Raw genomic sequence first — 144,179 nt, 5'->3', positions numbered from 1 at the left:
AAATGAATACATGGAAACAGTACCTCTGTTGTTCATAACTTGGTTTGCTCTCTGCTTATTTACATTGGTATGTTCACATGAATGCTTATACATACACAATGCATATGCATTTTAAGTGCATGCATATGACACAAATTAGGATGACAAGTTTTTTTTCTTAAGTGTGAAGACTTTTTTGTTTGCTAAGATCATAACAGCATTCATGTAGACTAATGAATGTCACCAGTTTATACCTGAACCAAAACAGTCATTGTTAAGCCTGTTTTGTCAGACTACAGTTTGGTCTCCAGTAAAAAAAAAAAAAAAAAAAAAAATGAATAACGTATGCAAAGTATGCTGACATAGGATGCAAACATAAGCACTGCCAAAATCAGCAATGACTTTATTACAGTACCAGTAAGACAAGATGAACTTTGATCATTATCTGCTTACATAGTCTGTATTTATAGTCACATGTAATGTTAGCATCCTGTAGAGATACCCGTCAGTGATGATTTGCAGGGGCCTCCAATGACTTTGAAATAAAGTTAAGCAAGTTGCATTTTTGAGGCAGAATATAATTGGAAATGTATTAAAATTAGAATGGCAGTGTAGACTTCAGGAAAAGGAATCTTCATATACAAGCAAGCCGCAGAGTGCTCAAGATGTGGGCTCTCAGGCTTAGTTGTTAGAAATAAGTATATTTGAAAAGCTTAAATATTGTTGCAGGCCTCATTTTTTATGTGTGCATTGAAGCTTATAAGCTGCATATAGCTTGTTACTAGACTGTTTTGCAAGTGTGCATGCATTGCTAAGGAACTTTGAGATAATGTTCCACTTCAGATGCTGTCAGATAGACATTCAATCTGCATTCCCTGCGATGACATTTTTTCTACCTCTAGTAGTTTGGCAAACAATAAAAAAGAAGAAATTTCCCTTTTTGCCAGGTGGGCTCCTTCAGACAGTCGTGCTTTTTTTTTTAAATATTGCCATTCAGAAAAAAAGACAAAATGTCCTTAGCATTTACAGGTCCAAAGCAGACAGGAGATACAACTATTTAGAGGAATGCAGTAATGTGGACATAAATGAGGTAGATAATGGTAGAAATACAAACAATTATGACTACATTTTCAAAGACGGACCAAATTTAGGCATTCAAAGTATAAAGCAGCCTTGATTATTCTCTGAAGATGGCATCTTAAATAAACTATAAAAAAACGTCAATTTAGAACTATAAATATGCCCATTTAGTTTCAGCTGATATTCTTAGTCCTCCTAAGGACAAAAAAAGAAAAGGGAAACAAAAGAGGAGAATATCTTTAAAGAACATGAAATAAATCCTAGGGAAGGAAGACAACATGTGTCAGATCCCAGAACTGCAGTGATGTAGTGTACTGAACTTATAAATATAGTGCTGCCTGACCTAAAGTAGAAAATAAATAAAATTAATATGGAACTCATGAAACTTAGTGGAACTATGGAGAATTACATCAGAGGCATTGAACCATCACGACAATTATATGTCATCTCTGCATAATGACAATGTAGAAATCAAACAAAAAATTGTGAGTCTGGAAATCCTTCAAGAGGAAGTCAAGCAAAAGTTAGATGACCTAGAAGACAGATCTAGGTGAGAGAACATCCACTTCTCCAATATTCCTAAAAAATGGATGGAGACAATTGTACTTATTTCATAAAATCTATTAGCAAATAACATCAAAGTTTACTTGAAGCCAACCTCCTCTCAATTTTTAGCGTTTATTGAATTATCACTTAAGACATAGGCAAACATACATTTATATAAAAGAAAAAAACATGTTAACATGTGCATAGTTACAAATATTATACACCACGTACATTCTTTTATACAATTATCAATACAACATTACATGAGTTGTTCAATTCCTGACTTCCATTAAATCTCACTCCTCCAAAACATTATTCTAAATGTATTCCCACAATTTCCATTTTTTCTATGTAATTTGCTCCTACCCTTTTCTAAATATATTCCTTCCAGTACTTTTATCTCAGTTACAATATTTACTACATCAAATACAATTGGCTTAGACTTTTTATTTCCATTTTCCAGTAACTGCCTTTTTGGCAGCCACCAGAATTAAACTTAACAAGCCCTTAGTATGTTTACACAATTCAGACCACGTATCCAAGTTCAAAAAAATAATTTCCTTAGTTACACTCAATTGCTCATTCAATATTTCCGACAGAGTATTCTGCAGGGAATTTTCAAAATCTGCTAACTCATTACACTCCCATAACATATGTTCCCAGTTACCTCTTTCTTCCCCGTTACACCTCCAACATTTGCCATCTACCTGTGGAAAAATTCTTTGGAGCCTGCTTGGGATATAAAAATGCATATGCAAACACTTCCGAGCAAAAATCCTAAATCTTCCAGAATTTTTTTTGCATGTTTGGGAGCCATACATATATATCCTCCTGCTGTTTGTTTGTGAATGCTTCTTCCATCTCTCTTGTCAGTCTTTTCTAACCCCGTCTGAGTGATTCCTGTGGTTATTGTGCAATATTTTACAAGCCCTACTAATTATCCCTTTTCAACAGCAGCTTCTGTTCTAGATTCAACTAAAAACTTTACCAGAGCAGGTCTTCCATTTAGGATTCTCCAATCCCTTTCTTTTTGCCTGTAACCTGATATCAATTCCTGATAGGGAAGGCAGTCTCTAGCCCTCAGTGCAAATGTTTTATCCTCTTCCTATTCTATTACCTTTCCATCTCTAGTTATTTGCTACTAATACCTTGGTTACTTTGTCAGTTTTCTCCAGTAAATTCCATCCCCCTCTTGCCTATTCTCTGTAAATTAATTGCAGTCACCCCTGTTGGCAAAATCAGTTTTCTCCATTCTCATGTCACTTAGTTCTTAGAGTACTGTTTGCTGCTTTAGGGAGAGAATATTCTCTATGGCTGTTGTTCTTCTCCTAAAGATCTGCATCCAAACTCCCATTCTCTCCATATTTCATGAATCCCCCCTCCCGGCTTCATGATCATCCCTTTCCACTTTGAATGAAAGCTTTCTGCTTGTATTATGTATACAAGTCTTAGCTGTGTAGCTTTAAAATATCCCTTCAAATCAGGTAATCCTAAACCAGTTTGTTCTATTGGAAGGATCCATTTATTCCACCTGATCATTGCTCTCTTCTGCTCCCAGATAAAATTCTTCACCTCTTTATTAACTACTGTCTACTACTTCTCCAATGCTTAATAAAAATATGCTCAACCTGTAAATGAAACAAAAAGGGCTAAAACATTCTTACTGATTGTATCTTGCTATCTATATCCATAAACATGAGCTCCAGTTTCTCAGTTTTTGTATTATATTTTATTTAGTCTCACACATATCCTTAGCTGCTATAACAGAATTCTTTTTAACCCATATACCTAAATATTTTTTTTATCATGCCCCCATAAATATGGGTATTGCTGACCAGTTCATGTGTGGGTAGATAGTTTACAGCTATAGCCTTTGTTTTGTCTTCATTAATTTTATATCCAAAAAAAATGAAACTGTCACAGAATGTTTCACAACACTGAGATGTCCTTTTCTGGTTTTATCAGGTACAAAATAGTATCACTTGCAAATAAAGACAATTTTCTTCATAGGTTCATAGATGTTTACTAGGCCAATGACCACAAGGGCCTTTTTAAGCCTAGCCATGCATTCCAAATCTCTGATGAATTCTAATACCCCTGATAAGTGCAAGCATGGGTCTGGGAGATGAACCATTTACAGGTTACCTGTTTGCATCAGAAACATAGGTGCCAAACCAGGGATGAATTTCCAGTTTCCCATCCAATTATCCAAGTTGCGCTTGAATTGTATTAGGGAGTAACTCTGCTTCACATGGATGGTGAGCCTGTTGCATAGACGGGGTAGCCTCTGTGATACATACCTATCTCTCCAGCAGGTCCTATTTATATCACAGGTAAGGTTTAAGTCTTTAGAATGGGTAATTCTGGTACTGTTTGTTTTGTGGATATGCAGGAGGTCCATCAGAGTGGTGTCCGACAATGCCCTGTATGCCAGGCATAGATCTTCCCTCAAAAGTTTGTAGGAGACAGAGTACAGGGATTGGGCCTCAAAGTGGTCTCCATAGGACATATTACTTATGCCCTGTATTTTTTTAGTGAGAAACCTCTGTGGACGTTCCAGTTGTTGGCTATGCCTGGATAGGTACATACCAAAGGGGACATTGTATTCAATGATAGGTCTGATGAATGCTGAATACAGTGGAACAATGACTTCCTTGGACTTAGATGCCATGCCTTTGTTTATAAGTTGCACAACATAGAATGATTTCCTCACCACTGTAGACACATGATGATCAAAGGCTAGATTACTATGTGTGTCCCTAAGACCCTTACTACTGGGTCAACTCTAAGGGCTGTGTTGTCAGTATAATAGTTACCATGGATGGATGACTTCCCAAAGGATACTATAATGCATTTCTTGGCATTTAGTTTTAGTCCATGAGTCTGACACCAGTTGTTTGTCTGTGTCAGCCACTCCTGGAGAACATTTGTGTCAGTGTGAGATTCAATAACAGCTCCTAATTTGCAATCATCTGCAGATTTAGTCAGCCAGATACCACTGACATTGGCCTTGACTTCTGAGAAGTAAATGCCAAAAAGGAGTGGTCCAAGGACTGATCCCTAAGGTACTCCACTTGTGACTGGCCCCTTTGTAGAGGTGGACTCCCCAATTCTAACTTCCTTGGTCCTGTCTGTGTGCCAGTTGGCTATCCAATGGGTGACATATGGGTTTGTACCTAACCTCTTGAGTTTGTCAACAATGCCCGAGTGGGGTGTTGTGTCAAATGCCTTGGCCAGGTCAAGGTAGGCAGTGTGAATGATTTTGCCCTCATTCATTGCTTTGGTGACCTTCTCAAAGAAGTCCACCAGGTTAAATAGGCATGATTTGCCCTTTAGGAAACCAAACTGGGTTGGGTCCAGTGTCTGCAGGTTTACTATATCTCTATTGATCATCTCCATGATAATTCTTTCCATGGCTTTACATATAAGACTAGTGAGACTTATGGGTCTGTAGTTTCCAGAGTCTGTAGATGGTCCACCTTTGTGCAGAGGGATGACTGTTGCTTTTCTCCATTCACGAGGCACTAAGCCTGCTTGGAGGCTACAGTTAAATAGTAATTCCAGAGGCTATGATAGGTCATATTTCATGCTATTTATAAGGCATGCTGGGATATTGTCTGGGCCCATTGATGCAGTGTTCTTGGACTTAGAGAGAGCATTAAGGACCTGTTCCCTAGTGATAGTAGGGGAGTTATATTTGATGATATTTCCTGGGGGAAGGTTGAGGGGGGAGAGGGGAGTAAAGTTGTAGCTGAATTTATCAGCCAGGAGGTTTGTTATATCTTCTGGCTTAGTACAGGTGGCTCCATTTACAATGAGCTCTGCACACAATTGTGTATTGCCTTTGAGGTTGTGGACATAGCTAAAGAATGCTTTGTGGTTGTCCTTGGCCTTGGTGGCCAAACTTACCTCAAATTTGGCCTTGCTAGACTTTATTTGTCCTCTGAATTGTTTGTTTAGTTTAATTAGAGTGCTTTTATCCTGCTGGGTGCTGCACATCCTAATTTTTGCCATGATGTTCTTCCTCCTGTTATATATCTGATTGATTTTGTGATTCTACCAGGGTGGCTTGTTTTTTGAGTTAGTTCTGTACTTCTTGCTGGTGGATACAGCTGCCTCTATACAGCTATTAACACGCTTGCACTGGGTTTCTGTGAATGGTTCTGCATAGGCAGAAGTGTTCTCAGGGTTTATAGGGGCTTGAAATTTTGCCAGATTCTCACTTAATAGTCAGAGGTTATCCTTAGAATAGTTCCTGAATACCCCCAGTTTAGCTGGGAGTCAATGTTTTATTTTTACTTCAAATGAGACCATTTGTGGTCTGCCCTTACCAGTGAAGGCATTACAGCAGGAGGTGTGCAACACTCTTCCATATTAGTGAGGACCAGATCCAGTTTGTTTGCACCCCTGATTGATGTATTGACTATCTGGTCCAGGGAGTTTGTGTTTACAAAATCCAGGAATCTCTGTGCATGTACGTTTGATGTCATATAGGATTCCCAGTTAATAGTGGGGTAATTAAAGTCACCCATGAATATGGTATTGGGTTGGATGGTTAGTGCCTCTAATAAGTTTAAATACATGGTATGGGTTTCCTGGGTCATAGAGGGGACCTATAGATTGCAAGGAAGTGGTATTTGATTTTACCTATAGTGATTTGAACATGGAGCAGCTCAAGTGCATTGTCCTGTTTGACCAGTCTTGAAGTATATTTATTTTTGATGTAAATAGAGACACCACCACCTTTAGTCCCTGCCTGTGAAGTAGCTGGTCTAAATGTGTGGAAGGCATTATAACCCTGCACTGTTGGTGTGCTGTCCGCAGACATCAGCATTCTCTAGGGTAAAGAGAGCTTCCAGGTAGTGGAGTTTTTTGTTTAACTTTCTAGCACTGAGCAGTATACCTTTAGATTTTCCTGGTTTTGATTTGCTATGTTGGAAGTACTTTCAGTTTGGCATTGCCTAAAAAAGGCACTATGGGGGAAGACAATGTTTTAGCTAATATTCGAAAGCCTAGAGGGGAGAGGTACAGACCATCCCTGGCAAAGCAGCATGGTCTGTTGACCATCTTCTTCCATGCTGACAGATATTGCACCCCCTTAGAATGACACCAGAAACTAAGCCAATTATTAAAGTCAATAATCTTTTGTTCATACTGTGGCATCATCCTTGAAGAAGGTTAAATGCTGCTCAATGCTAGGCTCATACCAGCCTGAGATACATATTCCGAAAGCTCTATGATGTCTCTCTTCATATAGTCCAGAGAGGTACGTCTCAGGTCATTTACTCCCACATGGACTATGACTGAGTCATATTGGTAATTGTGATCCAGTGACCTGATGCATGTGTAATGTGGCAGATCCTAGCCCCTGATAAGCAACTGACCGTAACTTTTATGACTTCCATCCTTTCTTGACTACCATTCCAATTATATTGGTAAATTTCTGAATCCCTTATTTTCTTTGACAATGGCACTAAACATGATGCAAATAACAAAGGGGAAAGAGGACATCCCTGTCTGGTTCCTCTGTTCATATACAACCTATCAGAGAGGAGCCCTCCCACTTTAAGTTTTGTCTCTGGTCCCTCATATATCCTCCTAATTAACCTTAGTATTGCATTAGGGAATGCAAATGCTTCCACTGCCTTATACCTAAGATCCCAGCTTAGTCTGTTGAATGCTTTCTCTGTATTAAGACTCACCAACAACAGTGCTATTTTTTTTTACATTATGCTTCCCTCTGGATCATCATTGTTCTATTAATGTTGTCAGTTTTTGCCTCCAGTCCACAAAACCACTTTGATCCATATCTTTCAATTTTTGCAGTGCCTTTGCCATTTTTCTTAGCTATTGTAGATGTAAATACTTTATAATCATTGTTTAAAATTGCACTGTGCCTATATGAATCTGAGTCTGATAGGTTGTTACTGTCTTTAGGTATTATAGCCACCATAGCTTTCTTCCAGGATGTTGGTGCTTACCCTCCTTTTAAAATGCTGTTAAACAAAACCTTCCAGATTTTATCATTTTCTTAATTCCTAGCTTCCAAACCTCCATAGGAATACCATCCTGGAGACTTTCCTGCAGATTGATTACCCATAATTTTTATCTCATCTCCTCCTATCTTAACTGTTAATTGTTGAGCTTCATCTATATCTAACCTTGGCATACGTAAACCTGCATAAATATTTCCATGTATGCTTTTTTTATTTCCACATTTCTCTGCTTTATACAAATTTTCATAAAATTTCCAAAATATTTCTAATATCTTTACTGGATCTTTGGTTGTTTTTTCTTGTTCTAAGCACCTAGGTTTGGCAGTAGCCCTTTCTACTTTATGTTGTCTAAGTTGTTGTGCTAAGAGTTTTTGTGCTCTGGAGTTATTATGTAAAAAAAACAGTTGCTTAACGTCAATTTTTTTAAAGTTATGCATATTATTCTGATACTCTTTATCTTCTCCTCAGCATGCTGCAGTTACACCTCTTCTTGTTCTGTGAGATTCCTCTTATTCTGCGGTACTTACCTTTGTCAGCCTTTCTAAATTATACTTGTTACTTCTTAACCATATCTCTTTTTCTTTCATTTCTAACCTATTTTTAAGCTTCACTTTTATTTTATCCCACTTACTAGCTATAACTTCTGAAGAAATTTCTGTCTTCCCTAATAACACTTGAGTAATTTCCACAACCCATTCCTTAAATTCCTGTCTTTTTAACATGTAGGTAGGGGAGGTACCAGTGTCTCATTTTTACTTCATTACCCTACATTTTTTTTATCTTAGCTGTTATTAGTGTATGTTCTGAAATAGTTACTGGATGTGTGTAGAGGCTTTCAATTAAATGCACATGTTCCTGTGAAGTGTAACTTCTATCTAGTCTAGCCCAGTTATTGTATTTTGGAGAATAATACACACATTTTTTTCAGAGTTCCTACTACTGAATTCACATCTTAATTACCAAATATTTGCATACATTTCTTCAGAACTCTACCTTCTTTCACCATACTTTTCCTTCTAGGTTCATAGGTTCATACTAGCTAGGCTATAGGCTATCTGCCCTAAGCCTAATAACCCTTCTCCCGATTCTGTGGCCAACCCCACCCCTTGATTGGAGTATAAGGTGCCCTTTTTAGCTTACTAGTTTACTGTGCCTCTGTCTAATAGTGACACGGGTCTAATCCCTGGGACAAACCTCCGATCCCCATCCACCTATTGAGATTCTTCCTGAAGAGATTCAATGAGGTGCTCTCACTCACATGAAACTGGAATTCTATTCCAGAGTGAAGGCCCTTCTTGGTTATGAACTGTCCCCTCCAGTGTTTCTTCTATTTTGTTGTGTTGAGGTTCAAGTCCCTTGAGCATGTTTACTAAGGCCGGCTTTGATACCACTGATTTTGTATATTCACTTTTATTTGATATAGAGTTGGCGGTTGTATCAATAGATCTCCTCAGAGTAGTGAGATGCAATGCAAGTAGAGCATCTGTTTGAGACCCTTGATGATCCTCTTGGTGAGATACTTTTGAGGTGTTTCTTGCAGCTGCAGGTGTCGGGTAGGTACATCCCAAAAGGGGCATTGTATTCTATGGGATGCCTGATGAGTGAAACCATCGAGACTTGCCTGATCCCAGTGAAACTATCGTGGATGAGGTGGGTTGGTGGAAGGAGTGTTCTCTTTTCTGGGTCAATTTGGCCTAATTGGTTTCTGAGATTGTTATCAACCTGGGTCCCCAGGTCCCCTATTACTCTTCTCTGTTAATTCCTTTGGTATGTGACCTATTGTAATTGGTATTTTTTTTGCGGCATTAAACTTTATGTTATTTGTCTCTTGGCATTTTTTTTTGGGCCTTGTGACAGCTATTTGGCTCTGGCACCTGGTTGTTGTTTTGAGATAGGTCATCTATAAACATCCCCACTGTTGCAAATCAAGTTCCATTCCCCACCTATAAGTAATATTCCCTGCTGAAAGCTGATTATGTCTCCCAAAATTTTCTTAAAGGTCCATTATAGCAGTTTTAAGCAGAATATAAATATATACCAGCATAATCTTTCTTCCTTACTAGTAGACCCATACTACCACAAATATACCATTGCTATGCTTTCCCCTCTCCTATCACTACTTCAGCTCCTCTAGCAGTTAATATAAGTACTTTCCTTTGCCTTTGTCCCAGATATTCTACTAAATATCCATACTGAAGTTTTTTTTATCAAATTCACATGTATACTTCTTTACAAATATGTCTTCTGTAGCATTGCTATTTGCACTCTGCATTTCTTAATATAATTTAATACTCCTACCTTTTTGTCTATACCTGTGAGGCCATTCATGTTCCAAAATAATATGTTTGGTGTAGCCATTATGATAAGAAGTCATTATTCCTGCCTATTATACATGACAGCTTTCTTGAATGTCTCTTTCTAGCTTTTATGTTGCATGCACCCACTAATGTTTGGCAGATTAATCCTTTATACGGTTGTTTGTTATCATCTCCATTTGAACCCATGTCACATTTTACAAGTCTTTTTATTTTAATGAAAACACTCAATCAAAAAATAAACACACCCCCATAACACTGCTGTAACATATTAACTTAAACACTCAAAACTATGTACATTTTGTAATACTGAAGAAACCTCCTGGCAGGAACAATTGTTCCAAATTGACAGCTGCACCCACAGGCAGTAATTAACCTAAAATTAAGCTTACCCATTCTAAGAAGCATGTTGCAGCCTGTGCTTCTACTTAGACTAATTGCTGTCTGTTCTTGTCTTATCTTTATTCCCCTGCCTGATGTGAAAAATAACTTATATATTTTAAGAAAACATTAACTTTTAGCCTTAAGAAAAATGTACTGGTTACCTTTAAATACCACCAAATTATACACTGTTCTAGCAAATGCATTAGAGTAATTACCAGAAAACCTGCTATCTCTTATTCACTTACAATATTTTTTACTGAGCTGCTTTCCCTTGTACCTTTTAATTTTATGTTTCTCCCAGTAAGCAATGTCCAGACCTCTCGATTTATTGCTATTACCTTTAGTCAGCTTATTTCCATGACAACCTATTGATTTAAACATGCCTTTGTCCAGCCTTTCCTCACTTTTTACATTGTAATACCTATATTTCTTAAAACTAAAAAAGGAAAAAAACATCACGTTTACTTAGGTACCTTTATCACATACAACTCTGAAAATGCTTTAGTATATAACATGCAAATTATATTGGGACATTTTTATACAATACTGCTAAGAACAAAAATTGTTTTGCTTACAATTAATTTTTCCATTTCTCCTGTTTTCACGTCTAGTCTTCTTCCACACATTAATGATATGAAGTGGGGCATATCAGTCCCCCAACAAGTTTAACAAAGTCAACAAAAATCCTATCTTTCTCAGCCTCAGTTTCTTATAAAGTCATATTTGACAAATTTGATTGATTCTTTATAGTCTCACATTTGTTCACTAATTTCATTGTTGCTGGTCTTCTTCCTGTTCATTTACATCTCCCAACCCCAGACTCCAGTTCAAGTCCAAGGTACTCCTGATTCTTCTAGCTAGCTCCTTTGCTTTTTTCTGTCTCTCAAGCATTTTCCTTTGGAACACTGGAACAGGTTTCACTGGCAGTGCCTCTCTATGAGTCTTACCATTAGAAGGATGAAAAGCAGAGTCCCCTTCTGCTTTATGGCTCACACCTTATTAAACAAACTTTTGTATTTTACCCTTAGCCTGTTCTGTATCAGAACATGACTTTGATGTTCCAGGAAAAAATATTTTGTAGGTAGTTGGATACAGTAGCTTGAGATTTACACCTGCCTCTAAACATTCCCTGATTCCTGGGATAAATTTGCTTCTCCTCTGCCTGATGTACAGTGAATAATCATTTCCACAAATACTCTACTGTCTCCAGTTTTAATATCTTGTCCTTCTGCCACAATTTTGTAAGGATCAGTTTTTTTCTTTTGGTATGATTGCATCTTTATTAATATAGATCTTGTCTGTTTTCTCATGACCAGTGTGAGCATGCACTCCATGAGCCCTTTCAATTAACAAATCTTGTTATGGAATACCAGTCCAGTTACTAATTTGTGCTTTCTTAAAGTTAATACAGTCTGTCCCTTCCAGTTTCTCTGGTATAGCAGAAAATCCATTTTTTTCCTGAGTGCTCTGTCTTCTAGCTCTACCATTTTTTGAAACCGCTCTTCTTGAGCAGTCTCATACTCAGTCAGCCTTTTCTTTATTTCAACCTACCTCTGATTTTTTTCAGTTTTATCAGTTCCTCTGAATAGCCATTTAAAGCTTCTTCCATTTTTTTCAGCCTTTTATTGTTTGAGTTGATATACTTCTTCAGTGTTTCATTTCTTTTAATCATCTCTGAGCACATTTGACTTATTTGTCCTCTGAATTACTGAACGCAATATGTTGTACCAAAGCTGGAGCTTGAGCTGCTTTTTGCTGAACAGAAGCAGAATTCTTCTCAGTCGGTGTTTTCTTATCACCCTTTCTAGCTGATTTTCTTTCAAGTTCTGTAAGTTTCTTCTTTGCAGGCCTCCAGGCAGTGTACTTACTAGCAAGTAACTGAATTTTACTAAATTAGGCAGAATTATGGGTCCTTAGCTATCATTTTCTTTTTTCACACTGGGAGAGCTGAAATTAAGCTGTTGATCAGTGTGCAGCCATCTTTGAAAGCTCAACTTCTTCTTAATTTTGAGGCTGCTTCACATCATCTCAGGACACAAGATCAGTCAGAACAACATGAAGGCCATAACAGTTAACTATGCCCCTAGTCATGACGTATGGGGCCATGAAAAAAATGGAAGTAATCTGGAGTCTGGATTATGAAAGATGTACATCTAGCAGAAGATCTGGCAGGAACCCAAGGAAGCATGTAGCACACTTGCCTTTGTTGCAGAAGGCTGCGAGTTCTATTCTCACACCAGATAGATGGATAGCTGACACTGCTGTACAGCATAAGGTGGTGCTACACTCCTGAGTGTGTCATCCTTCAGATGAGGCATTAAATCAAGGCTCCATCTTCTGGAGTTGGTGGTAGCTTAGGTAAATAAAAGATTCCACAGCATCTATCAAAAAGAGCAAGGGAAGTTTCCAGTGATCTGGCCAAATTTCACCTAGTAGTATAAATACCACCTTGGGCCTCCACCAAAAGGAAGCTACTAGTCTAATGGGACTAACCTGGTCAACAAAGGTTAAATTAAATAAATAAGTCTAAATTAAGTAAGAAGTTAAGGTTTAGGAAAACATTGCACATCAAACAATATAATAAAATTCAGGCTATCCATGTACTCATAGTTCCCTTAATTGTCTAGGCTTTCCTTTGCTAGCCAGGGTCTATGATGTGGAAAAAAATGACTAAAGCATTCAGCAGCTTCATTTAGGAAGATAAAAAGCCCAAGGGTGGCATGGAATAAAAATGATCCTCACAATTCATCTGGAAGGACAGTAATTACTTAATTTGCAAGGATACTAAAATGCTACAGACTTGAGTTTAACATACCTATAACAAACAGAGTATTATAGACCTAAATGGAAAGTCATGATGTCTTAAAATGATCAGTCTATGGAAATAAATAGTCCAACTATTTAGACAACTATTTAGACCCAAAAATTGGTTAAAAATATAGTAAGGGGAAACTTGCTCAGACAATGGAAACAGAAAATCATGCATATATGAGGAAGAGGATAAGAGGAAGCAAGTATTGGATTGCATGGACTAAGAAACCTTGATACTGAGAACAGATTGTGTATAAATGTAACAGATTAGAATGTGAGAGAATTAGAAAAAGATTTAGCTTGTGTCCAGGGGCGTGTGTATATTATATCAAGAATTGTTGCTGAGTCTATAAAAAGGGAACGTGAGAGAGCAAATGATAAAATTATACCAGACCTAGAAGAATTCCTGACAGAACCACGAATGACAGGAGTTGGAATTAAATAAATGATTAGAATCTATAAAATTCTATACAACAACTATAAGTAATAAAAAGAGAAATTAAAAAAATGGGGAAGACTGAGCTGAACTGATGTGGGCTACCTGCCACAACTCTGAGCTGAGATACCAGACAACTAGAGGCTTCTGAGCTACCCAAAAAAAACATAAGTTGCTTATTTTTTACTATTTACTGCACTTTTTAATTGCCTGCCACCTACTTTAATTGTGTCTTTCGGCTTTTCCCAGTTAGGGGTCGCCACAGCGGAACTCCAGTCTGCTAATGATTGGCAGTAGACTTTCACGTGCTGGCTTGCCTGGCCTAATGCACAACCTTCAATGAAGGAACATCCATTCACGCATGTCGAAACACAGAAGACGCTCTAACTGAGAATCGAATGGGCATCGTCTAACTGTGGGGCGACAACTCTACCACAGCACCACCACCGCGGGTCTGCCACCTACTTTAATACTGTATTTAAATACTGTGTAATAAACTGCACTGTTGTACTGAAATTGTCTGCCTTACTGTGCCTGTTAAATTGTATTGTATTGCTGTTTTAACTGTCTGTAAAGCTCTTTTTGCTATTTTCACTGTTTGTTAAGTATTTGATGGTACTTTTCACTGTTGTAAAGCAATCTGTTATGCTTGTTCTGGTTTTCTCATCAAGCAGTGTTAAAATAACTGAATTGTTAGCTGTTTAAAACATTCTTTACAGTCACCTTGCTGTTTTTCTGACATTTAAGTAATTTTTTAGTGTCTCGCTGCTATTTTTCTGCTGTATTTAACATTCCCACTGAAAATAGGGTAGCTAATAGCTGTAGCATATTCCAGATAGAGGTTTGCTGCATCTGGATCTGTTTGTAATAGCTGTTTGTTTTAAGCACATTTTCAAGGCCGTATTTGATTGGAAAGGGCCATTTTGTACTCTAGTGAGAGAAGTCTGCTGATTGGAACCTCTCTAGTGAAGGGTGGTTGGTACACAGCTTGAAGTAAGCATCCTCATTGGTCCTTTTGAACGTTTTTCAAGTTTTTAGCTTCTGCTATTTAAGCCCTGTGTTTGAACAGGTTTCTGCTTGTTTGCATGTTGAGCAGCACCGCTCACTGCTGCTCAATTGTGCAACATAGCCGGACAGATAATTGAAAACAGCTGTAGCACATTAATGTAGACCTCATCCTTAGTATTTTTCTGAACAAAGAAGTATAGCTAGTGAGCTGTAACCTATTAAACCACTAGCAAAAAAAAAAAAAACGGCAGAAATATCCATCCACTGAACACCTCTTTGATCGGTCCTGAAAAGCCCCCCATTTGTGATAACAGTTCTTCAAACTAGCATTATGGACAGTTGGACTACCCTTGTTTCTCCTTCCAACCTTGTTGACTTGGGTCACCTGAGGCAGTGTAGCAATTGCATCATGTACACTTGACAACCTTCTACTAATAACTCACTCTAGTACAGAGTGTGAAAGATGTCTCTACACCAAGAATCTTGAATCCATGCTCTCTCACACTTGAAACAGTAACACCAAAGAGGTTGTCAACTCATCTACCACTGCTCATGCTCATAGTACCACTGCTTATACACATATTACACATCCAACACATAAATTAACATATGTGGAAGTGCTTTCAAAAAACTTACCAAAACACCAGAGACCTCCAAAACACAAGACTGCTACAACTAACACAGTTCCCACAGCACCCATGACACATAGTAACACCACTGTCTCACCTACCAAGCTCATAAGGTGTAACACTCAAAAAAAAAATTTCTTGTCATTGGAGACTTCTAGTGAAACACATAGATGTCCCACTCACCAGATTGGACAAGGAGAAAGTCATGGTCAACTGTCTGTCTGGTGCCAGGATTTGTCAGATCATATATGCACTCAGGTCTCTCGGCAACAAGTACCATTATGACTCTATCATAGCTCATGTTGGAGTGAACGGCCTGAGATGTACCTCACTTGACTATATGAAAAGAGACATGTTTGAGCTCTCTGAGTATGTGTCCCAGGCAGGTATGTCCCTAGACTTAAGCAGCATACTACCCTCACCTAGAATGATTCCACAGTATAAAGGGGATCCAGCTTGGAAAGCTATGGTTGACAAACCTCACTGCTTTGTCAGAGACAGTTTGCATCTGGTGCCACTAGGCTTTTGGCTGCTGGCAAAGGCTCTTGCCTCCCTATAGTGCCTTTTTTAGGCAAGGTCTTGAAAACAAACTTACTGACATGACATTTGCCAATCATAACAAAATAAGGGTCATGCTGCTAAACATTATGAGTTTAAACCAAAAACTGCACACCCTGGAGGCACTTCTGTCACTGGAAGATGTAGATGTCTGTGCAGTCACTAAAACCTGGTTCAATGCCTCAGAAGGTATCCCGGCTTGCAAGGTTACAATGCCTTCCACACCTTCAGACTGCAAAATGAATTTGTGTGAACCAAAGGAGGCAGTGTTTCTATCTATATTAGAGATACATTCACCTACCATCTAGTTAGACTGGACAGTAAATCCATGGAGTTACTCCAAGTTCAGGTTACTGTGGGTAAGAACCCCATTCAAGTCATAGCCAGTTATAGATCCCCCTTCATGGATCATGACGCACATGAAGCCTACTTAACAAAACTGGAGTCAATCCAAATATTCCCAAACACTCTGGTTTTGGGAGATTTCAATTATCCCACCATCAACTGGGATATCTACACTATCCCTATCTCGCTAGTGCAAAAGTTCCTTGACTTTGTTAACGTCAAATGCCATGGAACAAATTGCTCATACCCCGACAAGAGGAACAAACATACTTGATCTGGCCTCACTAACATGTCAAACAGATGCACATCCACAACTGGTGGACTCTCATTAGTTTAATCTGACCACAAATCAGTCACCTTCGAGGTGACACTAACATCAGATCTCACAAAGGGAGAAATCATACTAAAAAACTACACCAAGGCAAGCCATACCCTCCTAGGTGAAGATATAAATGCATTCCAAGCCCCACCCCAGCTGGAAGTGATAACTTCACCAAAGCTTACACTAAAGCTCTGTACAATAACTTGAATAGGTATATAGACTTGGCTGTACCAGAAAGAAAAAAACCAACTAAAAATAAGCCACCTTGGTAGACATCCATCATCAGTAAACTTTGCAATAAACTCAAAAAGTTGCTGTCTAAAAAAACAAAGACGAGGCCCCAACAATGGAAAAGCACCCTCCTCAGCCTCAACAGGCAAATAAAACAACATGTCAAATCCTCTAAGGGATTCTTTGAGAAAAACTTAGCAAACACAGCCAAGGATAACCACAAGGCCTTTTACAGCTGCATACTTAGCCTAAAAGGTAAGATCCAAGCATGTGCTGAACTAGTGACTGATGCTATTGCACACACTGACCCCAAAGAGATAGCAAACCTGCTAGCGGATAGGTATGGTGAAAATTTCACTCCCTTATCCCCTCCAAACTTTGCCCCCCCCCACATATCTGAAGAGCAGGTCATTAAATCCTTAGCCTAGCAAAAACACAGCCTCTATGACCAGATGGCATCCCAGGCTGTCTTCTAGACAGGCTAAAACATGAACTAGCATCACCAATTCAGTGCCCTTTTCACTCATAGCCTAACCGTAGGCTTTGATCCTGCAGAATGGAGGACATCAACAGTTATTCCACAAAGGTGGCCTAGAAACAGACCCAGGAAATTACAGACCCATAAGCCTGGTCAGCCTCATCTGCAAGGCCATGGAATGTATCATTATGGACCACATAAATAAAGGCATAGGCGACCTCCAACCCAATTCTGGATTTCTCTGAAAATGTGACCAGGGCAAATCTGTGCACACAGCATACCTCGACTTGGCAAAGGCTTTTGACACAATCCCACGCTCGGGCATTACTGATAAACTTAGCAAACTGAATGTAAATCCCTTTGTTGTAAGATGGGTTGCCAACTGGCTCAAATACCGGACACACACTATCAAAGTGGGTGACTCCACATCAACCAGCAGACATGTCACCACTAGGGTGCCACAGGGGTCAGTGCTGAGTCCCCTACTGTTTGGTGTATACTTCTCAGAAGTTCAGGCCAAAACTAAGGGGTTGTAAGGCAAATGAAGAGCAGTCCAACCACCAAGCTGAAGAAACTTTTAACTTTTAATAAAACGCAGTTAAAATCACAGAAGTATGAGTGCTTTCAGGACTAGGCCCTTCTTCAGAGAAAACTACATTTCAAACAAATCATATTTAAACAAGTAGCAGCCAATCATAACTTTAGTATTGCACTCTCCTCCTTTTTAAAGCAGGTTTCAAAGGAATGACATAATTTAAACCAGGAGGTATTTGAATAGGTATGCCAACTGCAAGACACAAAATGTGATTCATTTAGCTTTATGCCAATGTTGTATTTCATTTTATGATGGGAAAAAAAATTGCATGTTAAAACAAAGGATTTTGAAACATCTTTCAGCTATCAGATTACAAAATAAACACAATGCACTTTTTCAGCACATTAGGCAGAATGCTGGACACAGTTTTAAGTTCATGGTTTTGCAGGTTTTAAATGTTAACACCAAGGGGGGTGATTTGGTGAATCACACTGAATACATTGAGATGAAATGGATTACAGAGTTAACAGCTCAGAAACCTCCTGGTTTAAATGATGCCATTCCTTTGAAACCTGCCTTAAAAAGGAGGAGAGTGCAATACTAAGGTTATGATTGGCTGCTACTTGTTTAAATATGATTTGTTTGAAATGTGTTTTTATCTGAAAAAAGGCCTAGTCCCGAAAGTGCTCATACTTCTGTGATTTTAACTGTGTTTTATTAAAAGTTAAAAGTTTCTTCAGCCTGGTGGTTGGACTGCTCTTCATTTGCCTTACATTTGATTCATTTTGAGCAGTAAACCTTTAGTGGAGGGCTCCAGTACGCATATATTTGTTTGGTTACAAAAACTAAGGGGTTGTGGCTGACCAGGTTTGAGGATGACTGCAAACTGGGTGCAATTACTGAATCCCCAGATTAAGTCAGTATACTCCAGGAGGGTTTTACACAGACCAAATATTGGTGCCTTAGTCATGGTCTCAAACTGAATGCAAAGAAAAGCATCATCATTCTCTTTGGCAAAAACAATGTCCTTTCACACTATCAAATAAACAATACCCTAAGTACCCATGAAGCAGATCACAAGTTGACTGCAACCTTAACTTTGACCACCATGTGTCTACTGTAGTAAGGAAAGCTTTCTACGTAGCAAACTTGATTAGTAAAGGCATTGCCTTGAGAGCAATGCACTAATCAGGCCCATAGTTGAGTTTAATGCCCCATTTGGTATGTACCGTACAACGCACCTGCAGCAGTTGCAGAGACCTCAGAGGTTTCTAACAAAGAAGATCAATTGACTCCAACATATGCCTTAGACAGACTGACTAATGTCCCTGTCACTATACTCTTCATTATCATATAGACTTCTTAGAGGAGACTTAGTCTTACAGAGCAATCTTACACCCAAACCTAATGAACTTGCTCCACATCTGTAAATCAAATGGGACTAGAGCTACCCATTCCAGAGACCTAAATATGGCTTGCAACTTAAATAGGACATGCTGGAGGGACATATTTGTCTTCCAATGGCTGCTACATCTTTGGAATAGGCTACCAATTCATGTGAAACAGAGCACCTCTATTACACTGTTCAAGAGGAACCTGGACGAATGGATGGGAAACCGCAAATTCTTACCAGGGATAGCTCCCATAACCCTCCTGGACATGGGCAGTCATTACTAAATGCATTCCTGGGTATTGACTAGCATTTCTATGGTTTTACATTGGGTTGAAATAGCTAGGCTTGAAATGATCTCCAGTTCAATAGCCTAGTAAACTCCTATGATCCTATGAACAGACAATTGCAGTGGGACAATAGCAAGAAATCTGTCTGACAGTAAGATAGGCTGCTAAATTGTATAGATTTAAGATCTTTGTATGGAAGTGCCTCCAAAGGTACTTTTATTCCCTGAGTAAAATCTACAGATTGTTTCCTCATTCAGAAAACATTGCTGGAGGTATAGCTCAATGGTGCCAGTTAACTGGGCGAATGCCTGCTGGGGCTGTCCTGAACTCTCAAGTTTTCAAAGCAGAGCTATAGGTTATATTAAGACAAAACTGGGTGAATGAGGCCAGTTAAACTAAAAAAATGTTTTTTTTAGTTGAGAAACTGAATCAGAAGAACTAGGGTATATAGTAAAGCACTTAAGGGGTTGATATCTCTAGCAGCCAAGAAAACCAAAATGTGAAAGTAGAAATGTGAAATGAGCCTAACAGCAGAAGAAGTTGTGGACATTATGAGTAATTTAGAGAAATTAGAAACAAAATTGTACAGAGTTAGGCCAGGTAAATTGCAGAAAAATAAATGACTACTGTCGAAACAATGTGCAGAGACTGTGTGCAATCAGAATAAAGAGGGTGAGGTGGAAGGTGAGAAATGAGCATCATTGGGAGATATGTCTCACATTAGCTGTTAACAAGATAACTGACAAAAACAGTAAACTAGCATCATTTTTGGTGAATATGAGGAGTGTGATTAAATTTCCCAGTAGACAGTGATGATGAGGTGGGGTTCCTTTCTAATACTGGTGGAGATTTTGTTGATTTTTGGTATGTTTAAGCATAACAGGACAAAAGATGAATTTTGATGGTTCTCCTCTGAAGGAAATGTGTTGATATAAATATTTGTTGGCTTTAAAGGGTAAAACATTAGGAAACCAAGCAACAAAAAGAGCAAAATAGATAAACTGTAGTTCCAAAATATGTCATAACATTTAGATATTGATGAAGGTGAATGTGTGAAAGATAGCATATACACATGGAATTAAAATAAAAAATAGGTAAATAGATGTTAATGGGCTGATTTGAATACTGTTGGTATTGAACTGTTAAGCTGATTTTTTTTTCTGGTTTTAAACTTTTTTTTTATGAAAAAATGGTTGGACTGGATTTAGATGGGAAGTGCATGTCTCACGGTAAGTGAAGCTGTTAGCTGTGCTTAAGAAGTGTTTCTATGGCAAGTGTGAATCTGGTTCTTTACTCATCGACAGTTTCAGTGAGTAGGAGGCTCTGCTGTGCTCAAAAACTGAAGTTTTAATAAAGTTCCATTTTGCTTTTAGTTTGATAATAAAAACTGATGTTTCTAAGAAAGCAGAGTCATTGAATCTTAGACCTAAAGTTCCACTTTAATTTTAGTTTGGTAATGCAAACTGGAACTTCTAAAAAAGGAAATACTTTGAATCTTAGTGATGTGTTTCATACAGGGCAAGGCAGACCTCTAGGGCAGTAGGGCACTCTTTTCTAGATGCAGCTTAAGTAAGTGTGCAAGTATTGTCCCTAAATCATCATCATCATTATCATCAGTCCCCCTTTTTCCATTTTTTCTACATGGGTCGGGGTATTGTGTTAACTGTCGCCCACTCTCTCGATTCAGTGCCACACTCCTGCCTTCTTCAACACTCATGCCTGACTGTCACAGATCTTCTTTCACACAATCCATCCACCTCTTTGCTGGATGTCCTCACTTCCTCTTAACTTCTTCCTGTCTGTCCCAAATCTTCCTCACCAGATTGGCTTCTGCTTTTCTACACATGTGCCAAAACCACCATAATCTGTTCTCTTTGATCTTTTTTGCAATTGGAGTTACTTTGGTTTCTGGTCTTATGTCCTCATTTATTCGTCTGTCCCACCATGTGCATTCTGCCACCTTTCTCAGGCACTTCATTTCCATCACCTCTAGCTTCTTCAATTGTTCTGCCTTTATTGCCCAGGTTTCTGTACCATATAGTGGTACTGGTCGCACCACTGTCTTGTACACCTTACTTTTCAGCTTATTTGGCATTCTTCTGTCATAGACTACATCTAATACTCTATGTCAGTTTGCTGCAGCCCCTCTGATTCTAGCTTTGACTTCTTCATTCAGACTATCCTTCTCCTCAACTGCCCCTGCCAGATACTTGAAGCTGTTTACCTGTTCCACTATCTTCCCTTCTATCTCTATTCTCAGCTTCTTCTGATTTCCTCAATTTGCTGCCATTTCCGCCATCTTATCTGTGCTTAGTTTCATCCCATGTTCCTTCAGATCTGCATTCCATTCGCCTATCTTTTGCTGAACTTTTAGCTCAGGGTCTGCCTGTACTGCTACATTGTCTGCATACAGCAACTTGTTTGCTAATGTAATCCATCACCAGTATGAACAGCAGTGGGCTCAGAGCTGAACTCTGGTGTACACCCACTCCCACTGAGAACCTCTATGTGAGGCTGAACACTGTTCGTACCTGAGTCACTGGGTCCTTGTACATAGCCTGCACTAATTCTATCAATGTTTTTCGGACTTCAAACCACCACAGTACTCCCCAGATCAGCTTTCTTGGGACCTTGTCATATGCTTTCTCCAAGTCTGGGAATGCCCAGCTGGACTCTCTCCTCATCTCTAGCTTCTTCTCAAGTATCTGTCTTAATGCAAACATCGGGTCAATTGTGCTGCATCCTGATCTGAATCCGAACTGCTCATCTCCCATCCTACTTACATTCTGCTACTCTGCATGTCCGTTTATCAATCACCCTGTCCAGAACTTTCATGCAATGTGGTAGGAGTTTGATGCCTCTGTACTGCCCACAGTTGTGGATGTCCCCTTTGTTCTTGTACTCTTGCATGAGTATGCTTATTCTCCAGTCATCTGGGATACACCTTTCTGTCCACACTGCTATTAGTACTCTCAGGAACCATTTAGATGTTGACTTGTAAACTAGCATGGCAGTCCAGAAGTAGTGTTCATTTGTTCCTGTATTCATAACATGCCCATGAAAGACATATATATGTCATAATATCTTGTATGTTAGTGGTTGCCTATATTAAGTGCTGTTACTTATACACACTTTTCAATAATATGGTCTCCATTGGCAGGACAGGCCAATGTGACATCCTACATAAATGTGTTTACTTGTTTTGTTTTTTTCTGTTTCTTTTGCTATGAGTGCAACACTTGTTATTCTATCTTAACGGTACCTACCTAATGTAGAAACCACTTAAAACAAAAAGATAAGTGAATACCCACCATAGCAATAGATCTTCAATACAGGTTATTGCATTAGGTATATATATTTCCTTTCTGCTATCACCGTGAGAGAAGTAATGCCATTTTAATGGTGGATATTTTCTACCTGTTGTAAATTAGTTAATGGGTTTATAGTGGTGGTGATGGTGGCGATTGAGGAACTTATCTGTTTTGTACTAATATTTGCTTAAAAGGCATCATTTCTATTAAACAGCAGGAGAAGATGTGGTAAGCATTGTATCTGAACTCATGTGCAGGAGTCACAGATGGACATGGCTTGTGAATGTTGGAGAAAAACTGGCCAGCGAGTGGGGCTTCCAGGAGTGATGACTTAAGGGTATTTGCCTGCTGAAGGAGCATCTTTTGAACAGTTACTCATATGATGAGTAGATGCTAGCTCTAGTTTGCTTGAAGCCCAGCTAAATGTATGCAACTGTTATAAGATTAAGTGTATTTGTCTTTGCAGATCACTGTGTGTGTATTCCTGTTGGTACAGTTATCAATCTTCTTGATGGAGAGATAATGGAGAGCACTGGACCATGGTAATGTGTTACTTAGAATGTTCCAGAAGTAAAGTAGTTTGTTAGCTGTTCACTGTTGCAGTAACATTCTAAGCATCAGCTTAATGTACAGGAAAGTGCACTTATGGAAAAGATGCCATTTTTGTAATAATGTCAAGTAAATGCCAGTAAAATAAATTATGTAACCGGTATTGTTCTTATTAAAGCACAGTACGTTCTGATAGTTATTTTAGTTTGTGTTTCTTAAAAGCATATGCACAACATTATTAACTTTGTGAGTATTTAAAAACTGCTGCTGATATTTTAGACTCTTATTACCTCCCCTGTTAGTTTCGGCATTGCCCAGAATTCTTGATTAAAGAAGTTGAGTGGTAAAAAATCCTGCCACAGTTATTAAATTGCTACACATTTGGATATCGTTGTTTGCTTTAGTTACTTGTAGTTCATGTTTGTCAAACATGAACTGCGATTTAATAATAACTGTAAAGGAGAAGAGCACAACAATACCAACATGTTAGTGATGTAAGCAAAATCTGCATCTGCATTCTTGACCAAGACTTACACACACTCCAGTGTTCTCCACATGCATATCTTGCAAGTAACTTAATACCCCCGAAAGTCTTACTGGCCTTGATTCAACAAAACCATCAATAAATGCACAGGAGCTGTCTATCCTGCTGAGTTTGAGCAGTGTTTAGCTAATCCCATCTCATCTACAGTAAAATAATATAAAATGGTCTCACTGAAAAGATGCCACTCACAGTACTCTCTGGATGAGGCCTTATTTGTGTGGAATCAAAGAATGTAACACCATTTTCTTAATTATTCAGTATCTACAATCAGCAGCACACAGCAGCAGTAGCGTGCTGTACCCTCACCATTCCTACTGTGCTTTTTACTTCATAGCTCATTGATCTCAAGTTCATACTGGATGCTCTGAAATGGGTCTATGTTCAGCGATTGAACTGCATGTTCATCAAATGGCCGTTCGTCATTCACAGACCAGTGAAAATTCCTTTAATCAAAAGGCCATATGATCATAAAGAATTACATAGAACGATTATAGTTGGCCAGCATAAACGGAATGGAACTAGTACATACTTACTGATAATGTGGGTACAAGGAAACCTGACATTTCCCCACTGTAGTGTGATCTCAAAGTTGGTATATATAATTAGCAGGGGGTGTGGGGGCTTAGTCCCCCACATAAGGAGGGTCCAGTGTTCACCGAATACTCCTCTTTTGCAGGGGCTGCATTGCCCACCCCCCACTAATTATATATGCTCCCCCTGGTATCTCAAGAGAACAGGTCCTCTCTCTAAGACCAAGAACAACAAATTAATGGGCCCAGAGAATATCCCAGTATGCCTTAGAAATAGCATGAAACATGACATGTCAGGGCCTCTAGAATTGCTATTTAACTATAGCCTCCAAACAGGCTTCATGTTTCATAAATGGAAAATAGCAACAGTCATCCCTCTGCACAAAGGTGGGTCATCTATAGACCCTGAAAACTACAGACCCATAAGTCTCACTAGTCTTATTTGTAAAGTCATGGAAATAATTATCATGGAAATGATCAGTAGTGATATAGTAAACCTTCAGACACTGGACCCAACCAAGTTTGGTTTCGTCAATGGCAGCTCATGCCTACTCAACCTGGTGGACTTCTTTGAGAAGCTCACCAAAGCAATGGATGAGGGCAAAATGGTTCACACTGCCTACCTTGACCTGGCCAAGGCACTTGACACAATACCCCACTCAGGCAAACTCAACAGGTTAGGTACAAACCTGTATGTCACCTGGTGGATAGACAAATGGCTCACAGACAGGACCCAGGAAGTTAGAATTGGGGATCCCACCTCTACAAAGAGGCCAGTCACAAGTGGAGTCCCTTAGGAATCAGTCCTTGGACCGCTCCTTTTTGGCATTTACTTCTCTGAAGTCAAGGCCAATGTTAGTGGTCTCTGGCTGACTAAATTTGCAGATGATTGCAAATTAGGAGCTGTCATTGAATCTCACACTGACACAAATGTTCTCCAGGAGGGGCTGACACAGACAAATAACTAGTGTCAGAACCATGCACTAAAACTAAATGCCAAGAAATGCAGAATAGTATCCTTTGGGAAGTCATCCATCCCTGGTAACCATCATATTGACAACACACCCCTTAGAGTTGACTCAGTAGACGGAGACTTAGGGACAGGCATAGATAGTAATCTAGCCTTTGACCATCATGTGTCTACAGTAGTGAGGAAATCATTCTATGTTGGGCAATTTATAAACAATGATATGACATCTAAGTCCAAGGAAGTCATTGTTCCACTGTATTCGGCTTTCATCTGACCTATCATTGAGTACAATGCCCCTTTGGTGTGTTCCTAACCAGGCATATCAAACAACTGGAATGTCCACAGAGGTTCCTCACTAAAAGAATACAGGGCTTAAGTAAAATGTCTTATGCAGACTGCCTCAAGGCTCTATCCCTGTATTCTGTCTCCTACAGGCTTTTGAGAGGAGATCTATGCCTGACATACAGGGCATTGTCAGACCACACTCTGATGGACCCCCTTCCTATCCACAAAACAAACAGCACCAGAATTGCCTGCTCTAAAGACTTAATCCTTGCCTGTGATATAAATAGGACCTGCTGGAGAGACAGAGATGTATCCCAGAGATTACCCTGTCTATGGAACAGGCTCCCCATCCATGTGAAGCAGAGTTTCTCCCTAACCCAATTCAAGTACAACTTGGACAATTGGATGAGGAACAGGAAATTCATCCCTGGTTTGGCACCTATGTCTCTAATGGACACAGACAACTTGTAAGTGGTTCCTCTCCCAGGCCCATGCTTACACTTTTCAAGGGTATCAGAACTTGTCAGAGATTTGGGATGCATGGCTAGGCTTAAAAAGGCCCTTGTGGTCATTAGCCTAGTAAACTTCTATGAACCTATACCAGCTCCGAGATCGCACTACAGTGGGGAAATCAGGTTTCCTTATACCTATATTACCGATAAGTATGTACTAGTTCCATTCCATTTATGTTGGCCAACTATGATTGTTTGAAGCAATTCTTTACGAGCATATGGTCTTTCAATTAAAGGAAGTTTTGCTGGTTTGTGTATGATGAACAGACATTCGATGAACGTGCGTTCAGTCGTTAAACACAGACCCCTTTGAAACATGCTATTTATCACAAAGTCACTCACCCTGAAATTCATAAATTTAACATTTGACTCAGTGCACAGTCCTTTGAGTGCAGTACCTCAGTCCCTCACATGTAACCAGCTCCCATTCATGTGGAAAACCTACTTGTATGCCACTGGACAAAATGTGGACATTATGGCTTTGGTTCCAGTTACAGACCTAATGTTTAAGGCGATGGAATGCAATAGTGCTGCTGTAGTAATGATCTGCAATGTAGTCACAAGTTTCAAAATCTCGAGAAACACAACTTCAGGAGGAAAAATATATCTCACATCATCCTCACTGCAAATTTCAACTGTATAAGCCTTGTCCGCCAGATACTGTACCAGGACACTTAGCTCTTTCTTTGTGCAGTGACCCAGGGAAAGCATTTAATATGCTTGAGAACTCCCAGTTCTTCATGATTGTACATTATTCATGTCCTTGGGAATGGTTAGTCAGTTACATACACAATGTCATGTTCAGTCAGTGATTCTTGGATAGTTTTCTAGGGAATGCAGGAGTTACTTAAGGTTCAGTTCTAGGACACATAATTGACTTTGTTTACCAACTCCCTGTCCCATCTCTTAGTTAACTGAAATTCTGCTGCATGGAGAAGAAACTGCACACTTTCCAACTCACCCTACACACATCATCTAATTCTTATCAGATTTTTTTTATTGGCAGAAAACTGATTTAATAATTAGAAGCTTTCTTTTATTTTCAAAAATGTATAGACTGCATCAAGAATCACAGCATGTATAAAACAAGCCAGCATAGAAGCAACTAATCAGCTTTTCACTCCGACAAGTCATCACCTTAAAACTTGAAAATCTCTCTAGATGATCAGCTTTTTTATCCAGTGACATACAATGGCTATATCTATTAAGAACATTCTCCGCACAGGTAGATATCCATGGTACATTGTACTATTAATCCAGTTTTTTTCAGCATAGATATTTTAAATGTAAACTGTATCCTTAAGAATATTCAGAAACTATCCCTGCACCATGTACTGCTTTTTCACGGGCTTTATTTTCAAATGTGCACCATTTAAGTCACAGTAACATGACTTTTACCTTCCATTTACCATGTATATGAATGTTATTGGTGAACTATGCATCACTTTATTACACTGTCTTCTGTCTTTTATGTTGCATTTTTTGCTATGCATACAATAATGTGGATCTGATTTATTGTAATCATTGTATAGCTTCATTTCCTATGTGACAAGACCGGAGCTGAAAAAGTGGCACTGGGTCCAGCCTACCTACCTCAAGTAACTAATTAATAAATATATAAACAAACAGACACATGTGGACTTTGGTAAGAGTATAATTTAAACCTCTGTTGCTAACACCTGTAAAACCTGTTTATGCTATTATTAACCCCATCCCATAATCAATGAGAACTGTATAAATGTAGATCCCAGGAATGGACTAGATAATCAAACACTACAGGACAAAAACACTGACCACTGTAGCATGGTGCAGTCCTGTCAAGCATATGAAAATTATGATAAATTATCCAGAAAAACAAATACATTGTGTTGATCAAGGCATTTTATGCAGTTTATTTCTGAGATCAGTCACCAGCTAGTTTGTCCGCTTACCTTCTAAACTCCACAAAAAAAAAAAACACTGGCCCAAATTGTCCGAGTTCTGTAAAATTTATAATCACAAATAAAAGTTGGCAAAAACATTTAGAACTCAAGGAAATACTTTTTTTTCCTCAATTAAGTACTTTTGTCTTGTTAATACAAAAGACTTAATCATATAACAACATTTAAAATCACATGACATCACTTAAAATATGCATTTTTGTAGGGGGCAACAACTCCCCCCTACACCTCCCATGTGATGGACTGCATCCACCACCACTACCACCACCCTCGCTACTCATATATACCAACTTTGTGATGATGCTATTATGAAGGAAAAGGGAAAATGACCAATCTATACATAGGACTGTTCAACTTTCATCTGTGATGGTGGTTGATCAGCCAGGACTTGGTATGTTCAGTCCATTGACTAGCAGAACAATGAATAATAGGAATTCACCGAGATACTGCTTGATGAGTTATACTTGTATAAATGGAAGTATTCCATTTTGTCTTATGCACAGCAGGAGGGTACAAAATATATCTTATTAACCCCAGTTCTGAACATGTGGGGTCATTTTCCTATAATGAGAAACCATCATCCTGCTCTTGTTCTGCAGATGTGTATGAGGTCATGCAGACCATTTCTGCATGTGATATCCCTCCAGCTCACTGGGGCATACTAACACCCCTGAAGCAAGTGAGGAGAGGGCCTTCATACCCCCAGTACATATTTCCGAATCTAATCTAAGGTCCTGGGACTCATCTCCCTTTGCCCATCAATTGTTTGACTACTTATTGACAAAGGTAGAGGAAAACCCCCAGTGACTGTTCCAAACTTCCTTTTGGACTCTTGGCCTTCCTTGCCTCCATGTTAACTTTGACAATCTGTTCGACGAGTGGTGAAATATGACTAAGTGGGTGCATGAGAGCATGAGTCAACAGTCATGTGCAATATCAACGTTAAGGCTTCAACCTGTCAGTTTATTACACTGTCCCTGTTTCTTGTCTTCCCATCATAACTCAACAGTGTCATACTTGGTATCATTCATATTTATGGTCTGCTTGAGTATAGGGGGGGGGCACAAGAACAGGCCAATAGATATCAAACAGAAGCGACCTTGTCTCTCTTTGGCTACTTAGTCATTGACAAATTTGTTTTAGATGGTGATGCCTGTCCTATAGATTGACAAAGAGAATGGGGGGGGGGGCAGGGGTAATGAGTCATCATCTCCTGTAGTCTCGTCCTTAGTAGTTCTCACATTTATGAATGATATTTGCCATATTAAATATGCTGGTTTTTAGTTGGTTATCATAGGTAAGTACTAGGTTAGCTGCCCTTGCAGGGCCAGTTTAAGTCTGGTCAGTTTCCCTTTTGGTGCTTGAATCCAATTTGGTGTTAGATTGGCCTTACCCATCCCATGGGATAATTATATATTACTTCTAATGAGAATAATTTGGATCATGCCATAGATAATTTGTGGAGACCCATGCATGGGATAAAGCATTTAGAAGCTGTCTCTGTCCATTAGTAGTATGGGGGCAGTCCTGGGGTAAACATTCTGTTTCCCATCCATAGATCCAAGTTGCTCTTAAATATGGGCAGGGATAAGCTTTATTTTATGTGGATGGGAGTCTGTTCAGAACAGCAGTATCCTCTGCAAGATAAACCTGTTCCTCCAAACTGTTATATTAATGTTGCAGATGACGTTTGGATCTCTAGACCTATCAATATGTTTCACTTACCAACTTCTTTGACTGATCAAGCCATGGAAAAACAGACTTTCTTTTATTTATTTCTTTTATTTATTGGCATTTGTTTAACGGGAAAGTCTACTGGGCTCGAAAGCCCATTTCCAGTGGAGGCCCCGCTGAGAAAAGCTCCATTACAAATAGTAAGTTACATTTCCAGACAAGAAGTTATATAATATTTGAAAATAACAAGAGAATGTTAGAGCAAATTCACAGAACAGTAAGTTTACATGGTTGTTACAAATGCAGGAAGTTAATAATAATAATGTTTTTTGTTTTTTTTATACATTGGGAAATGGAAGCACAGCATGGAGAGAGAAAAATGAAAGGAAATAGCAGATTTAAATTTTGGAGGGGAGAGAAGATAAGAGGGGAGAGTTAGAGTTAGGGAGGGGGAATGGAGGAATGGAGATGCTTAAGCAGAAAGGGAGGAGTAAGCGAACAGAGAGAAATTTGTGGAGCTTAAGGGAAAGTAATTAAGTGACAAAGTTAGAGTAGGCTAAAGTCAGTGATTTTCCACTTAATGGTTTTCACTTAGCTTTTCTAGTTAAGATGAATGAGAGGCTGTGTTTTTGATAGGGTTCCATGTAATTCATTGTATTTTTGTCATGGTGAAAACAATGGCCAGGCCTGAGACCACAAGATGCATGCTCACACCCTCTTCATTTCATGAACAGCTGTGCCAGATTATTCTGGATAACCACTGTAGGGATAAGATTTTTTTTGGCATTTATGGTAGTCATCCAATGCTATCTAGCCATGTCTGTCTCTTATAACCCTATGAGCAGTTGGCACTCTCCACAGAGTTTACTAAGCAAGTAGGGAACAGAAGTAGTGTGGTATGTATGCGTGTGTATATGCTCTCACACACACACACACACACACACACACACACACACACACACACACACACACACACACACACACACACACACACACACACACACACACACACACACACACAAAATCAAATGACTGAATAAATACGTGAACAATTTCCCAATAATTTATTTCAGCTTTCTGTTGTCAGAACCATAGAGTGCAACCCACCTGCCTCTCAACACACATACACACATACAATACCTCTAAAATACTCTGGTTTTGGCTCAAAATCTGATCTTGCTCTGTCCCTCCTAATCTTCCTAGCAATCTAGGGAGAAAAGGTGATTGAATGACAGTCAGTAGAGGTATACACTTCTTTTAATTTAGAAAATGCATGTTAACTCTCATTGTCTTACTTTCTCAACTTGTCAAAACACTATCTTTAAAACTGTCCCTAATTTGTCTTGTTCCTGACAATACTTATCATTTGGTCCTGGCTGGTAGCACACAGAGTCCTTGTTAAAAATAGTAAATAAATAAATGCATACATACATAAAATAAACCATTTCCACCCTTATAAACCTAGGTCACCATCAAATTCCTTGTTCACTCCCCTTTGGGCTACCTTGATCACCTGAGGCAACCTGAAGTAATAAGATATAGCCCTCACTGTTTCATACAGCAGCCTAGTCAGCCTCCACTGAAATGATGTGCCATTTCAAAACTGCAGGAAGACCTGTGATAACACAGGAGTAGTTTTTGAATCAGCTCTGCTGAGAAACCAATATTTTTTTCTTAGTAGAATTCAAAATTTTGCAGGTATATAGTTGCATACTCAAAGTTGAGAACTGTAGTGATGACATTTCTTATATTTTAAATAAAAAAATAAAATAATAATAACAATACTAGTTAAAAATATTTTTGTCATGGTTTTGTAGGAGGGGCTGCAGCCCTGCAGCCAGTACCATGAGCCACCCCCGTGTAATACATTTCTCCCTTGATTATCAATAATTTCCTGTTTACCAAACAGTATATTCATAGCATGCTTTTTAATTCCTTGAAAAATAAACACATCCAAGGGACTGTCTTACCAAAACCTTTCCTCTTTCATTTGTTGAATATCAACACTACATCTCCTAACCCCTCTTCTTCCTTTATTAACACTTCCTTTATTCACACCTTGTTTTAACAATCAGAACTAAATCATCTACAGATACTAAAAATACAGGAATTTTCACTCCCTCTCTTATTTCCCACAGCGTCCTCGACCATCTTTAAAGAATTCCCAATAACTACATTCATAACTAAAATTAATCAAATGCCAGTTATATGACAACATTATTTCAGTTCTTTCTCTGAACTTTCACTCCCACATTTCCCTACCTATTCATTAATAAATTATTCCAGATATGTATATAAACAGATTTCAGTTCCCTTCTAATCTATATTTTAAACAATATGCCCTTTCAATGTCTCAGATACATTCATGCCCTTTGCTATTATATTCCTTTGCCACATCACATATCTGCCCTTTTTCTTATAATATTATCTATTACTTATTTAATTACGATTAACGTATCCTTCACTTGCTTTCCTTCTGTTCCATATTTATGCTCACACACTACTTACTTCATCTTTTTAATAACTTTTTTTGCATGATCTTCATACATACTTTATAATCTGGCATCCTTAAAGATATTGGCTTTCACATTTATATTCTTTCTCCTTTTTATATATAACTTTTATAACTCCAGCACATAATTCTTTCTCTTTTATCCAACCTTCCATTCATTCACACATTACTTTTGTCAATGCAGCTATGTGTTCCTCACTTAATGTTTTATTAAAAGCGAAGCACAAAGTGTCTGGTCCCTCCTGTAATACTATAGTTTATTTAACTCTTCAGCTGTTATTTCATTCTGTAAGTCGATAATAGTTCCTTTGGTGAACTTCTTTATATTCCTCCTCTCCTTCATCCTTACTTTCTGTTCCAGTACATGACCATTGCGTGCTCTACTATTGCACATAAAAATATTTTCTTGCCCATAACATCTTTTCCTTTTTTTATCAATGGTATCTGTCCTACAACACATTTTACCTTCTCTCCATAAGACAGTGTCACTTCTTTTTCCCTTGTGAAAAAATATTTTGTATATTTATATATTTTATTTCTACACAGTTCCTCTCGTAAATCTCTCTTCCTTTTCCAAAATATCTTTCCTTCCTTCCCAATGCATTTTTGTACTCCTGATCATTTTTCTTGTATTCTTTTTTGATGTATCTCTTATTCTGTCAATACACTTTTTATAATGTTCCTTATACATGAGCAACAATTCTGACCAAGTATTATAAAATGGTCTTACTGATTTATGTATCAACCATAATGTTTTCTTTCCTTTCTGAATTGTACTGTTTTTATTATATCTCCATTCACTCCTTTAATCTTTTCACTTCTGTAATCGTTTCTTCATCATCACCATCTTGTACTCATATAGCCTCATGGTTGATAAAATACACTACCTTTTTTCTATCCTGAACTTCTTTTAGACCTTCCGAAATTAATACGTAATCTATTTCTGTTATCCCTTTCCCTCTTACCTAAGTATTTTACCTTTCCTGACCTACCCTCAGTCCCCGTATGCAGTATCATCTCTCCACATTTTTATGTATTATGTTGCCTTTCCTGTCTACTTTTATAAATACAGTTAAAATCTCTCACAACAATAATATCCATCTTTACTGTAATAAATGTCTTCATTTTTTTTTCAAACATTGTTGTTCTTTATCTTAAATATGTATATGCATGGGTCTAGGACAACTCAATTCATTGAAACACATTTCACTGAAAGTTATATATGGCCTTTTCCCCACTGTAGTGCGACCCTGGAGTTAGTATATATAATAAGGGGGGGTGTGGGGGCCCACTTATTTTAAATATTTTGAACTATATACATGGATACTTGCAATTCCAATATATTTCTCTTTTCTGAACATAATATATACTTAAAATATGTGGGGGGCTACGACCCCCACACTCCCCCTTACTATATATACTAACTCCAGGGTCGCACTACAGTGGGGAAAAGGCCATATATTACTTTCAGTGAAATGTGTTTCAGTGAATTGTGCTTTCAGTGATTTGTGTTCAGTTATTTGAGTTTCAGTGAAATGTGCATTCAGTGAAATGTCCAAGACCCATATGCATACATATCCATCAGCCTTACTACTCTTTTTTTTAAATTCTTATGTCATAAATTACCATTATACATAGAATTTTCATATCCATCAGCCTTATATTCATGTTGTTTATCAAAATTGCATTTCCTGGCCATGTTTTTTTTTTCTAAAACTCCAAATTATGTGTTTACTCATAAACTTCTCAGTTGTTATTTTCATGTTTTTTCTAGAAACCTCACACCTTCCAAACACATTAAATCTCCATTTCCTAACATCATTTGTAATGAATTAATATTTTTACTTAAGATAGCTAAACTAGAGCAATGCTATAGTAAAATAGCCAGATTTGCTTCCAACAAGCCATACTGCATGTACCAGTGTATTGCCCTCAGGCACCTGAATTGCCTTGAACTACCTCACCTCCTTACCTACTCTCAACTTCAGTTTGTACACAGGTTAGTCTAATCAGTACACTACAACTCCACTCCACCAACAGAGCTCTCCGCTCTACTGACAAACATCTCTCCTCAATTCACAAAGTTCTCGACAAAGCAGGAAATGGTCTTTAATCCAACTTTATCTCAAACTCCAGGAGCTCAATTCCATCTCCAGTCAGAGTCCTGAACAACACATACATCTTCAAAGATACATTAGAACTCTTCCTGCTTGATTCCTAGCTATGCCCCTGCTATTCTCCAGGCCACATTGTTTGTAAACGACCTCTCCTGTGTATGTATACATGCAGTGACCATCTCTTCTCTATTATTTTTCTGTCTTTTGCTCTTCTTTTGACAAAATGCATGCAACTGTATCTGACCTAATGTACTGCTCCCAATGCTGACGATGTTGGTGCAAAATATACTTGTTTATTTCATCATGATCTGCTTTATTTGTTCTCACTTTGCATGCAATGCTTCTAATGTTACCTGAGCATTCTGCACATTGTATAGTACTACTGTAAATAGTTCACATGGAACTTTGTATGTAATGCTGCTTAATGTTACCCGACTATTCTATATATTGTATATGTTACTACTGTTATTTTTTGTGCAGCTTTTCTCCCTGGGCCTCCAATGAAAAGAGGCTTGATTATACAGCCAGACGTTCCCAGTAAATAAATGGAAATAAATAACAAATACTTCATTTGTATACTGTTTAAATTTAGGGCTATAACTGTAAAGTCATTCCTTCTCCCTTTTCGCAGTTTTCTTTAACTTTGTTAATAGCTTTCATTTCTTCCTTTTATTTCCAGTAGCATTTGTTTCTTTTTCACTTTCCACAGTCACACTTTGTTCCTAATTTTCCTCATATTGATTTTTTACTGGAATATTCAACACATTTCCCAGTTCTTCATTAGTACTCTCATTCCAGGTCATCACTCGGTTTCAGTAGATTAGCGGTTAGCATTGCTGCCTCACAGCAAGAGGTTCTCCGGTTCGATCCTTGGCTGGGGTGCCTTCTGTACAGAGTCTGCATATCCTCCCTGTGATCACATGGGTTTCCTCCTGGTGCTCTGGTTTCCTCCTACATCCCAAAGACATGCTGTAGGCAGTTTGTACACTCTAAATTGGCCCTAGGCATGAATGCGTGCATGTGTGTGCCTTCTGTGGAAGGTTGGGCACCGGGCTGGCAACTCGACACCATAAAAAACTCCACTGCCAATCATGAGCAGACAGGTGATCTGCTGTGGTGACCCCTAACTAGGAAACGCTGAAAGCAGAAGAAGAAGCTGTGCCACAATCTCTGAATACAGAGATACTGGAGAGTGCTTCTGGCTTCAGTCTTAATGTGAATGTTACTGATTTCTAGTCTTGTATGCCATTAGAGGAAGTTATACTTGGTAAGGAGCAAAGCTGTCACATATTGGTGAGGACCAAGTCTAGGATTTTATTGCTCCTGGTTGGGGTGCAGAGTAAGTGGTCAAGAAAATTTGTATTGATGAAGTCCAGAAATCTCTGGGCAAACATGTCTGAGGACGTGTATGTCTCCCAGTTAAAGAAGGGAAGTTTAAGTCCCCTAGGAAAATGTTGTTTGTCTTAATGCCTAGCTCCTCCCTAACATCTTCTATAGCGCACAAATCTATACTAACCTCCAGTCTACTCTACTCTCCAAACTTGAATCTACCTACAACAAAGTGGCTAGATTTGCTGCAAACTTACCACCCAAATCTCACCACTGTCTGACCCTAAAGTTACTATACTGACTTGAATTTCCAAACCACCTCAAATTTACCCAACTTCTCACTATCCACTCCATTCTCAACAAACCATCCACCTGTCCTAGTCTCTCTTCACTAATCTCTCTCTACACTCCCACTCGATCACTAAGGAGCTCAGATCAACATCTGCTACAAATTTACAAACCTAACAAATGTGCAGGACAGAACTTATACAGCTACTCTCCAGCCATCCTCTGGAACAAGCTTCCCTTGACTCTAAGAAGCCTACCCCAGACCCATACTTTCAAGATCTCTCTTAAACACTACCTTACCCACCTCACAACTTGCCCCTGCACCCCCCCCCCTTGAACCTAGTACACAACTTGGTCTCTTCACACCTCTCTCACCTTCCCTTCATCAGCCTACTATCCATCTCATCCTCCCTCCCTACCACCTATCAACCCCCCTCTTCCTCACACACCTTCCTGCCACCCCTTACCTTTATACCTCAAGGCCTGCTCTCTCCTACCTACCTCTTGTCAGTATGTATATAACCTTTCCCAACTCTTCACAGGCCACCTATTTCATACTAGGACCCTCACAATTGATAATCCATAAATCATATCAACTCATTATCACCCCTCTACACTAACTCTGCAAACTCCCCCCAAATCCTACTGCTTCTACCCCCTCCCACTTATCCTACTTACATCACCCTCAACTACCCCCCATCTGCTCTGACTCCATTACAACATTAAGCTGCCATCTAACTGTATCTGTGTTAAAACTCTCACCTGCCTCCCAATTTATATGCAATTAACAATCATAACTCTATTCGTGCATTTAGCAAAATTTGTGTTCTACTATTTTTGCATTCTTCTGTTGTGTATTGTGTAAACAGCAGAATTTTTGAATTTTTGTATTACTTTACTGTATATTGGAGCTTTTCTCCCTGGGCCTCTGCTGAAAAAGGGCTCTGTCCCAGTCGGACTATCTCGGCCAACAAATGTCAAATAAATAAATAGATAAAATTAATGTATAGGTACTCCATACTAGTTAGGTAGGAGTTATGGCTGAGAGCAACATAGACAGGGTCCTATAGTCAGCTATGATATGATAAGGAGTTTTGTTAAAAATAGGTTGGATGTGGAGAAGTTCCAGGCTGTTATCTTATCTAATGAGTCTGGTGGTGAAATGTCTTTTTAAGAATACGGAGACACCACCCCCTTTAGTGCCTTCATCTTATGGGATGTGCCTGAACATATTGTAGGCATTGAAACCATGAACTGATAATGTGGCCCCATTGATCTTGAACCAGGTCCCTGTGATGATGCATAGCTCATTTTCCAAGGTACGGAGTGCTTGTAGGGAGTAGAGTTTTTTTTCAAGTTCCTAACTTTGAACGGCAATACTTTTATGTTATTCAAATTCTATTTTGTGTGTTGGAAGCTTTAGAAAATTGATTAGACTTACATAGCCTAAAAAGTCACTATGGAATAGAAAAGGATTTAGCCAATACACAAAAGCCTGGGGGGATAGGTGCATACAATCTCTGGCAAAGCAATTTGGACTGCCTACCATGTCTTTCAAGGATGATGTATATTGTACCCCTTAGAGTGAAACCCCAAACTAAGCCAATTGTTGAAGTCAGTAATCTTTTTTGTTTGCATTGAGGAATTATTTTTTTATGATGGTAGAATGTTGTTCAAGGTTAGGTTCATACCTGCCTCAGATATATGTTCCAAGAGCTCCAACATGACTGTCTTCATATAGTTCAAGGGAGTATGTCTCAAGTCATTTACACCCCCTTGCACTGTGATGGTGTCATGGGTGTACTTGTGGTGCACATACATGAGTGTATACATAATGTGGCAAATCAACTGGATAGGCAACTGACTGTGACTCTCTCCTTGCACATCCTAGTGGTTTGTACAATGGTGTGTCTTACAATGTTTTCACCTATGACTAGGTTATTGGAATGTGTAGAGGTTTGCCTTATGACCTTTGAATTGAGTCGTGGCTCAGATGCATGTTTCATCATTGGTTTTGCCTGTGTTGCATGTTTGTGAGGGTGCTGATGGTACTTGCTTCTTACGTTACATTTGGGAGGCCTTTATCATTTAGGTAGTTTACTTTTAAGAGCCTCAGCAGATGATTGTTTGTGTTTGGTCTGAGCTGTGTGTGATAAGTTTAGTGTGGTGTTCTGTTATACTGACAATCTGCATGTTATTTGTCTTGAGTTTGTGTTAGAGCTTTGCCTCTAATAACATTATATAACTACATCTCTTCCGCAGTGTGTCAGTTTGTTTAAAGCATTATCATAGATGAAAACCTTAACTTTGACCTACACATAAACAATAACATCAAAAAAACACATCAAAAGCTTGGTATGCTCTACAGGCACCAACATTTTCTTAGCCTCTCTACTAGACAAACCCTTGCAGCTACCTTTTTATTACCCTCTCTCCTTTGTGGTGCCCCTCTCCTCACTAATATCGAAAATTCTACAAAATCCAAACTTGCTATGTGTTACAACAGAATAGCAAAATTTGCCACCAAGGCCACATTCTCATCCCACCATTGTAAGTCACTGAAACAATTAGGGTGGCTGGAACTCCCCCACCATCTCTCATTCACCCAACTAACTATTGTGCACAAAATAATCTACAGACCCACAGACTGTCCTGCTCTCTCAACTCTACTTGCCAAATACCATTCCAGCAGACATCTAAGATCTGAAAATCATCTACTTCTAAAAGTAGATAAGCCCACCTTACCTGCTGGTCAACTCCTCTATGCCTTCACTGTTGCCAAACTATGGAACTCACTTCCGCCTTCTATAAGAAACACAGGCAGCACCACCACCTTCAAACAAATACTGAAACATCATCTCAACTCTTCCTGGCTATGTTCCTGCTCTGTAACCTAACCTCTTCACTCTCCTTATATGATTACTAAACTCCTATGTCTTTTGCTACTAGTGACTGATGATATTTTAGCCATATTTATTTTTATCTTCACTTGTTGATTCTGGTACAATAATACTGATCTCTGTTTATACCAATCTGATTCAATTAATTGAATTCTGCTTTAATGTATATTTTCTGTATATATTGCTGTAATCAAACAAACTAGATTCCTGCTTTTATGTATATATTCTGTATATGTTACTATATTTACTATCTGTAACACTGTTTCTGCTTCTGTACTAATTAATGTTTATATTTTTTCTGTATCTCGTTGGAGCTTTTCTCCCCAGGCCTCCACTGAAAATGGGCTCTTTTAGGCCCAGTGGACTTATCCCGGTAAACAAATGCAATAAATAAATAAATAAATAAATAAATAATAGGTGGTTGCCAGTAAACGTGAGACAGTTGCTACATTTTCTCAGGATGCCCATTTCAGGCAAGCTGTCTACAGAGATGATTGGAAAGTGCAAATCCATGGCTCCCAGTGCTTGCTGAAGAGGAGTGTAGCATTTATAAGGTTTGGAGTTGATTACTGGAGGTGCTATCTGTTTTGTAGTGGAGACAGTGCTGGTCTCAACATAGCTGTACACAATTAGATATCAATGATCCTTTGCTACTTGTCTCACAAGAAGCAAAACAGAGACACACTTCTGATGTCTGGTAATACATTGCAGAGTAACTAAATCTGAAATGTACTGAAAGCAATTAGAAGTGGGTCTCCAATCATAACTCAGCTGTTATATTTCCTTGGCATGCATGCTATGATTCACCTCTTGATTTTTGCTTTACTCTGCTCGCAAGATGAATTTCTTAAACCCCATGTCTGAAACATGCAGCAAGTTGGTTAAGCTCAGATTGTGGAAATACATTGAACGTAGTGAAGTCTCTGCCTCATCTCATACAGTTGAGGTCACCAATATCATGTGACTACTACATATTAAGTTGGGCCCTCACCTCTTCTACTATGTGATTGTTGTAATGTCACATCCAGAATGTTGTTGATTTGCTTCTATCAGTACAACTTTAAAAGTAAATAAAAGGAGTTCAGAAGGATCTGCAATAGGTAGCCAACCGGTACTAAAAATAAAAGCACTACAGAAAATTGAGGATATCACAGTTGTAACTCACTGGATTAATCAGACAATAAACACAAAGGTCATTGTGGTTAGGAAGATAGTTGAAAGAGGAACAGAGGATAATCAGGATGAAAAGACAGAATAAATAAAAAAGGAATTTATTAAATAGCACAGATCTGAAATTTTCTTTATTAATATTTACCAGTAGCAGTAGCTCAGGGGAAACAAATTAGTAAAAGAGATGTACAGTACTAGTAAAAAAAAAAATTCCAAGAGTTCCTTGAAAAATCTTAATGTTCAGGAAAAACAAAAAATAACTACTTGACAGGTAGACTAAAATCTGTAGACAGTAGAGGGACTACAAGTATATAATGTTTGACATGTTATTGTTTGTAGTAAAGTCTTAGAAAGTTGCACTGCCCGGCAAGGCAGAAAGTGTTGCTGACTTTGAACATGGTGCACCATTTTATCTGTTGCTGGGGAGAGGTAAGGCGTTTTGATACATTTATTTATTTATTTAAATTTGTTGACCGGGAGTGTCCGACTGGACGTGGGTCCATTTTCAGCGGAGGCCCGGGGAGAAAAGCTCCACAGTAAAATAAACAGACAGTAGTTACATTGGATTACATAGCAATTAACAATTTAACATAGAAATTACTTGCTACATACTGCAGCTTAATTAAAGTCAGCAAGACAGCATCATTTATCCCATTATACAGTACTGCAAAATCAAAATAAAACTCATTGCGTGGAATTTCCTCACACAGGGAAATATATCAGGCAGTTTATCAGTTTATAATCTATGTAAAATTAAATTATGCATGAGCAAGAGGGCAGGAGACAATAAAGAGCCACTGCAGTGAGGCAGAATAATGCAGGAATTGTCTCAGTTACTATTCATTTATGAGGGATGCTGCAACTCAGAGGTATAAACAAGTTGGAAATGAGTGAAATTATGCACTAATTTAAGAAAGGTATATACTTCTACTTTCAAAGCTAACAACATGCACCGACACCATTAGAGTTCCATCATCAGTTCTTCCCCCGGTGCACACTAGCTCTCATTTTCACTTGGTCGCTTCAGATTATTGTATCTCAGTGTAAATTTGCAACCAAAGGAATACAATAATTATTATTATGCAGGTATTAAAATCATATGACAGGCTTGGAAAAATAAATGTTCAGTTTTTCTGTTTAAAATGTCCAGTCTGTATGCATGAAATGTTTCTAAAAGACAGACTTACTATTTGTTTAAATGAGCCGATCATATTACAGATACTTCAATACCAGACTTTAATAAGATGTAAAGACCTATTTTTTTTGCTAACTATGCAGAGCTAAAATTGTTACCTGTAATCTGTGCAGGCATTCCAGACCTGATTTTCTTATGCATCACTTATATCCGTGTTATTCTATGACTTTAGTATCCTTGTATGAAAGGTATGTAATTAGAATGTTTCCATTATGCTAGTATCTAAAGGTTAACAATTAGGCTTTTATTATACTTTACTGCTGAATATTATACAGGTCAAGCCCTTGGATTCAGAAAAGCTTACTATGACAGAATAGCCTTATCTTGAAAGGTTTACACAGTGGGCTCAGCCTTTCTCATCCTGAGAGCACTCTACTGGTGAAGTTTCCCTTTCATGGGGGCCTTATGATGTGGTGAGCGATCCTGTGGGTGAAGTCACACACTAATGTAACAGTCTGAGGAAATCACTAATGGTAATTAGCCATGTGGTCTCCAGAAATATCTACAGGCCCCAAATTACTTAGCTGAGTAAAATTTTACATGAGGAGGAAAAAATGAATGCAGTCAAAAGACAGCAGTCAACTATTCATTTCTACGAGAGTGCTTGTAGCACAGGCAAGTCTAGTGAAGCTTTGGGACTGTGGGGTGTTAATGTGTGTGGGCATGTATGTGTTTTTGTAGGGGAGTGAATGAGGCTGAATGAGTGTGTGTGTGTGTGCGTGTGTGTGTGTGTGTGTGTGTGTGTGTGTGTGTGTGTGTGTGTGTGTATATATATATATATATATATATATATATATATATATATATGTGTGTGTGTGTGTCTGTGTCTGTGTGTGTGCACATGTGTGTGTCTGATGGGTGGTCACACTAACACGGTTAGGTAGGGGATGATGAGTCTGGATGTTTTTGTATGGGTGTATGCCTGGGTGATTTCTGTATGGTAGGTAGGAAGAGGGAGCTGAGACTGGATGTGCACGTGTCTGTGTGGGTGGTTGTAGTATGGAAAGTAGGGGATGACAAGTGTGTGTGTATGCGTGTGTGTGTTGCAGTGTGTATGCAAATGTATGAGTGATTGTTTCAGTAACTATGAACAAGTGTGTGGGGGGGGTGGCTTGTTTATGGATGTGTGTGTGTGTGCTTTTAAGTGTTGATGTTTCTCGTTGTGTCTATACAATGTATCTGAATTAGAATTTGTCTTAATTGTGTTAACTCACCAACTTGCGTATGTAATTAGTGAAGGTGGAAAGAAATTCTCTAAATCCCAGGGGAGGCATCATAGGTTGCTATGCTAAAATGTCTCTTAAAATGTGAAATGGTTATGCATACATCAGAAAAAGGAAAAATGCTGTTGCTTCTGTTTCTCAGATAATCACTGAAGTGCTTGATGTAGATTACTGTCTCAGAGATGCTAGCATCTGTTCTTTTTCTAATTTGTTTTAATAAGACATCTAGTCTTTTTATGTAGACTCTTGCAAAAATCTTTCAAAGTAAAAAGGAAAACTGTAGTTTGAAAAAAAATGAAAAAAAAATAAAACATTGGTGGTATTCAGAAATAATTAGCACACAGGACTGCATGAATTCATAGAAATCTCATGGTATGCATGTTATAGAAATGACTGCAGAAGCGTGCAACTAGGGGCCAGTGCTCTAATGAGGGCCATTGCATATGGAAATGACAAAATCATGTATGATATAATGATTCAGAAATGCTTAAATTTTTCATGAAGAACTGTTATGCTCATCTATTCTTTCCAATGCACAAGAACTTCACTTGTTATGATGCTAGGAGTAATGACAGCATTAGTAAAGCAAGATGTGTCAGTGGCTCTTATCAGAGCCAGTGTCTATGATGTTGCATGCTGTTGCCCTCAGCATTGTAGATGGGTCCATCCATGGCTGACAAAACAACTCCATGACTAGGACATTGTTTACTACTGCTGTGTGGGCAGGCACACCATACTGGTGTTAGTAGGCATGAACTACTCACACATGGAATCCAGGGGATGCCTGGACTGCCTATCCCAGTGGATATGAATGCTTGTGTAGTATTAACTGTCTTTGCTAATGGGACTTTTCAGCAGCCAAAAGGAACACATTAGGAATTTTGCAGATGCCAGCTTTGTCAGTCTTACACAAGCTGCTTGATGTGATGCTAAAGCATGTAGAGAAGTGTACACATTTTTAATACACAGCAGAAGAGAGAACCATTGCTATATAGACATAGCCCATTTCCTTGAGATCCTGAGGCACTCATGGTTGCAGCCACATTGCCTCCATGGGGTGTCTGGTATGTTAACTGCAAAGCTTTCTACTTTTTCAACTGGCAGATGGTATGAAGTGTACAGGGTATTATATACGATGTGTCTGTGTGCCACCCAAGCAGCTTTTGTGATTCCTACTGCTAGCAAACATGTGACCTGTACCAACATTTCAGGTGGGGTGACTTTCCACAGGGTCATCTAAATGGCAGGTGTATACATTGGCAGCTACAGAACTGTAGATATGCTGTTCTCATGGATGTAGTCTTCAGCTACTTATATTTGTGTCCATTATTTTGTGTTGGTAATAATGCAGGGTATGCCTTAGAACCATGGCTGACTTCCATCTGAAGCTCCCAAAACATGGGCAAGATGGCATACAGCATCACACTGTCACAGACACTGAACGTTGTCCAACATGTGTTTGGACTCTTGAACACTCAGTTCTGCTGATTGTATATATTTGATGGCACACTCTAGTACACATCTGAGATCCACAGTAGGTTATTTGTGGCATGCACCATGTTACACAACATTGTAGTATGCAAGCAGATACAAATCAGTAACATCACAATACTGCCTGACAGACCTGTGGCAGCGTCTGAGGAGGAGCTGGGAAGGAGTCATTTGAGAAATCTGTTGCAGTGGTACCCAATGTTGGGTAGTAGCAGGTGTAATATGTTATAGCACTAACAATGTGGTGGTGCCTGGACCACAACTATGGGCTACAAGGACAACGCAGAAGAAAATTGTGTGTGCATTAATACAACCAGACCATGCATTACAGTACATTGTTTAGTTACACTGTGCATTGGAAATTACCTTAATCACACAGGCTAGAGGGGTAGATAGGGCACAGAGAATATCATTTGCACAGCTGGAGTAGGACACAGTGACAGGTGACAGCAGTGCTACCATAAATGTAATGGTTACATGAGATGGCTGTGTTAGTAAGGCTGGGAAATTAGGGAGTACATCCTCCAGGTTTGGTGTGGAGCTTCCATGTTATGAATGTTGGCAGTCTCTATCTCAGAGGGCTGGATGTGTGCTGTGCAAGGCATGGCATTGTACTTTGGATGTATGTACAGGAACCATGCTGTATGTAGCCCACTCAATGTGGGAAGGCAATAGACAGACTGTCCCATTAAACCCTGGGAAAGCAACAGTTAGATAGTACACTCAGTAAGCCAACAGGGAGAGGGATGGTATGAAATCACTGCTATTACCTACTGCATTATTATCCAAAGTCAGTGTTACCATGTGTAAACCTGTTCCTTGGCTAGGAAGTCATGTGCACAGTATACTTATGGATAGACACTGCAAAGCTTATAGCTCCACATGTCTGCAGTAGTGATACTTTCAATCATGCACCCTTGTTGCCCAATGATGCTCATCGTGTGGTATCCACAACATGTTGCTGTGCACATGGGGATACCATTCTTCTCCTCATTCTGATCCTCATTCTGACCTTTTTATGGATGGCATTTTCAGGAACTGGTTTCATCAGGGCTCCTGCCTGGTGCATCCAATAAACTATAACATCTATCTGTTGGTTTTCAAAGTATTACGGGGGCACTTTCTGGGCCAGTATGATAGCCACATGTATATGACTGATGCCTGGCAGCAGCTTATCAGGGTAGTGAGTGATGCCACTGGCAGCACTAGCTCTGATGAGCATTGCCAATGTAGATATAACAATCTGTGGAGATGTAACCCCAACCTGCAGCACCAGTAGGAGCCACATGTTAAGAGCCATTGTTGTATAATAAGCACCGTGTATATGGCTTTGCACTGTTGCTGCTCTTTCCTTCTGCTGGCAGGGGCAAATTTCACTGATTACTATGGTTTGTTTTTCTCTGGCAGAGAAGAATTGCCTCAGATCTGGAGGTCTGTCACAAACATGTCAGGCTTTCCAGGTGATGGAGTAAGTATATTATGTATATATCTGTTTTATAAACCTGAAACCCAAGTTGTCATAAACATGTGTACTAATGTGTTATACTTTTCTCTTTTTCTTCCTTCTTTCTATAGGTTCAGGAGTAGTACAGGAAGTGGGTCAGAGACAACAACACCCTGGGTCTGCACCTGCTCATGTGCCTGTTTCTGGGTCACCACTAGTTGTCAGGCTTGTTTCTTTCTCTCTGTAAGGGGACTAAGGACATCCAGAAAAAGGTGACACAGAGTGGTTAGTCTTCGTCTCTGAACTACCTCTTGGGGGTGTGGAGGTTTCTCCTCTGAGAGTCACCTTGTAGTGTCTCCATGGGACACCTCAAATATGGTAAGGTGTTTAGCTGAATCTGAGGTTAACTGGTAGCTGTAGTCATACATTTGGACCCTGGAGCATTTATTTGTGTGGTTGGTAGCTATATGACCGACTGACCCTGTCCATTGGGACTCCAGAGGCAGGGCCTTCTTTGATGTCAGCCTCAAAGGTGACTGACATCTGGATGGGTTTTCTGGAATGGTCAGACAGGTCCACTTTACCTCACCCTATTCCCCATCATGGTTTTCCCCTTCCTTGTGTGTAATTCCTCATATCCTGTTTGCTGTCCAGTCTTTTCCATATGTCCTCCCTCTGTCTGTCTTCCTGTGTATTTCCAATATTCCCCTCCTTTTGTGACATTATCTACCCTCTATGTGTGTGTTTCTCTCTCTCTCTCTCTCTCTCTCTCTATTTTCTGTTTGCTTGCTGTCGCTACCTTCACTATTTCTCCCTTCTTCCCTGCAATGTTCTTTGATACCACTCCCTTCTGACCTTCTTAAAAATGGCAAATGGGTACCTTTCTCCAAAAATAATGTCTTTTCCCCCTCACCCATCTTTCTTTTGGGTTACCCATGAGTGTGCTCCTTTGCTTGATCTTGAGCCATTTCTGGTTCTCCTATCTCTCCCATTCCTTCTCATTTATATGATGAACTGAGATGGCACTTTTCATGGTTGGTCCTCTGTGTCCTGTTCACATTGCCAGTGTTTCAGCTATGAAGCACTTTATTGCACATGTAAATGTGTAGAGCCTTGGACACATTACCTCAAATTGGTTACATGACCACCCATAGCATGGCCACTTCAGTAACATAATTACTGCCGATAACATGGTTGTGATAAAATTACTATGCAACCCTTTCTCCAGAATTCTAGCATTATGCCAGAACTAATACAAAGATAATCATCATCAGGCCTAGTCATTCTATATGTCTGTGATATTTAACTCAGTGCTGCTTCATTACGAACCTTTCTGCATACCTCCATTACCACTGTCCTCTGTGGACCAGACTACAGACTCACTGGTGTTCGCTCACTGTTGGCCTACTTTTTTTCTCTTTCATAAATCTTTCTTAGTCCTTTTTCTTAGTATCATCATGTATGACTGCATTATGCATCACTGTCAGTCACAGTGGAGCAACATTAGGCAGATATCTGTCACTTTGCAAGCAGACAGTATTGTGTATTTTTAATTAAAAACACTGAGCTAAGCATCTTGTCAGGTTTCAGGATAAGGCTGTATGGTGATTAAGTTCTAAGTCTCTACAGGTAAGGTTTATAATCCCATAGTGCTGCAGGTGTTGTTAAAATCCCATGGCTGGGGAACCTCACCTGTTTGATGTGCGTTGCATAAACATTTTACTTCAAGAAAGACTTCATCAACATGGAATATAATACACATTGTGACACCTGTGTACTGGCCCAGAAATCAAGGAGCCTCAATCCTCAGCACTGACAGCAGTGAGGGGCGTCCATTTAGGGAAAGGATAATAAATACATAGTAAAGTACAATTTCCCTTAAGAGCACACAGAGATCACAGTCAGTCTGGGGCTGGTTTCTCCCTTTCTCTCCAGGTCCCTGGTCAGACTCCCCACTGGCACAGCTATAGGGTTCAGATCTCAGCCTAGTGGGCAAGCTAAAACCTCCAGCACCCTCTCTGTCCAACCAGTGCTTCATGTCCCTGCCCAAGTAGCTGACACACACACACACTTTGAGATAAGAGTTTTATACAACCACACAGACACTCCTGGAGAAGGCTGGCACAGGTTCTCCAGCTGGGCCCCTTTTACCCAGACTATATGGTAGTACCAGCTGCCACCACCCACTAATATCAGCTACTCAAAGGCCCTTCTGAAAGGGTGTCCAATTATTACTGTGCAATATTATTATCCAAATGGTAAGTGTGACTGAACAGTCAAGGCTTATTAGAGTGACTTGGTACAGTATCACTATATATATGCAATGTACTCTTAGAGCTTTAATTATCTCTACACAAAACAGCCACAGTTGAAAGGTTTAAAAATATGTAATAATAAATAATAAAAACACAACACAATACTTCTTACTACACAGTGCCAGTCAAGAGTTCAGAGATCACAGAGAAATACTTAAAATAATATTGTAGAAAAGTTCTGACATCACAGAAAACAAACTAGTCTAATCTTATTATTTCCTAGCTATATCTAAGAGAAAACACAGTTCTAAATAACTTAAATCTAGATCAAGACAGTGCTGGTGATGTTGGATGTTCTCAAGACAAATGCTCTGAGCTCTCTGATTCTCTCTCTTTAAATTGATAACACAGAGCTGCTTCACATGACATCATTCTTCACACTTCTCTGGTGTTCCCAGGCTAACAGAAACTACATTTACATTCTTTACACCTGGTCAGAAACCAAAGCAATAAAGGACATTTATACATGCAAATTCTAGCCATCAACTCTGGTCTTAAAACAATAGGCAGGATGCCTCCCTCTAGACATATTGGCTCCAAATTTTGACAGCAAAGACAATCATAAAATGCTTGACTTAGCTTTCTTAAAGTAGAGTGAACTGTTGTTACATTTTTACAGTTCAATATTCAATGCAGTCTTTTCACATTTAAGAGAACAAGCCTGTGGGTTACATTAATATTTACAAATGACAGAATTATCTACAAAATTCTATCTGGCTAGGCTGGCAGCCTTCACCTATCTGCACACACATATTTTAATTTTTGCATCATCTGCTGTTTGTACCCAATTCAGCCAGTTAATGAAATTTAGAAAATCATTTCAGCCAATATTATAGGTCAGGTATTTGATCTGCAAAAACTTTTTATCATTATGCAGAGTAACACAACACTGGGAAAAGCATTTAAATACTGAGCCAGGTCAGTCTTACTTAACCAAAAAGTGACCACTGGTCTGAATCCCTTAATAATAATCTTCTTTTTCTTTTGGCTTTTCCTGGTTAGGGGTCACCACACTGGATCACCTGCCTGCACATGATTGGCAGTGGAGTTTTACACTGTCAAGTTGCCAGCCCGGCACCCAACCTTCCACAAAAGGCACACACATGCATGCACTCATGCCTATGGCCAATTTAGAGTGTCTAGTCCACCTACAGCATGTCTTTGGGAGGATACTGGAGCACCCAGAGGAAACCCACATGACCACAGGATGGACATGCAGACTCTGCACAAATAGTACCCCAGCCGAGGATCAAACCAGAGAACTTCTTGTTGTGAGGTGACAACGCTAACTGCTACACAACTGTGGCAGCCTAATAATAATAATAATAATAATTATCATCATCATCATCATCATCATTATATATATTAAGATGCATGGTTTGAGCAGTATATTCTGGTGCATGGACAGAGTCATTTGCTAGACTGCTTTAAAAAGATAAAATGTATAAATTTCATTATATTGTATTAATATGTCTATTAGCACAGCTCATCTTGTTTTAATTAGGTCACACCCTATAAAGAGTTAACAAAGGTGAAGCTGTTTAGAAGAGGATGTAGAGGATATAATATATGAATAGTGTTTGCTAAGAGTGATTGTATATGACATCTGAGAGAGGGGAGAGACTGTGCTGACTTGCACAGCTATGGGAAAGAAATGGTACAAGGAGTACAGTGGGAGTATGAACGAATAAAAGGGAAAGCACTTGTTGGGCGAGTGTGCTGGTAAATTCAATTATACTTTCATTCATTTTTGTGATGACTGTGTTTTGACTACAGAAAGTAATGTGGCAGTTGTGAAGCCTGAGATCTTACCTTAGGTGGTGCATGTGATAGAGGAAAATCCAAATATTGTGATGGAGGGGAGTACTGCACAATATAAAAGGCATTGTCCTTTACGAGGAGTAGGAAGAGGCTGAAAATACATTGGAAGAAGATGTGTGCAGGATGGAAAGTAGCCGAGGTCTGTTTTATGTGTATAAAATAATTTGTATACAGAATGTGAGAGGATGGGAAACTCAAGGGAGTGGCGAAGAAGAATTAGATAAATGAGAGGATAGTGAAGAAAGCGTGACAGAAATAAAGACAGATTGGAAAAGGAGGTGACAGAGGTAGTGGAGGAATGCTAGTTTAAGGTATGGCAAATGTTGCTTCATTCATGGTCAGGGATTATTAGTATAATCTGCAAAACAGTAACTTCTACAAAATATAATACAAATTTGCACTTTCAGATATTGTGCATCAGGATAAAGAAAAACATATCTCAGCATTATGTTTTTCTACTATTATTATTGCTATTATTATTTACTATTATTTCTATTATGTTCAACCTTATGTTTTTTTTTTCAGCTCAGGATCATGACTATAGCTAGAGAAAGAAAAAAATAGTAATAAATAGTCTACTGACTCATGTTAGCAATCAGTTTATATTCTGAGCTTAATCTTATTACATAGAAAAAAATCTAACCTCCCCTGGGTAACACATCATATTACTCTGTTAATTAGCAGATACTTTTAAGCAAAAAAATGAAACTTTAAAGCTTAAACTCTTAAGCACTAAAACTGGTTATAATTTGTTATGTTTTTGAAGAGGCAACACTGTTATTCTGATCAGTTTAGGAATTATTAGGAAATAACTATTTGAAGAGATAAGATGCTTCTTTAAAATTTGCATCTCTAGAGTTTGAATTTCCCACTGAAAGAATAACTCATGCAGAAATCTGATTATAAAACAAATAATTCTGATAAGCTTCTGTGACAGTGGTGATGTGCTTTGCTTCTCTTTCATAATTCCCTGTGAGAGATCTTCAGACGCAGGTTAGCACAGTTTTATATATTCCTGTGCCATGGCATAGTTCATTATTTTTTATTTGTCTTGAAAATTAACTAAGTGGTATTACTCATTATTTTTCTCTTGAAAAGTCAATAAATTCGCATAAGTAATCTTTGTGGATCACTACCTTTTCGATACGGACACAGGACTCTCTGTGCTCTTTTAATAAATAATTTATTCTAGGCTTGAAAGTACTAACTCTGCTGAATTTTACAGAATTTCTTGGGCTGTTTGCATCAATGGTTTAAGCATCTCAGTTTCTGGAATACCTCCAGTTATAATCTTGTTTGTTCTGGACCTGGCCCCCTACTCCATTATTTTGTATTTTAATTGTAATGCTATTTTCTCAGTACTTAGTAGTGCAAAGAGCAAATAGTCTGTGCACTGAGGACCACTGCTCCACTAGTTTAGTTTTAGAGTATTAAATGTTGTCTATGTGCTTACAGCACAAAAGCTAGCCAGCTGTAAACCTCTCTTGCACCATCTCCTTGTAAATCAAGTAATAAAGATATGTAACCATGGATATGTATTTTGCTACTATGTCTGCAGCCAGTTTGGTGGATATGGCTGCCCTGAGGCATGTAGCAGTTGTCTCGCTTATTGACTATAGCTCTCAACTGCCCCGATTTTTGCATCGTTTTGTTTTGTTCTGCATAAAATATTTGGCTTTCTGGCAAATCATTAAGGACTGAAGTCAGAAAATAATTACCATCATTTGAGTTTCAGACTTTATACTCTTCAGAAAATTCTTGCTAATGCAAAACCTGTTATTCTATAAACATTCTAAGTTCATAAGTGCAATATTAAAAAAATGCCCATACATTTGGCCCCCCCCACATTATTTATGGCTATGTCTAGGTTTCCTACACTAAGAAGTTGAGAGGTATGTAATACCGGCAACCATCTAATTCTTAAACAAACACATATGGTATGTGAGAGATGTAGCTACACAATGTCACTGGAGGCAAGGCTGTCATATACGAGCACTTGTAATATCAAAAAGAATGTCAGAAACACACACACACACACACACACACACACACACACACACACACACACACACACACACACACACACACACTCACCACACATAATATGGACCAGATACATAAACCCACATATGCTAAGGCTGTTAAATGTAATTTTCCTAAACCCCAAAGGCCTCCCAGATGTTGCATCCTCTGCAACCTCAAAAACACTTTACCAAAACAACACCCACAATGGCACATACAGCTATATCTCACTGTGTTTCATCTTCTAAGCCCATGAGGCAAACCACCACAACTAACTATTTTAGTCTTGGGAGACTCCATTGTGAGACACAGAGATGTCCCACTCACCAGGCTAAATAAGGAGGAGGTCACAGTCAGTTGCCTTTCTGTGTCCAGGATCTGCCAGATCATGCAGGCACTCAGGTCATTGACCGCAAGTACCAATACTGCTCAGTCATAGTCCATGTGAGATGTATTTCCTAGACTATATGAAGAGAGAGACATGATGGTGCTTTCATATTATGTGCCCCAGGCTGGTACCAGCTTAGCACTGAGCGCCTTTTACTTTCTCTAAGACTGATGCCACATGCCATATGAACAAAAAATTACTTTAATAATTGAATTGTTTTTTGGTGTTATTTGAAGGGGCTACAATATTTTTCAGCCTGGGAGGATATGGATGATAGATGACATTACTTTGCTAGATGTGGTCTACTGCTGTCCCCTCTAGGTGTTCAACTATTGGCTTAAACCTTGGCTAACCCCTGTAGTCCGTTTTGTTACATATTGGCTACCTGATAAACCTTCTGACATAACAAAACCAAGCTGAGAAAATCTGAAGGTGTTACTGCTCAGTGCCAGGTGTCTAACCAAGAAACTCCACTCCCTTGAAGCTCTCCTTACCCTGGAGAATGTAGACGACTGTGCAATTACTTAGACATGGCTTAAAGCCACTACCAACACCCTGGCAGGGTTATAATGCCTTCCACACATTTAGACTAGCTACTGCAAAGGAAGGAACAAAAGGTGAAGGTGTCACAACTTACATCAAAAACAAACACACCTCATAGTTTGTTGACCAGTATGACATGAGTGAGCATCTCCGTGTCCAAATTACCACAGGCAAAGTCTTGTATCATATTCATGCAAGCTGTAGATCTCTGTCTATGACCCAGAAAACCCATACCACATGCTTAAACATTCTGGAAGCACTCCTCATTCAACTGAGCACCATATTCACAGGCATCTTTAACTACCCTGCTATAAACTGGAACTCATACGTGACCCAAATATGCAGGCCCAGAAATTCCTGGACTTTGTAAACACAAACACCCTGTATCAGCTGGTCTATACAATCACTGGGGCATTAACATCCTTGTACTGCTCCTCAAAAACATGAGAGAATGTTGTGCACCCCCTCCCCAATGTAATGTCCTCAGTGGTCAGGTTAGACAATAAAGCTGTTTCCTTTAAAATAAAAATAAAACCTAGGATCCCAGCCAACACTGGAACTTTTAGGAATTACTCTAAGGCAAACTTCCTATTATTAAATGACACTCTGGCAAAATTTCAAGTCCTACCAAACCCTGAGAACACCACTGTCTGTGTGGAACTGTTCTTGAAAATCCTGTATAATCATGTTAATGGCTGCAACAGAGACAGCTGTACCTACCCACCATAAGCACAGGACCAACTCAGAAAACAAGCTACTTTGGTGGAATCCCAGCATCAGTAAGTTGTATAACAAAAGGAAGAAAATCATGACAAAAATTAAGAAGCATAATACTCAGCAAGGTAAAAAGTCATCAATTTAAACAAGCTCTCATGGGGTTAATCAAGTCTACCAAATCCAAATTTGAGATAAAAATAGCCTCCCAGACCAAGGACACTCACAAGCCATTCTTCAGGTATGTCTGCAACCTGAAAGGGAATATACAACAATGTGCCAAACTAATTGTAAATGAAGCCACCTATACTGAGCTGGTGGGTGGCCTGATGGTTAAGGTGTTTGCCTAACAAACACAAGGTGCAGGGTTTGAGTCTCACAAGGGGTAATTGGCTAGGCTTAAAATGGCTTGCAAGGGCAGTTAGCCTAGTACTAATCTATGGAAGATATGGAAAATCTACTGACCAGCAAATTTAGGTTCACTTTTATGCCCTCCCCCTGACATCCCTCAGGAAATAACTCAACCATAACTCCCCCAACTATCACTAGGGAACAAGCCATCAATGCACTCTCCAAGGCCAAAAAAACTGCTTCAATGGGCCCCTGTACTATGTCAGGATGTCTCTTTAATAACATGAAACATGATCTGTTAAGACCTCTAGAATTATTATTTAACTGTAGCCTCCAGACAGGCTTCATGTTAAGTAAATAGAGGACTACAACTGTCATCCTTCTGCACAAGCATGGCCCATCTAGGGCTCATATGCAAAGCCATAGAAATAATTATGGAAATGATAATCAATGACCTAAGAAACCTTCACACTCTGTATCCAATCCAATTTGGTTTCATCAAGGGCAGGTCATGCTTATTCAGCCTGGTTTACTTCTTTGAGATGGTCACCAAAGCAATGGAGGAGGGCAAAATGGTGCATACTTCTTACCTTAACCTGGCCAAAATATACAATAGAAGGCACCACTCGGGCATTCTAGATTAACTCATAAAATTAGGAATAAACCCTTATGTCACCCACTGGATAGCCATCTGCCTCATAGATAAGACCAAGAAGATAAGATAGAGGAGTCTACCTCCACAAAAAAGCCAGCTGGAGTCCCTCATGACTTTGTGTTGGGTCCACTCCTTTTTATTATTTACTTCTCTGAAGTCAAGGCCAATGCTAAGGACTTCTGTCTGACCAAGTGTGCAGATGATTGCAAACTAGGCAAAGTCATAGAATCCCCCAAAGACACAAGTACCATTCAAGAAGGTCTGACACAGATAACTTGTGCCAGAGCCATGGTATAAAACTCACTGCCAAGAAGTGCATACAAAGGTTATGATTGTAGGACTGAGACTGGTGAGGTAGATAAGAAATTAGTTAACAGCAGCAGAGGGCAGCACTTACAGGCTGGTTTCTACCAATAGAAACTACCACATTGGTAATACACCCCTAAGAGTAGCCCCAGTGGTCATGCATTTGGGAATTCTTGTAGACAGTAACCTGGCATTTGACCATCATATGTTTATGGCAGTACGTAAATCGTTCTATGTTTTGCAACTTATAAGCAAGGTTATGGCATCTATATTCAAGGACATCATTGTTCTGATATATGCAGCACACAATCCTTGAATATAATGCCCCCTTTGTTATGAATCTAACAAGGCATGTGTAACAGCTGGAGTGTTCACAGAGGTGCCTCAAAAAAAAAATACAGGGTGTATACAACATATCATATGTGGACCGCCTCATATCTGTATCCCTGTATTTGGTCTCTTAAAGATTGCTGAGAGGCAATGGTATGCCTGGCTTACAAAGCATACTCTGATCACACTCTGATGGACCTATTGCACATCTGAAAAACATATAGCACCAGCATTACCCAATGTAAGGACCTAAATGTTGTCTGCAACATAGATAGGACATGTTGGAAGCACAGGTATGTGTCTCAGAGACTATACCTTCTCTGAAACAAGCTTTCCATCCATGTGAAGCAGAGCTCTTCCTTAATCCAAGTGTAACTTGGACCATTGGATGGGGAATCAAAAATGTACCACTGGTCCAGCATCTTTCTCTGTAGTAGACAGAAACAGCCTGTAAATGCTTGACCACTCATGCCCCAAGCCTACATATACCCCTTAACATAACCCTAGGGTATCAAAACTTGCCAGATACCTTGGGAAGCATAGCTAAGCTTAAAAAGGATCCCCTGGGGTCATTAGCCTAGTAATCACCTATGATGCCATTGTTAACTGGTACATTATTAGTAGTTCTTGTAGTACGCTTATTTGAGGTCTAACTTATTAACTGAGTCACGCTTTGCAATTTCTGCAGCACATTCTTCAAGCTATAATTGCTAGCAGACCTGTACTGAGAAATTTGCTGAATGTTTACATGTTTTAAGTCAATATTTTTTTTCCTTTGACTTTAACTAGGCTATGACTGATAAGGGCCCTCTGTGCTTCAGTCCAATTTCCTCCTCAAAAATAAAATAAAATAAAATAATAAGCTATAACATCGTGAAACACATTATAGACTTGTAGGTAATAACACATAATATGTTCAGTCCTCATACTGGCTATAACTAGGCGTGGAAGGTAATCTCATGCCAAAAAACATGTAAGAGTGTATAAAAATATAACCCATTTAAGGAATAGGGAGGCATGTGAAAAATCAGTAGAAGGAGAGCAAGGTGGAGACAAGTGGAGATTGGAACATATAAGTGATAAGGAAAGAGAGGAGGATTGGATGGCTGAAAGCATTAAAGAATGGTTCTAGAAAGAATTCTGTAGGACAGACTGGTGATGTTTCTGAAACATATTAACTAGAAGATGGTAGCAGCATGGATACATACAGTTTAAATGTTATCCAGTTTTGTAAATGAGTCAGAGTCAATGCTGGCAAGAAGTACCCACAGGACTCAATGTATAGGGAGAAAAGGTTATGATTGTAGGACTGAGACTGGTGAGGTGGATAAGAAATTAGATAACAGAAACAGAGGGCAGCAGTTACAGGCTGGTTGGTCTGGTAAATGAGAAAATGGTGACTAGGGTGGTCCCAAAAGTCTTGATGTTGCATCTAGTCCCATTTGGGATACCTGTGATGAAATTTAAATGGATATTGAGAGCAAAGTTATCCTATTCGTTGATGGCACTATGTTGAGCAATGGCTAAGGGCAGAGTTTCCAGCCTCCAGTATAACCGAACTTGGCTTGTAGGATAGGTTGATATGTACCAGATGTGTTTATTTAAAACGTGCCAGGATAATAACATTTACAATCCACCTTGGTGGGAACTTGGCTGGGTTGTAAAAGCTCCTGGATCTGTTTTTTTTCTGGTTTGTACAGATCTGTTTTACTGATTTATTGCTGTCCTGGTCTTTGTTTAACTATGTGTATATATATCACTGGTCCAAACCATTTCCGTAGCCATGGTTCACATGCTGATCTGATATACTGTGGATGACAATCTGTATTATGTGATTTGTCTGGCTTCTTATATTGCCTTGATTTTTCTGTAAGTAAACTGTTTCTTGTTTTTTAGCTGAGACAGTATTGTTAAAAGTAGAGGCCAAAGCATTTACAATCCAACTTGGCGGGAGCTTGGCTGTGTAGTTAAAGCTCCTGGATCTGTTTTTTCTCTGGTTTGTGCAGATCTGTTTTACTGATTTATTGCTGTCCTGTTTTTTTGTTTAATTAAGTCTATATATATCATTTTCCTAAACATTTTCCTGGCCATTTTAGCTCACATGCTGACCTGATAAATTGTGGTTGACAAGCTGTAATGTCCAATGTGACAGGCTTCTTACATCAGCTTGAATTTATCCCCAACCCTTCCACTCTTTTGCTCTTGTTGATTTAAAAGCCAGTATCTCTGGCTTTCACTCTTTATGGTAATCTGACTACCAAAGCCCCTCCCTCCCCCTTTGATTGCTATTGTCAGTTGTGTAACCCGATTAAGTATTTCTTATTTATTTATTTTTATTTACTTGTCTTTGTTTATCGGGAAACCCAGTTTTAGCGAAGGCCCATGGAGAAAAGCTCCATATTTAAGTTACATATGATGTACATTTATAATTGCAAGGTAAAAACTTATATACATGAGCTTATTTACCTGTTTTTTTAATATTTTTAAATATTTCTTACAAGAACACAACATTTTAACACAAAAACAAGAGAGAAATGAACATAAATTGGCTAATTATTGAATAGAGAAATAATATATAATAACAGTTAATATATCTATAGCATCGTGGCTGCAGGGAAAAAATCAACCTGGGGTGTTTATGAATTTTGTAATAATTTACAGACAGACAATTAGAATGTAGCTTAAAAACTGATAAAAAATATATGAAAGGAGAAGTTATGGAAATGAGCAGGAAGATAAATAGTCAGAGGAGGAATTGTAGTTAGTGGTAGAGTGTGAAAGAAGGAGGAAACATAAGAGTTTAGGAAATAAGTGCATTATGAGGAGGAACAATAAGGTACAAAAATATTGAGAAGAAAAGTGGACGTAAGAGTTGGAGAAAAGTAATCTCAGTAAAGCTAGCCAGGTGAGCAGGAAGAACAGAGCCATTTTTTGGCATAGCTACTGTTTAATCAAAGTTTTGAAACTATACATGTTTTCTATCTCTTTTAACTGTATGGGGATTTCTTTCCTGAGTTTTGACACATAATGAGAGTAGAGAGAATCTTCAGCAGTGTTGAATGTATTACTAATATGTAGTAAGAGTTTACTGCTAGACCAAAGGACTCAAGTGGGTGGATACTACAATAGAGTATTTTCTAAAGCTGTGCATTTGTCTGGAAAGTACAGTAAGTTGTGGGAACAGTTAATTATGAGTATGTCAATTGGTTTGGGAGTTCAAGCCATTTTAATTGTTTTTCCTGTATCCAGGACTGTTTGTAAGCTTCTGAGCAGTGCCAAAGACTGCTCTTCAATTTTTCCCTTAGATCTGCTAGTTCTCTCCTCTCCTGCACTTTTACTAGCTTATTAGACTAGCACTTGACCAGACTTCTTGTAGCAATTATTATAGCACACAAAAGTGCTACCAGCTCTAAACGTTCTACAAGGAAACAGCTCCAGTACTTATTATTAATACCCACTCCTCCAGGCATGTCTAAGGTCAGTTCCCTGTGTTTTCTCCTATTAACCTGGTGAACTTGGGCATTCTGAGGCAATGTAGCAACTGCCTCATGTACACCGACAACCCTCTCCTCTTACCTCCCAACACTCAAACTTGTGAGAGATGCACTTATATATCCAAATTGGAAGCCATGCACTCTCCAGCCAAGACTGGAATAGCTGGTCAAGAGGAGAAAATCAACACTTGCACCACACCACATAGAACAGATAGACCTCCAGAATACACACCAGCACTGCCTTCACATAAAAACACAAGCCACACACCCACCTTCATGGAGGCTCTCAATAAAAATCTACCCAAACAGCAGAGACCTCCAAGGCAGAAATGGACTCAACCACCACAACACAGCACTTATCATGAGTCACATACTCTCCTAAACACTGTGCCACTCAACCAAAGCCCCTAAGGCAAAACAGCATGCCCAACACAATAGTCATAGGTGACTCGATAGTGAGGCACACTGATGTTTCACTCACTAGGGTGAATAAGGAGAAAGTAACAGTCATCTGCCTGTCAGGTGCCAGGATCTGCCACACAACGCACACACTCAGGTCCCTCAACAACAGGCACAAATATGACTCTGTCATTGTACACGTGGGTGTGAATGACTTGGGACGTACCTCCCTGGACTACATGAAAAGAGACATGGAGGAGCTCTCGGATTATGTAGCCCAGGCGGGTATGACCCTAGCCCTGAGCAGCATCCTACCATCACCCAGAATGATACCACAGTACAAGCAGAAAATTATTGATTTCAACAATTGGCTAAGTTTCTGGTGTCATTCTAAGGGGATGACATGATTAACAGACCTCAATGCTTTGCCAGAGACAGCCTGCATCTGTCACCCCCTGGGCTTCCGGATACTGGCCAAGGCTCTTGCCATCCCTATAGTGCCTTTTTCAGGCAGTATTCCAAAAACCAAATTACCACCATAACAGCTACAAACAAATGCAATTTGAGGATCATGCTGCTCAATGCTAGAAGTCTAAATCTCAAAATGCACTCACTTGAAGCACTCCTTAAAATAGAGAACATCGACATTTGTGCTGTTACAGAGACTTGGTCCAAGGCAGCAGAAAGCACCCCTGCACTACCAGGCTATAGCTCATTCCACACCTTTCGGCCCCAGAACTTGGACTGAAGTTCCAATGGCGGTGGTATTTCCATATTCATAAAGGATGTGCACACCTTCAGACTGGTAGCCCAACATAATGCATAAGAGATACTTCAGGTGCAGTTAACATTGGGTAAGACAGTGATTCAGGTCATAGCCTGCTATAGGTCCCCAACCATGTCCCAAGACTCACACTCCATGTTCCTAAGCACCCTGGAGAATATTAGGGTCCAACCTAACACTCTCATACTGGGTGACTTTAACTACCCCTCCATTAACTGGGAAAACTACTCATGTACCAATACATTTGCCCAATGTTTCCTGGAATTCATTAATTCCAATGTCCTGGACCAGCTTGTTCTTACCCCCATTAGAAGTAGCAACATCCTTGACCTGGTCATTACTAACATGGGTGACCATTGCTGGTACACCAATAGTCAAGATCCGACCACAAACTAATCACCTTGGAAATCCACCCCCCCCCACAAAGGTAACCACCATGAAAAACTTCTCCAAAGCTAACTTTGGGCTCCTAAAAACAGAGGTGGCTAACTTCACGGCACCCATGCAAATGGAGAATAGTTGCATGACCACTGAATCATACATCAATGCACAGTACGAACACGTACACAAATGCATGGATCTTGCCATACCCAATAGAACCAAGACATTCACCTCCAAAAAAAGGAAGCCAATTTGGTGGTCTCCTGCCATAAACAAACTCTACAACAGAAGGAAGAAACTGATGCATAATAAGGTGAAGTCCCAAGACTGGAAAAACTCCCTTATCAGCCTCAACAAAAAGTTGAGATCCCTCATCAAAACCTCTAAAGCTAGCTATGAAAACAGAATTGCAGCAGATAGTAAAGACAATCACAAGGCCTTCTATAGTTATGTAAAGAATCTCCACAGCAATACCCAGATTTGCTCTGAGTTACTGCACAATGGTACCTCCTATACTGAGCCAACAGACATTGCATTGCCAATATATTGGCTGACAGATTCAGTGCCAACTTTACCCCCCCCAAATACCAATTACAATACCAGTAGATTGCCAAGCACCCAGTATTACTGTTGCACAGGTTAAAACAGCACTGTCCAAGGCCAAGAATACAGCTTCTATGGGACCTGACAATATCTCTGACTGTGCTCTACATGAACTACAAAGTGAACTGGCATCTCACCTGTGTGCCCTGTTCAATCACAGCCTCACTTCAGGCTTTGTCCCTACCGAATGGTGCACTGCTACAGTCATCCCTCTCCACAAAGGAGGAGCAACTACAGACCCCGGGAACTATCACCCCATTAGCCTGACGAGTCTGATATGCAAAGCTATGGAACACGTCATCATGGACCAAATAAACAAGGATATAGGGAATCTCCAAACTCTGGATCCCACACAGTTTGGTTTTGTGAAGGGTAGATCATGCTTGCTCAACTTGGTCGACTTCTTTGAGTCAGTCACCAGAGCTGTGAATGAAGGCAAGGTGGTTCATACAGCCTACCTTGAGCTGGCCAAGGCCTTTGATACCATTCCCCACTCAGGAATCATAGAAAAACTCACTAAGCTAGGCATCAACCCCTATATCACTAGGTGGGTTGCAAACTGGCTCACAGATAGAACTCACAGTGTGAAAGTAGTTGACTCCAAGTCAGACTGCTGACTAGTCATGAGTGGAGTCCCACAGGGTTCAGTCCTGGGTCCTCTCCTGTTTGGTATCTACTTCTCTGAAGTCCAGACCAACACAAAGGGACTCTGGCTGACAAAGTTCACTGATGATTGTAAGTTGGGAGTTATTATTAACTCCACAAGTGATGCTGACATCCTACAGAATGGCCTCACTGAGATCAATGGCTGGTGTCAGAACCATGGCTTTAAGCTCAATGCCAAAAAATGTGTCATCATCCCCTTTGGGAAAAACCCAGTTCCCATTAATTACCACATCAATGGTAGTCCACTGAACACAGAAGGCATTATAAGAGATCTGGGAACACAGGTTGACAGCAACCTCTCTTTTGATCACCACATTGCCATGTGGTCAGAAGGTGATTATGTGACACATCTCATTACTAAGGGTTTTGCATCCAGGAAGAAAGAGGTCATTGTCTCCCTCTACTCTTCCCTCATTAGGCCAATCATCGAGTACAATGCCCCATTTGGCATGTACCTCACTAGACACCTGCAACAACTGGAGAGGCTGCAAAAGTACCTCACAAAGAGGATCCTAGACCTTAAACACTTGTCCTATATGGACAGACTCAAAAAACTCCAACTATTCTCTGTCTCATATCGCTTACTTAGAGGCGATCTCTGTTGACTTACAAAACCATGTCTGACCCAGCTCTGTTAGAAATGCTACATCTAATGAAATCCCAGTCCCTCTGCACCACACAGTCCAGAGACCTCAACCTCATTACCACAATCAACAGAACGTACTGGAGAGACAGGCTCATAACCCAGAGACTGCCCATTCTATGGAACAGACTTCCCATACATGTCAAGCAGAGCACCTTGCTGATCCTCTTCAAGAGAAATCTTGATGAGTGGATGGGAAATAGAAAATTCACTCTGGGGATAACTCCAGTGGCTCTACTCAACAGAGGCACTGGGAACGAAGGTTGGGTGGCACAATGCCAGGGTAATCCTATGGCTAGGCTTGTAAAGGCCTCAGGGCCATTAGTGTAGTACACACCTATGAACCTGGTGGTGTGTTTTATAAGGTTGGTTGCAAATTTAGCTATTTTTCAGTAGCAGGGGGCTAGTTTAGTTTTATATGTAGTGCTGATATTTTTAAGAATAGGGGAAGCATATGATAGAGAAGGAAGGAGGTATTTTGCTGATAAGGTAATCCTTACTTGATCTGTCAAGTAATGTTTGGCCCTATAGAGGGAGTTGAGTTTTTTGATGAGTTTTCTTGATGGAAGTAAATATGTTGTGATCAGATTTGAGGTTGTCATCTATTATGACTCTAAGTAATTTAGTTTGGTTTATGTTTCTAGTTTTGTGTTATTACTTGATGTAATATGAACTGTGTGTTTCTGGTTAAGATGTTGTTTTGGAGTAAATAGCATAAATTTGTTCTCTGGCATTAAGCAGCAAGTTAGAATTTTTTAGCCATATTTCAATGTCAGTGAAAGATTTTTGAGTGATTTCCTGTAATTTTGTTATAGATTGGGCAGAGCAGATAGGGGCTGAATCATCAACATATTGTACGAGAGTGGCAAGTGTTATAGCGGTATGAAGTTTATGAAAATATTAAACTGAAGAGGGCCAAGTATTGACCCATTGGGAGCACCAACAGAAATTGGTTGAAATGGTGAAAGGTTTTGCTGCCATTTAGTTTCCTGCTGATGATTCCATAAATAACTGTGAAACCAGGAGATGGAGTGATAAGTGAGACCTAGTGTTGCAAGTTCAGAGAGGAGCTTTAGGTGGGATGCTGTACCAAATACTTTGGAAAGGTCAAGGAAAAATGAAGAAACAAGGTTACCCTCATTTCTGTATTGGTTTACTATGTTGGTGAAGTTGAAGAGGGCAGTAGTAGTATTGTGGTTGGGCCTGAAACCTTGCTGGTTGTTGGAGAGGAGGTTGTATTTGGTTATATGTTTCATAAGCTGAGAGTGAATACATTTCTCAAGGCTTTTAGAGAAGGGTGATAGGATAACAATAGGTCTATAGTTTGTTAACTCTGTTGAAGTGCCTCCTTTGTGAAGGGGCACAGCAATGTATTTTTTCTAGATGGATGGAGCATAGTTTTCAGTTATTGACCAGTTGATTAGAATGGAGACAGGGTAGGCTAATGCTTCTGGACCTATTTTCAGGAACTCAGTAAGAAGGTTATCTGCAGCTGAGGTTGTTGCTTTTAATTTGGCAGTAATTTTTTTATGGTTGATGTTGGGTCAGGCTGAAAACTAAAAGACAGTGTGTTGCTTTTGAGAACAGGTGAAAGATGAAGGAGTGAAGTGAGGTGGTCCTTGATTAGTGATATAAATAAATGTGGAGCTGAGTGGCAATGGAGTCTTTGTTGTTTGAAGTAGAAGGACAAGGTGTAGTGGTATGGCCAGAGTGTAATAGTTTATTTAGAGTACCAAAAAAGCTTGGGGTTGCTTTGGTGATTTTTTGTAGATTACTGTAGTATAATTTCTTGTCAGACTTAACAAGGATCTTGATGCAGTGTCTGAGATATCTAAACTTTTGGTAGCCATGTTGTGTTTTATTCTTATACTATTCTTTTCATGCTTCATCTCTTTGCAGCATGAGCTCTTTGGTTTCTTTTGTCAGCTACTGCACTGTGTTAGATTTTACCCTTCTTGTCCTTAAGTAAGACGTTGTCCCGTTCGATTCTCAGCTAGAGCATCTTCTGTCTGGAGACATGCATGAATGGGCGTACCTTTGTTGAAGGTTGTGCGTCAGGGCTGGCAACTCGTCACATAAAAATCTACTGCCAATCATTAGCAGACCGGAGCTCCGCTGTGGCGACCCCTAACTGGGAAAAAAGCCAAAAGACACAGCATTCTTTTACATAGATCCATCATACTGATCCCACTAAATAAACAAGTGTTGCTCTTGAGCTCAACTCCTTTAGTGTCAATTGTCATTTTCACAAAGCTCCCATCTGCTTTGCATCCTTGCCACACTCCAAGAGGGTCCTGAATAAATACTGTGCCATCTTTGACAGATAAAAGATCTATCTTACTGTTTTGCACTTCATTTAACAACTTTATATGCTGATTTCTGTACTTTAAATAATTTTTAAGTACCTCTGATATTGTACTGTTTGCTGATTACTGAGAACTGTAAACAAAATGCTCATGTAAATGTCTTATGTATGGTATGTTAGCAATTGTTTTGGAGCTTTTCTCCCAGGGCCTCTGCTGAAAATGGGCAGCTCTGTCCAGTCGGATCTCCCCAGTAAACAAATGTAAAATAAAATAGATAGGTTTACTGGCAGTGTTAGTGCTTAATTTGCTACTTTGTATTTTTTTTGGTACTTAATTGTTACAATCCTGCAATCTTGGCCCTGCTTAAAGGGATTCTACAGTTTCCTTTGTTTTAAGTGCCTGTACAAATTTAACATGCTTGAGTAGCTCTTGACTGATTCCCACAGAGCTCAGCAATGCTTGCTATCCTCACTTTTGCCTCTGAGGAGATTTCCTTGCATCATGTGCTATCCAGGCAAAGGTTAAGTGCTTGGATTTAAAAATCACATTTCCAGAAGCTATTTTAGTAATTGACTACTGATTTCTTGTTTTATTTGTGCATTTATCTGTATTGAAGGCTGAAATTACTGCATTTGCTCAAATTGTGATACAATGACTCAAGTCTGATTGACTTGAAATTACCTTGTCTAGCTAGTTTGTTAAAGTTGTTTTATGATAGTTTTGTGCTTTTACTTTAAGAAGATTGGGATATTCCATCTAGTAGCAGTAGGTGGTGGCCTGGTCTATATGAGTCAGAAGACAAAGAAGTTTACCTATAAAACGTGTACTAGGACTGTAATGTAAAATCTAGTTATGCATTGCACAAAGTTAAGCTTGCACATCAGATAGCACTAATACCATATCCTAGCATTACCGAATACCATATCCTAGAACTATTCAACTCTTTTCCCTAATCCTAGGGACAAAATTAGGAGACCTGTAAAACCCAGTACTCAAACCCTAATACAGGCCTGCACAACATGGATATGCAACTTCCAAATGTTTCCATAGCCAGCTTGCTAAATATGGGCATCTTCAGACAATGGAGCAATTATCTCATGTTCATCGACAACCTTTTAATCCTTAAAGAAACCAACACTTACACAATTTCCTTGGAGGAAACAATCTCTTATAGAAACAAGGTTGCCAAGAACAGACACTCTGCATCCACCACACATAGTGTCCACACACACTGACCATATTATAATGAGGCACTAAAGTGCAATCTCTACAAAACTCAATGACCTCCTAAGTCTGCAAACAACAATGTCTATCCTCAGCAATCCCTAAAGCATACATCAAAAGCAACACCAACACCACACATAGGCCTATACCCAATGAACCCCGAAAACAAAGCCCATAAGGCAAGTAAACAATTTACTCAGGACTCTTGTCACAGCGGACTCCATTGTACAAAATACAGATGCCCCACTTATCAGAATGGAAAAGAAAAGATTACAGTCACTTGCTTATCTGAAGCCAGGATCTGCCAAGTTACATGCGCACCCAAGTCATTGCATCACAGGTACCATTATGATTTTATCATAGCTGATATGGGCATAAATGACCTGACATGTACCCTCTGGATTATAGGAAGAGAGACATCATGGACCTCTCTGAATATGTGTCTCAGACGGTTTACTATCAAAAATTTGAAAAAACAAAAAAAGTGTACCTAACTTCGAATTTTAACATCGGAAATGAACATTTCCGTATGCACCTAATGTCGAAAACAGCTGTTAATTGTCAAAAATGTCACTTGCGACATTTTCGACAATTAACAGCACTCCCACCCTTCCCTTAACTCCCTACCTAACTAGCCTGCACTCACATCTATGCAGGGGGGCAAGCCCCCCTGCACCCCCCACACCCCCTAACTTAATATTCTAACTCCGAGATCACATTACAGTGAGGAAAGGGATGTATTTCCCTAACCGCACTGTACCACGATCCCCTTACATGAGCGAACATTATAATTGCGAATGCACAGTCCATTCGCAATGATAACATTCGCTCACATCACCTGCCGAACTATGAAGTATTCGAACAAATGTTGTTCGAATACTTCATAGCCGTGCAATTGCACGTCGGCATTTTGATAGTAAACTGTCTCAGACTGATATGTGCCTTGCTCTGAGAAGCACTCTACCTTTACCAAAGATGATGCCACAGTATGAACAAAAAATGGTGTCAGTCTAGGCGGATTCAGTATTTCTCAGCCTGGGAGGACATGATCAACAGACCACATTACTTTGCCAAAGATGGCCTGCACCTCTCCCCGCTGGGATTCTGGATTTTGGCTAAAATTTTGTCTAATCCCTTAGAACCCTTTTTTAGGCAATGCCAAAGTGAAAAACGCACTGACATAGCAAATAAAACCTACAGGAACCTAAAGGTGTTACTGCTGAGTAATAGGAGCCTTAACAAGAAACTCCACACTCTACGAGCTCTCTTCACTCTGGAGAGTATAGACATTTGTTCCATTATTGAGACATGGTTTGAAGCCACATAAAGTACTTTGGCAGTGCAAAGCCACTCCCTCCCTGCCACCCCTTGTGAAATCACTGCTGGCATAACCCCCCTGACTATCAGCAGGGAGTAGTTCATAACAGCACTTAAAAAGGCTAAAAACAAAGCCTTAGTGGGGCTCGACAATATCCCAGGTTGCCCCCTAAATAGCCTAAAACATGCCCTATCAGGACCACTTGAGCCACTTTTCAACTACTGTCTCAAAACAGGCTACATACTAAGTGAATGGAGGCTGGCAACAGTTATCCCCCTTCACAAGGGAGGACCATCAACTGATCCCAGAAACTACGGACCCAGTAGTCTGACTAGTCTAATATGCAAAGCCATGGAATGAATTATCATGAATATATTATCAAAAAATAATTTGACAACCTACAGACACTGGACCCATCCCAGTTTGGTTTTGTCAGGGGAAGGTCATGCCTACTTAACCAGGTAGACTTCTTTGAGAAGGTAACCAGTGCAATGGCACAAGGGAAAATGGTGCTTACCACCTACCTGGACTTGGCTAAGCCATTCAATACAATACCCAGCTCAGATATTGTGGAAATAAATCACTAAACTATGCACAAATTCCTACACAACTCACTGGATTGCCAGCTCTCTCATAGATAGGACAAAAGAAGTCAGGATTGAGACCAAATCCACCAAGAGGCATGTCACCAGTGGAGTACCATAGAGCTCAGTGCTGGGCCCATTCCTGTTTGGCATCCAGTTCTCGGAGGTCAAGGTTAATGTTAAAGGCCTCTGACTCACTGAGATCACAGGTGACTGCAAATGGGGAGCTATCGTAACTTCCCCCATGACATTAACATCCTGAAAGAAGGTCTAACACAGAATGACTGGTGCCGAAGTCACAGATTAAAACTCAATGTAAAGAAGTGTATTATAGTTTCTTTTGGGAAAACATCTACCCAGGCAAATTACTCCATTGATAAGACACCTGTAAGAGTTGACCTGGTAGAGATCTTGGAACATATGTAGACAGTAATCTGGCCTTTGACCAACATGTAGCCAAGGTAGTAAGAAAATCATTGTATGTCACCCAATCTATAAGTAAAGGTATAGCATCCAGGTCCAAATATTTTATAGTGCCACTCAACTTGTCCCATATCAGACCCATCATTGAGTACAGTGCCCCCTTTGGCATGTACCCGACTACTTATGTGCAACAATTGGAATGCCCACGGAGGTTCCTTACCAAGAGACTCTAGGGTATTAACACACTGTTCTATACAGATTGCCTTAGAGCACTGCCTCTATCCTCAGTCTCCTACAAGTTGTTGAGCGTCGATCTGTGCTTGGCATATAAAGCATCCTTAGATCCAGCCCTGATGAAGCTTTTGCACATCCATAAAACAAGCACACCATAAACACTAGATCCAGGGATTTGGACTTTGCTTGTGAAATAAATAGAACATGCTGGAGAGACAGATATGTGACTCAAAGGATCCCCATGCTTTGAAATAAGCTCCCATCCATGTGAAGCAGAGTCCAACCCTAACTCTACTCAAATGCAATGGTGTAGCTAGAGTTTGTGCCACCCACGACTGTCTTTGAGTTTGTTGCCCTTCCCCCCTCAAAAATCGTGGTCAAATGGGCCCCCCATACACAGCTCCCCTGCAGCCATTCCAGTGTCCCATTACTTAGTTATTTGCCCCCATTTACCATAAACATTGCAATGTGCATACTATTTTGCTTATGGTTTACTTCTACAATGATTATTTGGATTTAATCTAAAACTTTTATTTTAAATTTTATAGAACAAACACTGATAGACATCTGCTAAATGAAGCAATACAGTCTCACAATAAAAACAGACTTAGCATTAAAATTTCTCTGCCCTTGAAACTCACATTCATTGAAACAGCATTGAAACCCACATTCAAAGAAAATACATATGGCCAGTGGTGGATGAAGTTTACCTTTGAGCTGTTTTCAAATCATAGGCACCTTGCACACACATATTTAGGAGCATGCAAACATACATGTGTTCTTTATTGTTTTGAACATTTTTCCAGTAAGCAATGAAACAAAATGTACGAACCAATAATGACAAAACTGCCCAGTTCAGTACATTTCCATCATAAAAGTCTACTCAAACTCCTGTTATTACAGTCCACCAATATCAGTAAATAAGCACAGTCTGCAGAAGTAAAAGTCATCTAAATAATTCCACATTAAAGAGATCTGTAACTAATAAAGAGGTTGCTGCTAGCAAACAACTCTATATTTCATTGTTTGATCTACAAATAAAGTGCCTGCTGCCTTTGAAGAATAAATTGCATATGTTACATTAAAAATTGTACTGTGAGCTGATAATATTGCAATAGGGAATGGATGGCAAACTGATAACAGGTTCATAGTTAATAGGTATCTCCTCCAGAGGAGGATGTTCTCAGGACTGCAGCATCCACCCCCTTTAAAGTTCAACCATGTACAGTATCAGCAATTCATCTACATACTCTGGTAATAGGACCCACAGCCTTCTGCATCAAAAGCAAGCATACTACCTTTTGTGCTACTAACAATGCTTTTAAATACTTTAGCACAATATTGAAATAATTTGCTAAACAACAGTTGCCCCTTGCAAACAGACTTGGCATAAGCAGCACTAAACTCTTCTTCTGAAGTGCTCAGCTCCTTGTAAAATGCACTTGATACTCAACTATATTTCTCAACTTTGCAGCACAAGAAATCTGGAAAAAGCCAAAATGTATTGGTAGGAGGGACAAAGGCCCAAAACCAGGGACACATTTTAAGCATTTCTTGTATGATCTTAGAATGTTGCTAGAATAAAATGTTTTGTGTTACCATGCATTTCCTGAAAGATAGGAAGACTGAAACTGTCACTGTCATTATTTAATGAATTCAGTCCTCACTGATTTTCCAGAAAACTACAAGTTTTAAGAGGAACAGACCAAACGTATGAGCCAGGCCAAACATTCCAGACATTCTGTGGACTCACTTCTTGAATTGCAAGTGGTGATAGGGGTAGAGACTTCAGGCTCTTGCTTCTTGTACCTAAGGTACAGATTTGAGCCTGAGTAACACTAACCACCAGGCATTTCACACACACATGTGTAGCAGCCTTAAAATTCCACACACACCCTTAACTTACAAATTCAGTGAATGTGGATGGATGCTCTACTGTATTTAAAATTGTGTGCAGGTGGAAAGGAAGAACAGGATATCTGTGTGACAATGCACAGACATTATGTGACAGGTATATGTGACTGGACTGTTCTTAAAGAAGAACACCCTTAAAACAGGACCGTTCTTAAAAACATTTTTTTTTTAATTAAAGTAAATATGACTGCCCCAAATGTGCTGACTGGGCGGGCTACCCCTCTTGTCCCCCCCCCCCAGCTGCACCACTGTTCAAATGGATCATTTTTTAAACAAGAAACATCTTTTTTGAATTATAACTTATGACACAGACAATCATGCATTTATATAAATGAAAACAAACCAAATTGACATACTTTCAGTTGCAAATATTACACATCCTATATAATCTTCTATACATAACATTACATAGCTCATTCAGTTCATGCCTTCCCTCATAAATATTACTCTACATGTATTGTTCCCAGGGTTCCCATTTTCTCCATGAAATTTGCTCCTATCCTTTTCTAAAAATCCCACTTCCAGTTCTTTTCTCTCTATGATTATATTCACTACTTCTAGTATGGTTGGTTTAGAGGCAAATTGCCATTTTCTAGTAATTGCTTTATTGGCATCCACCAGAAATAAACTCTGCAAGGCCTTACTATATCTAGACAATTATAATTCTGTATCACAGCTCAAAATCATTTCCTTAGTTACACCAATTTGGTCACTAAGTATTTCTGACAGAGTAGTCTGCATGGAGATTTTAAAGTCTACCAACACATTTCAGTCCTGAAAAATACATTTCCAGTTACTTCTTTCTTCCTCATCATACCTCCGACATTTACAATCTACCTGAGGAAAAATTCTTTGGAGTCTGTTTGGGTTATAAAATACCTATGCACATAACTCCAACCAAAAATCCTAAATCTTTTAGACTGTGTTGCATATTTGGGAGTCATTAATATATCTTCCCATTATTTTGTTGTCAACTGCTTATCAGATCTCACTTCCTAATCCTTTGTAACAATCTCTGACTGATTCCTATCATTATCATGCAATATTTTATATACCTTACTGATTATCACTTTTGTAACAGCAGCTTCTGTTCAAGATTCTACTAAAAACTCTACCAGCGCTGGTTTTTCACTTAAGATCCCCCTATTAATTTCTCTTTGCCCCTGCTCTGACATCAATCCTCACTAGAGAAGATAATGTCTAGCCTGCACTCCATATACATATTATTGGCCTCTTCCCAGCCTATTAGCTTTCCCGCTCTAGCTATTTGTTCTCAATACCAGGGTTCCTTTGCTAGTTTTCTCCACAGAATTCCAGCCCCCTCTTGCCTATTATCTGTACTCCTAATTGCAGTTATCCCTATCGGCATAATCTCCTTTCTCCATTTCCATGTTGGCTTAGTTCTTGGAATATTTTCTGCTACTTTATGAATATAATATTCTGAATGGTTATTGTTATTTTCCTTAAGGATCTGCATCCAAAATCCCTGTTTCTCCTTGTTTCTTGAGCTTCCCCCTTGTTTCATCATCATCCCTTTTCACTTTGAATTATAACTTTCTGCTTGTGCTGAGTATAGGAGTCTTAACTATGTAGCTCTGAATCATCCCTTCAAATCAAATAATCCCAAACCTTGTTCTGTTAGAAGGATCAGCGTATCCTGCTTGACTCTTGCTTTCTTCCCCTCCCAGATAAAATCCTTCAACTTTTTTTAATTGCTATCTACAACTTCTCTTCTGGTTGATGAAACTATGCCTGACCCGTCTATAAAATTAAAGGGGCTAAAAACATTTTTGCTGCCTGTATCTTGTTATACATATGGATAAAACAGAGGTTCTCTTTTTTTTGTTTTTGTTTACCTTTTGTTTAGCTTCTTCCAACATATTCTTAACTGACATAACAGAATCCTTTTTAATCCATACTCCTAAGTACTTCATTGTATCATGTCCCCATAAATATGGGTGTTGCTGAACCAAGTTGTGTGTGGATACATAGTTTACAACTATTGCCTTTGTTTTATCTTCATTAATTTGAATCCCAGAAAAGACTTGAAACTGTCTAAGAATGTTCCACAACACTGAAATCTGGTACAAATAAAATATTATCTGCAAATAAAGCCAGTGTTTTCCAGTTACCATACCAGTTGTATCCTTGAATTTTGAGTCCCTTATTTTCTTTGTCAATGGATCTAAGTATAGCACAGCTAAAGGGGAAAGAGGACAGCCCTGCTTGGTTCCTTTGTTCAAACAGAACTCATCAGAGAGGACCCCCCCCCCACACAAACTTTAATTTTCACCGCTGGTCTCTCATGCGCCCTCCTAATTAATTTTATTATTGTGTCAGGGAATTCATATACTTTCATTGCCTACTCTTAAAACCCCAATTTACTCTGTTAAATGTTTTCTCTGCATCGGAAACAGTGGTATTTTCTTACTTTCTGCTTTCCTCTGGATCATCATTATTCTATTAATGTTGTCAAATGTTTATCTCCCCTCCACAAAACCACATTGATTCATATCTATCAATTTTGGCATCACTTTTGCCATTTTTTTGACCAAGAAGTTTTTTTTATTTTTCAACAAAAGGAAACAGGTAATCAAATACAATAAACTTAAACTATAAATATTATAGCAGGTTCTTAACAAAATGAACAATTTAAAGTATGTACATTATTTACAAAGGCCTGATGTTAGATATTAAATGTAGTGCTCCAAGTTTTCTTAGCTTCTTTGATCATCTGGTCATTATTATTATTGTTTCCCAAATATAAACCAATAAGTGAAATTACTTTAATCCATGGATTGTTGCTGCATGTATAAGGATAAATTCCTAATTCTTTTACTTTGGTCACTTTGATTGTTGTTTCTTTTAGGAACATGAGAACATCTTCAAATGATGGAGATACAGATGTTTTCCATTTCCTTGTAATGCTCTTCCTTGCAACAACCATAATGGACCTTTCCCATTCTGTTAGCCACTATAGGCACAAACACTTTATATTCATGGTTTAGAATTGAAACGGGCCTATATGAAGCTGGATCTGATGAGTCTCTACCATATTTAGGTTTTAAAGCTAAAACAGCTTTCTTCCAGGATGTTGGTGCTTCTCCTCCTTTTAAAACACAAAACCTTCCAGATCTTCATCATTTTCTTTCTTTCCTTCTAGCTTCCAAACGTAAACAGAACTATCGCTTATTCCTGGAGACTTTCTTGAAGATTGGTTATACATCATAATTTTTATCTCATCATCTCCTATCCTAACTGTTAATAATTGAGCCTCATCTACCTCTAACCTTGGCATATTTAATTCTTCTGTAAACATTTTCATTTGTTCATTTGTACTTTTTCTTAATTCCCACATTTCTCTGCTTTATACAGATTTTCAGAAAATGTCCAAAATATTTCTAGTATGACTACAGGATATCTGGTTATTTTTCTTGTTATAGGCTCCCTACACTTGGCAACAATCCTTTTTACTTTCTGTTGCCTGAACCATTGTGCTAAAAACTTTTGTGCTCTGGAGTCATTATATAAAATAAAAAAAAAAAAACGCTGCTTAACAGCAATCATTCTAAACTCATGCATATTACCCAAGTTGTCCTTTATTTTCTCTTTAGCTCTCTGCAGTTGCACCTCTTCTTGTTTTATGAGAATCCCCATATTCTGCAATACTTTAACCTTTGTCAGTCCTTCTAAAAACTCTTAAGCCTTTAACCATATCTTTTTTCTTTTATTTCTCCCCTATTTCTAAGGTCCACTTTCATTTTATCCAACTCCCTAGCTATATTTGTGAAGAAATGTCTGTCTTCCCTAATAACTCCAAAATAATTTCCACTGCCCATTCCTTAAATTTCTCACTTTTTAACAGATAGTTGGGGAAGTGCCAGTGTATCATTTTTATTTCATTACCCTACATTTTTATTTTAGTTATTATTGGCGCATGATCTGAAATAGTTATTGGATGTGTATCAAAACTTTCAATTAAATGCAAGTTCCTGTGACATATAAATTCTGTCTAGCCTAGCCCAGTTTTTGTACATTGGGGAATAATATGTACATTCTCTCTGAGTTTCTACTACTGAATTTGCATCTGCCACACAAACTATTTTCATACATTTCTTCAGATATCTACTCTCTTTTGTTATATTTTCCCTTCTAGGCCCCCCCAAATACTTCCTCACTGTTGCAAATCAAATTCCAGTCCATACATATAAGTAATATTCTCTGTTGAAAGTTGATTATGTCTCCCAGAATTTTCTTAAGCTCCATTGCAGCAGTTTTAGGTGGAATCTAAATACATGCCAGTGTAATCCTCCTCACTTGCCAATAGCCCCTCTTCTGTCACTATTGGAGCTTCACTAGCAATTCATATAAGTACTCCACTTTTCCTTTGTCTGAGATATTCTGCTGAATAATCATCCCAAAATCTATTCTTTATTAAATTTACATGCGCAGTTTCTCCAAATGTGTCTCCCGTAGCACAGATATTTGCATGCTGCATTCCTTAATATAGTTCACTCTTTCTTTTTGTATCTACCTGTGCAACCATTCACATCCAAAGATAATATGCAAAGTGTTACCATTTTGCTAAGAAGTTATAATTCAAACTTTTTATGTATAACAGCTTTTTAAAAAAGTCTAGTTATAGCTTTTGTGTTACGTACATACACTAGTGTTTGGCAGATTGATGTTTTAGACATTTTGTTTCTTGTCATAACCATCTGAACCCATGTCACTTCTTATAAGAGTTTTTGTTTTAATGAAAACCCTCAAACAAAAACAGAACACACCCCAGAACAACCCCAGAACATATTAACTGAAAACAAACACAAAAATGTTGAAAGTCTTCAAATAATGAAGTTTAACTCTCTTTGTAGGAACAATTGTTCCAGAATGACAGCTAGATTCACACGTTTTAATTAACCTATAATGAAGGTTATCCATGCTATGATGCATGTTACAGGTTGTGCTTCTACTTACACCAAGTGCTGCCTGTTTTTGTCTTATCTGTATTCCTCTCCCAGATGTATACTACAACTTTTATGCTTTCAAAAAACATATTTTAGCCACCAAAAACATATTCTGTTTGTATTGCCCCTTATCAGCTTGTCTCCATAGACACATGAGAACCATATACACAATCACCTTCAGCTACAGGCCTTCATGTTGGATTGTGAACATTTATTTGCTAAAGAAAAACTTTTCATTACATTCCATGTTCTTTTATTCACTTGCTTTCACTTAAAACCTATTATTAGATAAAGCCAAAGGCTTTAATCCAGTCATTATCCTATGCAAAGGTAAGAAAAAGTTCATCAGATTTACTTATATCATGCTCTGTATACTTTTACAACCCATCCTTTACCTCAACATGCCTAAGATTACAGCCTATTATCTTAAACATGCTTTTGTCCAGTCTGTCTTCTCTTTTTATATTACAATGCCTATAATTCTTAAAACTAAACAAGAAGAAACAATAAGATTAATAGGGGCACCTGTTTACTTTAGTATCCTTATAACACACAATAATAACTGAAATACCTTATATATAACATGCAATATATGTCACGTTTTATAAAAATACTGTTAAATAACAAAAATTGTTTTACTTACAGTTACCTCTTTCCATCTCCTTAGTGTTCTTCCAAATATTAATAACACAAAGTAGGGAATATGCTTTGGAGTCCCTTAAAAGTTTAACAAAGTCCAAAAAGGCCAATATTTCCAGGTTTTCTTGTTCTACCACATTTTGCAAATGTGGTTGATATTTTGTGATCCCACATTTATTCATTAATTTCTGAGTTGCTGGTTTTCTTTATGTTGATCTCCATTTCCCAGCTGTAGTCTCAGGTTCATTTCCAATGCACTCCTGGTTCTTGTGGCAGCTCCTGTGCTTTTCTCAATTTCTCAAGAATTTTCCTTTGGAACACTGAAAAATGTTTCACTGGCATAATCTCTCTTTGTACTTTATTATCAGGAGAATAAGAAGCAGAGTCCTCTTCTCTTTGATTGCTTACTTTTTGTTGGACAAAATTTCCTCCTTAGCATGTTCTGCATCAAAAATGACTTTGACTCTCCAGGAAAAAATATTCTGAGGACAGCTGGATGCAACAGCTTGAGTTTCATACCAAACTCTCGACATTCCATGATTGCTGGAAAAAAATGTACTCCCTTTCTGTGTGGTGTACAGTAAGTGATCATTTTCCAAAAACTCTACTGTCTCCAACTTTTTCTGCTTTGTCCTTCTGCCACGGTTGTGTCAGAATCAACTCTTTCTGCAGGTAGGCTTGCATCTTTACTATTAGAGGTCTTGCTGCTGTCTCATGGCCAGGTTTGGAGCATACACATGATGTGCCCTTTCATTTAACAACTCCTGCTGGCTTTCATGAAATTAATGCAGTCTGTTCCTTCCAGTTCCTCTGGTGCAGCAGAAAATCTCAAGTTTTCCCTACATTCTCTGTCCTCTAATTCTACCATATTTTTGAAACTTCTCTTCTAGAGCATTTTTGAGCATTCTCATACTCAGCCAGCCTTTTCTTCATTTTGATCTCTGATTGTTGCAGTTTTATCAGCTCATCTGAATATCTGTTTAAAGCTTCTTCAATTTTTCTAACCTTTTATTTGAGCTGATATAATCCTTCAGTGTTTTGTTTAGTTTAATCAACTCTGATCACATTTGACTTATTTTTTCCACTAGATTACTAGAATTAGTGTTTTGCACAAGTTTTGTAGCTTGAATTGCTTTTGCTGAACAGCTGCAGGATTCGTCCCAGCCAGTATTTTCTCCTTACTTTTTGTGGTTGATTTTCTTTCAGGTTCTCTGAACTTCTTTGCTGGCATCTAGGCAGTGCACTTACTAGCAAGTAACTGAAATTTTTATTTTACATTTGTTGACCGGGATAGTCCATCTGGGTGTGAGCCCATTTTCAGGGGCGGCTCGGGGAGAAAAGCTCCAATAAAACAAGAACAACATTGACAGGTACAGTGTCGGTTTTACATAGAATTTAACAGAAATATCTAGAGACAATAAAGAAAGTACAATATACAATAGGCACTTTAGTGAAAAGGAGAAAGTTATTACAATATAGTAAAATCATGTATATATATATATATATATATATATATATATATATATATATATAAAACATTTTTTTGAGGGCAGGGGTCGATCTTTAGTTGATCATTTGAGTATACTTTAATATGTGTACATATGTATACCCTTACAAAAAAAAAAAGAAATTATCAAATTATACTCTTATTGTAGGTAGCAGATCGGTGGTGTTAACAAGTGGGAGTGGGGTATACATGGAGACTATAAAATTTAGGGGATGAAATTTGATTTGGGCATATGTGGTATTAGCCTGGCTTGGTGCAGGAGCAGAACCAGTTGTTAGTGAGGTGGTCTCTGAGCAGAGTTTTGAATTGGTGTAGGTTGGTAGCATTTAGAATGTGTTGAGGGATTGAGTTCCAAAGTTTAGAAATGTGGAACTTCACTGGCTCTCATTTCTGATTTTTGATTTTCATATTGGGAGAACTGAAATTAAACTGTTACTCAGGGTGCAACCACCTTGAAAGTATTCTATACCTATTCAAATGTAACCTTGACCATTAGATGGAGAATCACAAATTCTTTCCTAGGCTGGACTCCATGTCTCTTATAGGCAGAGGCTGACTGTAAACATTCCCCTAACTAACAAGTAATTCAGAGTCCTGTAATCACAGCTACGCAGGTAAAAGCTGCACTCTCTAAAGCGAAAAACACAGCATCCATGGGACTGGACAACATCCCAGGCTGCATTTTACACAAACTTTAGAATGAACTGACTCCCCACCTAAGTACCATGTTTAATCATAGCCTCACGTCAGGCTTTGTGCCCACTGAATGGTGCACAGCAACAGTTATCTCACTCCGCAACTGATCCTGGGAACTATCGCCCTATTAGCCTGATGAGCCTGGTCTGTAAGGCCATGGAACGTATCATCATGGAACTCATAAACAAAGACATTGGTACACTGAAAACTCTGGACCCCACCCAGTTCGGGTTTGTGAAAGGAAGACCATGCCTCATGAACCTGATTGACTTCTTTGAGGCAATCACCAAAGCCATAGACAAGGGTAAGGTGGTTTACATAGCCTATCTTGACCTCGCCAAGGCTTTCAACACCATCCCCCATTCTGGAAGTATAGCTAAACTCACTAAACTAGGTATAAATCTCTACATCACAAGATGGGTTGCCAACTGGCTCACTGACAGAACCTACACTGTAAAAGTTGCAGACTCCAAATCTGACTTCAAACCAGTGACAAGTGGAGTACCACAGGGTTCAGTCTTGGGACCTCTCCTGCTTGGTATCTATTTCTCTGAAGTACAGGTTAACACAGAAGGCCTTTTGCTAATGATGTTCGCAGATGACTGCAAACTAGGAGCCATAGTTGATTCTGCAAATGATGTGGACATCCTACAGAAGGGCCTCACTGAGACAGATGCCTGGTGTCAGAGCCATGGCCTCAAGCTCAGTGCCAAAAAGTGCATTGACATCCCCTTTGGTAAAAACTCTGTACTCATGAATTACCACATAGGCAGCAGTCCACTTAACGCCAAATGTGTGATAAGAAACCTTGAGACCCAGATGGACAGTAGTCTGTCCTTTGATAATCACATCATCACAGTAGCCAGGAAATCCTTCTACATGGCACATCTCATCACAAAAGGGTTCTCATCCAGGAAAAAAGAGGTCATTGTTCCGCTCTACTTGACACTCATTAGACCCATTATAGAGTACAACACCCCTTTTGGAATATACCTCACAAGACATCTGCAGCAGCTGGAAAAGCCACAGAAGTACCTCACAAAGAGGATGACTAGCCTCAAACAGATGCCCTACACTGACCATCTCAAAAAACTCCAGCTTTACTCCATAGCATATCATCTACTCCAAGGTGATCTCTGCCTAACATATAAAGCTATGTCAAACCCAGAGCTGTTGGACATGCTACACCTAAAGAAATCCCAATACCTCCGAGCTACATGCTCTAGGGACTTAAACCTTGTCACCGCAATAAATAGGACATGCTGGAGGGATATATTCCTGTTCCAGAGGCTTCTCATACTGTGGAACAAGCTACCCATCTATGTCAAGCAAAGTTCCTCATTAGCACTCTTCAAGAAAAATCTTGTTGAGTGGATGGGAAATCCACTAAAGGGTGGTTAGAGTTTTCCAGCCAACTCCATTTCAACCAACTCAAAATGGCTCACCAGATACTGTATCACCCAGAGAAAACACCAGCTCTGAAAAACATCATTAACCCCTATATTAACCTGCAATCTTTCCCTCCAATAAGATCTTAGCTCAAACTACCAAAGCCAATAATTCTGCTGGGGATTCTCTATTCTCAAACTTTGTAGGTAAAATGTGGAACTACCATGCTCACCTCAGAACCCTCACTCCTACAATTCAAAAAGCTTAAACCCCATCTCAATACTCTCTGGCAATGTCCCTGTTCCAAACCTGATTAACCACTATCATTTATTTTTATATTTTCCCAAGATGTGATGTATCTTTATATTGTATTTAGAACTCAACTATCTTCCTTTTTTTGCATTAACAATGTTCATATGTCTGTTATGTACTTCTGAAAATGGACATGTATCCAGTTGGACTCTCCCGGTTAACAAATGTAAAATAAAATAAATAAATAATAAATAGGAAATACATCCCGGGGATTACTTCTGTGGCTCTGTTCAACAGGGGCACAGGAAAATAACTTTCTTGGGTGGCGTAAGTTGGCTAGGCTTACTGATGCCCTTGGGCTGATAGCCTAGTACCTACCTATGAACCTATGAACAGTGGATTGGTGATCATAAGTTCTTAAGTAAGTTCTTAGATGAGTACTGGGCTAGCTGTCCTCAAGGGCCATTTTAAGCCTATCCACTTTCCCTTTCAAAGGTGAGAATCAAACCCTGTACCTTGTGTCTGTGAGATAAAAACCTTAACCATCATACCAACCGCAACCATAAAGATCATAAGTAAATATTAGGCTAACTGCCTTGAAGAGCCATTTTAAACCTAGCCATAAACCCGAGGCCAACTTTAAATATTCCCTAACTAACATAACTCCCACATAACTGTTTATCAGCCTTCTAACTAATGTATGCCTCCTAACTAGCATTCCCCTCCTAACAAGCATACTCCCCAATTAAGACATATGTTACCAGGTGATGTAATTGGGTTGGGCTGCGTGGCTAGGCGTATAAAGGCTTTTGTGGCCATTTGCCTAGTATACACCTATGAACCTATTGCAAGAAAAAAAGAAGCAGCCAATGTTTTCAATAGGTTCAATAGGTTAGTACTAACTGCCCTTGTGAGCCATTGTAAGCCTAGCCAATTATCCCTTGGGAGACTCAAACCCTGCACCTTGTGTTTGTAAGGCAAACACCTTAACCATTAGGCCATCCTCATGATTATTTCTAATCTGCAGTGGAAGGAAAAAAATCAGAACAATAAAACAATGTGTTAAATTAGTGATGAGGCTGAACAATAATGTGTATTGCAAAGCTGATATAGGAAAGGCCACAATAATGATGTGAGGAACACTCATAAGTGTAGACCTAGGGATGAAAATTCTATCCTCCTGTTATATCTCAGGCTGGTGAGGCTTTCTCTGACACACACACACACACACACACATATATATATATATATATATATATATATATATATATATATATATATATATATATTTAGCTCAAAATACGAAAACCAGAACAACAATGAAATAAAAAAGAATCCAACCACAAGAGAAGGCGAAAAAGCTTTATGTACAAGCACTTTCGTCTAAATGAGACTTCATCAGATACATAATAACACAGGTGCTACAAAAGACTTATATAATAACTCATAAAACATCCAATTAAACTTTTAAAGAAACATGTTACAATATACACAAAAAACATGTGTAAATATATAATGAAAGTAAAATTATATCTGATAACTGTAAAACAGAAACAAAAAAGCAACATAAATAAAAAGTAAATCATAACTAAAATAAACAGTTTCAAACCTTAGCAGCTTTAGCTAGCAGGACTGGTTTGATACTGACATATTCATTAAGACCAGGTTGAATATTGGCTCTCAACCTAAGTTGCCACTTCAATTCTTTATTTAATAAAATATTTTTACAATCATCCCCTCTGGCATTATTCCTAACAACTTCAATAATGCAAAACTTAAAACCAGAAAAGGAAACACAAACCTCTGAATGTTTAAACAGTGCACTACTGTCCTTGCCTGTCCTGATGTCATACAGATGTTCATATATTCTGTCTCTAAATACTCTCTCGGTTTTTCCTACATAAAATGCAGGACAACCAACACAGACAGCTAAATAGACAAGCATTTTAGTTCTGCAGTTACCTTTGCAAAATCTAACAAAACTGTTTAACCCATTCTTTAATCTAATGTGTGGATCTCTAAAAATGTGGGGACATTGAGAACAACTACCACACGTAAAAGTATTTTTGTTATTCATGAAGTGAACACTATTATCAATCTGTTCAAAACTTTTTTTAAAATTCCTACCTGTCCTAAAGGTGAATGTAGGTTTAGGTCCTACTACTTCAAAAAGGTCTTTATTACTTTTCAACACACACCAATTAGAACTAATAATGTTGGTGAAAATATCAGAAAATGTTGTGAACTCTGTAACACAGGAACCCTGAAATTTATTAACATCTCTTAATTGGGACCCTGATGTGACAAATGGTTGACCTAACAAGGGCTTATATTTTTTGCCCCATTCTTCGTAAACTTCACCTAAAATGTCACAAACCATGTCTAGGGGGGTAATTCCTTTCAATAAACTTGCTACCCAAGAAGGAAAATTCATTTTTAAGTTCTTCAAAATCAAAAGTCATCCTAGCTATCCGAACTGCCTGTCCCTTAACAAGGCTATTCTTTTGAAATATAGGATGATAGCTGTCAAAATGCAAATAACTATTGCACCAGGTGTCCTTATGATAAACCTTGGGTTTAAACTCCTTGTGTCTTTTGACAACAGTAATAACTAAATAATTAATGGTGTCAAAACACCAAGTGTGTGTAAAAGAAAGAAAGCTAGTACTGTTGTTCAAATATTGCATGAACAATGTAAGGGTATCAGGAGTTCCCTTCCATAAAATAAAAATGTCGTCAAGGAACCTAAGATAGAGCTTAATATTCCCTTGAAAAGGACTACCAAAAACATGTCTATTCTCCCACTCCAACATAACAAGGTTGGCATAAATGGGGGCACAAGCTGCCCCCATTGCCACACCACTGATCTGCTGGAAATGTTCACCTTGAAAACTGATGTAATTATAATCCAATACAATTTCCAAAAGTTCCAAAATCAATGGAATCTTGTCCTTATGTAAAGAGGAGTATTTATACATACTATCACTAAAATATATATATACTCATTTCTGGAGGGAACCTTAAGCTGCTTTCAATAATTCCATTAGTTTTTAATTGCGCAAGCAACTTCAAACATCATTAAAATCTATGTTGTTCAAAAACTTGTGTATCAGAAGGAAAAGTTTCAGCAAGTTTGGAATGCAGTTCTGAATAATAAGATGCATATTCTAACTGTAAGTGCATATATGAAATATGTATGTTGGAAGTTCTGCCACACTAAACTGTTAAATGGTTATTAATGCAAAAGAGGCAGAATCAGCTGGAAAATAAAAACAGAGGTTTAATTAGAATGCAAGTAAATAGCTTCATTATCACCATGAACAATTAGCGAGGAATTAAAGTATGTAGAACATTTTGTTTTCTAGATCACTTCCCTCTCTTTTCAGAATGATGTTTATCAAATGCTGATTTCTCATAAGCACTTTACAAGATGTGAAAGAATCTGATTTGCTGCCAGTTACATGCAGTGGCAAAGAAAGCCCACAGTGAAATATGTTTAACTCGGGTGAAAGTTCATAATGGGAGATGTTAATTACTTGTATTTGAAGAACAACTTGAGCTGATTGCTATTATGTTGTCCTCCCCTCCAGATATTCAATTTTGTTTCATTTATATTTGGAAAAGATGGATGATCAGTATTTTCTTCCATAGGAAATGGAACATATATTGCAATTAGAATCAACTTTGGTTGTCACAACGATTTGTATTTGAATGTGAATTGCAATATAAGTAACCTCAGGAATTAGCATGGTACAAGCCCAGTAACTGTAAATGCATGTTAATAAAGAGAAAATGTTAACAATCATATTTGTTGTGATTTTTTGACTGGTATGGACTTACTTAATTTTAAGTACATCAAATTCTTGTGCAAAAATGCAGTCAGTTAAACTCAAATCTTAATTCAATCATTTCTAGGTGAATAATTCTGAATTATACAATGATCCCCCATTAATATTCCAAAACGTGCACGCTGATTGGTTATCGTGCCCATTGTAAATCCGACTTATACTAATGGGAAAAGTCCGGTCGCCTGGACTTTTTCCATTAGTATAAGTCTTTACTTTTTTTTTGTGTTAGGCAGCAATGGAGAACGGAAGAGCTCCGTTGCTGTAATCTCGCTATGTTAAATGAGTTTAACATAGCGAGATATCTTAAAAAGAAGCAACGGAGATCTTCCTTTCTCTGTTGCTTTTTTTAAAGCTGTCTTGCTATGTTAAACTCGTTTATCATAGCAAGACAGCTTTAAAAAAGGGAACGGAGATCTTCCTTTCTCTGTTGCTTTTTTTAAAGATATCTTGCTATGTTAAACTCGTTTAATATAGAGAGACAACTTTAAAAAAGCAACGGAGATATTCCTTTCTCCATTGCTTCCTCTATACACAGCTCTGATGTACTGCATAAGCATACGCATGCGCAGTACATCAGAACTGCTCCACGATACCGGATAGCTGGTGAAGGGCAGCACGGAGGCATTATACAATACCATTATTTAAGAAAAGTAAGTATTTTTTTCTTAAATGATGTCATTGTATAATAATTAAGCAATAACCCACTTTTGGGTGTGGGTAATGCTGGATTTACCCACAGTTGTCTTTGTTTGGCCACTCGGGCTTTGTCCTCATGACCAAACCACACCAACCGTGGGTAAATCCAGCATTACCCACACCCAGGCGTGGGTTATTGCTTAATTATTGAACAGTAAGAAGATGGTACCTGTTAGCAACCTAAATTAAGTTTTATTACTGGGTTATAAAGTTTTGTAATTTCTGTACAACAAATGAATATATGCAGACTATTGACAGCATAAACTTCTCAGAGCACAGAGACATAAGCCTCACAATCAAGATATAAAAAAATATTAAACCTGTGTTTGTGCTGTGGCCAGTTGTGGATGTCTTCTTGCTGCTGTTCTTCAAGTTGTTACATATCACAATCAAGATATGCCTAGTGGGACTAGGGAAAGGAGGAAGGTAAGGAAAGGGGAAGGTAAAAAAAAATAATCCATCACATAGCCTAATAAAGTCAAGTTGCACTACATCAGCTAGAACTCAAGCAGCTCAAACTATAAAAAATATTTAATACATAGCTTCTGAAATTTTTCATACAAACCATCAGAAGTTTTAAAATATTATTTCTATGCAGTACATCTATCATTCAGCCAAAATATATATTAATAATTTTGCATTCTTACTACTGATATGTATCTTCTGAGGGCATCACAGACATTGTTAACCTATCAGGTGTATTTAAAAGTTACCTCTGTAAATAAATATACCTACCTTTACTAATTCACTGTTATTCCTGCACTTTTACCCCAAGTAATAGCACCATCTTACTAAGGTTACTATTAGCTTCAAAATCAGAACAAAATTCTGAAACACCCTGAAAGGATATTTTTTCTCTTCTTAAGAGGGCATGGAGGATTGATTCATATGACAAATTATTCATTTCTAATTTATTTTTACTGATGCTTTCAAACGTGTTTTCTCTGCAAAAATATTCTCAGCTTTGCAGGGTGCAATAAACATGATTTAATATTTTGAATATGGCATTTAAAGAATGGATTTCGAAGTGGATTGACAGGGCAGAATCTGGGATGAAGCTGGAAAGAATGTACTGGACATTGGGTTCACTACATCAGGGAGGCTGTCAGACTCCTAGACATGTGTTACTTCATTGTGAGTACTTTTATCCCCAAAAGGAAGTGTTATATAAACTGTAGAAAATGGGTAAACAATTGAGGTTTGGAGTGGCTAAGAATTTTGTGGGGCAAGACTACTAAGCTATTACTTGAGGAAAATAAATGTTTTTCCTCCAACACTCAGGTGGTGCAGGTCAAATAATTGCAATTTAGATTACTCCATTCAGCAGTAAAAATGTGTGCAATAACAGAAATCACATGAAGAAATATGAAGGGAACTTGTTCACACTTTCAAGAAAAAGAGGGAGGTAAACAGAGATCTTTTGTGTTCTGAAGTCCTAGAAGGTAGTGTTAAAAAGTACGGTGAGTTAGGACTAGAAGACACTGCATGAAAATTAAAAAACACCAAGGTGAAAGGTGATATGAAGAGGTTGTTTTACATAGAATATGGGAAATATGTTGAATATCTTTTCATAAAGGGTTGAAAGGTCAATATAGTAAAGAACTTCATCAGTACATGGAACAGATTTGCCTTTCATCCTACCAGGGACTAATGTTCAAAATGAAGGACATCAGTTTTCATTCAGCTTAGAAACAATGTTTTCCAGGATTTCTTTTTTATGGGGCTGATATGATGGTTAAGGTGTGAACAAAGTACAGAGAAAACCTTGAGAAAATGAAACTAATAACCAAAAATCTCAAGGTGGTCAGAAAAAATCCACTGCAGAGCTAAACAGTGACCCAAAAAATGAGTAACAATAAAATGAACATTTATTTGAAATTAACGTTAAGCTTTTTTGCCCCTAGAAACCAGGGTTTCATGAGAACATTACAAACTGATTAAAAGCAAGCATAAGTATTTAAAAAAAACACATAACCTGAATCCACAAATAACAATTATCTTCAAATAATTAATTAAGACATGTTAAAAAACACACCCCAGCATTCAATAAAAATATTTGTAGGTTCCATGTAGAGCCTACATGGACTGTATCCATGTACACGGCCACAGTTCCTCACCAGCAGCACACCATACATATTAATTATGGTGCACTGCTGAGGGAGATGACAGTAACATGAATATTGAATCTGTAAAAGCAGCAGAGTAGAGGCTGTCCTGGACTTGTGGACTGTCCAGAAAATGTCTGGACAGGTGGTAAACACAGGACAGTATTTCATTTTTTTTTACTTTTATGTGTTGTTTGCATGGTGCAGCATGGTGCTTAGCAATGCTAAGGTGCACTTATACATAAATACCTGATAGAAACTGGATATAATCAATTGGAATTTTTCATTTTGGTCTGTCCCTATTTGTGCGGAGTGGTGTGGTGCTTAGCAATACCATCAGACATCTAAAAATAGAAATCGGATGTATTTAATATTTGTAGCTGTCTTGTGCTTAGCAACACAAAGTAAAGAGGCATCTTAATAGTATATCTGAAGATATACTGTTTCCCTGTACTATCCAAGTAGCTAGATAGGTTGAGTCATGACCTACAGTATAGTAGGTCCTCGGTTCATGTCCTGACCTGTTATATGTTTTACATTTATTGGTTTAAAAATGTGTCAGGTGACTGAAACATCTGTTTAATTTAAAATTAATAAATTATTACATTTAGAAAAGCTGCGCGATGCTAAGCACTGATTAAACATGGTCAACGGTCTACAGTGTTTGCGTGTTGCAAAGCTATGCTTAAACATGGCTTGTGTGAGTTTGTATGATGCTCAGCTTTGGCTTGTGCTAGTGTGTGCGAAGCTAAGTGATGCAGCACTTTTTTGAAAGTTACATTATAATGTGTGAGGGAAAGAATGCAGCCTATATAAAGGCCAATAGGCGGGAATTTCACACCATTCATTGGAGTCTTCACATGGCTGACAATATGCCTGGCGGTGTTGGAGAGAGAGCACACTTTTTGATGCAGAGGTGGGGTGTGCAGGAGTCCAAAGTGTGTGTTGAACTCCTGATGAAAAACTATGAACCCCAGCTGCTGCAGGGCAATTACCCAGTCTCAGAATGTAAGTCTGAGGCCTGGAATTGGGTGGTTAGGGAACTTACCAGTGCTACTGGTATCTCCCACACTGAGAGCAGTGTCGTCACAACTACAATGACCTGAAGTGGAGGAGGAGGGGAACCTTGGACACCTGAGTCCAAGTGCTTGGGCTGGACAGACCCCACAGATATGTAAGTATGTTTACCAGTACTTTAGAAATATACAAGCTGAATCTGTACAAAACTGGTCTGCATAATGGTTTGCTTCTCTTTCAACAGCTGCAGACAAGAGGGCTTGCAATGTCCAGTCCTATGCAGGGCACCTGGCTAGGATGAGGGGAGAGTGTAGTAATTAGGGAAACATCAAAGTAATAATGTAATGCATAACATAATCTTATAAAAAAAATTGTTACAGAGTTTGCAGTCTTAACAGTCAGGTATGACATACCTGGGACATGTAACATGTTTAGTAATGTGTCACTGCCTACCTGAAGTAGTAAAGCAAGTTAAATCAGGTAAACATGCAGTACTGTGCAGTATAGCTTCCAAACATCAGTTAATGTTGGGGTCTGCCAATATTAAGAGTCACTTTTCTGGTCTGCCCATTGTCTGAAATATGCTGTTGGTTGCACTCAATTAATGGACAGGGTATATGGGTTATCTATTAGATGTCTTTCACAGCTATCCATAGTCTACATGCCAGACTTGAAGCAACATTAATCAATAAAATTTAAAGGGTGATGGTGCTTTGTTATGTAATGTTTTCAAATAAAACATGTTCACTATTTCTGTATTCTCTGCATGTGTGTTCTAATTTGATACCAGTCAACTGTGAAATGTAAATGAATAAAGAATGCAGCAAAAACTGTTGAAAATAAATGTAGTGCATTACCCAGAGTAAGGTTCAAGCCTGTGTTCTGCTCATTTTGTCTGACATAATGCTGTATATTCCACCCAGGGAAAGAACATGGTATATGGGTAAGGTTACTGAAGTCCTGGCCTGCTATCCACGTGTCTAAATGGCAGATATTTGGGAACATTTTCAATACAGTTTAACTCAGGATTGTGCTTTGATAAGTAATCTTTTCAAATAACTGTTCATTATTCCTGTAATCACTGCATGTGTATTCTAATCTGATGCCAGTCAATTCTTAAATGTTAATGAATAAAGAATGTAGGCACAAATGTCTGAAATGAATGTCATGCAATAACCAGAATAAGGTGTAAGTCTGTGTTCTGCTCATTCTGTCTGAAATAATGCTGTATATTTCACCCAAGCAATGAACACGGTATATATGCATGAGTTAACTGAAGTCCTGGACTGCTATTCATGTGTCTAAATGCCAGATGTAAATGAACATTATCAATAAAGTTTAAAACAGGATTGTAGTTTGATAACTAATCTTATCAAATAAGTTTTCATTATTCCTGTATTAATTGCATGTGCGTTCCAGTCAGACACCAGTCAACTGTTGTATATTAACTATGATATAATGCATCATCACATTTCAGATGTGCATGTATTGCAGAACCCAGAATAAGTGTCAAGAGCCAGTTCAGATAATTTTCCCAAGATATGCTGTACATAGCACTCAGTAAATGAACAGGGTATATGGTTAGGTCAACAGATGACCTACACAGCCATACATGTGTGTAACTGCCAGATCTCATGTGACATTAATCATTAGAGCATAAAAGGAGATGGCACTTTGTTAACTACTGTATTCAGCTAAATAGCTCACTATTCATGTGTTCACTGCATTTGATTTCCAATGTGACACCACACACAGTTATGCATGTGTGTAATTGTAGAGTTTACTACAGTGTGACAAGGTAGGCTGATTCCTGGTGATCCATCTACCTTGGCTCCACCAGCCATGTCACTGGGGCCCAACAAGTCTGGGCCACAGCCTAATGGTGCCCCCCTGCTGCCCCTGCACTACCTGTGGCATCGGGTAGTTCTGCTCCACAGGCTGGGGTTGGCCCTTCTTTGGGAGTGGAGGTGGAGGGGGTGAATTTGCTACCCATGAGGAACTGCCAGGTATGGTGTTTAGGTTGCTGCACCAAACTGCTGGTGCATGTCTGCACTGGATACAGAGCATGCTGTCCATCCTGGTGGGGTGGCCTCACCCTGGATGCCAGTGTCCACCACTGCCACCACAGGGACAGTGAAGAATCAGTGTTGACAGTCCAATGGGGGAGGACTTGAGTTGCACTGCTGCCATGTGTGATGCTCATGGGACTGGGATTCCACAACACCCTCCCCATCCAAGGTGTTCTACCCCTCTTGTGTCACACACCAACCCTGTCTGCTGTTTTGTCTGTCTTGTCTGTCTGCATAAGCTTCCTCACCTAACCAACTTTCCTTTCCCACACATATCTATGTCCCTTTCCAACATTCCACTCTCACTGTAAAAAAAAAAAGTACCTGTCCCAAAATTTTATTTCGTCCCATATATAGCTCTCCATTTTGCACACATGTCCACTGGACACAAGTAATTTAGGCCAATTGGCTTGACAATGCACTTATGTTGTTGTCACCACTTTCTGGGCATGGCACTCCAAATTCAGCTAAAAAAATCTGTAAAAATGCACAGTTGTTGCTGTTCAAGAATTGGATAGCTATGGCTCTGTCCTACACCCATTCTCCACATCCCTACCTGTCTTTCACTATGTTTTTCCCCCTCCTTGCACCCCATTTCACCACTGTCTTAGCTCCCCATTTTTCTTTTCTTAGCTATGCTAAATAGCACTACATTGATATATGCTTTTGAAAAATTATTAATCATGTTCAAAAAAGTACACCTGTGCCCTATTCTAAACCCACGACCATCACACCTGCAAAACAGTGAATCAACCCACTAAGCCACACAGCTGCTAATTAGCACAGCTGTTTTAATCAAAACGCACTAATGCTCAAGTTCCCATCATTAAGCATGTTGAAGCGATGTTGTACATCATGCCGCTCAGTATGAATCAGCTAAGAGATTAACAGATAAATAGTACTGTAATTGGAACTCTAGTACAGAAATACATCACTATAAAGCCTCACAGATAAGCTTAGACATAAGTGAGGTATCTAATAGCAGGTACTCTGTAATTATATGTATAACATGTAAGAATACCCTTGCTAAAACATCAATGGAAAATATTTTTTTAACTGGGACTCTGGTATACAAATACAGTACTCTAAAGCCATACACATAATAATAGATGTAAGTGCAGTATTTAACAGCAGGTAATTATGTAATGATAACTACAACATGTAAAAATATACCTGCTATAACAGTGACTCTGAAGCTCAGTCAAATGCATTGAGGACATTACTTTTTGGTGCACATGGTCTTGGGTTCAATTATGGTTGCATCTAGAAATGCAAATACATATATGTGGACATCACCATTATAAATTGTGATATGTATGTCTGTCTCATCACCAGTTTATCCACCCAAAGCAGTACAGTTGGGATGTCTGCATCTAAATAATAGAGGTCATAGGCCTACAGATGGGACCACTTTTAACTAGTCCTAGTAGAAAGTGCAGAGAATGTCAGGTCATGCATTAGCCTGAATTCCCAGAGGATGTTGAAGTGTGTACTGAAACTGCGGCCCAGTAATATCAGACTGCAGCCCACAGTGATGTGCTGGTGATATCACACACAACCACAACTGCACAAGTAACATACATATATGAAGGTTGAGCTAGATGTCAAGGTTGCCAGCACACACTGAACAGGGGACTACCATGACTTAACACGTGACCTGGCAGTTGTCCAACTGCATAACATCATGGTTAATGTACCCCCTACCTTTTTCTAGGACACACCAAGCATTTTGCCTTGTGTTGTGTTACTGATACCCTTGGCTGATATACTTACCCAACACACATGCCTTAATTCTCAGAGGGATGGATACCCTCAATCTGTCTCTGCCTAATCAATAAGGCTGTCACCAGTCCCACACTTACCCTTAAAGCTTGTTGTCCTGCAAAGTGTTCATCCTGTCTGCTTATTGCCTGCAGCATCACCTTTTGCTTCACCCAGTAGCATGCACATTTGTATGTAAAACGTAGCTGCTACAGACATTCTCTCTGCCATGACGTAGTACCTGCACCCAGTAATTTCCAACCCAAGAGATGAGAAAGGGGTTGTGATCTACAATCCTGTTCAGCAGTTGCATGGGACTGGATGATTATACTGCATATCAGCTGTGTTGGCTGCAATTATTATCTCAAAAGCACAGACTTGTTCAGAGGCAAACACTTGCTAATGAGAACCATGTTAAAAAGGGAAACATTGTGTAGGAGACTTACTTTGCAGTGTGAACTCGTTGGCACAACATTTATATATCTGTACCTTTCAACAGAGGAGTATTATACTCCATCAGGTATGTAGCCATTTTGTTTCCAACAAGATGCATATGTTTCAATATACTTAGGGGAAATGGGGATTAGATCACTGAGATTCTTTCTTAGAACAGTAATGATGACATGTCATTGATCTCCAAGTGTGTTAAACCTACAGAGGAACTAGGGTACAGAAAGGGTAGAATGCTGTTTGTTAATTAGGTGCACTGGTCCCCTCAAAATTTCCCTTGATAGTGGTTGTAATACTACACTGCTATTTGTTTGGCACTGTTGTTGTTATATATTATAAGGGAGGGTTTACACCTAGGGGCACACTTTAATGAACTCCTGTGTTGGGTGTGTAATCATACATCGGTATCTGTCATGCCACACACAGGAATAGCTGCTTACTGGTACTATCCTAGTTGCATCCACACCCTTAATATGTTTGCATAGACGTATCTAGTCTTACACACTATAGATCACCGTAGTTGTCACACACACCACAGCTGAACTCTGTTTTATACATGACTGCAGATGACTACTTGCAGAGTACATAAACTAGGCTTTTGTTGAATGGCGTGTGGCCTCCAGAGTGACATTGCTTCTCACTGTTCTCTGCATATAATAGCCTAGCAGTCAGATAACTGTTTTTTTATCCCAGATATGTGGCTACAGTATCCATTTTTACCATATGTGAGTGTTTGCATTTGGATGGGCAAGCCTGTGGGCAAAAACAATGTGCCCTATCAATGCATGCATACACAACATAATATATAACACCACCTGTTCAGCTGTTGGTGTATGTGTGGTGACATTTAGCAGGCACAGAGGGCTGTAAGTAAGTGCATTATCTACTGTTGAGCCTTTACCTTTAGTCCTTTGAGCAACATTATATATGTATCATAGTGCAGCTTTACTCACCATTATTAGGGTATGTAGGACAATACAGACATACACACATATATATTTATGTCTACAACAGGGATATATATATATAAATGGAGGTGTATGTGTGTGTGTGTGTGTGTGTGTGTGTGTGTGTGCATGTGATAAATTATGATAAATATATATGTGTTATGTAGATATATGGAAAGAGACAGGAATGTATGTTGTTTACATATGTATATTTATATATACATATAGAGCTAGATAATAAATCTATAGGGAGAGAGAGAGATAGTGACAGACAGATATGTCAACATATATGTATGTATCTGTAGACATATCTATATATAAAAAGTCATTTTGGACAGGGGGCAATTGAATTGGGCTCTAAGTGTATGAGCATGCTCAGTGGGATTTTCTCTAGTTATAACCTGACTCCAGCCCACACCTACCTATACTCCAGTCTTAGATGTGTGTGTTACACAAAATTACATCTGTCCCTGTTTCAGCAGTGCTGCACATCACTGACATTGAGTACGACTTTCTAAAGTTGTTTGATGTAATTAATATGTGACAGAGGTTAAAGATATTACACAGCACACAGAGTGACAGTATATAAAACACACAGTAATGATACCTCACATCCAAAATAATTGGGTACTTATAGATTAGAGTCATGAACACCATCACACAAGCTAATTGCCCTAGTCCTTTGAGCCATACAAGCTGCTTGACAGACAGGGATCATTCATCACATAATCAGCTGCATAAATATGTACATTGTTATTCCTGCATTAAGTAAGACATATAATGTATAGTCAGTTTCTAGGTTACTGTCCCAAGACTGCCTGGAATGCTGATATACCATTGATGAGTTTCTGTTACAGCACTTACAAGGGAACACTGCTGTGTTGGGAGTGGTGGAACTCCACCACATGTTCTGCTGAGATACACAATAGTCTGACTATCCTGTCACCCCACTGTCTTACATCTCCCTTGACTGATGTACCAGTAATCTGCTGCAGTAGGACTACATGAATATTTCATGCATGATGCCTATTGAATACTAAATGAAACATGATAGTGGAATGGGTATCTGCAGTCCCATGTGGATGTTATTTCTGTCCAAGCAGTCCACTATATTTACTTGCATACTGTAGCAGGTCCATACATACAATGCCATATCATAATAATCCTTACAAGTACTGTGAAGGTTATGGACTTACCTTGCAAATGCAGCAGATGACACAACTGTAGTTCAGGGCTGACTCTGTCAGATGCAAGCAGTACACAGCCAATATATGCATAGGTACAGGATGTATGGGTTGCCTGCCATCACTTTTAATTGGTGTATGCGTGTAGGAGTACAATGTCAGTCCCTAGGTCCCTAGGTTGTCAGTGAATGTGCTATGTGTTGCCTCTTAGCCAAAGCCAAGGCATACTGAGCATGCCTACATCTGCCTACAGGGACATCAGCAGGGGGTTCCTCCTTCAAGTCCTCCTGTGACTGTGGCTGTGGTGAGCTAGGCACTGGTGGGGGGCTGTGTATCCCTTCCATTTGCTGATCCTGCTGCAGCTGTTTCTGCAGGATCCCACTGTGTAGCTTAGCACATATTGTGAATATATGTGCACCTGTGGCTGGAGAATACTGCAGGGCTCCACCAGATATATCTAGGCACTGGAATAATGACTTCAGAAGCCCAGACACACACACTCTGTGATGTTCCTAGTTTGTGCATGTGCCTCATTATGGCATTATTCTGTGGGTGTGTGTGCATTTCTGCTGGGTGTCATCATACAAGGTTCCAGGGCGTAGCTAGCACCCCCTGTAAATGGCCATGTAGAATGTCCTCCACAGCAAACATCTGGTACAGCTGTGATGTGTGCCAGATATGGGAGTCATGATAACCGCCAGGGCTACCAGCACACATACCCAGAATAATCCCCTGGGAATTGCACATGACTTAGCAATTGATGGAGTGGTACCCTTTGCAGTTAACAGAGATTCTGCCCTGCTTACCAGGTGGTACCTTGATGTGTACATGAGTGCAATCTATGCCACCCAGTACTTCAGGGTAGTGTGCTACAGAGTAGAAGTGTTGCATATTGCTGGCCCTTGCCTCAGGAGAGAGGGGAAAAGATATGTGCTTACTGGCATGTGGTAGCATAGCATCCAGGAACTGGTGGAGTATTCTGGACACAGATGCCTATGACACCTTGTTTGCTGTGGCATAGACTGGATTCAGGCCTGCTGGATCTAGCTTTGTTTGTGTAACTTGAGCACTAATCCAGGCATTCTCTAAAGTATTCAATTGTATTTATTACTGCTTGGTAGTAACTTGATTAAAGTGTAGCTATCATTCTAAGTCTTTTGGATTAAGCACTTGGGCTTCAGACCAGTTGTTTTACATTAGGAAGGTTTGTGGCATGCACTGTGGTGGCAGGACAGGTAGCTTTCATCCTTCTAAGTTGGGAACTGCTGATTGAGAGCCCAGTGTCTGTTATTCTTAAAGTGTATTAGTTCTGGTTTAAGCACTTGGGCTTCAGGCCAGTTATTTTACATTAAGAAGGTTTGTTGTCTGCACTCTTGTGGGAGAAGAGGCTGGACTCTGCCCTTCTGAGCTGGGAATTTCTGGTTAAAGGTTTATAGTGCCTGAATATTTGAACTGTATCTTACTGAAATTGGTACACCTTGTTTGCTGTAGCATAGACTAGATCCAGGCCTGCTGAATCTAGCTTTGTTTATATGCTTGTTGTTTGTTTGCTTGTTATTTCCCTGGAATGCCAATTCCACCTAATACGCGGCTTCTCAGCACTTCTGTGGATCACTAGTGATATCTGCATTGCTTACTGTACTTATTTCCTTGTTTCACTTGAAAGAAAGTTACTGTTTGTCATTTTTGCATTTAAGTTACCTGTAACACATTGCACTTAAGTTACCTGGCACTTGCTCACTAAAGCAATTATATAAGTCAGCACTAAAAATTAAAAGCACTACACCCTCACTCCCCAGTGGCCCTGGTTTTCAATTATTAAGGAATTCCCAATATTATTCTAGCATGTCCAAAGGTCAGTTGTCAATCTCCTCTCAGGTCCAGCTGGTGAATCTGGGAATCTTGAGGCAATGTTACAACTGCCTCATGTACACAGACAACCCTCTCCTCCTCCCAACAAATTCCAACACATGTGAGAGATGCAACCATATAGCCAAACTGGAGGCTAAGCTCTCTCAACTCAGTACTGGCATAACCAGTCAGGAGGAGAAGGAAACCACACTCACTACAATTCCAGTCTCACATAGACCTACCACGACAGCAAACCAAACACATAATCACACAAAAACATACTCGGAGGCTCTAAATAAAGATCAGCCAAAGCAGCAGAGACCTCCAAAGCAGACACCCAAGCAGCTGCTACCCCAAAACAAAACACATGCAACACATATCTCACAAAGCCAGTGTGCCAAACAGTCACAGCCCTTAAGACTAAACAACACACCTGATACACTTGTAATAAGTGACTCTATCGTCAGGCACACTGACGTCCCGCTCACCAAGGAGAGCTGAACAAGGAGAGGGTCACGGTGAGCAGTATGTCGGGCGCTAGGATCCACCACATAACACAAGCACTCAGGTCACCCCAAGGCAAGTACAAATATGACTCAGTCATTGTCCATGCTGGTGTGAATGACCTGAGATGTACCTCCCTGGACTACATGAAAAGAGACATAAAGGAGCTCTCTGAGCATGTAGCCCAGGCCGGTATGACTCTGACCTTGAGTAGCATCTTACCCTCACCAAGAATGATGCCACAATATGAAGACAAGATGATCAATTTCAACAATTGGCTTAAGTACTGGTGTCATTCAAAGGGGATCCAATGCCTGTCAGCTTGGGATGATATGCTCGACAAGCCACGATGCTTCGCTAGGGACGGCTTGCACCTGTCACCCCTGGGCTTTCGGATATTGGCAAAGGCTCTTGCTACCCCCTACTGCCTTTTTTTAGGCAAGGCTCAAAAGACAAACCCACCTCCATAGGTATCACAAGGGATAAGAAACTAAGAGTAATGCTACTCAACGCCAGAAGTCTAAACCTCAAGATGCACGCACTTGAAACTCTCCTTAGCATGGAGAACATCGATATCTGTGCAGTAACAGAAACCTGGTTCAGGGCTCCCGAGAGCACCCCAGCACTACCAGGTTATACCTCATACCATGCTTTTGGCCCCAAAACTTGGACTGAACCACAAAGGAGGGGAGTATCGATATTCATCAAAGATACCCACACCTCCAGGTTGGTGGCAAAGCACGAAGCATCAGAGACTATCCATGTGCAACTAACAGTGGGTAAAACTGCCTTCCAGTTTATAGCCTGCTACAGACCACCCTCCCAAACCCAGGAACCCCACTCGGCCTTCCTGAGAACACTGGAAAATATGAAGGTCTCTCCAAACACCATTATATTGGGCGACTTCAACTACCCAAACATAGACTGGGAGCATTACTCTAGCTCCAACACCCTAGCCCAAAGGTTCCTAGAATTTATAAACTCAAATGCTATGGAACAACTTGTTACCACTCCCACAAGAAGGGAAAACATACTGGACCTGATCATCACCAACATGGGGACTATATGCTCCAGACCAGAAGTGTATCCCTCACTGGTAAGATCAGACCATAAACTAATCTCACTGGATATTCACATCCCGACCCCACCCCCTGCCCAGAAAACCACAGTGAAAAACTTCTCTAAAGCAAATTTCACACTCCTCAAAACTGAGGTGGAATCCTTCAAAGCCCCCGGGCCTGTGGAAAATATGGCCCAGACCACAGAATCCTTTATAAACACATTCTATGAACACCTTCAGGAATGCATGGATCATGCGATCCCAAACAAAACCAAGACCCAATCCTCCAAAGGCAGACATCCTGTCTGGTGGACCCCAGCCATAAACAAACTATACAATAGAAGGAGGAAGCTACTAAATGATAGAGCAAAATCCCAAAAAGGGAAGGCATCACTGATCAGTATTAGCAAAAAACTACGGGCACACATAAAATTGTCTAAGGCCAGCTTGGAGAGAAAAATTGCATAGGACACTAAGGATAATCACAAGGCTTTCTTTACTTATGTTAGGAACCTGGGTGGTAATTCCCAGATATGCTCAGAATTAGTCCAAAATGACAAAAAATACACCAAACCCACAGACATTGCCAACATCCTAGCTGACAGGTTCAGCGCAAACTTCTACCCACCAAAAGGGCAAATATCTATCCCAGCAGAGTGCTGCCCCCCTGACATCCCAGATGCTCAGGTAAGAGCCGCCCTCTCCAAAGCAAAAAACACAGCATCAATGGGACCAGATGGTGTCCCGGGCTGCGTCCTACATGAACTCCAAGAAGAGCTAAACCCAAACATAAAACTACTGTTCAATCTCAGCCTTACTACAGGATATGTGCCCAAAGAGTGGCGTACAGCAACAGTGGTCCCTCTCCATAAAGGTGGTGCCTCAACGGATCCTGGAAACTATCGCCCCATAAGCCTGACTAGCTTGGTCTGCAAAGCTATGGAAAGGATCATCATGGACCTCATAAATAAAGATATTGGGGACCTACAAACACTGGATCCTACCCAGTTCGGCTTTGTTAAGGGCAGATCCTGCCTCTTAAACCTGGTTGATTTCTTTGAAACAGTCACCAAGGCCATTGACGAGGGAAGGTGGTCCACACAGCCTACCTGGACCTCACAAAAGCCTTCAATACAATACCCCACTCGGGCATTATAGATAAGCTCACCAGCTTAAATATAAACCCCTATGTCACTAGATGGATTGCAAACTGGCTCAAGGACAGAACCCACATGGTTAGAATTGCTGGAGCCATGTCAGACTCCAAACCAGTTATAAGTGGTGTCCCACAAGGCTCAGTCCTGGGACCTCTCTTGTTCAGTATATATTTCTCGGAGGTACAGGCCAACATGGAAGGACTGTGGCTGACCAAGTTCGCAGATGACTGCAAACTGGGTGCTATAATCGACTCTCCAGCCGACACAAGCATCCTCCAAAAGGGCCTCATAGAAACAGACAACTGGTGCCAGAGCCATGGCCTCAAGCTAAATGCCAAAAAGTGTATAGTCATCCCCTTTGGCAAAAACAAAGTGCCCACAAATTACCACATTGGTGGTAATCCATTAAGTACAGAAGAAGTAATTAGGACCCTGGGGACCTAAGTTGATAGCAATCTCTCATTTGACAACCACATGGCCAAAGTGGTTAGAAAAACATTTTATATAGCCCACCTAATCATGAAGGGATTCACATCTAGATCAGGGGAGGTCATCGTGCCTCTTTACTCATCCCTCATCAGGCCCATAATTGAGTACAATGCCCCTTTTGGGATGTACCTTACCAGACACCTGCAGCAACTGGAAAGACCCCAAAAGTACCTCACCAAGAGGATCAAAGGGCTCAAACAGATGCCATATGCTGCCCGGTTAAAGAAACTCCAGCTCTACTCAGTGGCATACCGCCTGTTCAGAGGCGATCTGGCCTGACGTATAAAGCCATGTCCAACCCGGAATTAATGGACATGCTGCACCTCAGAAAATCCAAATCCCATTGAGCTACGCGCTTGAGAGACTTGAACCTCAGCACTGAAATAAATAGGACATGCTGGAGGGACAGATTCATAACCCAGATGCTCCCTTCACTCTGGAATAAAATCCCAGTCCAGGTTAGGCAGAGTCCCTCATTGACTCTCTTCAAGAGGAATCTTGATGAGTGGATGGGAGATCATAGGTTAACCCCAGGTATCACTTCTGTGTCACTGTTAGACAGAGGCACAGTATACTAACCTCGAAAAGGGCATAGCAAAATAAATTTAAAATGGGTGGCGAAAGCCAAACACATTCTGGCTAGGCTTATAAATGCCCTAGGGCAGATAGCCTAGTATGAACCTATGAACCTATGAACCTCCATCATGTCCCCAGTTGGTCTTTGAAAAATACCTGTAGCTAGTATCCTAAGGGGATACACATGCCTTTGTTTCTACTGGGATGGGTTCTGCTCTGTTGGCTCTGGCTGTGAGTTGAGGGTGGCAAAGCTCAGTGAGTTTTTGTAATATGTCCCTGTCCATCCTGTAGTGCTCTACAATCTCCAGCTCATGTAGCTTCTGGAAGGTTACCTTGGGCCTTCTCAGCCTAGGCCTAATGTCAGAAGCACCAGCAGCATTGACTTCAGCATCTAGCACATACAGATGTAGCAGACCTGTAGCAGCCCCTAGCATTATCTCAGTTAAAACTCCCAAGTCTGTACACCAATGATCCAGAGTACTGGGGAAAAATCAGAATGTAGAGTGTATGCATACTTTATACAGGTCTGCTGTAGGTCCAGCATGTGTGATTGGCTAATTCTGCATTTCACCTGCCTAGAATGTAGTCAACATAATTTAATGGCCCTACTTTATTGCACAATGCGGTGCCATGCATTGCACTGCACAGCATAGCTTGTACAAAAGTCAAAAAAGCAATAGTTGAAGATATCCGGTTTTAATTACTTGCTGTGTACATCATCACTGTGATCTGGGTGATCTTTCTGCACGAACATGCTCAGCTATGCAGCGTGCAGTGCAAACACGTGCAGTGGGCATTAAACAATCCTAAAAGTGAATGGACATGCCTCCCCTGCTGGCATCCACATCGAGTAGAAATATCAACATGATATGGGAGCCTACATTAAGAGGATATGTGGACAGGCTTACTCCCTTTTGCTTTTCAAGACATCCACCTTATTTGCATACATATCCATGCTGACAGCCTGGAAACCATACAGTTCATAGCTGTATGACCTGGGCAACAGCACCATTATACCATGTAAGGACTTGATGCAACATCTTATAATACATTTCTGACGAATATCATAAAATACTTGTTTTTCCTATGTTTTTAAATTTTCAGTTAAGCATATTTATGCACTGTGGCACATAGCGCAAACATGCCGAAATTATTAAAAAATGTACATTTTGAACATATATGTATGTGTTCTAACATTTACTGGGGAGTTATGTCCATATTTCTGATGTTTTACATCTTCTTCTGTCTGTGTAGATTCCTGTACTTGGAAAAGTTCACCATATACTATGGACATGGACATGGGGTCTACAAGGATACCATTCTTCTTGTTGGATCACTCCACCTGGATCATTTACATAAGATCTACCTGCTTATTAGGTAATTTGCATTACACAGAACTTTCCTTGTTTGCATGTGCTTATGCGCCACTAAGCGCCGCTTACTGAATCTAAAAATGTTCACGCTCATATACGCATCACTGCATGATGCATACACAAAAAAATCTTGTAGGGTTTACTGAATTCCCCCCACACTCTCAAAACATAAATCACTATATACATTATAACATTTTACCATGAAAAAATACATGATAAATAATGAATATTAAACCCATGATTAAAATGTGCAAATATATAATTATTATAACTTGGAAGCATGCATCTTTAATATACTACTGATGAAAATCATGTCATTTAAACCAGGGTGCATATTAGCTTCTAATCTTAATTGCCAAATAAACTCAAAATATTTGAGTCTTTGTTCCCAATATCCCCCTTTTACATTTGGTGAAACTTGCTCCTATACAAAAAATAAAAATGAATAGTGATCTGGACAGGCAAGCATGTATTTATATAGAACATTGTTATCATTAGATGTTTTTCTGTCATAAAAGTGTTCATATATGCTTTTTAGTGGCCTTTCAGTTTTTTCTGATATAAAAAATATGAAAAGAATCACAAAAGGCAAGATATACCACTCTTCAAGAAATACAATTACATGTAAATGTGGTTTGAATTCAAAAAGGCAACTGTTCGGCTTTAAATTCTGACCCACATAAATATGTTTACACTGTGAGCAAGATATACATTTTAGCATCCCTTTGTGTATCACATTGGAACTAACGGAGCCAATAGAGTTCCCAGCTGATTCCAATTTCTCTTTTAAATTGAGATGCCTCTTTAATAAAACTGAGGGCCACTACCCAATGTATTGTAAATTGGGTCATCATATTCAATAACTTCCCAGTTATCAGCCAATGCCTTTCTGATAGCATTACTACAAGGATCAACTTTTATGGATTCTGTTTGTTGGGGTCCTTTCCCTAACAAGGGATAAAAAATGAACTGGCTGCTTTTGGCAAACTTCATCCTTAATTTTGTGTAGCATTTTAGATGGATATCCTCTGTCAATAAACATAGTAATCAACTTTTGGATATCAAAGAAGAATTGGTTGTCATTCAATGCAATTCTTGAAATAAGTACCATCTGCCCTTTCACAAGACTTTATTTTTCTTTGAAAATGAATGATTACTACCATAATATAAAAAAAATATTGGAATAAGTTGATTTGCTGTACAATAAAGAACTGAAATTTTGTTTGTCTGCATCTTTAATTAAAGTAATATCTAAATGGTTAATAGTATCGCTAGAGTGGGAAAATGTGAATTTAAAAAAAAAATCAGTTGAAGCATTTTGAAAGGCTATAAAACTCTCAAGTTCTAATGTATTGCCTTTCCATACAATAAATATGTCATCTGAAAAATGAAAATAGGTCACAATAAAACACATGAAATCTGATATAAGAACTATATTCTGCTCACAATGTCAAAGAACAAGGTTGGCATATAAAGGAGCAAAAGCCGCACCCATTGCAACAATAGCTATTTGCTTAAAATATTCTGTTTCATGAAAAAAAGTTGTTATAGAGGACTAATTCCATAAATTCAACTAAAATGTTGACTTCTCTAGCTGGTATGTACTTGCACTGTGTACAGGCCTGTCTAAACCATTCTAACCCAATGGAGTGGGGTATAACCGAGAAACGATCAAGTACATCCAATGTGACCAGTAACCATGCATCATTATAAAAATTTGTTGCATATATCTTAAAATAATCCCATGAGTTACATGTAATATATGTAAAATTCTGAAAAAAAGATTTAAGTTACCTTCAATATATAGGGCTAAGTATGATTCTTAGACCCTGATAAAATTGGATGTAAAGGGGGATCATCAAGGTTCTTATGGACCTTGGGGATGCTAAATATAGCTGGAGTCACATGATTATCAATCTTTAAAAAAATATATAAGTTGTAAGTTACGGCATCCTGAATCAATAAAGGTCCTTCAAAAGCAAATCAATTGTATGGTAAGCGATGTTGATCTCATTTTTCAAAATTCTGGTATATTGGGTGTCATTGTTTAGAAGCTTTTACATTTTGGGCATATAATTAATAGAGCGCATCAAGACCACTTCACCCCCTTATTAGGTTTCATTATTCTTAAGTCACGATTGTTGGAAAAATGTATTTAATAACAACCTTTCTTCTGAATTTAAATTGCTAAAAAACTTAGACCGTGACTGCTGAAGCATCTTTCTTAGATTTTTTTTCACAATGCTTTTCATAAAGTTACAAGGTAAGATGTAGGAGGTGATTAAAAGTACTAGCACTAACACATTTCTTTTTACTAGTTGATATATTCGATGTTTCATGAAACATGTTTTTTAAATTTAATTTTCTAACAAATAATTTTAAATCTACTAAATGCTCTGCAATGTATTAATAAAATATAGGCACAAATGTAAAACCCTTACTAAATATGCTACAGGGCTTGTCTTCAATACAAATTTGACTAAAATTAAAAATCTTAAAGTCCTTATATTCATGCAATACAAGCTTATCAGTTGAATTAATATAGAAAAGATTACAGACAAGTATCTTCACCAATAAATGTAAAGGAATTTAAAAATGTGTCGATGGAAAAATCTAACATCTGCATTTTTTCGGATAGCGTTTCTCTGATGGTCACCTGCCTCCCACTTCCTCCTGGTAAAACTCATTCTGAGTATTCATCCTCTGGGCTATTCTGTTGGATTGGTGGTGGTGGGGGGATTCTACCGCATGTAAAAAATATGTATACTCTATCTGGTCATCAAATCATCATGGTGAACTCTATTGGGGGAAGTGGCTGATGTTGCATTAAAAGGGCCTGTGTCTTGGATCCGTCCAGTGCCCACCTGTTGTATTATCTTTTTAACTTGGGGCACGGGATATTCTTTCCCTTCAGCATGTGCTAGCTCACCTCTGATTAACTTATTGTTTTTAATAGCTTTCCCTTTTTCTATATGTTTTCAAATATAGTACAATAATCACTATGACAAAATTCAGACAACAAATCCTATTTGAGTGATCTATAAAGCAAGTGGATTTCTTCTGAAATTCTACTAAATTCTTTATCATTAAACTTGATAAGAATTTCCATGATTTCAAAGCTATAATTGTCAAAAACAGTTAATAATTCATGTAGAAATTCAATCTCTCATGTGAGCCCATTATGGAACTTCCATACTCTAAGTCCTTTAATTTACTTGTTTTCTGCTAATACACTCTCTAAGATAAGCATTGTCCAATTGTATGGATTTAAATTTGGGCAACTTCTTTTTGAAAAGTCTTAAATTAGATTTAAAAGAACCACTTACTGAAGAAGCTGAAGTATTTTATAAAATCCATTTTTTTCTTTTCTTAATTTCAAAACTCATTGTTGTATATTAGATATTATGCAGAGTGTAATGGAAATAACTAACATACTTAGTTGTTATATTATGACCCATAGTTCTTTTTGCTTCTTATATTAGGTCAACAATGAGCTATTCATTTTTCTGCCATATCACGTTACACCATACATACTATAATAATGATTATACAGAGGGTTCCAAGACAGCCAACACACTGTAGCTCCTGTGAAGAACCCTTTAGCGAAAACTGGCAATTTGAATGAAAGAGTTAAGACAGCACCAACATTTCAAGAATATTTATCTTTAACATCATAATCTGAAAAATTGTCAAATGATTTCAAAAAAAGAACATATTTTCCTGACAAACTCTCCATTCTTAGGCTACTGCTTAAGATAAAGGAGAAATTAAACAAAATCTTCATGCAATTAAATGTCTTTGAAGAAGGATTTTCAGCAAGTATTAACCTCCATTTGAGATATTTCAGTGAAAACTGACAATTTCTAAAACAAAATGGATAATTTACAAGATAATAATTCCAAACAAACTGAATTGCTGCAATCTATGATCCAGAAACAAAACTCCAAAATGCAGGGAATAGAAACTGCTCTGAATGATACAGATGGAAGATTATAAGATGAAGAAAATTAAACTGAGTTCCTATTAAAGTAAAATCCTGGTTGCTAAATAACATGGAAGATCTTGAAAATTGAGAAAAGAGATGCAACACAAGAATGTTTGGTCTACATAAAGAAAATAAAAAAAAAAACCAGAAGGTAAAGGCATAATTTAATTTCTGATTTATTCGATCCCACAGTTTCTAAATCTTCAGGAAGAACTATCATATAGCATAGAGAGAGCCCATCATGCCGTAGGTAAAGCAGCATCAATGAACTTCTTAGTGCCTCCTAGATCTGTTGTGGTTAAAAAAATCTTTGTAGACAAGGCACTTATATTAAACACATCCTGGTCAAATATAACTTGAAAATTGGTCAAAATTTTAATATATTTCACAATGACTATGCTACAAAAACCTTTGAGAAAAGGAAGAGATGCTGGCCATTAATCAAGCTCTTAAACAAAATAGTATAAAAGTCCAGTTACTATACCCAGCAAGACTTAAACTATTTCTACACTTTGGTCCTAGAATTTTTTAATTCCTTGGATGAATCTGTGTCCTTTGTTAAAATAATAACCTTATAACAATGTCAGATTATTTGGACTGGATGGATGCATCTTCAAAAACATCTCTGGAGAAATCCAAATGCACTGAAGTTACTACTAAAATCAGAAAATGCTATCATCTTCATCTGCATCCACTAAACAGAAGAAAATCTGATGTTATTATTCAAAAGAATATATTTATTTTCTACTAAAATCAATGACCTTGTGACATAAGCAACAAAAGTTTTTAGGTACAACCTTCACATTCAACTTAATATTTTATAGCTTTGCTTATTCATTCATTCAATCATTAAAATAAATTATGTATAAAGGGAATGTGTTACTGTGGTGAAATAGGAGGTACGATAATAATTAGTATTCTAGACCATAACTTATTCCACTCTATGACAGATACTAATATTTATAACATTACTAATGCAACATTTAATGATAGAAAAACACTTGTCAGTTATGACTTGTGTAGTAAATATATATTTATTCATTGTTTACATATTAATTCTTATTTCTGATTAGATGTCTGATGTATTTTACTTATTTATGAGCTTACAGCATGTAAAATAATTATTTTTTTGCACAGTAACTCTCATTAATTTCTTCATTATTATCTTTCTGTTTCTTCACCTAGGAAAATTTAAAAATAGTGAAAAATCGTTAGCATATCATTTGATAAGATCTCTTACCTTTTTCTACCCCAAGAGTACAAGTGATATTACTCAAGCACTGGAAACATTACAGAGGTTTTGATTACCCAACTAAGCACTTAGTGATATATGGAGTATGGCTGATTCAGTCTACAGAATTAAATTAAAGCAAACATTTTCCTTTATAACTGCTTTTCTATGTTGAACAGAAAATGAAAACACTAAAAACATCAATGTTGGTTTAGATAAAAAATATTTTCATTAGACTTTGTTGCTCTGTAAAATATACCCATACATAATGATGAACAGATGTCATTCATTTAGAAGAGCAGAGGCATTTTATGATACACTTCTGTATTGCATATTATCTATACTTTTAATAGTAGTTATACAATAATCCAGTTAACATATAAGAGCACAAGAAAAGGAGTAGCTATTTTGTGAAAGAAAAATATAGCAATGACAAAGATCTTATAGAAATATAATGACAAATGGGGATGCTTACAAGATTCTGGGTGTGGGAGTGAGGAAAATTAGGAAGCATTTGGATTTTCTTTTGAATCATACAAAGGGCAGTGTAGTAGTAGACATTGATTTTAAGTGCATTTTTGATAAAGAAGAAATCAGAATATCTGCAATAGCCAAAGCTTTCAGAAATTAAATTAATTTATTACATTTTAAAACTATGTTTCAGTTAAATGATACACAGTCTCTGTTTTATTCACATTATTTATATGCATCTGGGACCCAGTCAAGGACTGATAAAATTTATATTTCAAATAATTTAATATCTAAAATCAGAAGTTTTTAAACTTTTCCATGTCTATTTTTGGACTGTAATACAATTAGCCTTACAATAGTCTTAAATGGGTACAGATTGACAGTGATAAATAAAATATCTGCCTATATCACAAAATTAGTGGATTGCCATAAATGGTTAGCAATGAAATATGTGTTTTTCTCATAAGTAATGCAATGTATATTAATGCAACTTTGATATGGGATTCCCAAAAGAATATCTGTGTGAAAAAATATGTGTCTGAAATTAAACATAGGACATTGAACTTTTTGATATTCAGGAGATATTACATCAAACCTAACCTATGGTCCAGAATGAACATAAAGAATACATATGAAACTATGAACCTGAAATAGCTCAATTCCCTCAATAAAAGATACCAAGAAATGCTATATCATAATCCGCTATAACAATTAAAAAATAAAACTTGTACCTTATTTAATATCCCATAGGGATATGCACAATTTAATAAAGAAAATTAAAATATTATCTAGGAAAAAATCCTATTCAAGGGATTAGAAACATGTAGACTAATAAAATTAGAACTGGGATTACTGGAATTCTTGCCAAATTTAGAGATTATTATGTGAATAAATCAAAGAAAATCTAGAATTGCCATAAATAATATGAATACAGTTTTTCTTTGAAAAGAATATAACCAAGAAATTTCATCAAGAAACTATTTGTTGTGCTATTCTGGTGGCATAGAGGGATAAAGCCCTTACTACAGCCCAGTTGACTTGGGTTTGATTAGCAGCTTAGCAGACTAACAGAGTGGCAGGAAGTGATGGGTGTGCTCATCCTGAGAGGGAGGGCGTTTGTCAATGATGCTTCCTTAGGGGAGGTGTGATTCAGTGAGGGGAGTTGTTCTCAAACATAAAATGATGAGGTGGGCAGGAAAGCAGGTATGGTAAATAAAAGAGAAACCCCCACTACCAGGACAGAAGCAGAAATAGCTGAGCTCCCAGGATGCCTTTAGGATCCATGACCAGCCCCAGTGATACCAAGCTGGTAGATCTGGTGTAGATGTGGGGCACTGGAGGCCAGGCCAGTGATATGATGTCCCAAGGGAGATCAAAATGCTATTAATTGTATTAAGAAAAACATCTTTTAATGATCAATCTAATAAAATTAAAAGTTAAAAAAAAATGATAAGGCTTCTAGGACTGATGGGAAAAATGCTATGACTGACTATTTTCTGACAAAATCAGATCTTTATTTTATGCAACAATCTTAGTGGTACAAAAAAAATCATTCTCCCTCATGGAAATATTCACATATAATACCTACTGTGAAACAAGAATAAAGACCCTTCTCTTTTTTCTTCATACAGATGAATTTCATTTCTAAACATGGATTACAATTTTTTGTATCTACTTTTACACATGCAGTAGAGAGCTGGGTTTATATCACATAATTGAAAGTGCAAAATCTCGAACAGCATAACATCGAACAGACAACATCAAAACACCAAAACATCGAAACAGTTCCAATGGAAGTTCCCAATGGTGACATATAACATGAAGAGTGTAAGCAGGGGGAAAGCCCCATGCACCCCCCACACCCTCTGTTACTTAAATATACCAACTCTGAGATTGTGCTACAGTGTAGGAAACAGAAATCTTCCATTTCCACACTGTAGTGGACTGAACTGCAATCTCCAAAGTGGCATATTTAAGTGGCAGGGGGTGTAGTGGGTGCAGGGGGTCTTGACCCCCTGCATGGAGCAAGTTTTACTCACCTACACTCCTCCTAGTAATTTTTACCTCATTTCGATGTTCTACTCTTTGATATTTTGTGTTCGATGTTTTGCCATTTGAGATTTTGCACGTTCGATATTGTGATATACACCCTAGAGAGTTGATTACCTGAACTAATTGGGTGGGACCTAGGGTAGCTCGGATAATAAAACTGTTCGGATAATCAAACATATAATTGAACCAGATGAAAAACTTCAAAAAATGTTTTTGATGAACATTAAAAAAATAAATAATAATAAAACAAATTTACTATAAGTACAAAATGGCACAGTATATTATTGTAGTACAAGCTCAAAAAACACACACAAGCGAATACATATAACAGTTACATATTCAGACTTTATGATTTTTCCTACCCAAAACTTTGGAAGGCTGCATTTTGATAATTGACATTTTGGATAATCGATGTTCAGATAATCGACTCTACTGTAGATTAAAAAATGAAATCTAATGTAATAAATGACAAGTAGACAGGGTTTATATTAGGTAGGAAAAACTCAGAGGACAATATTAAAAGAATTTTAACATTTTTAGATATTGTTAGTCATAATAAAATGGAAACAGCATTTATTAGTATTGAGATTGAAAAAAACATTTGACTTAGTTAATTGGGAACATTTGTTTAAAATATTAGATTTCTGTGGTAAACCGAATTACTTTATAAATTTACTTAAAATTATACCTTGGTAATAAAGCTTGTACTAAAATAGGAAGTAATTTTATTGAAGTAAACATGGATAACAAGTAAGGTTGCCTATTATCTCCCATTTTGTTTGCTTCAATAATAGAATCTTTAGTAGAGACAATAAGAGAAAATAATTGTATCAAAGGTATGTGTATGGTTTGAAAATTTGCTTTATTTGCTGATGGCATTATATTGGTAACTACTGCTTTTGAATCTCCTGTGGAAGAAACAAACTCCTTAATAAAGAGATAAAGGGAGCTTTCAGAGATGTTTTTTAATTAATTGAAATCTAAAGTCACCCCACTGAATAGAAACCAATATAACAGATTTAACATAGAGTGGAACCTCTAGGAATTGGAATATCTATGTATAATTAAAATAAAACCGTCAAGATACTAGCAATATCAATTTTGAGAAATGTTTCATGACATCACTAAATTAATAACTAAAATAAATTATATCTTAACTTTGTGGCAAGACTACAGCTAATGAAAAGTTATTTTTCCTAATTTTTGTATACAGTCAGACAACTGCTGTTATACTAAATAAATCTGATTTAAAAACAATAAATAACTAGATATATTTTGAAATTACTCTGACATCCTATATTTTAAAATTTCTCTGGCATCAAATGAAGCACATGCTGCCTTATAGACATTATTTTAGGTCTTAGAACACGGGTAGTGTATAAAACTGAAAGGCTGCCAGCCCAACTAGATATAATTTTGTAGATAATTCTATGTCATTATAAATATTAATATAATCCACAGGCTGATTTACAAATGTAAGAAAACTAAATTTAAGAAAAACTGTATTACATGTTCTGGACTTCTAAAATGTAACCAGAGTGCACCCTGCTGGAGGAAAGCTGATAAAGTAAAGCATTTTATGACTGATCTCAAACCTTGGAGACAGGATGTTTGGATGAAGGAATTATTCTATTGTCTTAGGACAAGAATTAATTGCTAGATTTTACATGTATAATGTCTTTTATTGCTGTGGCTTCCTGACCAGGTGCAAGCTTACTAAGAAATGTAAATTTAGAGTTTCTGGTAGCCTGGGAATCAGAGAAGTGACTGATGTCAGCAGTGATATATTATCAATTTAAGAGATCTCAGAGAGAAAGATATAGCATTTTGCATTTATCTTCAGAACTGACAACTCACCAGCACTTGCTTGCTCTGTATGTAAGTGGGATCTTAGACTTCAGTATTTTTCTTAGAAATTAATAGAAAATAGTAAGATTAGACTAGCTGTTTTCTATATTTATGTCAGACTATTCTACAGTATTATTTTAAGCATTTTCCTGTGATCTCTGAACTCTTGACTAGCGCTGTGTTGAATTGAGGAGATTTGTCTTGTGTTTTTATCATTTATTATTAAATATTTTTAAACCTTTCAACTGTGGCTGTTTTGTGTAGAGATAATTTAAGCTCTAGAGTACTTGCATGTATTTAGTGATACTGTACTAAGCCACTCCAATAGACTTAAAGTTCTGGTCACACTTACTAATTGGATAACAGTATTTTACACAGCAAAATTGGTCACTCTTTGAGAAGGGCCTTATGGTTCTGGTGGCAGTGGATTACTAACTTATAGCCTGGGCAGAAGGGGCATACCTAGTGAACCTGTGCCAGCCTTCCCCAGGAGTGTCTGTGTGTTTGTATATAAATCATATCTCAAAGTGTATGTGTGTGTGTGTGTGTGTGTGTGTGTGTGTGTGTGTGTGTGTGTGTGTGTGTGTGTGTGTGTGTGTGTGTGTGTGTGTGTGTGTGTGTGCATCAGCTACTTGGGCAGGGACATGAAGCACTGGTTGGGCAGAGGGAGTGCTGGGAGGACTTGACTTGGAACCCTGGCTAAGGACTTCACTCTATAGCTGTGCCAGTGGGGAGTCTTATTGGGCATCTGGAGAGAAAGGGAGAAACCAGCCCCAGACTGACGGTGCTCTCTGTGTGCTCTTAAGGGAAATTGTACATTACTGTGTATGTACTTGTTATCCTTCCCAATGTGAATGCCCCTCACTGGTGTTAGTGGTGAGGATTGAGGTTCCTTGATTACTGGGCCAATGCTTGGGCGTCACAGGTAGAATAAAGTTTCTGAATATGGAAATTCACTAAAACATCAGATGAATAAAAGAGACTCTTCTAATTGGAAAAAAAAAACTTCATATGGCTCCATTTGATATGAATATAATGAAAATTCCACAATACTTATTCAACATATTTTGTAACAAGCTGTGGGTTGTCTTGTGTATGTACTTTCAGTATAGCAATAATATTTATAAACTCATGAATTCAGAATATGTAAATAGCTTCCTAAACATTGTAAAAAAAGCTTAATAAGCATGCCGATTTGAAGAAATAGTTTGATATTATATACCCCTGTGTATTAATGAATAAAAGATAATTTATTGGTGAGCCATGAATTTTATAGGGTAGTATGATCATTTCCATAACAAATCTCTTAAAGCTATAACTAGTTTAACTACTGAATTTAAACTGAGACAAGATGACTATCTATATATAAGGAGATAGAATTCATGCACAATAAAAATGTACTACTGACAATACTCTAATTAGAATTTACCAAAATTTCCTGAATATCTCTTCCAGTTTATCAGTAAGGATAACAAATTTAAAATAATGTTATCTAATAAATATAAGATTATTATACAATATCAAGAAAATATAAATGATAAATATTGTAACTCTGTTTTTCATAATGAACAATATAATTTGTCTGATAATGATAATAATTTTAAAATCAATATAGAATACTTCACAGGTGCAGTTTTGGATATATATATATATATATATATATATATATATATATATATATATATATATATATATATATATATGAGCTGTTTATAATCTCAAAATACTGAAATGTCGAATTTCAGTATCTCGAGACTATAAACCCGAATGTTTAAAATAGTGAAAGTTCATAATCGCAAATTCAAATATCTAGAATTTGCGGTTATGGCCTTATGCTACGTGATGTTCGGGATTGTGTGTTTATGGTGTGTGGTGCCGTGTGTGGATCTAGGTGTTTTGTCAGGTAAGTGAGTGTTTTGTAAGGGATTTGAGTGGGGGTTAGAGTGTGTTTGAGTGTGCTGATATGTTTGATGTGTGTGTGAGGGACCGGAGAATGTGCATGTGTGTTTGCTTTTGTTTCCTGTTTGTGCGATCTCGAAGTTAGTATATATAAGTAGGGGGGTATGAGTGTAGTTTTTGTTTGTTTATGTTGTGATGTGGGTGTTTTGGTGCATGTATGGTGTAGTGTATGCGGTTTGTTCGGTGTTTTGAATTTCGCGGTTTTGGGCTCGGGGTTTTGTAGCTTCAGTGTTTTGTTGATTCAGTTTCATAGTTTTGAAATACTAAAATTCGATGTATATATGAAAATGCAAACATAAAGCTTTCTTTATTCCAAATAGACTTGGAAAAGTAGGAAGGAATTCATGAACAGGTTGTTGGACAGGTAAGATTGAAGTTAAAACAGATTGGAAGCATACAACATTTGAAATTTCCTATGATAAATTGTACTTGGAAATGTGCATAATTTTGCACAGGCTTTGCTCTTCAGAAGGAATTGGTACTATTTAATTATTTTATGCTGCTAGCCTAAAATGTTTAAAATCTGGCCAGCTATTACTTCTGTACCTCATTTTGGCAAAAACTGGAAATAAAGTAAAAAATGCAGTTTAAAGAGTTTTTACATCTTTTGCACTTGGTGATAACCAATGTCGAAGTAAAGAAGATGAGAACTGATAAAACAGTGACAAGTATTAACTACTGGTCAAAAAAGTGTTTAGCTTTGGGAAAAAAATAATTCTGAGGGGAATTATGTTTCTCTAGAGATTCGTAATGGTAACTAGTCAATATACATTTATACATGGTTTTATTTGAATGTATTCTTTATCTCTTTTTTTGTATTATAGGCACAGACTGAATATAGTGTACATAGTTCTAAATACCACTAAAAATCTTGCCTTTACTGTTGAAGATTTTGGGTTCTATTCCCACATCAGGTAGTTGAATTGCTGAGAATGCAGTGCAGCATAAAGGGGGAGGGGCTGCACTCCCGAGTGTGTCATCCTTTGGAGGAGACATTAAAATGAGGTCCCATCTGCTGATTTGGTGATAGCTGAGGTGGATGTAAAAGATCCCATGATACCTATTGAAAAGAGTACAGGAAGCTCTCCAATGCCCTCACATTTCCTGTAGTAATGCAAATGCTATCTTGGTTGTCCCTTGAAAAGAGATCACTAGCCTAGTGGGTCTCACCCAGTCAACAAAGAATAAATAAAATAAAATAAAATAAGTTCTTATAGTAGTATATTTTATTTAAAAAAAGAAGTTATGTACTCACCATAACATTCCACTTTTGTTGTCCATTTTCATTCTTCCTCAACTAATGGGTTCAGATCTGATCCCTCAAATCTGACTTTTAAAAAGCTCATGGCAACTTTGAACTCTTGAGCTTCTCCCTCACCCACAATGCACCAACCCTAATTACCTCAGTGTATGTGTGTGTGTGTGTGTGTGTGTGTGTGTGTGTGTGTGTGTGTGTGTGTGTATGTATATATATATATATATATATATATATATATATATATATATATCTATCTATGGGTCTACTTCATTTTACTGAAAGATTATTTCAATAAAAACTCATTTAACTGAAACTCATTTCATTGAAAGTTATATATGGCCTGTTCCCCACTATAGTGCAATCCTGGAGTTAGTATATGAATTTAGTGTGTGTGGGGGTGCACAGCCCCCCACATTGGGGGGTGTGGGGGGCATAGGTGCCCTACTTACTTTAAATGTTTAAAACCATAGATATGGATACTTATAAGTCCAATGAATAACTATTTCCAGAAGACATTATATAACCAAAATATGTGGGGGGCTAGGCCCTCCCCACCCCCCAGTGTGGGGGGCTGTGCCCCCTTAGTTTCTATACTAACTCCAAGATTACACTACAGTGGGGAACAGGCCATATATAACTTTCAACTAAATGAGTTTCAGTCAAATGAGTTTTCAGTGAAATGAGCCTTCAGTGAATTGTGCGCAGGCAACTGAGTTTCAGTGAAATGAAGTAGATCCATATATATATATATATATATATATATATATATATATATATATATATATATATATATATATATCAAAGCAGAGACTATATCTGGAGTTCAGTTATGTGGTGAGTAGTATAACTCTCTAACCACTCACTCTTCCAGAAATTGCATAAGGATGGGGGTTGGTGGGAGGGGAGTTAAGGAAGAATAAAAATGGACAACACAGATGGCACATTATGGTGAGTACATAACTTATTTATCTGATGTTGTCAGTTTTCATTCAATCCTCAACTAATGGGACAGAGTCTCCAGCTACCTTAGCTCCAGGGTGGACTCAAGGAAGGATATTTTTGAACATCATTGGCCAAATGATGCTCTACCTCTTGAGAGCAAATACAGTTTGTAATGAGTAATGGAGGTATGGGGAGAAGCCCAAGTTGCTGCTGCACGTATGTCATCCATGGATGCTCTTGCTTTTAAAAATAAGGAAGCTGTCATGGTTCTGGTTGAGTGAGCTTGTAATTATCTATGTAGGGTGAGACCCGATTTTGTTGTAAATAAATGAGATGCAGTCAGTAAGCCACCTGGCTAAAGTTACTTTGTTTACTGGGTTAGCCAACTGTACATCTGCATAAGAAACAAATAGGTTCATAGGTTCATAGGTTCATACTAGGCTATCTGCCCTAGGGCATTTATAAGCCTAGCCAGAGTGTGTTTGGCTTTCGCCACCCATTTTAAATTAATTTTGCTATGCCCTTTTTTTTTTTTTTATAGTATACTGTGTCTAACACAGACACAGTGATGATAGTAACCCAAAACCCTACCATCCCTCTCCCCACCCATCAAGAAGAAGAGAGAGAGTGAGAGAGGTCTCTGACTCTGCCTAACCTGGATTTTATTTTTAGTGAAGGGAGGTGAGAACCTTATCCCTTATGTGTCCCTCATGTCCTATTTATTTTTATTTGTGTGCTGAGGTTCTCGTCTCGATGTGTAGCATGTCATCATTTTGGATTTTTCTCAGGTCCAGCATGTCCCTTAATTCCGGGGACATGGCCATATCATCGTCAGGCACAGGTCACCTGAGAGCAGGGTATGCCACTGAGTAGAGCTGAGGCAGCATATTGCATCGGGCAGGCATTGAGCCCTTTGATCCTCTTGCCTGGTTGGTTTTTGGGGTTTTTTTGGTCTTTCAGTTGCTGCAGGTGTTTGGTTTGTACATCCCAAAGGGCATTGGGGGCGATTATGGGCCTGATGAGGGAGAGTAATGGGGACCCTAATCCTCCCTAATCTAGATGTGAATTAGGTGGATGATTAAAAAATGTTTATATAAAATGTTTTTCTAACCACTTGATCAGTAGTTTTGATTTCTTTTGTTCTATGTAAATAAAATGTAATTGCCTGTGAACATCTAGAAAATTAAGTAAGTATTCTCCTTTGTTTGTATAATCAGGGAAAAAATTCTGGTAAATGAATAGATTGGTTGATGTTAGATCCAGACACCACCTTAGGAAGGAAAGAAGGATGTATTATTTTGTAGTATAATTCTATACTTGTGAAAGATCAGATATGGTGGTTTTCAGGATAAGTCCTGAATTTTGGAAATTCATCTGGCTGAAGTGATGGCCACTAGGAATAAGGTTTTTCAAGAAAGATATTTAAGATCACACATCTGCAGGTTCAAAGGGGAGGGTGTATTTTGGCTTGCAGTACCAGATTCAGATCCCACAGAGGGGTAGGATCTTTAAATTGAGGTCTCTATAACAGTGTCCCTCTTAAAAAAGCCTTGCAAAGCTTATGAGAAGCAAGTGAAGAACCATCAAATCCAATATGAAAATTAGAAACTGCTGCTAGCTGAACCTTAACTATAGATGAACTGGCTCCTTCATTAAAAAGAAAAGTTAATAATTTCAGAATATTATGTATAGAGGCCGAAAAAGGGTCAGTATGATTCTAAGTAGCCCAGTGGACAAATGTTTACCACTTGCTAGCATACAATTTCCTTGTAGATGGTTTAATGGAGGATAAAATTATGTTTCAGACAGGAGAAGGGAGCATAGGTTGTCTGGCTGTCAAAGGAATTGGAGAAGCCAGCTTGAGGTTTGTTATATGTGGATGGATCATGCCAGTTGGATGAGACAGGAAGTCTGGAATCAGATCCAGAACCTAAGGTTGGTGAAGCAAGTGAGGCCAAAGGAAGGGGAACCAAGTTTGTCAAGGCCAGTAAGCTGCAATGAGGATGACTTTGGTTTTCAACATAGCAGCTTTAGGACTTTGAGAATCAAAGAGATTGGTGGGAAGGCATAAAGTAGGCTGGGGGCCAACTGTGAAGTAGAGCATGCCTTGGTGATTCCCCCAGAGCGGGGGTTTAAGGCAAAGATGCTGCTGCATTTGTTGTTTAGTGGAGAGGCAAAAACACCACAGCAAGGCTGACTCCACTGATGGAAAATCATGTCTGTCATGTTCTTGCTGAGGGACCATTCATGGTGCAAAAGAATGTACCTGCTTAGTTTGTCTGCTATCACATTGGATTTTCCTGGAATGTGCATTGCTATGAGAAAACAGTTGGATGAGATCACCCAGTGGCACACTCTGAGAGCTTCTCAACAGAAGGGGTAGGATTTGGTCCCTCCTTGTTTGTTAATGTACCAATCTATTGACATAAATCTATTGACATATTGTCTGTTTGTATTGCAATTGTCTCAAAGGGGAGAGCATCTTGGAAGGCCTGCAATGCTAAAAGCATTGCTCTCATCTCTAGAACATTGATATGCATATTGGCCTCCTTGGGGGACATTGTGCCATGGAATGTCTTTCCCAGGTAATGCCCCCCTACCCTAACTGGGAAGCATCCATAGTCACTATGGCTTTGGGCTGAGGGGGAATAAACAAATGGCCTTGTAGAACTTGGTTTTACTGAATCCACCACTTGGGATCTCTCTTGCATATGTTGGTGATTCATATTGGAGTTGGCATGTGATGATGAAGTGCTGACCATCATGAGGCTAGAATCCACTGAAGAATTCTCATATAAAATCTGGCAAATGGTACTAGTGTTATCGCAGCAGCCATTGATCCCAGATCCTGAACAACCAAGCGGACTGCAATCTTGGTGCTGCAAACTATCCTTTTTACTTGTAATCTTTTTGTCCGAACTCTTGGTAAGGGAAGTGAGTCTGTGGTCAATTTTGTTTTGAGAAGTACTCCTATAAACTCTATGTGTTGAATTGGTTCAAATGAGATTTTTTGTAGTTTATGGTTATACCCAGAAGAGCACAAATCTGGATAACCTTTTCTCTTGTCTTTTTGAGCTGATGCCTGGTCGAGACGGAAATGAGTCATCTAGATATGGAAACCCCCAAAATCCCTGCAGTCTCAAGTGAGCTGCTACTACTGCCATACACATAGTGAACACATGGGGGCACTGGTGAGACCAAATGGCAGAACTCTGAACTGGTAATGAATGGCTCAAAGGTGGAGGTGTGAGAACCTTCTGGAATGTCTGCTCATTTTTAAGCGATAGTACACAACCTAAAGATCTGTCGAGCACATCCAGTTGTCCTTTTCCAAAAACCGAAGAATGGACTGAACTGTGACCATTCCAGAACTTGGTTTTTCAAACGGACTTGTTTAAGTTGCTGAGATCCGAAATTTGTCTCCAGTTCCCTGTTTTCTTTGGCACTAAAAAGAATCTTGAGTAAGTTCCAGATTTTATTTTGTCTGGGGGACCTCTTGGATGACTCTTTTTTTCTAGCAGCTTTTCTATTTGAATTGCTCCTTGTTCCTGCTGACTGGGTGGAATATTGAGGATTCTTCTTGAATGGGGAGGAGGAAGGGAAAAGGGTATAATATAACCTCTAGAAATGATCCTCTGCACCCAAGTATCTGTTGTTATCTCTAGCCAGGGCTTTCTGATACAGGAAAAATGACCCCAGATTGCCTCCAGAGGGGGGAGAATTGGGCCTCTTTTCAGGAGCTCTGGAAGGGTCTGCCAAAGAATGAATGTCTGGATCCTTGGTTTTGCGGACCAGCTCTGTCATGTGGGTGGTGTCTACCATTAGAACTCCCCCCTCTGCCCATGGGGGAATCTCCTCCACAAGTTTCCTGGAAAGGCCCTTGTGACTTTTTGAACCACATCTTTCCTCCACCTTATTGATGCCTTGAAAAGGATCTTTGAGAGATGAAAAAATCTATGCCCATGGCAAACAAGGTCTTTCCATCATTCTCACACCTGGATAAAATTTCTTTTACTGTGGGGTCAAACAAAGAAGTGCCGTCAAAGGGAGTATTGACAAACAAAGACTTAAATTGCTCCACAAAATTGCATAAGCTCATCCAGGCATGTCTCCTTATGGAAATGCCTGAACTCACTGCCCTTGAGGTTCCTTCTGCTACATGAAAAATGAGCCTCATGCAGGAATTGGATATTGATTGTAGGGTAGCCAACTGGGAAGTGACAGATGCTTGTACTTCTTCAGTAATGGATCCTGAGAGAATGTCTGAAAGTTCCTTAATTAGATCCCTCTGTAAGCTAGTGAAATGTGCCAGATAGTTCAGTGACCTTAAGGCAAAGGTCGATGAAGCATAGACATGCTTCCCAAACCTGTCCATTGACTGAGACTCCTTGTTGGGGGGATGAACAGTGGAACTCTCCTCATCTAGTTCCTTCTTAGTGGCCTCCACCATGGCCATGGCATCAACAGGCATCCCTTTAGCCCAAAACTGCTTGTCTTCCCATGCTGTCATAATTTGGGCAGGTCTCCAAGGTATTAGCTCAGTGGTGTCAGGATCCTTCCTTGCCCACTGAGAGATCAACTCAAGATGCTTATCAGTGGATGGAATCACCCAAGAGGTAGACAGGCTGGTACCGAACATCTCCAGGAGTACAGATTCTTCAGAAATAGGGTTGCTGGACTTCCAGCCACCTCTCTGTTTCAGGATTTCTAGGATGTCTCCAAATGAGACATCATCAGGAGGTGATCGTGTGAATCCTTCACCTTCATCAAAATCTGTATCTTCTGTGCCAGATTCTGGAGAATCTAGGTACTTCCTCTTGCACATTTTCCTCTTACGAACCTCTTCAGAGTGGGATGCTCTGGAAACATATCAGAAGAAATGAGGATACCCTGTTGGGAAGCCTGGGGTTTTGGTACCAGCTGCCCCTCTGAAGAAAAAAGGTTAGATTCCAAGCACAGAGATGGAAAGGTAACAAGCTGAGGATCCAAGGGGAGGAGGAACCATCTGAGCCACACATGCAGACAGGGCTCTCTTCATAACCTCAAAGGCAGATCATCCCAGAAAGGGATAGGACCCTGGATCCAAGAAGGAGACCTTCTGGATCTTGGTCCCACCCTGCTCCAAAGACAGCCCACCTGAGGGAGATGTCAGAGCTGGACTAATCCTTGCTGAGGTCCCAAGTTGCAGGGATGACTCCAAAAGCTTTACAGTCAACTCTAACACCTCAGATCTGACAGGACAGTCTCACCTCCGAGAGCTCTCTAGATCTGACTGGATTGAAGTTCTCAAAGCAAGCTTCAGATCCAAGGATAAGGTAATCCTTGGATCTGAGCAAGATGGTGCAGGGCAACACAGATCCAAGGGCTCTGAGATCCTGTATGGAATCAAAGGAGAAACTGGTGAGGGTGGTGTAGTTGCAGACCGACCTCCTGACCCAAAGTGGTAGGGGCTGATGGGACACCTGACTGGCTCTGCTTCAAGAGAATCTTTCTCACCAGTCTCTGCACATCTTCTTCTGTGAGACTTCTGGAAGAATGAGTGGACAGGGCAGATGGAGATTGTGGTCTTTTCAGGAATGGCGATGGAACCCTCAAAGGCATGGGGTCCACAGATGGAGAATATCTAGTTTGTGGTAGATATATAGGACTTAATCTTTTTGTTGGATCTGATGTGGTCAGATCCGATAGTTCAATTTTCTTTTGTTTAGGATCCAATATTGAGGTTGGATCTGAGGTATATTTTTCTTTAAGCTTCAGATCCAAGGATGAAGTCTGGTCCAAAGCTTTCACCTTTTTCTTTTTATATTCAGATTATCCAGATAGTGGTCTCTTTCTAACCTGCTCCAAAACCCTTGAAAATGAAGAAGAATGACTTGGAGAGGGCAACTTTGTCTTTTTTGATTTTGTAGGACAAACTCCAGATAAAGCCTCCTGAAAAGATGTAGGTAGCACACCTTTAAGAATAAGTTTATTCTTTATCTCTTTAAGAGCTTTTTGACTGAGTCTCTGACATATTTATTTTATTGTTATTTTATTTTACATTTGGTGACCAGGATAGTCTGACTGGACACAAGTCCTTTTTCAGCGGAGGCCCAGGGAGAGAAGCTCCAGTTACAGCACATGTTACTAATTCATTATGTGACAAGGATTACATATATTTACATAAGAATTTTTAAATAAGAATAAAGCATAATAAAGTTAAGCTAAGATTATTCAGTTAGCTGTACATCAGGCGAAATATACAGAATGATATAATATTATAGAGTATACATAACTGCCATCATTTGGAAGTGGGAGAGGAGAAGCGGAAGAAATGTGAAACTAGAGAAGTGAGACTAACAAGAATAAGAGAAGTCTAACGAATGAAAATGAGCGAGAAATTTTGACTAGGAGTGAGGCAGAATAAGATGGGGTAGGATTAGCCTGGGGTATCACAGTGGCAAACCCAGTCAGTTTGTAGGAGTGTTTTTAGAGATTTCTTTAACTGAGATAAGGATGTTGCAGCTGTTATGTTGGTGGGCAGAGAGTTCCAGTTGTTAGCAATATAGTTAGAGTAGTGGGAGGCCCCTGCAGAGTTATTGGACTTAGTGACCTGAAAAAGTGGCTTGATGTTGGAGCGTAGAACCCTAGTACTTGTATGGCAGTGTATTAGGTTTTGTAATGCTGGGTTTTTTTGGGATAGCAGAGTATGTTATAGGTTAGTATTAGCTGGTTATAGAGAAGGAGATGGGGGATTTCAAGCCAGTTGAGTTGTTTAAGGGCAGTGCAGTGGTGAGTTTTGTAGGGGCTGTTGTTGGCGAATCATGCACTTTGGTAAAGCAGGTGTCATGTTTGGATAATTCTGATTTTCTGAGATTGGTGAGGATGGGAGAGACATATAGAAGTAGAGGTGAGATGGGTTTGTGCTATTTTACTCTGGTACTATTTGTGAGGAATATTTTGTTTCTGTATAGTCCCCCCAGTTTTTTGTGTACTTTCCTTATGGTGAGCGAGAAGTGAGTAGCACATTTTATGTTTTGGTTAATTTCTACGCCTAGGAGTTTGGTGTGTGTGATTGGAGAGATGGTAGTTTTGTTGTTAGAAAGGATAGTAAAAGAGGGTGGTGGGAGAGAAGAGTGATTAGTAGGGCAGAAGATGAGTAGATTGGTTTTATTGGGGTTAAGTATTAATTCGGAGCTGGCAAGCCATGTTTCCATGGAGAGGAAGGAGGCTTGTGTTTGGGCTTGCAGTTCTTGGAGGGAAAGAGAAGAGCAGATTAGTGTTGAGTCATTTGCATATTGGATGACCGAGGCTTCTAGATTGGAAATATGGAGGTTATTAATGAAGATAGAAAAGAGTAAAGGTCCAAGGATGGAGCCTCGGGGAACTGAAAGAGTGACAGATAATAGAGGTGAGAGTTCTTGCCTCCATTGAACTGCTTGCTGCCTACCTGACAAGTAGCTTTGGAACCAGGACATGGTAGTCTTACTAAGATTTAGTTCAGAAAGGGAGTTCATCAACATGTTGTGGTTGACCATATCAAAAGTCTTGGAGAGGTCAAGAAAGACAGTGGAGGCATAGTTGCCATTATTTCTGTGGTTATTAACTGTGTGGGTGAATGACATAAGTGCAGTTGTGGTGCTGTGGTAGGGCCTGAAGCCATGTTGAGTGTTTGTGAGATGGTTGTGAGTGTTGAGATAGTCCATGAGTTGTGAGTGTACACACCTTTCTTATATTTTGGACAGAGGTGAGAGTATTGCTATGGGCTGATAGTTTGTTAACTCTTTAGAGTTACCCCTTTGTGGAGAGGTATAATGTATGAAATATTCTGGATTTTGGGAATTACATTTTCGGATACAGAATGGTTGATAAGAATGGATACATGATAGGCAATGGCATCAGCAACTATTTTCAGGAATTCTGCTGGCAGTTTGTCTGCAGCTAATGTGGTTGGTTTTAGTTTTTCAGTAGTTTCTTAATAAGTCCAAATACAGGCTTTGCTGTATTCCAGACTTTTGGAAAGTTCCTGTGTTGCCCATTTCCTTTCTTGGATAAAAGGAGGCTTCTTTGTTCACCAGTGGGAGTGGGGAGCTTAGAGCAGCCTATCTATCCCTGGAGGAGTGTTCCCAGCACAAGAATCTGGTAGTCTATTGGCTGTTTTGGGCCAATTTCTAGCTCTTTCAAGTCCTCCTGTATAAAACCCACTTTGGCGCGATTTTTGAACTTGTTACTACTCAGCCAAGCTCCTCGTGGTCCTGCAGAGTGGTGCTAGCAGCAGAGAGGCTAAAAGAGCGACTTCTTACCTGATAAAAGTGTTTTTTTCCTGCTACTACCTGGGTGACTGTCCGATCTAGCTAAATAGCAAGTATTTCTGCTTCTTTAACTGTTTTAAACTGTTTAAAGTTGTTTTTGCACCTGCACTTTTAAAGTTTGCCCTGTTTGTTGCATTTACCTGTTGAGGCTACAAACTCAAGTGTGCTAGCCCGTGTTACATATTTATTGCATTTTCCTGCTGTTTATTTGCAAAAAAAGAAAAATCAAAACATTATCCTTGTTTCCCGCCTTTCCTGACCTAGAGTAGTCCAAATACAGGCTTTGCTGTATTATGGACTTTTGGAAAGTTCCTGTGTTGCCCATTCCCTTTCTTGGATAAAAGGAGGCTTCTTTGTTCACCGGTGGGAGTGGGGAGCTTAGAGCAGCCTATCTATCCCTGGAGGAGTGTTCCCAGCACAAGAATCTGGTAGTCTATTGGCCGTTTTGGGCCAATTTCTAGCTCTTTCAAGTCCCCCTGTATAAAACCTGCTTTAGCGTGGCTTTGCGCGATTTTGCGCATAGCGCAGCATCGGGCAGCACCACTTAATTGGGTTTAAACCATTCTCATCTCTACAAAGTCTGATCTTTACTTTTTCCCTTAGAACTGCTCTAGTTCTCATAATAAACATCCTATTCCTACTCTAAAGCCTGGCACTTGCTCACTAAAGCAATTATATAAGTCAACACTAAAAAATTAAAAGCACTACACCCTCACAAACTCCCCTTGAATACCTTACTCCCCACTGGCCCTTTTTTCAATTTTAAAGGAGTTCCCTGTACTATTCTAGCATGTCCAAAGGTCAGTTGGCATTCTCCTCTCTGGTCCAGCTGGTGAATCTGGGAATCTTGAGGCAATGTTACAACTGCCTCATGTACACAGACAACCCTCTCCTCCTCCCAACAAGTTCCAACATATGTGAGAGATGCAACCATATAGCCAAACTGGAGGCAAACCTCTCTCAACTCAGTTCTGGCGTAACCAGTCAGGAGGAGAAGGCATCCACACTCACTACAATTCCAGTCTCACATAGACCTACCATGACAGCAAACCAAACACATAAACACACAAAAACATACTCGGAGGCTCTAAATAAAAATCTGCCTAAGCAGCAGAGACCTCCAAAGCAGACACCCAAGCAACCGCTACCCCAAAACAAAACACATGCAACACATAGTTCACAAAGCCAGTGTGCCGAACAGTCACAGCCCTTAAGGCTAAACAACACACCTGATACACTTGTAATAGGTGATTCTATCGTCAGGCCCACTGATGTCCCGCTCACCAGGCTGAACAAGGAGAAGGTCATGGTGAGCTGCCTGTCAGGCGCTAGGATCCGCCACATAACACAAGCACTCAGGTCACTCCAAGGCAAGTACAAATATGACTCAGTCATTGTCCATTATGGTGTGAATGACCTGAGATGTACCTCCCTGGACTACATGAAAAAAGACATAGAGGAGCTCTCTGAGCATATAGCCCAAGCCTGTATGACCCTGACCTTGAGTAGCATCTTACCCTCACCAAGAATGATGCCACAATGTGAAGACAAGATGATCAATTTCAACAATTGGCTTAAGTATTGGTGTCTTTCAAAGGGGATCCAATGCCTGTCAGCCTGGGATGACATGCTCGACAAGCTGCTTTGCTAGGGATGGCTTGCACCTGTCACCCCTGGGCTTTTGGATATTGGCAAAGGCTCTTGCCACCCCTGTAGTGCCTTTTTTAGGCAAGGCTCAAAAGACAAACCCACCTCCATATGTATCACAAGGGATAAGAAACTAAGAGTAATGCTACTCAACACCAGAAGTCTAAACCTCAAGATGCATGCACTCGAAACTCTCCTTAGCATGGAGAACATCGATATCTGTGCAGTAACAGAAACCTGGTTCAAGGCTCCCAACAGCACCCCAGCACTACCAGGTTATACCTCATACCATGCTTTTCGGCCCCAAAACTCGGACCGAACCACAAAAGGAGGGGGAGTATCAATATTCATCAAAGATACCCACACCTCCAGGTTGGTGGCACAGCACGAAACATCGGAGACTAAACATGTGCAACTAACAGTGGGTTAAACTGCCTTCCAGTTTATAGCCTGCTACAGACCACCCTCCCAAACCCAGGAACCCCACTCAACCTTCCTGAGAACACTGGAAAATATGAAGGTCTCTCCAAACACCATTATATTGGGCAACTTCAACTACCCAAACATAGACTGGGAGCATTACTCTAGCTCCAACACCCTAGCCCAAAGGTTCCTAGAATTTATAAACTCAAATGCTATGGAACAACTTGTGACCACTCCCACAAGAGGGGAAAACATACTGGACCTGGTCATCACCAACATGGGGACTCTATGTTCCAGACCAGGAGTGTATCCCTCAATGGTAAGATCAGACCATAAATTAATCTCACTGGATATCCACATCCCGATCCCACCCCCTGCCCAGAAAACCACAGTGAAAAACTTCTCTAAAGCAAACTTCACACTACTCAAAACCGGGGTGGAATCCTTCAAAGCCCCCGGGCCTGTGGAAAATACGGCCCAGACCGCAGAATCCTTTATAAACGCATTCTATGAACACCTTCAGGAATACATAGATCATGCAATCCCAAATAAAACTAAGACCCAATCCCCCAAAGGCAGGCGTCCTGTCTGGTGGACCCCAGCCATAAACAAACTATACAATAGAAGAAGGAAGTTACTACATGATAGAGCAAAATCCCAAAAAGGGAAGGCATCTCTGATCTGTATTAGCAAAAAACTACGGCCACTCATAAAATCATCTAAGGCCAGCTTCAAGAGAAAAATTGCACAGGACACTAAAGATAATCACAAAGCTTTCTTTAGTTATGTTAGGAACCTGGGTGGGAATTCCCAGGTATGCTCAGAATTAGTCCAAAATGACAAAAAATACACTGAACCCACAGACATTGCCAACATCCTGGCCGACAGGTTCAGTGCAAACTCCCCCCCCACCAAAAGAGCAAATATCTTTTCCAGCAGAGTGTTGCCCCCCTGACATCTCAGATGCTCAGGTAAAAACCGCCCTCTCCAAAGCAAAAAACACAGCATCAATGGGACCAGACAGTGTGCCGGACTGCGTCCTACATGAACTCCAAGATGAGCTGAACCCAAACATAAGGCTACTGTTCAATCTCAGCCTTACTACAGAATATGTACCCAAAGAGTGGCGTACAGCAACAGTGGTCCCTCTCCACAAAGGTGGTGCCTCAACGGATCCTGGAAACTATCGCCCCATAAGCCTGACTAGCTTGGTCTGCAAAGCTATTGAAAGGATCATCATGGAACTCATAAATAAAGATATTGGGGACCTACAGACATTGGATCCTACCCAGTTCGGCTTTGTTAAGGGCAGATCCTGCCTCTTAAACCTGGTTGATTTCTTTGAAACAGTCACCAAGGCCATTGACGAGGGGAAGGTGGTCCACACAGCCTACCTGGACCTCGCAAAAGCCTTTGATACAATACCCCACTTGGGCATCATACATAAGCTATCCAGCTTAAATATAAACCCCTATGTCACTAGATGGGTTGCAAACTGGCTCAAGGACAGAACCCACATGGTTAGAATTGCTGGAGCCATGTCAGACTCCAAACCAGTTACATGTGGTGTCCCACAAGGCTCAGTCTTGGGACTTTTCTTAGGTTCATAGGTTCATAGGTTTATACTAGGCTATCTGCCCTAAGGCATTTATAAGCCTAGCCCAAATTTTTGTGGCTTATGCCACCCCTTATATAAAAAAAAAAACCATTAGTTTGTTGTTGCTCTGTCCCAGCAGTGACACAGACAGAGATCCCAGGGTAAACAAAATCCTCTATCCCCCATCCACAGGATTTCTTCTCTTCTTGAACAGAGCCAGCGAGGTCTCATGGACGGGACCCTCTATTCCACAGCATAGGGTCTCTGAAGTCTCAAATCTATCCTCCAGCATGTCATTTATATCCGAGTTTCTTCAATCTGGCAGCATATGAGGAACTTTGGGGTCTCTCCAATTGCTGCAGATGTAAGGCCACTGTCAACCTGTGCTTAGTGGATTGCCACCTATCTTGTTCGGTATATATTTCTTGGAGGTACAGGCCAACACGGAAGGACTGTGGCTGACCAAGTTCGCAGATGACTACAAACTGGGTGCCATAATCAACTCTCCAGCTGACACAAGCATCCTCCAAAAGGGTCTCATAGAAACAGACAACTGGTGCCAGAGCCATGGCCTCAAGCTAAATGCCAAAAAGTGTATAGTCATCCCCTTTGGCAAAAACAAAGTGCCCACAAATTACCACATAGGTGGTAATCCATTAAGTACGGAAGAAGTAATTAGGGACCTGGGGACCCAAGTTGATAGCAATCTCTCATTTGACAACCACGTGGCCAAAGTGGTTAGAGAAACATTCTATATAGCCCACCTAATCATGAAGGGATTCACATCTAGAGCAGGGGAGGTTATTGTGCCTCTTTACTCATCCCTCATCAGAACCATAATTGAGTGCAATGCCCCTTTTGGGATGTACTGTACCAGACACCTGCAGCAACTAGAAAGACCCCAAAAGTACCTCACCAAGAGGATCAAAGGGCTCAAACAGATGCCATATGCTGCCCGGTTAAAGAAACTCCAGCTCTACTCGGTTGCATACCGCCTGCTTAGAGGCGATCTGTGCCTGATGTATAAAGCATGTCCAACCCAGAATTAATGGACATGCTGCACCTCAGAAAATCCAAATCCCTTCGAGCTATGTGCTCGAGGGACTTGAACCTCAGCACAGAAATAAATAGGACATGCTGGAGGGACAGATTCATAACCCAGAGGCTCCCTTCACTCTGGAATAAAATCCCAGTCCAGGTTAGGCAGAGTCCCTCACTGACTCTCTTCAAGAGGAATCCTGATGAGTGGATGGGAGATTGTAGGTTTACCCCGGGTATCACTTCTGTGTCACTGTTAGACAGAGGCACAGTAAACTAAACCTCAAAAAAGCGCATAGTAAAATTCATTTTAATGGGTGGTGAAAGCCAAACACACTCTGGCTAGGCTTACAAATGCCCTAGGGCAGATAGCCTAGTATGAACCTATGAACCTATGAAATCTGTAGAGGCAGGTTGGAATGTTAAGCCTTCTATATCATTCTGATACATAGGTAGCTGGTTCAGGGGGGACGGTTTTGTGCATTAGCAAGAGCAAGAATGGATTAGGTGAAGAATTTATTAAAAACTGTGGCAACATTGAGGGAGTTATCAGTTAGGGTAGGAATGGGAGCTCCTGATTTACCAGGCTGGAGAATGTTGTTAATAGCTGTCCAGACATATGGCACAGTCTTTCTGTAAATGGAGGGGACCTAGACAGTATGCACAGAGTGTGTAGGCATCCTAGAATGGAATTTTATGCCCACATTTAAGTTACTTCTTAAACCCCGCATGGCCTTTCTCTTTCTCAGGCATTACACGTACAGTAAAATGTTAAGGCAGTCAGTAAAAGCACTATAAATAGAATTAAGGTTAGAGTGATAGTTATAGCACTGGAGAAAACGTATTTTTTTAAACAACAACAGCCAGAAAATGAAAAGGGAAATTACCAGCGATGGAATCTATGTATTACGCGCCTAAAACACCGATTGTTTAGAGTTTCTGTGATTTAAAAAGCTTGTTTCTGCTACATATTGCACTTATTTTACTGCCTGCACTTTAACAAAGTCATTTTTGTGTTTAAATTAACTGTTTAACTGTTGTAGGCTACACACTCAAGTGTGATAGCCATTTCTGTGCTTTTAAAGTATTTTTTGATTGTATCTGCTTTATTTTCCGGAAAAAAAAAAAAAAAAAAAAAAACTTGTTTTCCCGTCTTTCTAAGTTAGTATAGTCCAGTTTTCAGGTTCTGAATTCAGGGCTGTGTTACAAGTTTCTCTATTTGCCCATACCTTACTTGGATAGAAGGAAGTTTCTCTGTTCACCTGTGAGAAAGGGGAGCTTTGAGCAGCCTATCTGTCTCTGGATGAGTGGTTTCAGCCCAGAAATTAACAGTTTATTGGTCATTTTGGGCTAATTTCTATCTCTTTCATTTCTCTGCTATAAAACCTGCATTTGCAAGGTTTTTGTACTTGTATATAGCTCAGCAAGCTCCTGCCTGGTGCCCTGCAGAGTTCTACAGCAGCAGAGAGAGAAAAGAGAGACTTTGGAGTGATTATCTTTTTTTGCATTTTCTTGCTGTCTTTAGCTAATTCTGCCTAAAATCCCAATTCTTTATAGTTTCTGTGATTTAAAAAGCTTATTTCATCTACATATTGCACTTATTTTATGGCCTGCACTTTAACAAGTTGTTTTTGTCTTTAAATTACATGTTTAACTGTTGTAGGCTACACACTCAAGTGTGATAACCATTTCTGTGCATTTAAAGTGTTTTTTTATTGTATCTGCTTTATTTTCTGAAAAAAAAACAAAAAACAAAATAAAAAAATATACTTCTTTTTCTGCCTTTCTAAGCTATTATAGTTCAGTTTTCAGGTTAGTGGTGAATTCAGGGCTGTGTTACAAGTTTCTGTGTTTGCCCATACCTTACTTGGATAGAAGGAAGTTTCTCTGTTCACCTGTGAGAGAGGGGAGCTTTGAGCAGCCTATCTTTCCTTGGAGGAGTGTTTTCAGCCCAGAGATTAGTAGTTTATTGGCCATTTTGGGCTAATTTCTATCTCTTTCATTTCCCTGCTATAAAACCCGCATTGGTGCAGTTTTGCGCACTGGGCAGTGCTGGTTAGCTTGAGTATAACTATTCCCAGCTCCACAAAGTCTACTCTTCAATTTTTCCCTTGGAACTAGACAAACTTTCAACTTAAGCACTCAAACCATTCACTTCTCAGCCTGACACTTGCTCAAAACTCATAGCACTAATAAACCTTAGCACTAGACCCTCCCCATACTGTAGAGAAGGACAAGGCTCTCTATTTGACCTTACCAGCTAATCAGTAAAACAGCTCACTGTACCTATCCAGGCATGTCCAAAGGGTAGTTTCAGGTGTACTCTCCGGTCCAACTGGTGAATCTGGGCATTTTGAGGCAATGTTACAACAGCCTCATGTACACAGACAACCCTCTCCACCTTCCACCAAACACTAATACATGCGAGAGATGCAATTATACAGCCAAATTGGAGGCTAAGCTCTCTCAACCCAAGACTAAACCAGACAGTCAAGAGGAGAAGGGAATTACTTGCATCACACCACCAGTCTCACATAGACCTATAAAACCAGCACTGGCAAAAAACACTCATAAATACACAAAAACATACTCGAAGGCTCTAAATAAAAATCTGCAAAAGCAACAGAGACCTCCAAAGCAGACATCCAAGCAACCTCCGCCCTCCAGCAAAAACCATGAAACACATACTTCACAAAACCAGTGTGCCACGCAATCACAGCCCTTAAGGCAAAATAACATACCCAACACACTAGTAATAGATGACTCTATAGTCAGGCACACTGACGTCCCACTCACTAGGCTGAACAAGGAGAAGGTTACTGTTAGCTGCCTGTCAGGTGCTAGGATCTGCCACATAACACAAGCACTCAGGTCACTCCAGAACAAGTACAAATATGACTCTGTCATTGTCCATGTTGGTGTGAATGACCTGAGCCATTCCTACCTGGACTACATGAAAAGAGACACGGAAGAGCTCTCTGATCACATAGCCAAGGCTGTTATGACCCTGACCCTGAGTAGCATCCTGCCCTCACCAAGAATTATACCATGGTATAAAGAAAAAATTATCAATTGCAACAACTGGCTAAGCTAATGGTATCATTCAAGGGGGATCCAGTGTCTGTCAGCCTGGGATGACATGCTCGACAAGCCACTCTGCTTCGCTACAGATGGCTTGCACCTGTCATCCTTAGGCTTTTGAATACTGGCCAAGGCTCTTGCCACCCCCATAGTGCCTCTTTTTAGGCAAGGCTCAAAAGACAAACCCACCGCCGTAAATAGCACAAGTAACAAAAAAACTGAGGATAATGCTACTCAATGCCAGAAGTCTAAACCTCAAAATGCATGCACTCAAGGCCCTCCACAGTATGGAGAAAATCGATACATGTGCAGTAACACAAACCTGGTTTAAGGCTCCAGAGAGCACCCCAGCACTCTCAGGCTACAACTTATACCATACATTTCAGCCACAAAAACTGGACTGAAATACAAAAGGTGGGGGCGTATCCATATTCATCAAGGATACCCACACCTCCAGGTTAGTGGCACAGCACAATGCTTCAGAGATCATCCACATGCAACTAACAATGGGCAGAACTGCAATTCAAATTGTAGCTTGCTACAGATCACCCACCATGTCCCAGAACCCCCATTCTGCATTTCTGGAAACACTGGGAAACATAAAGGTTCTACCAAACACCCTGATATTGGGTGATTTCAATTACCCAAACATTAACTGGGAGAACTACTCAAGTACTACCTCCCTTGCTCAACATTTCCTAAAATTTATAAACTGAAATGCCCTGGATCAACTCGTCAACAACCCCACCAGAGGTGACACATATTGGACCTGGTCATTACCAACATGGGCGATCAGTGTTCCATACCAGAGGTCAACCCCTCGTTGGTTAGATCTGACCATAACTAATCACTTTGGATATCCACATTCCGCCTCCACTCCTGGTCAAAGAAACCACAGTGAAAAACTTTTCAAAAGCAAACTTCACGTTACTTAAGACCGAGATGGAAAGATTCAAATCCCCCATGCTAAAGGATAACACTGCCCAAGCTGCAAAATCCTTTACTAATGCACTCTACGGGCACCTACAAGACTGCATGGATCATGCTATCCCAAGCAAAACCAAGACTCACTCCTCCAAGAAAAGGAAACCAGTCTGGTGGACCCCTGCCATAAACAAGCTATACAATAGAAGGAGGAAACTAGTACAGAAAAGAGTAAAATCCAACAGGGGAAAACATCCCTGATCAGTATCAGCAAGAAACTACGATCCCTCATAAAATCATCCAAGGCTAGCTTCGAAAGAAAAATTGCCAAGGACTTTAAAGATAACCACAAGGCATTCTTTAGCTATGTCAAGAATCTAAGTGGCAATTCCCAGATTTGTTCGGAGTTAGTGCAGAATGGCACAAAATACACTGAATCGACCGATATTGCCAACATCCTGGCAGACAGGTTCAGTGCAAACTTCACCCCCCTCTCACCCCCAAAAGGGCCCATAACCATACCAGAAGAATGTAGTGCCCCTGAAATCACAGACACTCAGGTTAAAACAGCCCTCTCCAAAGCCAAAAACACAGCATCAATGGGTCCGGACGGTGTCCCAGGCTGCATCCTACATGAGCTCAAAGATAAACTAATCCATCACCTAAACATACTGTTCAAAGTCAGCCTATCCACAGGCTAAGTGCCCATAGAGTAGCGCACAACAATGGTTATTCCACTCCACAAAGGTGGAGCCACAACAGAACCTGGGAACTATCACCCTATAAGCCTAATTAGCTTGGTCTGCAAGACTATGGAGCGCATCATCATGTATCTCATTAACAGAGACATTGGGAACATCAAAACACTGGAACCTACGCAATTCGGCTTTGTTAAGGGCAGATCATGCCTCCAAAACCTGGTGGACTTCTTTGAGACAGTTACCAAGGCTATAGATGAGGGAAAGGTGGCCCACACAGCCTATCTAGATCTTGCAAAGACCTTCAAGACCATTCCCCATTCTGATATTATAGACAAGCTCTCCAGGCTGAACTTAAACCCCTACATCACGAGATAGGTTGCCATCTGGCTCACGGACAGAACCCACATGGTAAGAGTTGCGGGAGCTAGGTTGGACTCTAAACTGGTTACAAGTGGCATTCCCCAGGGCTCAGTCCTAGGACCCCTCCTGTTCGGCAAATACTTCTCAGAGGTACAGGCAAGCACAGGAGGACTATGGCTGACCAAGTTCACAGATGACTGCAAACTAGGGGCTATAATTGACTCTCTGGCTGACACAGACATCCTCCAAAAGGGTCTCACTGAAACAGATACCTGGTGTCAAAACCATGGCCTCAGGCTAAATGCCAAAATGTGCATAGTCATCCCCTTTGGAAAAAACAAAGTACCCACAAATTACCACATAGGTGGTAGCCCCCTATATGCGGAAGATATAATAAGGGATCTGGGGACCCAAGTAGATAGTAATCTCTCTTTTGATAATCACATTGCCAAAGTGGTTAGAAAATCCTTCTATGTGACCCATCTAATCACAAAAGGGTTTGCATCCAGGTCAAAGGATGTTATTGTGCCCCTCTACACATCACTCATTAGATCCATCATAGAGTACAATGCTCCAAAGGGTTGGGAGGGTAGCCTAATGATTAAGGTGCTTGCCTTACAAACACAAGGTACAGGGTTTGAATCTCACAGGGGATAATTGGCTAGGCTTAAAATGGCTCGCAAGGGCAGTTAGCCTAGTACTAATCTATGAATCTATGAATCTAAAATTTGGGATGTACCTTACAAGACACCTGCAACAGCTGGAAAGACCACAGAAGTTCCTCACCAAGAGGATCACTGGCCTCAAACAGATTCCCTATGCAGCTCGACTGAAGAAACTCCAGCTGTACTCGGTTGCATACCGCCTACTCAGAGGTGATCTCTGCCTGACATACAAGGCCATGTCCAACCCAGAATTGATGGAAATGCTCCACCTAAAGAAAACCATATCCCCTCGAGCCATACGCTCTAGGGATCTAAACCTCACTACAACAATAAATAGGACATGCTGGAGGGATAGATTCCTGTCCCAGAGACTTCCCATGCTCTGAAACAAGATTCCAATCTACATTAGGCAGAGCTCCTCACTAACACTCTTCAAGAGAAACCTTGACGAGTGGATGGGAAACAGGAAGTTTACCCTGGGGATCACTTCAGTGGCTCTGCTGGACAGAGGCACAGGGAACTAATCTAAGGGGCAGCAAAAGCCAACACATTCTGGCTAGGCTTATAAATGCCTTTGGGCAGATAGCCTAGTACCTACCTATGAACATCTAGTGTAGAAAGCGGAGAGGAATACTATCAATAGTATTAAGAGTTTGAAATGTAGAAAAGGGCAGTGAAAAATGATTTAACTATTAAAAAATAGATAAGGGAGAAAAGTTCTAACAGTTGTAAAAGTTTAGATCAAGAAAACAAAGCTTTTTGACAAAAAAAAAAAAAAAACATAGCTCAAAGAGTATTCAGTCATCACATTTTTCACTGTAAAGTGGCAAACAAGATCTGGGGTAATTGGGGTTGGTGCATTATGAGTAAGAGAGAAGCTCAAGAGTTCAAAGTTGCCATGAGATTTTGCAATGGCCGAGTTGGATCCGAAGGATTGGATCTGAATCCATTAGTTGAGGACTGAATGAAAATAGACAACATCAGATCTGATAGTACTATTCTCCAAAATGAATAGTGAAAATCTGTATTAAAATGTTTTAACCTTGGAAATTTTATTTTTGATGTTGATTCTGTTAACAACCAGTATATAAAGTAAACAAAAAATAACCATCATATATGACTTTGGTAGCGAGGAAATGAACAGCCTTTTATGGTACTATAAATACACATAGACTATCTGTGGTATTTATACTTTGAGTAAACTGGGATGGTAACAGCAGGCTGAGCCATTATACCACTAATAGCCTGTTTAATTGAAATCTGACAGTAAATATAATGCAGCAATAAGTGGCACTCAGTACCAAAATTTGTGAGTAAACTAACCAGTAAATACAACAGTGAGGCAGATGCTGTATGAAATGTCATAACAGAAAAGGACTGTAAAATAAAGCCAGTGTTCTCATGATGACTTGCTCTGCAATTGCATCAACTTTTTCCCTGTCTTCAGTCAAAAATATGAAAAAAGAATCCAGTAAAGCAACCAGTAAACACAGTATAATTATAAATACATAAATCTCATATCAGTGGTATAGAGGGAAAAGCTCTGATTATGACTTAAATAATCCAAATTTGATTAGCAGCCTTGTCACTGGAAGAGTCAGGGTGCGTATGGGTGGGAAAGGAGCAGCTTGCCCCTTCTGAGGGGATGGATGATGGCCTGGTTGGCCAGTTGGACAGCCACTTTACCCTCATGTAAGTGAAGGTTTGCATAATGACAAGGGCCAGTAAGTAAACTTGAAGATGTGGTTTTGGTGCTCCCATGGTGGTGATATGCGAGGACATTGGAGGCTCTCACACATAGCTGGCCTTAGGCATAGGCCAACTAGGCAGCTGCCTAGGGCAGTCTCACAGTGAGGTGAATGTCCATGTCATTAGGGGAGGAGTTAGTGCCTTAAAGAAACTACCCTATAGTCCATGCTCTACATGATGCAAGCTGCCTCAGGGAGGAACACATATAGTTCTGGGGTCTGAGGCAGAATAAACTGTTGTCTCATGTTCTCAATCTGCAGGATAAGCCATATTCCTTCAGATAGGAGTTGCTAGCTGCCAGAACAGCAAGAGACCCTGTAGAGACATGAGCAGGGACAGGGGCATGAATGACTTTATGATTGCCTGAGTGATGCCCCCTACAGACTGCTTATGACAGTGGCTAATGTCTGATTACAGAGAACTTCATGACTGACAGGCACAGGGTTAATAGCTTACATAAAAAAAATAATAAACTTTGCCATGAATGAGACTGCATGAATTAATGATAAATGAATGTTTGTTCTCATTTTTATTATCACTGCATGACAGGATAGATTTCAATTACCCATGAATCTTTTCCATAGTTTATTACAGTATCTGAGGTCAATCCTATTTTTGCGAGTCAACTGAGTAGTTTTCAGAAAAAAATAGCAAGTGAGGAAAAGTCAGATTTAGTGACAAGAACTACTGTGAAACAGATAATCTAATACAGGATCAGAAGTGCCAAAGGGAGCAATGCTTACCCACCTGCATACCTAGCCCAGCTATTTTTCTGGGCCTTAGAGACTGCAGTGGGATTTCCAAGAATGTCAACCAATTACACCATCAAGTCATCATCAACTAACCCAATGAGGGAGGTGATCAGACTCAGACTCATCATTCCTCTCTCCTTTATGCCAGCAACAATGGGCACCTGAATACTAACTGACCTCAGGCCATCAACATTGCAGTCAGGGTTTTACCCTTCTTCAGCAGAGGAGATGGCCAGAGACTGGAACCTTATTCTAGCTTAATATGACTGGTTGATCATTTTGCTTTACAGAAGTGTTTGATAAGTTAGTTTTAACAATTTCTTTGCTCATGGTTTCAAATTAACTTTCTTTGTTATTATAAACAACAACATGCAAAACTAACCAAAGTTGAGACAACTAGTTTAAAATAGAAACCAGAGCAAGGCTGACAGTCTGGTTGTTTGAGGGAACTACTAGCACTAACTAACAAACAAAAAATGTTAGTTTACAATTTTCTCCAATGCCTATAACTATAGCCATACAGGCAGTGTGGTCTAAAGGCTAAGTCCCTACAGGGGTCTGGCCCTAATAAAGTAATCAATCTGACAGAATATATATTAACCATTATTATTAATAATATCTATATCTATATATCATTGTCTATCTATCTAGCTCTATCTATAGATAGATAGCTATAGATATAAACAGATTGCTATAGGCAGATTTATTTGCATGCCGGGTAAGCCCACTGGCCCCAGGAGCACTGTTTGGTTAAGTGACTTGCTCAGAGTCACACAGTAGGCAAATGGAATCACACAATGTACCCTGGGCTACAGGAAGCATTTTATTAACAGCGAAGACCCTTAGTCCTCTTTGTTAGCTGTTATATAATTAATTATTAAATGGCATTACATACCTGATCAGTATAGTCAAACAGATCACTATTGATCTTCCAGCACAAATCTCTTTTCAGATGTCGTACTTTTGATTTACTGACATGGACTTTAACTGGGTTTCGGCATACGTAAGTGGCATGCACCTACTCACTTCATTATGTGCAGGCATAAGACATGGGGGTTGGGGACATATGTGCATGCATGTATTCTGACTGTCTGGCATAATGTTATCCAGAAACAGCACTAAATTGGGACAGCAAGGCAAGCAGAAGGTATGTTAAGGTATTAGCATAAAAGTCTTTAATCTGGAGTTATCCTGAAATTCTGAGACAGCTGAAAGGTGTGAGAACATTTGTTTATTTATTTATTGCATTTGTTGACTGGGAAATTCTGACTGGGTTGAGGTGGAGGCATGGGCTGAAAAACCTCACAAGAACACACACATGATAGAAATATTGAAAGACAAATCTTATGCCTAGCAGTGCTATGCAAATGTCAGTACATTATGTACATATTATATACAGCATCCTATGAAATATAATATAGTAAGTTAGTGACATAAACACGTTTGTTTTATACAGTAGGGCTGAGTTGTTTGTGAAATGATTGGCAGAGTGAGTAATAGTAAAACAACAGTGGTGATGAGTAAGAGGATTAGTGAAAAGTTAAGTCTATGAGTTAGGAAGTTTAAGCCAGTTTAAATTGTTGATTGCAATGCAGTGGTTTGTTCTATTTGGGAGAATGTTAGAAAATGTTTCTGTTTTGCTGTAGGATTTTTGTAATTTTTTGAGGCTCTTAGTTTGTGGGTTAGTGATGATTGCTGAGACATAAGCGAGACGGGGGAGGAAATAAGTAGTGGCTGTGGATTTTTGTCCATGATCTGATACAAAGTGTTTAGTTCTGTAGAGTTGTCCAGGTTTTTTATTTTTTATTTTGATTACTTGGTAGATGTCATATCTCTCAGCTGTCCAAATATTTGCCTCATATTTGTGGTCTGTTCCTTATAAAAAATATATGTGGTTTTATGGTAAATTACTGAGGAGGGGTTGGTGTTACTAAATACTTACATAGAGTTCAGACTTCATATCCGGCATAAAATGCATGTCAACACAACACCTTTTATTCTAGCAAGTGTCTAAGTTTATAATAGCAATATTAAAAAATTGTACCTGATTTTGGGGTTTTGAGCACCCATTATTTTTAACTTTGTCTGGATATCTTGCACTTGGAAGTGCAAGATGTGTAAGTCAACTTTTTGCTGATGATAAACAATGACTCCAAGCTTTTTGTGGGGAACTAATTCAATGTAATGCTGTTAAAAGAAAGTAGAATGTTTATGTAGAAGTATAGAGAATGTCAGAAGGAGTTACATTGTGTCTTTGTGGACTTAGAGAAAGCATATGACAGGGTGCCTAGAGAGGAGTTGTGGTATTGTATGAGAAAGTCGGGAGTGGCAGAGAAGTAAGTAAGATTGGTACAGAATATGTATGAGGATAGTGTGACTGTGGTAAGGACTGCAGTAGGAGTGATGTATGCATTTAAGGTGGAGGTGGGATTACATCAAGGATCAGCTCTGAGCCCTTCCTTATTTGCAATGGTGATGGACAGGTTGAGAGATGAGATCAGACAGGAGTCCTCGTGGACTATGATGTTTGCGAATGACATTGTGATCTGTAGTGAGAGTAGGGAACAGGGTGAGAAGACCCTGGAGAGGTGGAGATATGCTCTGGAGAGGAGTGGAATGAAGGTCAGCAGGAGTAAGACAATATATGTGTGTGAATGACAGGGAGGATAGAGGAATAGTGAGGATGCAGGGAGTAGAGATGGTGAAGGTGAATGAGTTTAAATACTTGGGATCAACGGTTCAGAGTAATGGTGAGTGTGGAAGAGAGGTGAAGAAGAGAGCACAGGAAGGGTGGAGAAGAGTGTCAGGAGAGATTTGTGACAGACAGATACCAGTAAGAGTGAAAGGGAAGGTCTACAAGAGGGTAGTGAGGCCAGCTATGTTATGTGGGCTAGAGACAGTGGCATTGACAAAAAGGCAGGAGTCAGAGCTGGAGGTGGCAGAGTTAAAGATGTTAAGATTTGCATTGGGTGTGACGAGGATGGACAGGATTAGGAATCAGTATATTAGAGGGTCAGCTCAAGTTGGACGATTTGGAGACAAAGACAGAGAGGTGAGATTGCATTGATTTGGACATGTGCTGAGGAGGGATGCTGGGTATATTGAAAATAATGCTAACGATGGAGCTGCCAGGTAAGAGGAAAAGAGGAAGGCCTAAGATAAGGTTTATGGACGTGGTGAGAGAGGACATGCAGGTGGTTGGTGTGACAGAGCAAGATGCAGAGGACAAGAAGAAATGGAAACAGATGATCTACAGTGACGACCCCTAACAGGAACAGCTGAAAGAAGAAGAAGAAGAAGAAGAAGAAGAAGAAGAAGAAGAAGAAGACAAAGAGAATGTGTTTGTAGTGTGCAGTACTGATTCAGGGGTCACTGTGAGTTCAGTCTTATTTAGATTGAAAACCAGATTAGATTTATTCAGCCATAATGCTAATCTGATGTTGACATGGGTGCTGTGAGTTATGACCATCAGTTGCTTAACTAAGTCAAGCATTTTATGTAAAGCTTGGGAACTGGCCTGTCTCTGAGTCAAATGGTCACTCACAGCAAACCACAGTACCAAGTATAAACAGGTTTATCACAACTTGGTGCTGTATTACTCAGGTAGAAGGCTGTTGTCCTTTGGACAAGCATTACAGATAGAAGCAGCAATGTCCTGAGAAGCTGAGATGTTATATTTACAATAATCTTACTAGTCATATAGTATGGATGGAAAATGTAAGCCAAACTGTAACTACAAACACATTCCCCTGTTGTTTTCTTTTTCTTTTTCTTTTTTTTTAAGAAGCAAGAATCCATAGAAGAGTGCTGTTAAGTGTGTGTTATACAAGGCCTGCTGAGGCTGTGTAGTGAAAATGTATTTTATGAATCTGTCTTCTCAAACAGGATGTCTTGGGAATTGACTTGAAAGGGTACAATACAGGACTAATTTGGTGCAGTGGGATTTGGGTTTTGTCAGCTGTGAGCTGTTAGTCATTAAATTAAATAGAGTTATAGAAACACAATGCTGTTTGTCAGCAACAGAATGAGTACTTGTGCAGTATGGAGAGAAGTCATCCTTTAATGTTAATTTTTGCTGGAGTGTTTGCCTTACGCTGTGCTTCTTGCATGTGGTTTAATAACATTTCTAATGAAAAACATCCTTCAGTGAACACCCCCTTCTGCTAGTTTCTGCAACTGAACACACTGAGTGCTGAGAGTTTAAATAACTTTTTCAGCACATATTAAAATTAAGTGACTTTTTCAAAGCTGCAGACTGAAAATTTGGCTCTGCAGGGTTTAAATCTAGATCTCTATGTGTGAGCAAATTTCTATGAACATATTGTTCTGTCTGTGCTCCCAGCCCAGGGCCCTGTTGAGTTGAAGTAATGTTCTCCCTTTTCTTGTGCCATTTATTTAATTTAATTTGATTTTCTTGCTAGCATATTTAATAAGTGATCCTATTACTTTTCTATTCTGCTTGTACTTTGACTCAGGACTTGGCTAACAAGTCATGCTAGTGCTAATGCCACAAATATTAGTCATATATTTTATTGTTCTGCTTCTGTATTTGACCCAGGTGTTGGTTGCAAATAGGCATCAGACCTGCCTAATAACCAATTTATCAAAATAAACAAGTACATTGATAACAGACATTAAATGGCTCATAAAAAAGTATTTCCTCAATGGCTTATGGCTACCTCTACTGCTGCTTTTCAATAGTATGTTTTAAGAGATGACATGACCATTTCTTCAACTACTTACTACTATTTATAGTTGCTTATTTTATTAGTCTTTATCTTATTTTGACATTCATTTTCAGTACCCCACATTGGCATCTGCATTATACCAAAGCCTAGCTTCTTACTTGCATTCTTCCTTTTAATATAGTTAATAATTTATGTAGTTACTATGGTTACAGAGTCAGTCACTATGTTGTTCCTTCCATTCTTTTTAAGTGTTATGTATGTGTACTCTGGGGTGGAATTACAAAGTAGATTAAGCAGTGTTAGCCTTTGTCTGGCTGCCTGACATACATTTAAGCACAATTTGTGATTCAAAATGTGGGCTCCAAATGGTCCTACCTTAAATAACTAATTAGGGACTTTAGTGTGCCATCACCCCTAACTCAGTGAGACATTGTTTCCAGCAGCTTAACACAGCAGTGACCTCAGGCTGGTGGGGTGAAGGCAATTATAGAACGCTGAATTAGGAAGGATAAAGATTATGCATTTATGAGTAAAGAAACACTGAGAACTAGTTCCAGAAAAGTGCTGTAGCTGCACAAGACTGATAAAGCAACCAAACAAAGGTGTTTTCTATGTACCATGTGCACAAAACTTCACAGGGTGTTAGAAATTTCCATTTGTGGTGTCAGACTAAAGGGGACCCCAGACTTGTAACTCCAAACTGCTTTTTTTAGGTTAAGAATGTTATTGAAAATCAATGAATGGAGAAGAGAAAGGGAAATGGGCATAGTTAACAGAGAAACAGGTTAGAAAATGGAAACCCAGCCAGGCAGGCAAGTTAAACATAATTTCAAGTTGGAAAGCATACAAGAGAATCACAGTCACACCCAAAGAAAACAAGGAAAACAAGGATCCACAACAATTATACCAGGTAAGACCAAATGACATGGAAATCTTTAAAATCCATTGCTGAAATTCTTAAAGGACAACCATGGGATATTAAAGCAGATTGCTCAACCTGCTGTCTCTTTTGGTCCCTGTTCATTGATACAGCCTCGGAAAATCACCCATGCAGCTTTAAAAACTAATCCACTCAACTGTTTTCCCTATTAGGTTTCCTACCTTTCTGTACTGTTTTACTTTCACTTTGAAAACCAAGTTGAAAAACCTCTAGCTGGCTCTGAAATTATGATGTCACATCTGCCAGAGCTCTTGCTCTAGCTTCCTCCCCCAAAGTGATGTAATCCCCGCCTGATTTGCATGCTGTATAGAAGAGCCAGTGGACCTCCCACATTGTGATGTCAGAGCTGCCTTGCTCAGCCCACTCTTAACTTAGCAAAAATGTCAAACTATAATTTCACTTTTCTGAAGAGCCCTACCGATATGTGACAAAGTACAGGCAGAAGCACAGTAACAGCTGCAATAACTAAGAGCATAAATTTGCAATGACCATGCGTAGACACTAATTGCATGTTTTTACATAAGAAGTAGATGTCTGTCACAATTAATCGACAACACTACATCAGCTTACAAAAAGTATGCAATACCATACTTTTCTTAAATTACCACTTAAAAAAAGCATGTGGGTGCTGTCATGCAAGTCTGTGAAATATTTTGTGTTTATAGTGCATCATTTGTTAGCTATTTAACCAAACAGGAAGGAAAAATAAGTGGGAGTTTGATGCTTTTCAAAACAGTGATTATTCCCAGTGCTATGGAGCTTGGTTCTAAATTTGACAGGAGTGCAACAAAAAAAAAATCTCCCACTGTAAGGAAGGAAAAGCTGACAAGAAAACAGTACATTAGTCTGGTCACCTGCTGTGAGCTGTCAATCACATGCAGATAATGGGTCAAATTACCCTTAGCTCTTTGACAGCTAGGAAAGGTAGGTGTGAAGGGGGAGGGGAGATACCTTGAAGAACTAGATTTCAGCCTTCACAAAAGAAATCAAGTTAGCATTTCTAAGAAGAAAGAGCAATAAAATGCACTTTTCAATTCTGTTCTGTAGCATTTGCACTGCTTGTGTTTGAAGTAGTCATTGAAAAAGGATAATATTTTAACCAAAAGTAGGTGACTATAACACATCAGTGAATGCCTATAAAATCAGTGGACTGACAGGAGCTTTAGGAAAAACTTGGCAGATCTGATGCAATTTTTGGAGACAAACAATGCATTCTGGCATACTTAGAGGCAAACATAGATGCCAGACCCCATGTGGTCAGAGTCAGAAATTGTGTATAAAAATATCTAAAAAGCTCTAAATAGTCCCAAAGAGGTATTAAAATGTAGGAAACACCAAACCATGATGAAATAAACATGTTTTTGAGTCTGTGGGTGCGGTTGTCCTTTAATATCCAGCTGTACCAGGTCTGGTGAGCCTTGCTGTGGATCCCTTACATTAAGAGACCAAAAATACTTAACACAATGGGTCTCAAGAAGTTCCTACTACTCTGGGTTCCCTGGAGGGCAACTTATCTCTGTTAACTGGTAAAACACATTTTGGTAAGGGTTAACAGAAAAAACTGATCTGTAACACTGGACTTTATCTGTGATTGGAATTAAGAACTATTTAATACCTATCTTCCACTGTATCCAATCCCCTCTTATATCCTGACAGGTAGCATGTCTTATTCCCTCAAAGAAAAGAGCTAATCAGAGCTAGATTATGGCCAAATGGGGACCTAGACAGCATAACAGACCATACCCACCAACCATACCAATATCCCATTACTTGTCTGTGTCTCTTCAATTACCATAAAACACTGCTCAAACATGTCAGTATGCATACTAGGTTCTTCTTTATTTTTACAATGATCACAGATGTTTTGCTTTAATCTAAAATGTTTATTTAAAATTTAACATTGACAGCCATTTGTTAAAAAAAGCCTCCCAAATTGAAAACAGACTTAACATGAGCAACAGTAAAATTTCTCTCCCATTTGAAACTTGCATTTATTGAAAGTGCATCTGGCAAGCCATTGAACTCCAACACATGTGCTGGGATTCATACTCAAACAGCATACTAATTAGTGGCTATATGAAGGGTGCAGGAATTCATAGACAATGTATAACACATTTGCTAACAGCCTGGGGCAGCCTACTCAACACAAATGGCCTTTTTTAGAGTCAGACCAGGAGTACTGTCTGGAAAAATGACTTGGTCAGAGTTACCTAGTAGACAAAATCAAACCCCGAACTATAGGAAGTAGCTCATTAACATCCCATAGCCATACTCATTGGCACTAATTGCCTGACAAATACTGCTGTAGCCCAAAAACAGTGCATTTCACACCCATATACTTGCAAAAAGCAAGCTAAATTAAAAATGTATTGAGTGTTAAAATATTAACATTAAACTTGTAGATTTCATGTTGTCCAGTTTATTCACAATCGAATTTTAAACATTGTCAAGGGTTAAAAAATGAAGGAAACTAAGGATTGCATGCAAAGAGCATGGCTCATATGGTGATGCTCCTGTTTACTGCAATTGATTCCTTCCTTTACACCATAACTATTCTGGGATGCAGGAAGCAAGTACTTTCACACACACACACACACACACACACACACACACACACACACACACACACACACACACACACACACACGCACGCGCGCATGCACACATGCACACATGCACACAAGCAAACATATAGATGTTGCCATCAATTACAGCTCCTTGTATAACTATGGTAACCACAGATGTTTGCTTGTGATCAGGTAAATGTGCATATATAAATAATGACCATGTATTTCAGCTCACTGCCATGAGAACCGTACAGTGCAAACCATTTCACTACCCATATCCTTCCAACCTCTTAGCTCAAGAATCAGAGACTTAGACCCAAAATCAGGAACAGACTTTAAATATCATCCTTATATACCTTGAAAATTGCTAGTATAACAGGCTTTGCCTTTTCCAATAACTATGTAAATTATTAGATTTCCAATCTGTTTATTAATACATCAAAAGTAATTAACATCTAACCCAGTATCTCTGCATACTCAAATAAGGCAATGTGTCAAAAGCAGACTATTTTTGTCTTTACATTTTATATTAACAACATAATGCTACCTTTGTAAACATGATCAAAAATCAGCATAACATGTTAATGCATTTAAATTACAGCTACTTTTAAACAGAAAGTTTGCTGATTCTGGTAACTCAGCTTGAATAAAATGGTCCACACCTGGAAAGCATTATTCAAGCAGGACACATTCCTGTATTTTTCCAAACAGTTAATCTTTTAAAAGCTGTCCATCACA

This window comes from Protopterus annectens, chromosome 5.part1, assembly GCF_019279795.1.
Source record: "Protopterus annectens isolate FY-2018-M chromosome 5.part1, PAN1.0, whole genome shotgun sequence".
In the NCBI taxonomy this organism is placed as follows: Eukaryota; Metazoa; Chordata; order Ceratodontiformes; family Protopteridae; genus Protopterus; species Protopterus annectens.
The sequence above is the reverse complement of the archived record's forward strand: the minus strand, read 5'-3'. Positions refer to the sequence as shown.